General features: G+C 42.6%; 1 protein-coding gene across 1 annotated transcript; it reads right to left on the bottom strand.

Moving 5' to 3' along the window:
* Positions 1–13,569: 13,569 nt before the first annotated feature.
* RICTOR (RPTOR independent companion of MTOR complex 2) lies at positions 13,570–93,629 on the bottom strand. Its single transcript, XM_060236056.1, has 38 exons — positions 93,517–93,629; positions 93,322–93,369; positions 67,165–67,262; positions 58,614–58,678; positions 53,798–53,929; positions 52,904–52,967; positions 50,361–50,487; positions 46,944–47,113; positions 45,930–45,997; positions 45,141–45,208; positions 43,279–43,361; positions 40,914–41,001; positions 39,213–39,303; positions 38,941–39,007; positions 38,333–38,413; positions 37,235–37,335; positions 35,504–35,666; positions 35,092–35,193; positions 34,769–34,815; positions 31,950–32,085; positions 30,901–31,100; positions 29,617–29,743; positions 28,709–28,873; positions 27,867–27,943; positions 27,696–27,774; positions 27,257–27,366; positions 27,069–27,156; positions 25,088–25,180; positions 24,468–24,574; positions 22,356–22,585; positions 20,441–21,464; positions 19,397–19,577; positions 18,761–18,845; positions 17,572–17,805; positions 17,070–17,228; positions 14,913–15,036; positions 14,010–14,148; positions 13,570–13,918 (listed from the first exon to the last, which is right to left on the bottom strand). The coding sequence occupies exons 1-38, from the start codon at positions 93,563–93,565 to the stop codon at positions 13,844–13,846; spliced, it is 5,145 nt and encodes a 1,714-aa protein (XP_060092039.1). The 5' UTR covers positions 93,566–93,629; the 3' UTR covers positions 13,570–13,843.
* Between the last annotated feature and the right edge of the window lie 23,506 nt (positions 93,630–117,135).

Below are 117,135 nucleotides of genomic sequence, written 5' to 3'. Positions count from 1 at the left end.
GCTTAATGTAAGAGCCACATAGAATAAATGTCAGATATTTGAGAGCCGCAAGACATGAACATCAGAGGAAGGGAGGGACAGAGGGAGTATGGGGGAGGGAGGTTGAGATGGAAAGAAAGCAACTGTAAATGCATTCTCCAAAGTGCTGGCTGCATTGGCTTGCAGAAGTGATTTAAAGAGACAAATGCCTTCTCCAAGCTGGTTGATGGGGTAGTGGGAGCTTCAAGAACCATATACTATCTGTGAAACAGCCACATGTGACTCCCAAGCCACAGTTTGGCAACACCTGGTTTAGAATACAAGCTCTCTCGGTAGGGATCATATGACTCCTGCACTGTGCGCAGCACTCAAACATATTTCTGTCTTTCCTCTGTGTGTCCATCTGGTCTAAGGACTGTAATATCAATAAACTAAACTTCCTCTGTGTGACTTTATGATAACCACCAGTCACATCAATGTATTGTTTTGATGTTAAACTGTAATACAGTAGACATATATAAAGGACACAGTTTACTTTTCAAAAAACCCTGAACTTTTATCTAGACCAGTGGTCTCCAGCCTTTTTGAGTCTATGGGCACCTCTGGAATTCTGACATATGGCAGTGGTGACAGTTCTAAAAACTGCTGCCACAGGACGTGGAGCTAACCACAGAATTATCAGGGAGTGAGGTTTCCGTGTATCTGATGAAGTGTGCATGCACAGGAAAGCTTCTACCCAGAATTAAACTTTGTTTGTCTTAAAAGTGCCTGGACTCAAACTTTGTTCTGTAACTCTTCAGCATTTCAGGCACAAGCGCTGTTTAACAGGATGCTTTTTAATCTGCACAGCCCATCAGAAGCTCTGCAGGGCAAAAGCCCCATCTAGGTCCACCAACTTCTTTGGCAGGCACCAGGAATGGTGTCAATGGGCACCAGGTACCCCTGGGCAATCCACTGGGGATCACTGATCTTATCTAGACACTCAGGAGCAGACCGGCCTCTGTATTTTCCATTGCAAAGGCAAGTGAAGCCACTCTTGCTGGTACTGACGTCTACTTGTTTGTAAAGCTAGAACTTAGTTTTCCCAGCTTTGAGCAAAGAGATAAAACTAGGGAGGTTTGGAACAAAAATCTGCCTCCTGCTTCCTTATATATGGAGCACTTCAATAATAGGGTAAATACTCTTCACTGTGCCCACACTACATATGAACATATGAAGCTGCCTTATACTGAATCAGACACTTAGTCCATCAAAGTCAGTATTGTCTTCTCAGACTGGCAGCGGCTCTCCAGGGTCTCAAGCAGAGGTTTTTCACACCTATTTGCTTGCACAGGGGACTACTTTTACCTTTAGTAAGGAGGAGGACATTGTTAAGAACTTGTAGAAAGATTCAGGTGGGTATCCAAGCTGGTCTGAAGCAACAGAACAAAGTTTGAGTCCAGTGGCACCTTGAAGACCAAGAAGGTTTAATTCTGGGTGCAACCTTTCATGTGCGTGCACACAAGAGTTTCTACCCAGAATTAAACTTCCTTGGTCTTCAAGGTGCCGCTTGTGGCACCTATTTGCCTGGACCCTTTTTTGGAGATGCCGGGGATTGAACCTGGGACCTTCTGCTTCCCAAGCAGATGCTCTACCACTGATCCACCGTCCCTCCCCTTACAACTACAACTAAATAGTACCTTGATAGGGGATGATCCAGGGGAGAAAATCCATCAGAAGAACATTGAGAACTTTTGTTCTCCTGAAAAAAGTTACATCAGACCCAGCCGAATTGGCACACTACCGACCAGTCTCAAATTTGCTCTTTTTGGGCAAAATTATTGAGAGGGCTGTGGCGTTGCAGTTACAGGATTTTTTGGAGGACACTTCCACCCTGGACCCATGCCAGTCCGGCTTTCGCCCGGGCCATGGGACGGAAACAGTCTTGGTTGCCCTCATGGATGACCTCCGGCGACAACTGGATCGAGGCGGCTCGGCAGTATTGCTGCTGCTAGACCTGTCGGCTGCGTTCGATATGGTCAATCATCGGCTGCTGACCCGCCGCCTCGCCGACGCAGGAATTCGGGGGCTAGCTTTACAGTGGCTCTCCTCCTTCCTTGAAGGTCGGGGACAAAGGGTGGCAATTGGGGGGGAGCTGTCTCAGAGACACCCACTTTATTGTGGGGTGCCTCAGGGGGCAGTTCTCTCCCCGATGTTGTTTAACATCTACATGCGCCCCCTTGCCCAGATTGCATGGAGGTATGGGCTTGGTTGTCATCAGTATGCTGATGATACCCAGCTCTATCTATTGATGGACGGCCGGACTGGCGATGTCCCTATAAATCTGGACTGGGCTGACTGGCTCAGGCTGAGTGGGCTGAAGTTGAATCCGGCGAAGACTGAGGTCCTTTGCGTGGGCCGGGGCGGACCAGGAGGGGAGAGCACCCTACCGGCTTTTGACAGTGCGCCACTGATACCAGTGCGCAGGGTCAAGAGCCTGGGAGTGCTACTGGAATCCTCTTTATCAATGGAGGCCCAGATAGCCGCCACGGCTTGATCCGCCTTCTTCCATCTTAAGAGGGTGAGGCAGTTGGCTCCCTTCTTGGAACGCAGCGACCTAGCAACTGTGATCCACGCAATGGTCACCTCGAGACTAGACTACTGCAATGCCCTCTACATGGGGCTGCCCTTATGCCGAACACGGAAACTTCAGGTAGTGCAAAACGCGGCGGCCAGGCTGCTGCTGGGACTACCTCGGTGGGAACACGTGCAGCCTGGGCTGCGGGACCTGCATTGGCTGCCGGTTGTGTACCGTGTTCGCTATAAGGTGCTGGTTATTACCTTTAAAGCCCTATATGGCCGAGGACCTGCCTACCTTAGGGACCGCCTCTCCCCATATGTTCCCCAGAGAGCACTGAGATCTAGCTCCCAAAACCTCTTAAAAATCCCTGGGCCAAGAGAGGCTAGACTGAAGACAACCAGGGAGCAAGCCTTTTCAGCAATGGCCCCTCGAAGGTGGAATCAACTTCCAGAGATGATGCAAGCCCTGCGGGACCTGAACCAGTTCCGCAGGGCTTGCAAAACCTCTCTGTTTCAGCTTGCTTTTGGGACAGAACTTGGCTAAACGGATCTGTAGCCATCCAGCCATCTTGTGTATGATTATGATCTATAGCACTTTATGGCACCGTTTTATCCATTTAATTAACTATGTAACTGAATTGTAACTGAATTGTATTTTAAAATTGTTTGTTTTACATTGTATTTTATTTATATCACGGTGTTCCGTGTCTGTGAGCCGCCCTGAGCCCGCCACCGGCGGGGGAGGGCTGGATATAAAAATAAATTTATCTTATCTTATCTTTGTGGGGACTTAAAACTGTCTTCGCTCTGAGAAGTCTTCATTTTTGGAACCCTGGTCTGATTTTAGCATGTGGTACCAGGCAGGCCATTAGAACTGTATATCCAAAATCAATCATGCTAAATTCATTTAAAAAAAAAGAAACCCTTTCATTGTATTTAAAAGTTCAGATTTGCTTTAAGAAAACCCCAGAGACAATGGGTTTGGGTTGGATCCAAACTTGTTTGGATGGCAGCAGCTGATGCAAGCAGATCTTCCCAGCCATCCCCTTTCCTATTGCAAGCCTCACCCCTCCCCAAAAACTTCCCTCCTAAATAAAATGTACCCAGCGATCAGGCAAACTCCCCTCCCCCTGTAGGAACTAAGCATTCTTACTAACTTCTTTTCCCATAGGCTGAACATTAAGCCAGTCCTTAGTTAAATATATTTGAGTTTTCATTATCCCACTTTTCAATAAAAGAACCCACAAAAAGATATAAGCTGGCTCTTATTTCAGACTGGTACCATTGCTTGTAAAGGGACAAAGAATATACTCTTAGCAGTGGCCCATTGCAGTCTATGGCACATTATGACCTATAACTGTGAGGTCCGTGATGCCTCCACAGATGAGCACCATATAAAACAGAGATACTTCTGGTTTTTATTTAGAATGGAGGAATGTCTCCATTCCTTTGTTAACTGGCTGTACCCAGCGAGGTGCTTTTTCAGCCTTTCAGGCGTCCATAGTGAACTTCTACGGTTTTGGGACTGATGATCTCATAGCTGGCTTTTGCCAGTTTTCCCATTCCATAATCAGAGCATCTGAATTCTGCTTTCAATTTAAACTCTGTTATATCTAGTTTGGCTCAGGAGAGCCAGTGTGGTATAGTGGTTAAGAGCAGTAAGCTCTGATCTGGAGGAACAGGTTTGATTCCCCTCTAGGGGTTTGGAGCCCCCCCCCCATTTTTTCAATTTGGATCTACTGGAGCCAAAACATTTCAGGATTTCTGAAAAATACTGAATTTGGGGGGTTCAATAGACCCAAGATAGAAAAAAATGGGGGGAAATCCAACCCAGGAGTATCACAAAACACAGCTCAGCAGTGGCTGAAGTCTCTCAGCTATTTTCCCAATCTTTTCTGCAGTCTCTTTAAACCAGCCTGCAGTCTCTTTAAACCATGAATTATGACTATGTGCCAAGAGTGGCAATTTGGCCAAGTCAAATGCTATAAACAGCAGATGTAAAATCATTTAAATCATTGGGTCATTTTCAACTGGAAACAATCATCAAAATGATCGGCCTTGTGGCTGCTCCACACAGAAGAAAGCAGGTATCACAAGCAGCCAAGGTTGATCTTTGCATGTGGGATTTGCAAAACAGAAAGAAGTCAACTCTACAAACAAAATTAAACTGTAGTTTCTGATGGGTGCAAAATGACAGACTTGTTTTATCTGGTCTGGAGGAAGAAGATGAAGATATTGGATTTATATCCCGCCCTCCACTCCGAAGAGTCTCAGAGCGGCTCACAATCTCCTTTACCTTCCTCCCCCACAACAGACACCCTGTGAGGTGGGTGGGGCTGGAGAGGGCTCTCACAGCAGCTGCCCTTTCAAGGACAACCTCTGCCAGACCTATGGCTGACCCAAGGCCATGCTAGCAGGTGCAAGTGGAGGAGTGGGGAATCAATCCATCTAGGTCCTCTACACTAGACCTCCTGGTTACAGAGCAGGAGACAAAATAATCCATAATAGTTTCCGCTAGCCAAAAATTCAAACAATAACAGGGCTGTCAGATGGAACACTTCAGCACACCTCTGTGTGCCTCCGTACATTTCAGCATGCTACAGCAAGGGAGGCCAATTTGACTTAATTTGGACCTCTGTTGCCTTAATCAAAGGCCTGGCTTTCTGCTTGCAGTACTTTTTTTTTTTGCCAGATTTTTATGCCAGAATGGATTTGAGCTGGATTGTTTTTTAACAACTCTGTAAGCAATGTTCCCTCTAAGCTGCAGAGTCTTGTGAGGAAAAATTCTACTTTTTAAGTTACTGGCATTAAAGTTGTGAGCTACTGCATACGTTTGTGTGCTCTGAGGCCATCCTTCCTGAGCTAAGACAAAAATGTGTGAGCTGGAGGCTAAAAATCTGAGCTAGCTCAGCTTAGAGGTAGCTGCCTGTAAGACACTTTGTGGGTTTGTATTTGATGGAAAGGAGAAGATGAAAACAAATCATCACTAAATTATAACATTTGTGCAGCATATAAGGCTGAAGGACAGAGGTCTGGTTCCTTTTGCTTAGAGCTGCCTTGGGACAAGCAGTGGCATTTCAGAGTCTCAGGAGCAGAAAGGTCTTTCCCAGCACTTTATCCAAGATCTGGAGATGCCAGAGCTTGAACTAAGCCATTCAGTCGGCCTAGAAGGTGCAATGCCTCTGAGCTTTATCCCCTCTCCAATTGCAGCATATTCTAGCCTCTGACCTTCTTGATGTTTCCTTGTCTCCTGGTACTTAAGATTGCAAGCCTCCTCCTCTGCAAACTCCATACCTTATTATACTGCTAGAATAGTGCTATAAATAAGGTTTACCATTTAATTTAAGTCTGTTTATTTAGAAAATCTATGCATTGCCTTCTCCAGCTAGCCAACATGTTTCCACTCTAAAAGCAGCAAGCCATTCTCTAGCAACTGACCTTGGCCATCCAAGTGGATTCCCTCGAAATGTTTACAGCTCTTTCGCCAAAGGAAGCTATCCAGAGAATTATGTCAATGCTAAAGAATATCTCAGTCTGCTATATTGCTGGTTCGTGATGCCACCTGGTGGACACAAGAAACATTTGGAAAACTTTAAAAATATTAAAAGAGCACCCCTCCCCCCCAAAAAATAAATTTAACGGTGGTGGCAGGGGAGTAAATGATGGTCCAAAGTCTTTTGCGGTCTTGAGAACAGCTTCTGGCTGCACACTCAACTTGCCAGGTAAGAACTTGCACAGCCAAGTTGCAAATTTTGCTTGCAGCCTTCAATGGGGTTTCCTTTGGAGATTTATTTTTTTGGTTTGATTTGTATCCCACCCACCCCACCCCCCGCCAAAGCAGGCTCAGGGCAGCTCACAGCATAAAAACACTAAAAACAGTTAAAACAATACACATTGTAAATCATACATTATATAAATTATTCATTTTACAGTTAAAACGATCAAAGTACATTAGGTGCTACGTCTTGATGTTATACATATTTCAGTTTTTCAATGACGATGGTACTCCTTCTACAATGTAAACTCCATGTTAATTAAAAGCCAGCTGGAAGAGAGTGGTTTTGCAGGCCTTGCAGAACTGGGCAAGGTTCCGCAAGGCCCGCACTTCCTCTGGCAGTTGGTTCCACCAGATCCGGAGCATTGCCCCCGCCAGAGTTTTGGAAGCTGCATTCTCTTATTGATGCAATGCTGTCTAGTAAGCTGCGCAATGGTATCAACTGGTTGTATCTTTCTGTTTAAATGTGTTTTAATAAACTGTTTTGTAATGACTGACTGTTAACGTTTCGATACATCCAGTGGAAAGTGCCCTCAAGTCACAGGCAACTTATGGTGACTTCTGAAGGCTTTTCAAGGTAAGAGACGTTCAGAGGTCATTTGCCACTGGCTTCCTCTGCAATGCAATCCTAGACTTCCTTGGTGGTCTCTATCCAAGTACTAACCAGGGCCAGCCCTGCTTAGCTTCCCAGATGTGATCAGATCGGGCTGGCCTGGGCCATCCAAGTCAGGGATTCACTACATCTAGTACATTTAATTCACTAATGTACACAACATTCAAGTACAGGATTAATCATATTTTCCACAAATGAATACTGGGATGCATGCAAAAGACATAATGTATAAAATAGATTATATTATATTTTTACCCTGCCAGTTTGGTGTAGTGTTAGTGTGCGGACTCTTATCTGGGGGAACCAGGTCTGATTCCCCACTCCTCCACTTACAGCTGCTGGAATGGCCTTGGGTTAGCCATAGCTCTCGTAGGAGTTGTCCTTGAAAGGGCAGCTGCTGTGAGAGCCCTCTCAGCCCCACCCACCTCACAGGGTGTCTCTTGTGGGGGAGGAAGATAAAGGAGATTGTGAGCCGCTCTGAGATTCAGAGTGGAGGCCGGGATATAAATCCAATATCTTCTTTCTTCTTCTTCTCCAAGGAGCCCAGCGTGCTGCATACATGGCTCTCCTTTCCTCCAATTTATCTTCACAACAGCCCTGTGAAGGTCTAATCCAGCGCTCACTCCAGTGAACATCTGCAATCATGATATTCGTTTAAAAACAGCAAGACAAATGTATGAAGTTTAAAGTCTGGTTTATTAACAATGCATCCCTTTGATAAGATAATGTTTCAGGAGGCTTTTAATGTTCATAGACATGAACTGTACACACTATACAAAAAAAATCCAAATAAAAAGAAAACAAAACAAAACAATCAAAAGTGGCCAGAACCATTTTGGGACAAAGCCTCTTTAAAATTATATACAGCTCAATGAAATATTCTTACAGAAAATATAAATATTTTTTTCCTTTCTATGTTACAGGTATACAATATAAATCAGATTTCAAATGTCCATTCAGTGACCTACAAACAATACAACTTCCAAATATGTAGCAGCTCATCAACTTAAAAAAAAAGAAAAAGAAAGAAAATATGACCACATGGGGCAGAGAAAATGAGCCTTGAGTTGTTTTTTTTTCATTATTTCCTCCCCTCCTCAGAATAAGTAAATTTACATCATCTCTATTAACACACATTGTCTGAGTTACTGGCAACCACTATTTAAAGTAACCCCGCCCCATTACATCTACAAAATGTCCCCCCTCCCAACCCAGCACAAGCTCTTTTTGTGCTAATCTAACCTATGCAGTGGCAAAATGGCAAGTTACCTTTTTTTGGCATAAATTACCTTTTTTTTTCAAATTAAATAGTGTTTATTTTACAAGCAAGTTCAAGCAAAAAGTGCAAGTTTTGCATGCTGTGGCATTGCTATCCACCTACTTTACAAAAATATTCCAAAGAAAATCCACAATCCTTATGAATTTTTTTTAAAAAATGGTTAGCAAAAAAAATGTAGCAAATCTGGAGTTGTTTTTTTTTTTAAAGATAAACCTAAATAAATTTGTGTATAACCAACACTAAGCTCTTTCCATTTTGTAAGGGAAAAGGAAAAAATTTCTAAGGGATTCTACCATGTTCCCATCACCACTAGCAGGCTCCTAGGCAGAACAGAGTAGCAAAGCACAAGTGGAAAAGGCCGCAACACAACCACACGTTCAGCCCCTCGACAGGGGTTATGGTTTTCTGTACACAAGGGGAACCTGAAGGGTCAGGTAATGGGATTATTGCAACAGGCAGTCTCAAAGGAATACGATTTGCTTTTCCCATAACAACAACAAAGTAATGTGATTTAACCATTTTCCACACCTTTCTCACATCAAGCTATAAGCGGAGATGTTGGAACTTCCCAGGAACCCAAATCTACATGTTTGGTTAATATGACACAAGGCTTATCTTTAAATCCTCTTACAGGAAACAGAACTCTCATAAATTAAATTTGAATACAAAGGAATGCAAGAATGGTTGTCAAATATAATGTATGCTGATCTGCAGCCTGCTGGGACACCATTCCCTGCAGGGCTTACTCTACAAGGGCCAAGGGATTCAAATGTCCTCTCTTTGACTCTCCCCCAAAGTGATGAGCACTATAAGGTGAGGTGGGGGACCGGACTTCAAAAAAACAAAAGAGCATACAAGCTTGAGATGTATTCTTGCTCTTTTCTCTGGAGATATTCTGAGAGGGTCTGTGTACCAAAGCAATGTCCAATTTGCAAGAGGCTATAAAGGTTGACTTTGAAGGAGGCTGAACTTACCTGTGACCATAATTCACCACGAGACTGGGAGTGGTAGCCACGCACTCACACAGCATCTCCTGCAGGTTGTACAGATCTGATCTAAAATGAAGCTAGCAACTGGCTCTGATGTGAAAACTGGCCAGTGGGTAGCTTCAATTCAATTCCAAACATCCCCAATGGATAAACGTACCCAAACATCAGTACAATTTTGACCATGCTTATCATTTAGCCAATGCATAAAACCACTGCATGAGAACTGAGGAAATCTGTTTCAGTTCCAAATATATACTTGAAAAATTCATTTGCTTTTATTTTGCGGCCTTCCAGTGGTGACTTGTAACACTGCCACTGAATTAATTCAACACTCGATTCAGAAAGGAAGAAAGATTGATTGGGGTGAGAAAAGAAAAGGGAGTGGTTAAAAAAAAATCCAGAAGGGTATGCATTGTCAGTGTTTTCACTAACAATCTGTATTATCTCTTCAATAAGTCCTGTGGTCAGGAAGCCTAACCAACTAAGCATGTTGCTTTGTTAAATATAGATAAAAACTCACCCTCATCTACTACTTTCAATCTGAAACTAGAACTGCAAAATACAGAGTTATTAACTCCAACAGGAGTTACCAATTTAAAGACCTTATTACTCTATATACTAACTGAGGTAGCATTTACAACTACTACTAACAATTGGCTATTTCTGTATTGGAATATTATGCTAGTCCTTTGGAGTTTACACCACTATTTGGTCTACGGTGACTGGTGTTTTGGTTTTGAAAAAAGATCTCTGTAAATACTGATGGTAGTATTGATAAATTCTTTTAAAATCTATTTTGTTAGTCCCATATAGTTATTAAGTAAGCAGCTATGTCCTCTGCCCCTTCATCCCAAATCCTTAAGGGTTCTTATGGGTTAGGAAAAACTCTGGGAACTAAATTCCAGTGAACACCCGCTCATGTCCCTGAAAGGATCCTAATGCAACAAAATGGGACTCAAAGAAACCCTAGTTGCCAGCTATGAGGAAAGTTGAAATGGTCAGTTGAGTTCTGACTGTCCTCCTTGGGTGACCTCCAATCCAGATATATGGATTTGCTCCACAGCTCAGAAGAGGAAGGTAAGTAAGAGTTCTAAGAAGTACTTCACCCCTTCCTGCAGCTCCTAGCTGAAGGCTTCTAAAGCAGCATAAACCAGGAAGAGGGGACCCCTGAATAAAGCAGGATAAAAATACCTTCGCAGAACATAAAAGAAAAGGTAAACCAGGTGATTATGAGGGAAGGAAGAATTCTAACCTCTTACAATGCCAGTTCTTTAGATGGTAAGTGATCAGACAGGCAAAAAGCATCTAGGAACTTGATGGAAGAACGCTATTTTTTTCACTTGGGGCTTCCTTTAGATTTTGTTCTAGAAGGATGGGTTAGAATGATTCCTTTCTTGGGTTAACTCACAGGTAAGGGCAATGGTCCTTTCTGCTACCACTCCAAATACATTAAACAATCTGATCTTAACCCTTGAACAGTAGAATTTACTCTGGGCTAAAATCATGGAATGAGACACGGGCTGGTATTTTTTGCTTGTAGAAAGGACAGAAAGGGCACATAGTCTGACAACTTTCTCCCTTTAAGTAAGATCATACTGGTATATGAAGAGCGGTTTGAAAGAAGCCTGAATCAGTACCTTTAGCAGAGAACTCAGCCCAAGGAGAAAACCTGTGGAGAGAGGTAAGAGTTCGCCATTAGCAACCTCAAAACACAAGGATGCATGGAGATTGCTTAAGGAGGATGAGAGAAGGAGGATGACAGAAATGCCACTATTCAACACTCTGTCTTAGAGGAAATTTTTAAAAAGTTGAACTTTGGCTTGAGCTAGATGTCTGATGTACAACTGACACCAAGATACAGAAGTAGCATGACAGCCTACTCACAGAATCTTTGAACTGCTAAAAGGATAAGAGAACCAGAAAAAGCCCTCTGTACTATTTCACTGCTCAACCTTCAAGATTCAGGTTGTATGGATCAGTGTGCAGCAGCAGGCCTTGATGAAAAAGATCCTCCTGCACCTGAAGTCTTAACTAAGTAACCACATTCCTGTTTGAGGAACTAAAGCCTGTGAAATCAATACAGAACATTCAGACTCACGACAGCATCCTCCAGTTCCTCCTTGTAAAGAACACTGCCTGGGACTGGAAGACAAGCAAGAGATTTGCTGTCCAATGCTCAGAAAAAGCTACTGCTGCCAAGACTGTTGAATCCACACTGGCCCCTCTCCTTGTTTACCACCCCCCCCCCCCAAAAAAAAAGCATTCCGAAGCATTAAACTATAAGCATGAAGGTGTCCTGCCTGAGACATCACTTTGTTGGATCCACACTGTAAAGTCTAGAGAATCCTGACATGAACAACTGATTTTAGGCATACTGTATAGAGATGGTGCTCAGATTATCATCTAGATAAGGCAGATGCAAATTCCTAGCTTTTTCAGATAGAACCAGCATTTACAACTAGCATCTTACAGGGAAGGTTCTGGGTGAGGTGAGCCCAATGAGTGAATGGCTCCTTCCAACAAGTGCCTTTTTGTAATGCTTCTGGAAGAGAAAAAAACTGCAGAGCGTCCACTAGGTGCTGCCAATGCATTCCACGGCATTACTCAGGGACATGGTCTGTGGCACCAGAAATGTCTCAACTTCCTGGTGGGGAGTGGGGGAGGGAGCCATTACTTTGAATCACTTTCCCATGAAACTGTTTGCTGGCAATAACCAAGGCTCTGAAGCATCAGGAACAACTTTAAGAAGCAAATGCTTATTTGTTTCTCCTATCCACCAAAACAACAAATCAGAGCAAGGACTAGCATGCTAGTCCTTTGGAGTTTATGCCACTATTTGGTCTATAGTGACTGGTGTTTTGGTTTTGGAAAAGATCTCTATAAATACTAAAGAGACTTGGGAAGCTCCATAATAAGAATTTTTTAGACCAGGCAAAAGATGCCGCTGGAATCAGAAGAGGCTGGAGATGATGGGATGCTCCAGGAAGGAACCAAGTACTTCTAGAGATGATTTCCCTATTTTTAATTTGTATAGCCTTCTGCCTGCTTTCCATGAGCTGCTGTGGAGCAAAACCTTAAGTACGGATGGGCAAAGAACGTTGCATTTCATAAAGGAATAGTCATGTGCAGAAAAAAAAATGTACATTACAAATGCCTAGGAACAACATGATCCTAACAGAAATAACAGTGCACTAGTTAGGAATATGCAAACTAGAGCTACTTCCAGGTTGAGAAAAGCATCCTCATTAAAAAAAATGTGAAGGGGAAGGGATGGTGGAGTCAATGGGTATTTTCTTCTCAGTACAGTCCAGCTGAACTATTTTCACACACAAGAAATTAAGTAACTAAATTCCACTATAGCCTCTGTAATGAAAGCAACTGGGCTTCTGTGTATACAGGTTTGCATATATCAGTTAATCTGATTCTAGAGGAGGCTTCGATTTCCTTCCGTCTGGGACAAAATGCATTTGTTTCAAGCTCACTAAGGATGCAGGTGGGGGCGGAGAGAACTGACCTATACAGTGTCAGCATTATATAATGCGTGCAAAAGATCTCTGAAAGAACACTGGATTAAAGCAAATTCACGGCTACTTCAACACGGCAGGCTTAAGGCTTTTCACTGCAATTACTGGTATTCACCTTTCACGGGTATAATGGAAGCAAAGTGGTTAAAAGAAATGTAAAGCCATGGAATGTGGGAACAGTTTTTGTGAATCTTCTTTTCCTGATCAAAAAAAGCAGCAACGGGAATATATCTCTTCATTTTGCTGGATAAAGTATGCACCCCTGTCTGACAGAAGTCATGCTTGTTTACATTTAGACAACTAATTTACATACTGGATGAGCGTTTATGTAGAAAAACCCCACCCAAATGACATGCATTTATATGTACAGGAAAGATCTGGATCCAGGGGACTGATAAAAGCGACTGGTTTGTTGAAAATCAAACTGTAGTGAAATTCCTTAATTGATTCAGTTACCACATCATTACATGTAACTGCGACAAAACGGAACAGACTGGCTAACACAAATATTTTTGTTAACATAGCAACAATAAAAATAACTTAAGACTACCCCAGATTTCTGAGGATATTCTCTCTCTCCCACCCAACATTAGAAATTTCCCAAATAGTGTTTACAAAAATTAAGAAAAATAGCATGGAAGGCCCATCCATCACTAATCCCGATGTCCATGCTTAGAGCATGCACCACTGACGACAATGGGATACAGCCTAAGATACCCTGACTCCCGAGATCCAGGAATTAAACAAGCAAGGCATCACTCTCTGTTTCTCCAGAACGGAAGTCAAAAGTCAGCCACGTAAAACATGTCCCTGCGTACTGTCCTCTATCGTTAACGACTCTGCGTTGAAAAAAAAAAAGTGAAATGAAAACCTGTGCAAGTGTTCAGTCCTTGGTTCTTCTTACATATCTTGGTTAATTGTTACTTTCACTCTTTTAACAATTCCCCACAGGGCTCAGATGGCGGAGGAAGCAAGCTCCATTGAGGGAAGGTTCTCTAGCTCCAATTCCACGTACCAGGAACTTCTTGAACGATTCAGGCTTCTCTCATGGGTGACTAGTCAACTGGAAGTCACCCAAGGCTACCCAGCAGCTTCATATTTACCGCACCCATAGCAAATGAGAGGTCAGGATTCAGTTGACAAGTCAGTCATTTGTTGGCTTGCCGGTGTTGCTAGAACAGCTTCTGCTTCTTCGTGCATCTGGAAGAGAAGATACAGAAATAAATAAGATTCAGGATGTTTAATACAAGGATTTCAACCTAGCAACTGGCTGCATTTCTTGTCTGCTTACCTGTAAAAACTGTACATCTTGAAAGAGCTCCTGTATGAACCTTCGAGATGGTAACCGAAACGTGCAGTGAGCTAACAAGTAGGACACTTCAGAGTAAAGGCAAATGTCATCAAACGCTTGTGGAAACTTCTCTTTAATTCTAAAGAGAGAAGAAAGCAACTTCTTATTTCTCATGTGAATGCTATTTTTTAAGAACTGCTCCATCAAAACAGGAAGGGGACTTTCAAACAAACACTGAATGATGCACACAAGCATATGATAAAGAATTTCAAATGACCAGTCATTTAAACGCAAGGGAAAGAGGAACCAAGACACAGAATGGACCAAACAATACAAAATAGAAATGGCTTCAAGGAACATCTAACTCAAGACAAAGGGCTTAATCCTCACTATCGCTGCAACTTGAGACGAGTGCAAGAAAACATATGCTTGTACCATTATGGCTGCATCCCTGGTACCTGATATAGGATTCAGGCTCTGCAAACACTGCATTGGCAGTGCTGCGCTGAAAGTCACTCTGAGTGTGCAAACAACAGCATACCCATGACCAAGACTCAGAATTTTCAAGTAGTCAACACTCAGGCATACGGTTACAAGAACAGATCTCAGTAACCGAAGCTACCACTGATAAAATTATTAATTAGCTGCACAGCTGATGTTATTCAGTCTTTTAGATTTTCAACATGATCCCAGTGAATCCTGTATGGACGTGTGTCAAGCAGTCGATGGTGACAGGAGCACATCCATCTCAAGTCTCTCCAGCTCCACAGGCAACTGGTCAGCAAACAAATTGGTCAACAAACACTTATAGCCATGTCCCTCTGCTTTCCACGCCCTCTGCTGATCAGAGCACTCAGTGCTTGTAGAATGCTGTAACTGCAGCATGAAGAGAGAGCCACTTACGTCAAGAGCCCCGTTTCATGGCCCTTAGTTCCGACTGAACTACTCAAGTTGATTACTAATCGCAAGACTTCTTTCCTCAGTAGTATGCGGCATACTGGAGTGTCATCTGGAATTGACTTTACTCCTTGGGGGAAAAACAAATTTGACCGAATAAAGCACAGCACACAAGCTGATAAGGAGGCTGTATCAGGACTGCTGAAAATGCATAGATAGCTCTATGTGTAGGATAGTGGTAAGACCAGAATCTGGGGAGAGAGAAAGTTCGAATTCCCACTCCGCCATGGAACCTCGCTGGGCAACCTTGACTCAGTTACACACTTTTAGCCTAACCTACAACACAGGTTGTAGTTAAGACAGTGTGCGATTGTCAAGACATTGTGTGATTGCAATAAAAAAGACCAACGCCATGCTGGGAATTATTAGGAAGGGAATTGAACACAAATCAGCCAGCATCATAATGCCCCTGTATAAATCAATGGTGCGGCCTCATTTAGAGTACTGTGTACAATTCTGGTCACCGCACCTAAAAAAAGATATTATAGCACTGGAAAAAGTGCAGAAAAGGGCAACTGGAATGATTAAAGGGTTGGAACACTTCCCCTATGAAGAAAGGTTAAAACGCTTGGGGCTCTTCAGCTTGGAGAAACATCAACTGTGGGGGTGACATGATAGAGGTTTACAGGATTATGCCTGAGATAGAGAAGGTAGAGAAATAAGTACTTTTCTCCCTTTCTCACAATACAAGAACTCATGGGCATTCAATGAAATTGCTGAGCAGTCAGGTTAGAACTGATAAAAGGAAGTACTTCTTCACCCAAAGGGTGATTAACATGTGGAATTCACTGCCACAGGTGGCAGCAGCTACAAGCATAGACAGCTTCAAGAGGGAAATGGATAAGCATATGGAGCAGAGGTTCATCAGTGGCTCTTAGCCACAGCTTATTGTTGGAACTCTCTGTCTGCGGCAGTGATGCTCTGTATTCTTGTGCTTGGGAGGGGCACAGTGGAAGGGCTTCTAGCCCCATTTGTGGACCTCTAGATGGCACTTGGGTTGTTGTTTTTCTGCCACTGTGTGACACAGAGTATTGGACTGGATGGGCCACTGGCCTGATCCAACATGGCTTCTCTTATGTTCTTATGTTGTGAGAACAGGATGCTGCTTTAAGGAGAAAGGCAGGGTATAAATAAAGTAAATAAATAAAAACCTGCCACGTTTCCAGTTAAAGAAAAAAATCACTTTGGATATAAATGACTGTTTGTCATTTCTACCTTCAACAAGAGCTCCTGCGAGAACAGGCATTTCCAGCAATTCCACTTTTCTACATTGCATCCCTCCCACTGACCCCAACCTGTTGAGTCATTTAAGATCCAAGGGCAGGAGTTGGTTTGCTTTGTTTTAACTGGAAATACAGAATTTTTTCATTTTTTTTCTTTTGCTTCATGTATACCCTGCCATTCTCCCCAGTGCTGCAGCATTTAGAAAGTCCCACAATGCTCAACAGCAGTTTCTGGGGAAGCACAGGGGCCACACAGTGGGAATCAGCAGAGACCTCTCACTTGAACTCTACTTTGTTTGCAGTCGTTTGGTTTCAAGCCATGTGGACTAAGGGGTAGGGGATAGATTTTCCTCTTTTTGAGGTTTGGTGGAGTCAATGGAGATCTCGTTTAAACCAATGTTGGTTTTCTGGAATGGGAGCTCTCACTCCTGTGTGCAGTAAAAGGAACATGAAAAGAACTTCATGGTCTTCTGATCTCATTATACATAGAGGAATGTGAGCATGTGGCACAGAGGCAGGGAATGGGGGGGGGGGGAGAGGAGTAATTTCTAAAGAGCCTCGAAAGAAATTATGTGCAACTATTTGGCAGAAATAACGTTATAATTTAAGTCAAAACCTTCTAAAGCAGCAACCTAAGGTATGCTTATGAAATATGATCAACTAAAATATTTACAGTCCATTTTAATGTACTGTCCTCTCTAATATTCAGATGGATTAAAGCCAGACCACTGAAAACTACAAAAATCTGAAGTCTGTCTTTAACCCTCAAGTTAGCACACACTCCCAGCACATGTTTGCAAACGTGGGGGTTCTTTAGGTTTGCAAAACCTACTTGGACATTGTATTTGACCTTGTTAGATACAATGATGAAGTTACTTACCTATCACAAGATCTGTACTCTTAGTGCTACTAGCTGAGCCATGAGAAACAGCGTCACTACATCCAGAAATCCCAGAAAATTTTGAGGAATGGGAAACCACATCCAGGTGGTTATGCATGGACTTTCCACACCAGTCAGAGTAAGGAATGTCTGAAAAATCTGATAAAAAAATTGGGTGCAAATTATACAAATGGTTTGCGTATAAGGAAGACAGAAATACTGCGCATTTATGGCTGAAATAATGGAATGTGCTAGAAACTGTAATGGTCAAACATGATGAAATTCAAAGCAAAGGTATGTACACTATATAATTCAAAGGTATGTACACTATATACAGCCATAGAGAGGATCAAGCAACAATCCCCCAAAAGTTAGTTTCCATAGAATTTTGCATTCTCAATCTAAATTTAACAGCACAACACGTTTCTAGTTCTCAGAGTCATCACAGAGACAGAGAAAAATTGCTTGCCTTGAGACTGAAGCCAAGAACAGGAAAACTCACCTGTGCGAGTTAAAGTAGAGTTCACCTTGTTGCTATGCTGATAGCCCAGAATGTGTGTGCAGACACAATAAAGGCAATTATCTTCTGTGTGCTCTTGGAGCCCAGTGTCTTCCATGTTTTCTAGGAACTGAGAGGCATCTGAGCGGCTTGTGTTCATAATCTCCGTCAGACTGATCTGCTGCCGAAGTATCTGGAAGGGGCTCTTTACTAGTTCAGAAGAACCACATGGAAAACCTGGAGGTGTGTTACATTAAGCCATGTAAACAGGAATAAAAGGGAAAGTACAGCTCCCAATTTAACCCCATTCATTATTTTTAGCAAATTCATTATTCATTATTTTTAGAAAATCTTTTCCAGAAAATGTTAAGAAAATTCATTATTCATCATTTTTGGAAGATTATTCTGTTCCCAGAATACTGGTTGCCACTATGGGAAATAAGGGCCAACCTAGGCATGGTATGTGAGATCTATTAGGATCCACTGCAGTTTTAAAAACAAATTAGCATCTCTGTGCTTCTTTGTTTAGCCTTTTACTTCCTAACCATCCCAATTTCACAGTTTAAATAGCCACCCTTCCCAAACTGTAATAACTCCTGTGGAAGAAAAAAACAAACAGACATCAATAGAAGCCATACCTGTCATCCTCTCCACTACACAGTACTAAATTGCAGCTTATTACTGAAATGCCATGGGAGAAAGGGTAAAAGACTCCTTCTTCTGGTCACCCTTGCTCCAGTCTTTAAGCAACATGGAGCTGAAAATTCACTTTAAAAAACAATCTCTCTCCCCAGTTCTACTTTGACTTTACATTAACGTTTTATCAACTTGCTCAACTGAGCATTGCTATAAAGAAAGCAGTCAAAGGTAAACAAACCGCACGCTTCCTTGCTACTTTTATTCTCCCAAAACAAAGATAAGCAAATCCCAATTCTTTAAAAAGGTTTGAGACAGAACTATATGTAAGGTGCAAACACCTTGGGGGCGGGGGGGGGGGGGGGGAAGAAGCTTGGACAGAGTCTAAATACTCCCAACTGAAAAAAAATGGCCACTCCAACATAAGCCTAGAAACTTCATGGGGGGAGGGTACATGCATTCAGCATTCTTGTGGCCATGGCAATCTTGGTTTGTATCAGAGTTAGGCCCCGAGTTTATTTTTTATTTATTAGGGGGGGAAAACCAGAAGGAGCACCTCCAGCATCTTGGGGGAAAACTTTAGCTCCTCGTTCATCAGATGAAGACATCGTTTTCTTCTGGAAATAAGGAGTTTCCTTGACCTGTAATATTGTAAGTGAAAAATTACGCCTCTGAGTTTGTTTGTTTTTTTTTAAAAAATGCAACATATCCTCTTTCTCTGGTCAACTTGTGGATTTAGGAACTGTTTCTACCAATCAGAGGGATTTAAAAAGAAAAGCGCCCTGACCTGGATAGCCCAGGCTAGCCCAATCTCATCAGATCTCAGAAGCTATGCAGGATCAGTCCTGGTTAGTGTTTGGATGGGAGACCACCAGGCCAGGGTTGGTAAGCAGAGGCGGGCAATGGCTAACCACCTCCAAAAGTCTCTTGCCTTGAAAATCCTACGGAGCTGACAGAAGTCAGCTGCGACTTGACAGCAAAAAGTAAAGAAAATTTTAAAAGCAGTGTAGCTGACCAACATTGCTGTAAGTTTAGAAACTCCCTAATTGCTTCCTTGTATGAATCTCCTGAAGGATGTCAAAAGCAGAACTTTGTCTGGAAGCAGCGCCAGACCACTTGACTAGAGGTCACGAATGCCCTCACAAGAAGACACATATGCTTGGGACAAATACATGTGGACATGTCAACACACCTGGAATATTTCATTGATGTCAACTGGGAGAGCGAGGCCAATGTAATCATCAGAGCTGCCAAAAGTAGCATTGGACACCATGGATCGAACAGAAGAAGAACGCTGCAGTGTGTTTTGGTTAATAGGGCTTAGTAAGTCTTCTTTGTCTAGCGAGGAGGCATAACTTAAAGCTCTCATGAATCTGTAATGAGCACAAAAACAAGCAAGCCCCTGATGATATACTTTGGAAGTCACCCCGCCCTCTGCCATACGCATTTAACAACAAAGAACGCCTTGCAGCATATACACTTCCTATCTTATTCAAAGAACCAGTGTTTAGAACACAGCACATTTTCCATAAATAAGCCTGAGAAACTCAGACAAGCTTGTTGAATTTACCACTGTCAAAAAAAACAATAAGGACAATTTAGGTTTCCTGCTAACTACACAGGCTGTAACAAAGCTTAAAAAGATGCTGGAAGACCAATCACAGATCTTACAGCGACTTACCTGCTTTGACCCACGACATAACATGCGAAGGAGCCTTAGAACCACAATTTCTCTCAGGGCCTAGATCAGAAGATGAGGAATGACCTGGTCCAGGAGCTTTGTCTGAAGCCAGAGGCCGTGATGGAAAACAGAACTGCTTGTGCAGCTGGAGCTTACTTGGTTGTTTTAACTGAGCAGGGGCTTTCCTCTTAGGCAACAGCGTGGTGACAATGTCAAAGGAAGCTCCAGCTGCACACTGCCGCTCTTCTGTCCTCACACCTAACTTCTTGGGGAGGGGGCATGGCTCAGTAACAGAGCATCTCCTTGGCAGGCAAGATGTCCCTCAATCAATCCCCAACATCTCCAGTTAAAAGGATTAAAGCAGCAAGTGATGTGAAAGACCTCTGCCTGAGACCCTGGAGAGCTGCTACCTGTCTGAGCAGACAATACAGAACTTGAAGGACCAAGGGTCTGATGATTTAATATAAGGTAGCTTCATGTGTTTATGGAACACAACACACCCCAAATTTGTGGCTCATTTTCTGTGGCCAAAAACAACATGAGGAAGACCCTTACCTGTTTGGCGTTAGCCGGGAGTCCAGGCTACCGGACTTCATTGTAATTGTGTCAGTGAAGAGCACGTCCTTTGCTGGAGATGCCAGGGCTTCTGAATGAGACAAAGAGGGGTGCATCCTCTGCTGCTGTAAGCGTTTTAGCGTTGCGTACCCAAAGGCATCTCGAGAACTGGTGTAGCTGAAGTTGTAGTCGGCTAGGCTCTTGATGGTTGCAAGCGAAGGCGCTTTTAGCGACTGCGCCCTCCGAGGAAGGGTGTGCGAGGAGCCCGGTGGTACCAGAGAGACAGAGTTGGATTTTGAGAGAGGGAGGTGGTTGGACTGCGGGGTCGAACAATGGAGCATCTTAACTGTCTTGGTACTCACCACGGTGCTTAAGCTCCCACAGTCCGTGTCTATGTTTGTAGTGTCCACCCCCACCGTCTCCCGGGATGGGCTCGAGCTCATTGAACTGATCCCACTTGTGGTGGTATCTGTATTGAAACTCAAGCTACGGCTTTTGAAATGGGTCTGAGTAGAAACCTCTCCCATCAGCCTCTCTCGGCTGGTGTGATCTCTGTGGTTCTCGTGGCAAAGGCTTTTTGGAAGCTTTAGGTCATTTTCACCAATGCTCGGGGTACTGTCTGCATCTTCGCTGTGCTTGCTGCTGACAAATGAAGTCTCTAGTTTCAGAGTGTGGATTTTAGGCACCTGGAACATAGGGGTAAATTCATCCCCCTGGGTAAAGTCCATGCTACTGGAAGGCTCAGTTACTGTACGATTTCGCCTCAAGCCCAACTTGCAGTCTGACAGCTTGCCTCCTTTAGGGTCACTGCTACTCCTATGTTTTTTATTAGGCAGGGTCAAAGAATTCAGGAAGCGGTTCTTCACAAGCCTGCTGGAGGCAAAGAAGGGGAAGGGGCTGCGATCCTTATCTTTTAAGGGCCCAGCTCGGTCATAGGAATTCTGCTCTGCATCTTCTGAGATGTCTAAGAAGAAGGTGCTAGTAGAGGTGCTGCCAAGTCTGTCATCTTCTAAAATAAACATGCCTGAAATTAAGAGAAAAGCTTGTATTGCTGAATGCAGTTTTACAAGTCTGTAACAGAGACGTGAATTGTAAAGCTCTTACTCCAAGTCCCAGTTGGAAGGAACGGGATACAGAAACCTTGCCAATGACAATGCCAGTGTGGCATAGTGGCTAGAGTGTCAGACTAGGATCTGGGAGACCCACGTTCCCAATCCCCATTTCTGCTATGGATGTTCACTGGGTGCCCTTGGGCCAGTCACACACCCTCAGCCTAAGCTAACTCACAGATTCAGGTGAGCAGCTGTGTGGGTCTGAAGCAGCAGAACAAAGTTGGAGTTCGGTGGCAGCTGAACCAACAAACTATGTCAGAGTTGTGAGGATGAAAGATTCACAAGGGGAAAACAGTAATGCACACACTGTGCATGCAGAGCATTATTATGATCTGCCACAGCTAAGCACAAGGTTAGAGCAGGGGTCCCCAACCTTTTTGAGACAGAGGGCACCTTTTGAATTTTGACACAATGTGGTGAGCACAGCCACAAATTGGACGCCACTGCAGGTAGAGCCTGCAACAATAATTGCTGCAGCTTACCTTCAGTCACATGCTGAAGATGCTTGTGCTGTTGTAGCAGCTGCTACCAAAGCAAAATTTTAAAAATCTGCACAGCCAATCAAACCTCCAACAACCAATCAAGAGCCTTGCTAGGCAACAGCCCCGTCTACTTTTTCAAATGGTTGGTGGAGGCACCATCATGCTCATGAGCACCATGTTGGGGATTCCTGGTTTAGAATTAAGCTCCTGTTTAAGTTTTTCATCAATATCCACAGGATGTTATGTTCTCAGACTTGCTGGATCACATAAACTACATGCTTTTCTGAATATCCAGCTGCTTCTGCTGCTACGCGTACTTACTCGATGGTGCAGATTCACTTTCACTGTTGTGCCTCGAACTGGTAGATTCAGAGTTCAAGCTAAGTGTGCTGGGAATAGAGGAGAGTTCGTTGCAGAGCTGCTCCATGTCATCAGGGACTACTGGCCAAGGGTGCCGACGGCTGTGTCTCACCGCATCCCAATTCTGATGCTTCAGAATATCACAGCCTTGCTTTGTTTTGGCTATCAGGCCAAGCACATAGACACAAGTCCTGTATTTACAAACAGGAATCTACTTTAAACAACAATATATTAGCATGCAATGCATCTATAGTCCTATAGACAATTTTACACACACACATATAGAAATACAGTTAACATGAAGTCCTTTGTTATGCACACCCGAAGATCTAGGCTGCAAGAGTGAATGCAAAGTGCCCTGGAGGTCACTTTGTTTGGCCTCCCAAGACCTTCTTGACCATCCCCGGCCCAAGAGATGCCCGCCTTGTCTCTACCAGGGCCAAGACCTTTTTGGTCCTGGCCCCAACCTGATGGAATCAGCTCCCTATGGAGATCCGGACCCTACCTGGCTTGTTAGCCTTCCATAGGGCCTGTAAAACGGAGTTGTTCCACCAGGCTTTTGGATGAAGTGGCAGGCATCTACTTGTTAGATCAGTTGGCCTCCCCTGAGATATCACACTGTGCTACCACACCACTACATCACTCTGTGGAACCATCTGGCTGTAATACTAATTCGCTATTGTAACTGATTTTATTGTGATTTATTGTGATTTATTGATGTACTCTGCCCTGAGCATTCCATGGGGGAATGGGTGGAATATAAATAAACTAAATAATAATAATAATAATGTAATTATTTTAACTGAAGTGACTTAATGAGTTAAGTACATATGGAGTAAGAAAAATTAAGAGTTAAACTGTAGAAATGATTAGACTTGCTACATTGTATATTTTTTAAACTATCCATCAATGTTTTTTTAAAAATACAGATGAAAAATAAAGATTCAGAGGTACAGAACAATATTCTAAATTGTAGATGTGTGTAGTTTTAGTTTTCTGACATTTATAAGAACATAAGAGAAGCCATGTTAGATCAGGCCAATGGCCCATCCAGTCCAACATTCTGTGTCACACAGCGGCCAAATATATATATCTCTCTCTCTCTCGGCTTGGCTTCGCAAACGAAGATTTAAGAAGGGTGCAATAGTCCACGTCTATATATATATAAAAACACACACATACACACTGTGGCTAATAGCCACTGATGGACCTCTGCTCCATATTTTTATCTAACCCCCTCTTGAAGGTGGCCATGCTTGTGGCCGCCACCACCTCCTGTGGCAGTGAATTCCACATGTTAATCACCCTTTGGGTGAAGAAGTACTTCCTTTTATCCGTTTTAACCTGTCTGCTCAGCAATTTCATCGAATGCCCATGAGTTCTCGTATTGTGAGAAAGGGAGAAAAGTACTTCTTTCTCTACTTTCTCCATCCCATGCATTATCTTGTAAACCTCTATCATGTCACCCCTCAGTCGACGTTTCTCCAAGCTAAAGAGCCCTAAGCGTTTCAACCTTTCTTCATAGGGAAGGTGTTCCAGCCCTTTAATCATTCTAGTTGCCCTTTTCTGAACTTTCTCCAATGCTATAATATCCTTTTTGAGGTGCGGCGACCAGAACTGCACACAGTACTCCAAATGAGACCGCACCATCGATTTATACAGGGGCATTATGATACTGGCTGATTTGTTTTCAATTCCCTTCCTAATAATTCCCTTCCTAATAATTTATTTTTGTTGCCTGGCAAACAGGATTACCATTTGCACTGCGCATCAACGGATGTCCAATGTTTAAGGTCCTCTTTGAAACAACGGCAGATGCTTTGCCAAGGCAGCAGCAAGGGCGCAAAAAAATGGTCAACATTATTAACTGCCACACAGGGGCCTCTGGTTAAATTCTAGGCTTTCCTTGTGGGATGCATCTCTTTTGTCCCAAAACTATGCAGGATGCTATACTATATGCAAGGAATAGAGCTGCTAGCAGCAAATCAAACAATTTTAATGACTTTCGGACTAATAAAAAAGATCCCTCAACTGCTTAAAAGCCAGAGTTTCCTGTTATCAAATAGTACTTACCCTCTAATAGACAAGACTTCACAATGTTGGGCGAGGGCTAGTATATCAGGAATCACATTTTCTTCTTGAAGCAAATTCAGACCCCAATTTGAAGATCCAATATTGCCCTGGAATGAGAAGTTTACCTGTGACTAAGCTGGCTGTAGAGATACTGATAAAAAGATCAATACAATAAATATGATGTGGTGATGCTTAGAGTTTGAATCATGTTCTGTGTACGACCAAATGCAGCACAGATACTGACTTTCTATCCAGTATCAACGTTCCTTACAATCTTTCCTAATCTCAAAATAAATTCTGCTACTGCTTACACAGAAACTGAACATATAGATTTGCCTTGCACTGACATAACTCAAAATTAATGTCAATACAGAGAAGGGAGAAGGGGTACCAAAGGACCCAATCATTTGTTTATCATTGTTGTATTATGAATAAAAAACAAATAAACCAGTACTGAAATCTTTCAAAAAATTCCAAATGCAAATAGTAAATAATACTCAAAAAATGGCCATTTAAGAGAAAAAATTCCAGAAACAAATAGATTAGTACATATCCTCACTTGTGTTTAGAGTTATATAAAAAGGAAAACCCTGATAGAGGGGTTTTTTTAAAAAACTAACCAGTGCCCAGAGAGCAGCCTTCAACTGCTTAATCCCTTCCCATTTATCCAGCATAGGGGAACGAACCGTGTAACTCAGGTCAGGAACAATACTCTAAAGGGGGAAAAAAAGTACCTCAATATTATTAGGTCTGTGTTATTTCTACATCAGTTGCTTTTTTCAACATAAATAAGCAATTAAAATATGAATAGGTTACTCTTATTACTGTTATCAGTATAACAAATTCTTTAAAAGCTAATCAAATCAAGAATAGTAACAAATAAATCAAAAATGACTGCTGGTGAAACTGGATAAGGATGTCTTAAACAACAATAGCTAGTCTGATCTGCTTGTATTTATGTATGATATGTAAACAATTTTTCCCATTTCTTGAATATTTAATAACGATGAATAGAGAGTGAAATTAGATAATGCTTAGCTTTTCTTCAATTCACTGAATTTTTTAAAACCCAGAAATTCACACAGCTGGGAGCCCTAAGATGAAAGCTAACTGGAGCCCTATCTTGGACATTTCAAAATCAACCAGCTACATCTTTAACAATAAGTCTAAGCTTTTGTTCACAGTTTTTAACAATATTTTCACACAATTGTTTATCATATTTTCAGCATGGCAGGCCAGGCATGGGAGAGCAAGATGATGATGCATGTGAGTGATACACACGCTCCTGAAAGATCACAGCAGCGTGGGAACTGGAGAGGGAGTCACGTCTAGGCTAATTACTCCCTGTTCCGTACTTTTAAAATCAAGTTCCAAGTGTCGTTTCTGAGTCATGCCTTGTGAAGCACAGTATGCGCTCCAGAAACTAAAAAGTAATTCAGATGTTACAATAGCAAAAGTGCGAGGGGAAAAAAAGAGCTGCATTCTTTTCTTTCCCCCCTCCTGCTGCACCATTCTGAACTGCTGGGGAAGGTTTGTTTCCTGAAGATTTTGTAATGGCTGTGCAATCTCTTGTTGGCTGTGGGGCTTTCTTCTTTCAAACTGCATCCCAACATTATTTGGGAAAATCTCAAGATGAAAATTCTACAAGTGGGCAGGGCCAGCTCTGCCACTAGGCAAGCCAGGCGATTGCCTAGGGCAACGGCCTTCCGGGGGCACCAAATTGGGCGCCCCCCCATGTGACTCAGTGATGTTATCAGTGCAGTGCGGGGCACCAGAAGCTAGCCTTGCCTAGGGTGCCAGATAGTCTAGGGCTGGCCCTGCAAGTGGGGCTTCCACATAAGAACTGTTGGTCAAGACTAAAGCAAACCACTCCTGATTTTGTCTCCCATGGAGTTACTACGGTGGCACTCCAGAGCTCAAGGAATTTCCACCCATGTTTTTTGTGAAGTCTTACACACTTGCAAGTAGCCCGCTTAAAATCAACGAGGGACCGGGCCTTTTCTATTATGGCCCCCTCCTGGTGGAACCAGCTGCCAGAAGAGGTGAGGGCCCTGCGGGACTTAGCCCAGTTCCGCAGGGCCTGTAAGACAACCCTCTTCCAGCTGGCCTATGACTAGCTGGTACAAGAAAGTGAGTGTAGCTATACTGGATGTCCGCTGCCCCATGTTTTAAATGCCAAATGTTTAAATGTTTAAATGTTTTAATGGTTTAATACTTAAATCTAAATGTTTTATCTTTAATTTCTATTTATGTTATATTCTTGTGTTGTAAGCCGCCCTGAGCCACTTGATGGGAAGGGCGGGATAGAATAAAATAAATAAATAAATAGACTGGGAGACATTCATTTACTGGTTTCAAATGTAGGGGGAAAGGATTTTAAAATTAATTAAGTTACAGGTTACAGCTGATGTGGTAGTAAAACTGCTTACTAAAGCCAAACACACTCAACGGCCATATCCTGTTTTCTTTTCTTATGGGGCTTTTTGAGTAAAGGTCAAGCCATCCAAATCAATAATACCCAAATCAAGGATGCTAAAATAAATTCTAAAAGGGTATTTAATGCTAACTTGATTATGAATTAAATAAATTAAGGTTCGTTACCTGAGCTTCCAACAAATGGCAGCCTGTTTTGTGGTGTACCAGTTGACCGTAAAGGTGAACTGGCAGATAGACATGTGGCCGTTGTAATCTGGTAGAAAGAAAAATGGTTTGGTTTCACAATCTCAAAAACAGCCGCAATTATTTCAAGTTTCTTAACAACCCACTCACAATTCTTAGTCTTTGCCTACCTTTGGTTGCTCCGGCGAACATAATTATCACCATCAACAGGTTTCCGATATGTGGTAAGTGCTTCATTAAGTTGCTCTTCTATCAACTCAACATATTTTAAATTGTATTCCTAAAGAGGTTATGAAATTGTCCATCAGAACAATATTTTTGATACTTTGCTTTCATGTACAACAGTCTACTGTGATCAGAGAACTTTCTTCCTATTTTTATCATTACCAAGGCACTACTGCAGACGGCAAAAAAAGGACTTCTGAATCAATGTAATTCTTGTTACAAAAAACCCCTTCACCGGTCACAATGGCTGGTAAGGCAAGATGTCACATGATGCCTCAAAGCACCCTGGCAGAATAAGCTAACCTATGGAAGTTGAAGTTGGCTTAAGAAGAAATACATTTATGTGAGTTCTACAGAACATGTTAGATTTGTCAAAAAAGGTACCTTCTGCCATTTCTCCATTTGTTTTGTCACATATCCTCGTTCATTGAGATAAGAAAATCCTTTTGGAATTGAGAGAAATCTAAAAAAATATATACATTGTTTATAAAATGAACACTGATTAGGGAATTGGCTTTTATTAATCTGAAATGCCATACTTCATAATGTACTAACCTTAGAAGCAGAAGCAAACCCTTGTCCCCAAGGTGAGACAGCGCTGGTTTCATTTGGATGAGGGCATGAAGGTTGGCCTAAAGAAGAAAAGGAGGAAAAATTTTCAGAAGGGTAAAAATTGGATACAATAAGATTGGAATTCACTCTGGAGTACATCAGACAAATAACTGCATATGTAATTAGGTGAACAACAGGAACCATATTAGTTTGGCATTTGCATTTAGTGTCTTATTTTAAAATAATCTGCTTTCGAAGAAAATGATTTATGAATTAAGACTTATTCTTGAGTTGCTGGCCTTTTTGCAGCCACACTTAAGAGGAAAAGTCACCAGCACAAATCACAGCAAATCTTCCAAGGGCCAAGTAATATAAAACTTCTATATCAATATGCAAAACAATTGCTATTGAATGTGAAAGGTAAGAGTGTTGTGTCCTATGAACTGTCAATGGAAGGCATTGCTGCCATCTGTAAGGCTGCTCTTCAGAATCAGAGCTCCCCAAGGAATCTGGTGAGAGATCAGTGAAGTGGACATCCGTCTCCTTCCTCACAACAATCTGGTGAGGCTGAGAATGTGACTGGCCCACGGCCACTTTGTAAGTTTCATGGTACAGTGGGGATCTCCCAGACCCTCGTCCATTGCTAAGGGGGAAGCACTACAAGACACCCCCCCACACACACATACAATGACATAGTTTTTAAAGAACAGGAAAAGACTGACTTCATGAACTCTTTCCATTCATGGTTGATGAGATAACATACTGTGTGCGTATTTCTTATAATGAACTGAACAGAAACAATGTGCATTTTACAAAGACTGCACAGTGGAACTGAAAAGTCTCACCTTGTCTTCGCATGCCTCATCAAGAATATCAAGAGCTTCAGAGGAAATAGCTTTGTTTTTGTCATGCAGCTGAGTGACTAGTAATTCGATCCCCCAGTTACTAAAGAATTCTACATTGGCTCTCAGCAGTACCCTTAAATGTTTTGTGGCGTACAGTCGGCAGCTCTACAAAGGAAGGGAGGGAACAGATAAACAGAAATGGATACATGAGAACTCACTCAGACACAAAACTGCAGACATTTATAAGCCACTGAAATCAAGGGCAAACCCAAATTACACCCAGCTTTGAGGCTATTTGTCACTTATCAGGGATGCTGCCTGTAGGCTGATCCTGCATTGAGTAGGGGTGTTGAACTAGATAGCCTGTATGGCCTTCTCCAACTCTATGATTCTATTCTATTTGTGCCCCATAATTTTTAAATCCAAGAATGTTGAACTAGGAGGGTCAGAAATTAAATGGAAGCTTGAGCTTCTGGACCAGAAACTGTGTGTTCTCCTCCCAAAGTCTGTCTCATGGCAAAGCGTTTACATGCTGAGGGAAGGTAAGACATTTTCATTACTGAATGTACAGTTATAAAAAACTATGGATGCATTAAGTTTCCAGGGTTGAACATACGCACTATTATTACATTTTATCACACTGCTCCTTCAAGGAGCTCCTTATTCCATCCTCGCAATAACCTTTTTAGGCTGAAAGTGATTGGACTACACCATGAGCTGCATGGCTGAGTGGGAATAAAGAAACTAGCTCATGGTCACTCAGATACTTTTATGAGTAACCATCACAACACAGGTTTCCCTGGCCCAGTCCCACTCTATCCAATATAGAGCATGGTGAAAGCATGAATAAATCCATTCATACTTATATATATTTTCAGCAGGTAAGCATGTATGTTCCTGTCACTTACGTCAGTAGCTGCCGTAAGGATTTTGGAAAGGATGACCCTTGCTAATCCATCTCTGCTGTAGTCCAAACTAGATACCGTCAGTTTTAGTAAGTGATCTTGGTTCTTCAAAGAGCAAAGGTTAAGGAGACTGAAAACAAGTTGAACATAGTTAAATACAGCTGGAAGCCCTGGTAAGAGAAATACACACACACAAAAGGCATGTTCAGGTGCTAAACCTGAATGGGAGTTAATAATATAAATCTGTATGTTAATGGGACTGATTTTAACACACTATCGGTTGTCCCTCACGATCACATTTTAGATTGAAAGCTCCTTAGGGCAGGGAACTCTTGTTTGCCTATGTACCTTGCACTTGCACCTGAGGATGTATCAAATATTATATTGTGACTGTAGCAACAGAAACAAAATTGAGACACAATTACTTATTTTCCATAGTAAAACCTTCTGCTGAAAGCTACAATGTGCTTATCTTTTACAATTACCAAATGTTGACTCAGGAAAATATTGCAGAGTAGATCCTAACCTCAATATTTGCAGTCTGAAGATATTTTCACAAGCAGAAGTGTTTTTTAGGGGGAGCTGATTCTCCCTTCCACCGCAGACCCCCCACTCCCCCCCCCACTGCTCAGAGGGGCAGCCTACTTTTAGGAGGCACAGCTGAAACAGGAGGGGAAAAGTTTATGTAAGAGCTGTTCTGCTCACATTAGATAGGACCAAGCCATAGAATATTTCAGTTGTGTGGGGTTTTGTATGGTTTTTTAAAAGTTGGACTGTCAATTCTGCATTTTGGAATTTTGTAGGTCATTAAATCATATAACTGAAGTTCACAGAAAAGAAGCAATATAAATGGCTCAAAGGGACTCAAACAACTTTAATGACATTTGCACATCCATTTGTAAACAACCTTTACAAGTAAAATCTAAACATTACTAACAACCGATATTCCCTTTAAGCTGAATTAGCATGAGTTAGCTCACAGACTTTTAGCCTCCAGCTTACACGTTTTTGGCTTAGCTCAGGAAGAATGACCCCAGAGCACACTAATTTATGCAGCAGCTTACAACTTTAATGCCAGTAGCTCACAAAGTATAATTTTTGCTCACAAGACTCTGCAGCTTAGAGAGAACATTGCTAACCACATATCTCTACTGTTTCGGAACTTGGAGATGGGTGCAGGGGAAGAGAAGGTGCTGAATAACTGCAGATCTAGAGAAATGTAATGCAGGATGGAAGGGGGGGACCTGAGCTCTTTGAGACAGTTTCATAGTGGAGAATGGTACTCACCACTGAAATACATTACACTTTTCAAGCATTTTCACTCCATGGGGATGGCACGAGAGTGTACCAAAAAATAAGAAGTAGTGCTGGCTGAGAGTATTAAGTAAACCATTATTTTGGAGACTTCGTTCCGGTTTCATTCCAGAGGAAGAATTGAGCCACTGTACAATATCTTTTACTAACTCCTCAAGGTAGCCTTGACCATCCTGATTAAGAGTAATGGGAAAGCAACAGTTTTAGTTTGTTCTGCAGCTGTTTCTCTGCCCCCTCTTGCCTCAGATGGGGGGAAGGGGGAAACAGATATCCATTTCTATCTCAAGATACAAGAGATAAATTGTTAAACAGGCTAGTACAAAACTAAATTACACCAAAGGCAAACTTTGGGCTACTGGAACATGCAGGAACGTCTAAAACATTTTATCTGTGAATTCAAGAACAATGCATACAATGGATTATCCAAAGATTTTTATTAACGTATGTATTTTAGAAGAAATATTCAAACTTCAATGCAGCATTCAAAGAAGCTTTAAAAAAAAAAAAAAAAGCAATGGACTTTCAATAGGAATTCCTCTACATGAAAAATGTGGCGAGGTCAGCAATGAGGCTGGCCTCAAATGATCCTAAAAACCATAACTCATTCCCATGCGGATTATGGCAGTCAAAAATGTAAACAATCTTGGGCAGTCCAAGTTCTGTCACAGCTAACAGTAGCAGGTAAAGCTGTTCAAAAACAGGTTTCTACCAAAGGGATCTCACACCTTCTGGTACTTTCCTCTCCTGTCAAGTTCTCAGTTATGTAAACAGACCAACCCGCCGGGAAATAGAACACAGTGTTGTCTATTTTATTAACATAATTGAATGTTTTAGGACCCTTTCTGATGCATTCTAAATTACTTTTTCCTTTCTTTGTCTGCGGATGTAACAATAAATATTATAAAACCCTGTATGGCTTTTATATATGTAGTGACCAATACTTTCTAGAGCATGCTCCTTCCCCAAAATAATACTTTAGCTCTAGTTTGCATTACACTGCAGTTCAATGACATCCAACTTACCTCTTCAGATTCAAGAAGAAATTCAGTAAACTGACAACCTACAACTGTGAGTTGTTTTGACTTTGTGAAATCCAGATCCAGGTTGGCATACAATTTGCTACTGGGCTTGTAAAAATAGAGCAGTCGTCGCACAAATCTGCATTAAATAGAAGAATGAAGTGCTTCTCAATATGTATTTCAGACAGCTGCACGCGTCAATGGCCAGAAGAGCTGTTTTTCCTATGTGAGCATGTTGAGAACCAAGTAATTTGCTCTCAAACTTAGTCTGAATTTATCAGTTATAAATATATACAAGCACCTGTTACCCAGGTTATTCAGAACCGGAACTGTGACAAAAGGTAAGAACTTCCTCAAAAGAGACCAAATTAGCAAAACAAGGTAACAAACAATGTATGAATGATCCTAAAAAGAGAGCTGCATGAGAAAATAATACAAATTAACAAAATGGAAATAAGGCAATGGAGTTGATCCTACACTAATACCACCCCATTGAGCAAAGTTTATTTTTATTGAGCTTTTATATCCCAGCTTTCTCTTTTGGCTCAGACTCAAAGAAAACATGAGAAACAAAACTATTACATCGGGGCTATAAACCAAGTGCCACTAGCTATACTGGCATGACATAGAGCCCTAAAACAAGCTCATTCAAGTCTATTTGTACATTATGAATTTCAGAAGTAAAACTCGTCACACAAATGTGATAATGACCATAAAAGCAGATCTTCCCAAAGAAACGTGGAGATACTGGGAAGAACAACTTCTTTATTCTTCCAGCCTCAAACCTGCTTGCATTCAACTGGATCTGTAAAGTACAGACTAGAGAAAATATAGCCCCTCCAGTGGGGATGAGTGGGGGTGTCAAAGTAGCACACCCTGTTGCTCCACTCCCTCTTACAGAGACTTATTTTAAAAGTCTGAGCACCCTTCCCACCCAGTCACTGTGCTATGACTGAATCATTACCGTACCACATAACAATTCACAGCTTCAAACACATGGATGCTAAATGATGTGCATTTGTAGGAACAATGTAATTTTGCCTCAGCTTAGAGCCTGCGCATTTACAAAGAACAGAACCGGAAAAAGCAGTGAAAAGATGCTGGTGGTCATATTGACAGCAATGAATTAATTGGCACTAATGACTCTGAGTCACTGAAATAAACAATGCTATGTTTGTTGCCCATGATAACCGTAACCTGAGATCATTGCAGAGGAGGAAAAGAATGCGGCTACTTGCTCTCAGTCCCACAGTTAAAGCAGTGAGAGGGTAAGAGTATCAGCAGTAAGAGAGGGGTGCTTCTGAATGGGTAAAACGTTTTAACATTAAGCCGGTACACAAAACCATAGAACTTAAAGCAAGCCTTGGACAATAACCAGGCCTTTAGCTTAACACAAGGCTACAAAAATTTATGGATTCAGACTGTAATAATTCTACTTAGCATCACGGTCCATGTGGGAAAAGGAAAGCTGAGTCTTTAAATCGCTGCCATAGTCAGTAAGAATTCTCTTGCTAGACCAGACAAAAGGATCACCTATACCTTATCTTTGTCAGATGGAACCTCAAACTCATTACTCTTTATCTACGTACTGCTCATAGCATCTGAGGAAACGTGCTGTAATCCAAGGAAGCTTATATTGAAATTATATTCATCTTTTAAGTCATGCAAGATTGCTTTGGCTGCACCACGCTAAAATAGCTATCAGCACTTGGACCGCCCATCATCTATTATTATTAGGATTTCTGACCGCCTTTCCTGATAACCAGGCTCAGGGTGGTTTACAGTGATATAAAAATCAGCAAAAACCCAATTAAAACCAAAACAGCAGACAATAAAACATTAGATTCTAGAAAAACGAGATTACATCCAAGTTCTGAATGGTGTCGCTATCTTGTGGGAGGGTGGGTGAAAAAAGTGGAAATGGGAGTGCCAAGGTGGAATCATGGCTGCCCTCAACCAAATGCCTGCCTAACAAGCCCTGTGGAACCAAAATAAGTCCTGCAGGGCCCGAACGGAACTCAGCAGAGAGAAAAAGCCCTAGTAGAGGTCAGTTGGATGTCTATTAAGTCAGGGACCAACAGCAAATGTTGATCAACAGAGAGCAAGGCTCTCCTGGAAGTATACCAGGAGAGGCGGTCCTGGAGAAAAGCAGGTTCCTGGCTGTCAACACCAGCACTTTAACCAGATCCAGTACTCCACTGGAAGCCAGTGCAGCTCCCATAGCACAGGAGGGATGTGAGCTGTATTGCAGGGTGCCTGTAAGGACCTGAGCTGCTGCTTTCCGCACTGGCCAGAGTTTTCAGGTCAGCCTCAAGAGTGGGTCTGTGTAGAGTGAGTTACAGAAATCCAGCCTGGAGGTGATCATTGTGTGAATTACAGTGGCTAAGTTGGAGCTGGACAAGTACCAGATAACTCACAGCCTACTGCCTTTTCACTTTAACCTACACCCACAGTTTCTGGCATAAATATCAGACTGTGTGAGTGGGCTTCCTTCCAGATCAAAATATCTATGTACTGAAAATCTTATTTTGTAAAGGTAGCTGAAAACCAAATTTACTTTCTCGAAATGCAATCTCAGCTACAAGGATACAGCTGACTACTATGTATTCTTTAAAATAGTTTGCCTCCCTTTTGTATAAATAGTTTTTTCCCCCTGAACAGAAACAACTGTCTTCATACTTATTCCAACTCAGATATCAGTATCTAACACATTGTCATCATGGTTTTTAAGTTCAGGAACATGCTGTTATTTCCCAAGACATAATGTAATATTTTCTGAATCTGATTTTTCTTTACAGAGATCTACTTGGTCATCTACGTACCTGTGCAACTGTTCATCTTTAAAGTTCCTTAGATTTACATTTGGCCACTAGAAAACAACAGATATAAAATTTTGTAAGCTATATACCAGTCCTTGATAAGTTGCACTAACAAGGGCATTTCTGCATACTAGTTTACACCCAGTCTAATTATGGACTGCATGGCACTCAGTCATAACATATTTATATAAAAACTCTCTAAATGTTGTCCTGTTCAACTACAGCTAGTTTAAGCTCATGAGGCAATAGTAGATTACCTTCTTTTATTTCACTGTATTCCAAATTTTTAAAAAAAGGCTGAATTATTTCACTGCTTCACTGCTTACCTTAAGTATGGTCCCTATCAGATTCCAGTTCCAGTCAAGGTTCTCTTTGTGGAGAAGAACTTGGCTATCTCTAAGGTTTGTTGCCAGTGCTTCTTCCGTATCCTGTAACATAGCAAAAGGGAAAGGGAAAACAAAAAATGTATTTTGCTGCAAGATAAATTCTTTTGTCAGAATGTACAAATATGCAGGCTAGGTTTATTTTCATAAGCCAATGACATATGTCTCTTTGGTTTTTTAGAAACGGAACTGCAAGACACATTAAAACTTGTAATAAACAGACACAACCACCTCTGTTTTTCTTTATATATTAGACTTTTTCAATTAAGGTCAGAATGCCAAGCAACATTCAGGTGAAACAGAAAACCCATACATTAACAATCTGACAGTGCTCATTCTAGGATAATCGCCCTACCTTTAAAATAAAGATATCCTTATGCACACGATATTGATCCCTTTTCTGATGCGTTGATATGGCTTTCTGAACAATGTGATCCAGATGAAGGCTGTACGGCTTAGGTCCTCGTTTTTTCATTTCATGAAAGCGTTTTAAGCAATTCAGTGCAGCGCTGGCTCGTCTATCAAGGGAAAATGTTCATAACAGGAAAATTCATTAGGCAGCATTACAATATAAACTCTATAATCTTGGTCTATGTATGCTATTCATAAGAATGACCTTGTGAAGCACCAAAGAGGAAAAGAAATATTGCTGCTTGTAGTTAATGCTGCTCCTGAGTGTATGTGGCAAGAATTAAATCGTACAGCAACAGTATCTTTCAAAAAATGTATTCCTCTCAGGTTGTTTTTTTAATGGTGTTCTTAATCTCTGAACATGTATATTTGCTGGTTTGGTTTTTTCAAAAATTGGATTCAGCAGTTTTTTCCCTTTCATGGAAGGCCTGGCTAACTTCAAGATGTAAACCAAAGTTTCAAAACTAGAAAGCTACGGTATCACAGATATGTCCCCTCTCCCCCCTTGGAGCTGCTGAACCTTCTAGCAGCACACGCTCAGAAAACACATCTTTGCTAGTGGGCTAGATAAAGGTCAAATAAATTCCCCTAACTTTGCAATACACTCCCAATATCAATCAAACCCACTCCCCACAACTGCCTTTAAGCACATGCTGTGAGATTCAACCATGTTTCCCAATGGAACACATAGGTAAGCCCTAATTATCTGAAATACGAACAGCCTAGAAGTACTCCAGTTAAAGGTGATTTATACACCTTGATCCCTTTTACTTCTTCATTCGTTTTTTATCCCACCCCTCCTATAATGAGTGTAGGGTGGCATAAAAAGTTAGGCCCATCAGAACAGCCCACTTTAATGGTTCTTTTCAAGGTTTAAGAATGTGAAGCTGTTTTTATATGAAGCCAAATCACTGGTCCATTTCACTCAATGTTGTACACTCTTACTCAATATTGTCTACTCAGGATCTCCACCAGAGAAGGATAGTTCCTTTCACCTACTTACCTAACTAGAAACACCAAAGCCTGAACCTGTATCCCACATATGCTCTAAACTAAGCCACAGCCCCATCCCTAAGTTCCCATGTGTATATAACTTTGGCCTTCATTTTCCTCTTTCTACCCATCCTTTGAACTGCAGAAGGGCTTTGAAACTCCTCCCTGCAGATGGGTTGATAAAGTACTTAGTACAGAAAATGCTAATAGCAAAGTTTTTTAAAGTCACCCATTACTTCAGAAAGGAAATAGATGCAGTATACAGTATACTGTTGCTCGCTAACAATAGGTTACTTTCAGGAAATGGGAGCAATGAGAGTTAGACCATGTTCCCATCTTCCTCCATTTCCTCCAACCATTTCTGCTATTTTATACTGGGAACATTTCATATGAGGCATTGTATCCCACCATCTGGTTCAGCAGCATGCAAATGTCCTTCTCTAGAGGAAGGCTCTTAGCAGGAAACAATACATGACATTTAGTTATAGAACATGTTTCTATGCACTGTTCCCCAAGCTATGTGCTCACGATACAATGCCAAATACGTAAGCTATTAGAAACATGAATTGAGGTAAACAACATACTGCAAAAAGACAGGCTTTACAGAAGTCTCCATTCAATGTATAAATCAGTCTCCAACTTAGCACAGCATATATTTTATTTTTCATAAAAGTATGCTTACAGTCTTTTCTCCTTTTCAATGTCAAAAGAAGCTGCCATATTCATTAATGTTGGTAAGCAATGTAAGTGGTGGCTGTGACAATGAGGAAGAATGGTGTTTGCCTGAAAAACAGAAGCACTTCACAGGTTTTGATTTTTCAAATAGAGCCCAAGTCCCCCAGACACTGAAGATAATAGTTAAGTCGAATGGAATACAGAATCATTGGAAAAACAAATCACTTCTCACACAAAGCCAGTTTAATAATCTCAAAGAAGAGGTAATCCTGAATCTGAAAACAAAGTAGAAGCATCGTTCCTGTAGACTTGGGTGTTATTTGTAACATTACTCTGAGGCTTAGTTCAGATATCTGCAAACCACGGTTAGATGCTGAATAAACAGCTCTGTAAGAAGTGTGGAGTTGTGCAATCTCTTTGCTCCCATGTGTGATAAAAATAATTTTTTCCAAGTAAACCAGGATTTCAAACAATAGTTTATTTCCAGATTAGAACCCTGGTATACAGAACAAGGACAAACAACAGTTTGTGATAACAGCAAGATGCAGTTTTCTGAAAAACCTGGAAATAATTATTTTGCTTTGTACATAGGGAGGGAAGAGGGCGTGAATTGCAGGCTCCCAGGCCAATTCTCTAAGTGGCCAATCCTGGCTTCAAATAATGCCTGAACCAACCCTGGTTAAAAACAAACAAACAAACAACATCATCCCTAACAGATATTTTCAGTTCATTATCAAGTCATTGAAGCTATGAATTTTACAGCCAGTCTAAGAAAACAACACAAACAGCCTGCAGAAATACAATAACTTGCATAACTCATCAGCTCATTATTCTAACTAAAGAAGCTTTTGAACCGTTAAGACTGGCCTGTGCTCTTGTCCTATGTACCTGCATTATAAGGATCCAGAGATCACAATCTACACCAAGCACCATGAGGCAAACAGAGGAAGCAGTGTGCCTAGATGCAATTGCATCCTTCCTCAACTATTCCTTTAAAATTTATTTCCTTGCCTCCAGTCACCGGAGATGAAGTCCAACCTTAAAATGAGTTCCAGGGTAAAGAATGGAACAAACTGGTGGGTTTTTTTTAAAAGTCTTTTCTTACCATATGCAGAAGTTCACCCAGTAAGATGGTTGCTCTGACAGATATATGGTCATTGCTGCTTGTGATCACTTCGACCAGGCCCTGAAAGAATTAAGACATGAACAACTGCCATAACCATTCCACTGATACTGCTTAGAACATAAGAGAAGCCATGTTGGATCAGGCCAATGGCCCATCCAGTCCAACACTCTGTGTCACACAGTGGCCAAAAAAATTAATATATATCTATACACACACACACACACACTGTGGTTAATAGCCACTGATGGACCTCTGCTCCATATTTTTATCTAACCCCCTCTTGAAGCTGTCTATGCTTGTAGCTGCCACCACCTCCTGTGGCAGTGAATTCCACATGTTAATCACCCTTTGGGTGAAGAAGTACTTCCTTTTATCTGTTTTAACCTGACTGCTCAGCAATTTCATCGAATGCCCACGAGTTCTTGTATTGTGAGAAAGGGAGAAAAGTACTTCTTTCTCTACTTTCTCCATCCCATGCATTATCTTGTAAACCTCTATCATGTCACCCCACAGTCGATTTATAAGAAAGATCCCACAACAAAGTGGTATTTAAACATTTATTGTCTAAATTAAAAATCTCAACTTACTTCTAGGAGTCCATTTGTAATGAAAGCAGAGAGAATAAGTGCCAAGTAATTGTCCATGAGGTCAGGTCTAGATAAATGTGTAACAAGGAAAAAAAAAATCAGGTCTTCATTCATTGCATTTTAGCCTTCTTTTGTGTCATAAACTGACTCTCAAAGCAGCTTATAGTAACAAAAAACCGAAGAGTTTAAAATTACTACACAAGGCTGTATTTTACATTCCAATACAGATGGAAGAAGTAGCACTACAAGTTAAACCTTTTCACCATAAATACCTGGATCTGGCTCTGTGAGGTAATATAATTTTAGCTTCTGCAGCTACAAAGCCATCAGAAAGCCTCCAACTGTCTTGAAAGCGACTTGGATCTGAAACAAGAAAATATTAAGTAGGGGTGAAAAAAAGAAACAGCCAGTTTTCCTCCACAGTTCCACAATTCATTTGTTTTGGTTTTTATTGTTATTGTTTTTTCTTGTCTCCCAATAATACCCTTTGCTTTTGTGAGGCAAACTCTGTGACTACAATATACACATAAGAGGGGATCCAGTAACTACCTTTTAGAGGCCCATTTCTCCCTAACAACTTATTTTCTTTACACTCACAAAAGCAGAGGCCCGGGCCACCCTTCTTCTGTCCTGCTAATACTAATCACATCAGATTCAGGTTCATTTTGCTCTTCCTGAGCACCACTTCCAGGGTAACCCCCCCCCCACACACATACACACAAACACAGAGGAATATGTTCTGAGCTGAACAAAGTTATTTTCAAAATGAACTTGTTGCATTCAGAAGACAGCCTGGAAAATATGAGGCTTCACAGTTAAGCTATCTACTTCGTGGAGATGGGGACCCAGAGTTTATTTGCATATTATTTGACTTTCTTGTCATCTTATCACCATCCTATTATCTATCCCCATTGTTAATCTTTACACATCGAAGGTGCATAAGCATGAAAGAACAGCAGAGAAATAGAGGCAAAAAAAGGGAAACATGAAGATCAAGCAAAAGCTTACTCAGGAATATAGTTGACCTTCATAATCCCCCCATTTTCCTTCTCCGTTCATTATTCCCACATTGGAACAATAATTGGAACAACTAGTGCAATCCCTTTGCTGATGTAGTCTGTCAGCCTACCATATTGAGCAGGAAACCAACACAGTAAGTTTCCTAATAATATTTATCCACTGCAGGGAAGTAAAATTCTCCTCAAGGAGATAACCATATTATTTATTTAAAATATTTACATGTTGCTACTCCTCCTCCCCAAGGGATCAATGTTATTCAAAATTACATAACTTCATAAAAACACTCCATACAAATCTCAAGAAAGCTACAAGCAATTTGGAAACATTCATATCACTAAAACAGCAGGCAATTATAGTATGACTGAAAGCAGAAAGATGCGGGAGGGTGGGAGAACTCTACACAAACTAATTAGATTCAGTTTCAAAATCTAGAAACTTCAGGCTTATAAATGAACTCTTGTCTGGCCTGCGATCAATTTTTAAACTCCAAACTGGATCTGATCTGGATTAGACATAAAACCAAACAAGTCTTGGGGATCCATAAAACAATTATAAACAAACCTGGAGGGTCTCTGGCTACACAATCTCTCTCCCCCCCCACCCTCCTTTGTTTACAGCCTGAAAATTAAACACCTCCATGGCAAACCATAACTGCTGTTTCACTTGAACCACTACTAACTATTGTTTGTTCAGTTTCATCCAGGATTAAATCAGACTATAAAATAATCCAGGATTAAACCAGACATCCAAATTATACCATGGTTTACTGTTGTGTCTGAGCCAGGCCTTGGCGATGGTTACAGCTTTACCTTGCTAACATGAGGGCAGCATGTAGGCACGAGGAAAGGAAATAATACCAGTGAGGGAGACAATTATGAATACATCCCACTCAACCACAACACGTCGCCAGTGGGAAGAAAAATATGGGGAACATACAAAGGCTAAATACTAACCCACGCTGAGAAGTGCTTCTATAAATTCTTCTGTCACAACGGGAAGAGGGAGGCGAAATATATCATAAAGAACTTCAAGTAGGCCCCGCTATAAACAAAATGGAAATATGGTCACAAAAGTCAACACAGATTTGTGCACTTCTGTTGAAGCGGTATGTCAAAAATTTCAGAGGATTTTAGCATTCCTTTAAAAATTGTCTAAGGAAACAATGATGCCAGGTGCAATAGTTCCAAGTATCGTTATGGTTCAGAGTTCTGCCTTTTTGTGCAAGCACCCCCTTGGCAAAATGGGTCACTACGGGAATGCAGGGATGTTTGCAAGTTATCTGAGCTTCAAGACAAGAGGGAGCACTGGATATGGCCATAGGAGACTTCCTGCTTTGTACAAGCACATGCATGTCAAGGGGGCGGGGGAAAGGAGAGGGGAACCTGGGTTCTCTTGAAACCTATGAGGATCCCTCCACATGTAGGCACTGTGGCTCTGCTACAATGAAGCACTTCTATGTTTTACAGTTTTCCTTCTACTTAGAAGCAAGGGCAACTGATTTACATTTTAAAATTGAATTCAGTACATCCAGTCCCTACTAGTCACGGTGTAACTTGCCTACAAACTAGCCCAGCCCATCTTCACCACAAAAGTACGATTACAGTGACAGTGGTGGAGGATCCAAAGCCGCCCCCCCCTCCTGCACTGGCATTCCACATTTTGTACAATGAAAAACAACTACCTGATATGCAGGAATTATCAGTTGCATATAATCATTTAACATTTTATTGTAGAATATGTACTGTACTTTAATGCTGCTTTTTTAGAAACACAGCTGTAATAAAACACGGCTTTCATGCAGTTTTACTTCCAATTAACTACAGAAAGATCAATAATGCCTGCTTCAAGACTGACATGTCATGAGTAGGTCTTAATTACAATGCAATGCAATTAACTTGATAAAACACCACCTTGTTATACTTTGAGTGCAGTGACACCTTTAAGATCAACACATTTTAACTCTGTGTACAAGCTTTCGTGTGCACACACGTTTCCTCAAACCTTACATATTGGGGGGGAGGGTAGTTGCCGGGAAAGGCTTAGAGTCAAGATGCATAAGTAACAAAATTGAGAAACCTGTAGAACATTTCAACCTTCCTCAAAGTAGCTGCTGTATCGCACAGAAATTTCAGAAACAGACTGGGAGACTGCTGAATTATAAGTTACAAGAACCCACTAAAAGAAAGCCGTGTGCTAATCAAGGAAACAACACAAAGAACCAACACAGCTACAATTACTGGCAAATAGACATAGATGAAGATAAATTTATGAATAAACTGCATCTTTAAGATGTAAATTTCATATATTCCAGTTATGCAAATATATAGTTTCTGCTTTTAGTGGCTTTTTTGACTGGTCTAGCTTTTATACACAAATACATTTTTGCACCCAGAAGTTAATCCACTTCTGGCTACATTTATCGCTTAGTTACTTATGCATCTTGACTTTTCTAGCCTTTCTTGGTAACTAACCCCCCCCCACCACCTATAGTAAGGCTAGAAGAAATCTGGTTTAATGTATCTGAAGAAGTGTGCATGCACACGAAAGCCTATATCTAAAATTAAACTTTGACACTGGACTCAAATTCTGTTCTATTGCTTTAGACCAACACAGCTACCCACCTGAACCACCTTGTCAGTTATTATTCCCATAGTTCATAAAAACACCTCTTTTCAAATTCTGTTTTCTTGTTCATTGGGGGGGGGGGGCGGGCAAGGCTCTGATTTCATTAACATAATTAGCAGCATAATCCTAAACACTGAAGTCAACACATGTAAAAGGGGGTAACTCTGTTTCAGACTGAGCTGTAAGTCTATGATTTGGGTCACTGTAGAAGCTAGGGAGCCCTGAACTGCTGGGATGCCACTGAGATTGTTCACCACAACTTTGCCAGTGTTCTACGCTTCTCCTTGCAGCAGGGCATCTCAATGGACTTCTCATTGGTGACTCCTCTGTCCCTTCCATCCACTGAACCAAGGTCCCCTTTGAATATCTGGGGCTCCTCTCAATCTGCAGCTCTCCAACTCTGTTCACCCTCACAGGAGCTAAGTTCGTGGCCTGTGGATGTCTGTGATGACATCTGAGCCCTGGTAGTTCAACATCACTTCTGAGCAGCCCATATGCATTTCTGGCTTAACCTCTTATGCTGTGAAGGCACTGGAGAGCTATAAGTAGTAATGTCCCCAACAAGGCCACTATCCCATCATCAGTAAAATAAGATGGCACAAATCCAGGACATTAACAGGAACATAAGACAAAAACTGACTACTACCTATGAAGGCACATACAATATAAGAGTTCTACCTGTAAAATACATACCCGAATTTCCATGTTAGGTATGCACAGCACACCAATAAGAGACTGGATCCCAGAATTCCCAGGCTTGCACAAACTGATAATGCCTAAAATAAAAATAAATGTGTAGTTATACAACAGCGCAGTTAAAGATTTTCTCATTTGTAAATGTCTATGATAGAAAAGAGCTAATTATACAAAGACAGCACAAGAACAATCCTGTGTAAAGTTCAGAGCATTAAAACAACCATGAGAATATCTTCACTGCATGAATAATACAAAAATGTAACTCAAAAAGGCTGAGACGCTATCTTCATCTGGGAGGAATATAACTCCATTATTGTCTTTTCCATGTTAATAGAACAGAACCCCTTTAGAAAATTTATGACAACACAGAACTCTAGTGCATCAAACCGAGGGTTAGTTAATCCAGATCATCACTAAGTTTCCAAAAGTGGTAACTCAGCAGCTTGAGAGTAGAGCATGACAATCTTCTGGCCCTCTTTGCTCATAATGCCTCATACTCAGAATAGCACCTAAACATGGAGATATCATTAAATTATATTACTGTTAGCAATCCAGGATTTTCCATGTATTTTGTTTCAAAGCCATTTAAAACTAATGCCCATCAACACATCTTATGGCAATCATTCCATACTTATGAGAAGATACATGAAGAAGTGCTTTTCTTATATTCCAGAACTTACCAATAATAATTTCATTTGGTGATTCTGAGTTCTAGTATTGGAGGGAGGGGTGGGGGAGGAGTATTCTTTGTCCATTTTCTCTTAATCATTCACTTTCCCTCCTTGCCATGTCTTTCTTTGGAAGTCTGTTTTAATTTTTTCTCATAAGGAAAATGCTCTAACTCACAATTATACTTCTCTGTACTCTTCCCAGCATCTCTTTTTGAAATGGGTTGAAAAGAACTGTATATGCACTATTTCAAATATGGATGTACCACAGATTTATGTAACTGCATTGTGACATTGGTCGTTTCATTTTGGGTCCCTTTCCTGATATCCCATGCACAGAACGAAGTCTTCTTGCTGCTACTGCACAGTGAAAATACTTATTCATGGAGCTGCCTTTCTAGATAGCCTCAGTCAGTTCTGAGCTCACCAGTGCGTACATAGATATTCTTTTTAACCTAATGTACATCTACATTATTTACAATGAACTTTATTTTTAAAATTTTATTGCCCGTTCAGTTTGGAGAAATTCATTAGATCTCACTCATGATTCCAGAGCATTTTTTCTAAACACCACAAAAACCCAATTTCTTGCTCCATTCCACTGTTAAAACTGTTTATTCATATTCTGTATTTTTTGTTATTTAAGCAGTCAGCAGAGCAGTCCCTATAAAGCTTAACTTGTGACAAGCTATGTGTTTTTTTGTTTTGTTAAAAGGTCAATAATATCACATCTGCATTCTTTAACTCTAGCGTATATGCCATCCACATTTTTAATCTGTGGGTGTCACCTCAAACTTTCTCTTGCATCATCTTGATCCGGCTTAGTTCTTCAGACACCCATCCCCAAGTGTTTTCCATAATACTTCAATAATTCATGGAAAAACTTCAATAATTCATATCCAATTACACAGAAGAATGGAATTTGGTACTGGTGCACAATTCAACTTCCATTTGTTTTAAAAAAGGAATGTCTAGCCTCTGGTTTCCGACATTTTAGTAGATACTGCTGGCACATTTCAAGCCTGTCTTCAAAGCCTTGAATCAGACAGTCTTCTTTAAAAAAAAAAAATCAAGACAAATTCTCAAGATGATGTATTTTGCAACCAATAGCAAATTCCACACTTCTTCTCCACACTCAAAATAGGCTACTTTTGCATTAATTGTGCTTCAGAGCTGAAACGGAAAACTTACCTGCCCATGAACGAAATGCTGCTACTATTCCCATTTTGCTTGCTGAGAGCCGTGCTTCTCTGTCCTCTCTGAGGTGGGAAAACAAATTTTACAAAGATAATGAGGGTATTTACACGATTGATTGTTTATTTAAAATGGTACACCTAATAAGAATGTATGATAATCTTTTTTAAAAAGCCAAATTGTTTATTACAAACATATTACCTACCCAAAAAAATCATCTTAAGAAGTATTCAAAACAGAGAATGCAACCGAACACAAAATATTCTGCCTGGCTGTAACTATTAACCAGCAATATTGTCAATACAAAGAGAAGAAGAATTGCAGTTTTATACTCCGCCTTTCTCTCTGAAACAGAGACTCAGAGCGGCTTACAATCTCCTTTATCTTCTCCCCCCACAACAGACACCCTGTGAGGTGGGTGGGGCTGAGAGGGCTCTCACAGCAGCTGCCCTTTCAAGTACAACCTCTGCAATAGCTGTGTCTAACCCAAGGCCATTCCAGCAGGTGCAAGTGGAGGAGTGGAGAATCAAACCCGGTTCTCCCAGATAAGAATCCATGCACTTAGCTACTACACCAAACCACTGCACCAAACTACACCAAATAACCCAAGCTCAGTGACTCAGACCAGGCTGCAGAGCTCCAGTCTTAATATGAGTAACTTAACCATGCAACTCTCTTAGGAAGGCCAATAATACTGATTAATCTAAATGTACTGACCTGGCCCAAGAAGCTTTGAAAGTTTTAAATAAATAACTTCAGCCCAAAGTCTACTAAAGTACTACTTACTTGAGCTGTCCCTCTGCAGTGTCTGGATTGTGCCTGTAGTGAAAGTCTGTGTATGGAGCTAAAATCCGCTGCAAAGAGGAAACAAAAGGTAAAAGTCATTTTTAGTGCCACTACTGTACACAGTTTTTGCTGTCTGATGCCCATTCATTACACTGTTTTTTTAACAAGCAAGTAAAACATTGTCTCTTCCTTCAAGGCACAGGCTCACCATATCTCTTACGGAGGCAGATCTTCCGAATCATGAACAGCACTGCATAAAGCACGGCATGCAATTAGCACTGCCTGCCAATCCTTATCTTTCTATTAGTTGCCTGCATTAGACAAATTTCATTTCCACTACAGCCATGTGTTAAACATTAAAATATGAATAATGCACTTTTCTTTCCACCTTTACTCTACGAAAGTGCTTTCCTTCCCTAGATAAACTGATCAACCTAGTTGCTTTCTTTATAGGACTCAAGTTAAGCAAATTTAAAGTTCATAAAGGGAAATCTACTAGGAGGCCCATTTCTGACCTCTGAGACCTAGTCACTCCAATTGTTAAAACAGATGTATACCAAGCTAATAATCCTGCACCAACTTGGCAGCTTTGAAAAGCTCACTCTGCAATACTTTTCGTTACACAAACACTCCTGGCAGAAAGCAACTAATAACAGACCCAAGAAAAATTCCCCCTATCGCAATTAGAATGTGTTCCACTGTTAGGAACTGCACTGCCATGATCCAGTTAGCAACCAATTTTTAATCTTTTTATAGGCAGGTGCCATCGTCTCCTATCTTCAAACGACAAGAGAGTTTGAAAAGCTCTGTGGAATGGACATTTCTTTCTATAAAAATATAATTTCTACCACACTATTCACCATGCAAAGTTTCTCAGTCATCAGCTCATTAGTTAGGTAGTTAAAGCTAACCAGATAACATGAAGAGAGAACTCTGCAGAGCCCACTAGGGATTTCTAAAAAGTCTTCATGTATGGCAGAGTACAGGTACACTACAACAACGTGCAGCTCCTACCTCTAGCTCGACATCTGCTCGCACGTATTGCCTAGTCTTTGGATGATTGAGAAGATGCAAGACAGTTGTTATGAGAGCTTCATTTATGCGACTTAACTGACAATCGATCACATTCTTCAAAATAGTACTCAAACCACCCCGAAGAGCAACTATTTCTGGATTCTGAATTGCTGAAAGAGCAGAACAATACAGTTAATGATAACACTTAGTTACTTTTAGAAGGTACTCTGAAACAGAACTACCATCAAAAACTCTGACAGTATGCTCAAGATTACATAGCATCTGAAAGCACATACACAGAGTCATTACTCATATTATGCCAATTGGGGGGGAACAGGTGAAGTAAACAGCTAAGGTGAGTGCAGCTGTGTAATCAGCAAAATATATATGTTCTACTGTGCTCTTAAGATATTTTGTCCAGAACACAAAATAGGTAGCCATTAGCCAAGAAAAATTAAACTGAACAAACGTTTCCTACTGGAGTGTTCCCACTCCAACTGGAGTTGCTCAAAGTGCCTTCCACATCAGCTGCTGGGATGAGAGTAGGAACTATTCCACAACTGTGCTGTACTATGGAATTTCCTTCCTAGGTTTAGGTTTTATTAAATTTATACCCTGCCCTCCCCACCGAGGCAGGCTCAGGGCGGCTTACAGTAATCATCACATTACAATCAATTAAATTTAAAACAATTTAAAAACAGTTGGTGCAAGTAATATTCTGATGTTGTTCAGTATCCCCTGGATTCCTCCTGCTGTTACAGTCTCAAAGTCAGCCGAAAGCAAGTGGAAGAGTATGGTCTTGCAGGCCTTGTGGAATTGGGCAAGGTCCTGCAAGGCCCTAACCTCTTCCGGCAGCTGGTTCCACCAGTGGGGAGCCGCTACTGAGATGGCGCGATCCCTGGTAGCCGTCAGTCTCGCCTCTCTCGGCCCGGGGATCACTAAAAGATGTTGAGTTCCTGATCTTAGTACTTTCTGGGGAACGTGTGGGGACTGCAGCCAGTGCAGTTCTTGCAGTGCCAGCTGTATGTGCTCCCACCTGGGCAGCCCCATTAACAGCTTGGCCGCCGCGTTCTGCACTAGCTGTAGTTTCTGGGTTCGTGACAAGGACAGCCCCATGTAGAGGGCTTTATAGTAGTCCAGTCTTGAGGTGACCATTGCATGGATCACAGTTGCCAGGTTATTACGGTCAAGGAAAGGAGCCAACTGTTTCCACCTAAAGTAGAAAAAGGCAGATTTCGCTGCTATCTGGGCCTCCATTGTCAGGGAGGACTCCAGTAGCACCCCCAAACTTCTGACCTTGTGCGCCGCTGTCAGTGGAGCACTGTCAAAAGTTGGTAGGGGAATTCCCCTACCCAGACCACCACGACTCAGGCAAAGGACCTCTATCTTCATCGTATTCAGCTTCAGTCAGCTCAGTTTAATCCATCCAGCCACAGTTTGCAATGCCTGATCCAGGTTTTCTGGGACATCCTCAGATTGACCATTCATCATTGGGATATCCTCAGATTGACCATTCTGGAACACCCTCCCAGAAGCTATAAGGGCCCTGCGGGATTTGTCGGCGTTCCGCAGGGCCTGTAAGACCAAACTATTTAAACAGGCTTTTCTGGTTGATTGAAAATGGGCTGCCACCGGACATCCTACAGAAGCTGGCGATCATAGTCAGAAGCCAATACCGCCAGACTGGACTGAGACAGCGCAAATAATTTTTAAATTGATAAGTAAATTATGGTTTTATATGTTTTATTGAATTGTTTTTATGATGTTGTAAGCCGCCCTGAGTCCGCTTGCGGAGAGGGCGGGATATAAATGTAAAGTAATAAATAAATAAAATAAATCAATCAATCGATAGAGCTGGGTGTCATCCGCATACTGGTGGCAACCCAGCCCATACCTCCGGGAAATCTGGGCAAGGAGTTGCATGTAGATGTTAAACAACATCGGGGATAGAACCGCCCCAAGGCACACCACAATTACGTGTGTCTCCAAGACGATTCTCCCCCAATTGACACCCTTTGTCCCCAATCGCAAAGGAAAGAGGAAAGCCACTGTAAGGCCAACCCCTGGATCCCTGCGTTGGCGAGAAGGTGAATCAGCAGCTGATGATCGACCGTATCGAACGCAGATGATAGGTCTAACAACATTAGTACTGCCAAACCGCCTTGATTCAGATGCCACTGGAAGTCATCTACCAGGGCGACCAAAACTGTCTCCGTCCCATGGCCTGGATGGAAGCTGGACTGGAGGGAGTCTAGAAAGGTTCATCAGGTTAATTTCATATTTTCTTTCAAAAAGGATGTTAAAAACTTTTCCAATGGAAAAATAGGATGTTAAAAACTTTTCAGGTGAAATAGTGACCTGAGTGAGTTTTAATTGACTTATCTCCTGCTGTGGTTTGGACATCACTGCAGTTATTGATGTATTTTATAATAAGTAGCCAGAAACACCAATGGCTTGGTAAAGATGATCGTCCACATCACAGTTTCACACATTCTCTCACTGTACTTCCCCCCACATGTGGCTTTACATTCAATGCACTTTTTCACACAATCGACTGGTTGGCACAGATTTCCAAAGATGGAAAGTGAGCTTTCTGCTTTCTATCCAAACCAGAACTGAAAAACAAAAGGATTGCCAAATCTGGTCTGGAGCGAACATAAGGTACAGTTTGTATGTTTTGACTTCATGGCAATCCCGCAGTAAATTTCCCATTGAAAGTAACATCACATGTATGGGTAAGGAGACAGAAGGAATACACAAGCCTGCAGTTGTTCACAATCCTATAAATTTTGGTTTACTCAATTGTCTGTACTGAGACATTCGTGTATTGTAGTTTTTTGTCCCCAACTACTTTAAAAAGTCTTACTGATTTCTCTTCTTGCTGGACGTCACCTCAGACAACCATGCAGCAAGACAGAAATGTAAAACAAACCAAAGCAGAATCTAGAATTTAGACATGGGATAGCACAATGGGCTCTACAGCAGACAGCTCTTAAAACTGAATAAACGAGCTCTGGAAAGGCAGGGTATTAACGGCTATAAGCAAAAGTAGCTAAAACATGGGAAGGCAGTAGGCCCACGATTAACAGACAACAAGGAAAACAATGCACAGCAGCCAAGAAGGTCAGAGCGCCTGCTCCGGCTGCAACGCCACTGAGGATGTTCTCCGCAGCTGAGAACGAAACGTCTGGAAGGAAAACTTTCTCCAGTAGAACACGGCACTTGAGCCCGAAAGATTCTACAAACCCTAATGATGTTACCAGCCGTGAAAACCTGAAATCTTTGACAAACAAGAATAGCTTGGATGAAGCTTCTGGCTGTTCACTGATGAAAGCGGAATGCTGGAACTCAGGTCTGATCCAGCAAGGGAATGCTTCTACATTCACCTGTTTCTTCCTTAATGCAGAAGACACTTACCCAGTTCACAGATAATAGCGATACATGCTCGAACCATCCTATCCCTCTCCTGAAGGCCATCGTTTCCAACTGCTATTAAGGAATTGGTAACTGAACTAGGAAATAATGAAGCGTTCACAGTGATCATCTGTGAAAATCAAAGAGAGAAACAACGTTACAGGAATCCATGCACTGCATTTCCAGTAAGATTATGGGTCTACACTAATGGAAGTGGCTTGTCTGTGATGAAGTTAGATTTTTGTTTCCCCTCAGTACAAACTTGGTGTAGCATTCTGCCTTCCTTTATCTAACTCCTTGCTTAGAATTTCCCTCCAGTAAAGGGAAAAGGATGACTTCATCTTGTAGCCTATAAGGGAAGCAGTAAGAGTAAGAGGCTACAGAACACCATTTTGTCGCCTTGCTCAATTTACTATTAGCAACTGAGGAATAACTTTCAGTTAATATGCAATATTTGCTCTTGTAGGAATAAAAGAACTCTTCCCCTCTCTTCCAAGCAATTCTTCTTAACAATTCACAACTCTCTCTATGAAGTACTAAATACAGAAAGGCGGAGGGGGGGGTGTTGTTTTATCTGCACCTTTAAATAACGAGTCTATATAATACGACGATGTTTGTTTATACAGGTTTTTTTTTTTTAAAAATGCTGCTTTGTAAACTGTGTTCTATTGCCCACAGAACAGGAAGCTCCTTCAGACAAGGCTTCAAAGAAAAACCCACACTCTTCCTCATCTACAAAGAGAGAACCTTTCATTTAATTAATTCTTGTATGATGGCATTTACAACGGTATGAACAAGTTTATGCTCATCATGGGAGGCAGGAAAATACAAACAGGCACAGTTTCCCAGTTTTACAGGGCAAGAAAGCAGAAAGCAGTTAAAGATCTACAGTCTGATCTACTGAAAATGGCAGAAACCAAAATCCCTTCTCATAGCACACTCAGAAACAGCTTGCGTACTGTCCTACTTTCCAGGTATTCACTACTGCAAACGGCAGCAACTTGGGAGTTATCTTGACTAATTTCCTCAATAAAGTCTTTGAAATAAGCTTTGCAAACATTCCTTTGGAACAGCAGAGTAGGGTATCAGGAAAACAGAACACCCCCCCCCCCAAAAAGAGCAGGTCAGCATAAACATGTAACAAAATTCTTCTTGACTTTAACAGAAGCATTTTACACTCTGAGACGGCTTTTTAATATTGTGAACTTCAAAACTCTCAGAGCTCTGAAGTTGCTTATAGGATGCTTTTGAAATCGGTTTACCACTTCAAATTAATGGGTACACTTTAAAATATTCACCGGAATACTACAAAAACTGCTGATACTCTGTGTCAAGCAGATTAAAAGCAGCAGGGAGATGAAATTGAAAAGGCTTTGCTCTCAACACTACAAACAGGGCTTACTTTGTTTAATACAATCATCAGTTGATCTAATTCTCAACTGTGGCCCCATCTGCAGATACTTAAATCTACAGTGACAAGAGATTTTTGGCAGAAAAATCTCAAACCTTTTCAAAAAAGGGGTGGGTGGATTAAAATACACCAAAACTGACACCCCCTGCAGCAAGTGTGGGAGGCTTGCGGGTTCCCCACCACACAACTGGATCATAGTATTCCCAGGTAGAGGCTGCCAAGGGGAGGGAGGGAGGGAAGGAAGGAAGGAGAGAGGGAAGGAGGGAGGGAAGGAAGGAAGGAAGTGTCCCCTGCACTGCAATTCCAACTTTTTATTCTATACTGAGATCACTGTTTGCAACAAACTAACAGGACTTCACCACCCCATTCAAGGGCATTTCACAATGTGACACTCCCCCAGTCCAGGCTGCATTGTCCTTGCTGCACCATGACTTTCCCTGCAGTGGAGGACATGCAAGGCCTCAGACTGGAGAGAAGAGGGGGTTACACCACCTTGTTCCTCTACCATAGTGCCTGAGCAGGGATACTTCATTCTCCTTGACTGCTGCAGACCCTCCTTACATAGGCCACTCTTCCAATTCCCTCCCCTGGCTTGCCCCTCCCTTTTACCCTTTCTTCAACCAAAGCGTCCTGAAGCACTGCTTTAGCCATGTTGCTCTCTTTCCCAGGCAGGGCTTGAGGATATTAGTGGCTCCATCTAGCTGCCAAACTCTAGTACTGAACCTAGAGTCTGCAGACCCTCCCTTCCTGTCCTGGGTGCATCCAGGCCTGCTATTTCGGCTGCCATTTGTGATGGCTTGTTTCAGCCAAGGTAAGTTGACCTGGCAGGTCCCCTCACTGGACACACAAAGGATTTGAAACCAGCAGAAGAATTACTCAATTTTTGCCAACTGTCTTCTCCTGCCACAGATCTACACCTCTCCCTTCATACTGTCACCTAAGAACAACACTTTACTGACATTATGGACTCTGGTGGGATGAGGGGAGCAAGACAATCATGCAGGTGGAAATCCAGCCTGCCTTTAAAAGCCCTACACTAGACCCAATCCAAGGTGTTTGCAAATTATCCGGCATTTCCATGGTCATATATGATTTGCCATGGGTCCATTCCATATAACACTGCAGTGTACTGTACCTTTCTTACTAAACGAAGCGCCTGCGTCCGTTCTACTTCATTACTCTGCTGTATGTCAATGCACCTAAAATTTAAAAAGAATGCATCTAAAATACTTTAATCTCATTGTTTGGATTCAGACTGAAGAACAGTGTTTAATTTGATTCTGCCAACCTTGCAGACATTTAAAGTACTGATGCATAACATTTGAAAGAGTGAATGTTGAAATTATTTCCCAGGTATAGTCATAAATATTTATATTACACAGTGATAAAATCTTGAGGCTAAAGCAACAAATGACAACCATGGGCTTGTCTCAGATAACAAACTGGTCCTACACACTGTTCTAGTCACACTCTTGATGTGGTATTTTGTTCTAGATGGGATGTGATCTGAGGATGGAGGAAACTATGATGGTTCTTTTGTTATGGATAAATAGTTATTTGGTCAACTTTAAATAAGACAACTCGCAGGGAATGGTGCTCTATTATATTACACCCTTTCCCATAACGGGCTTAGGGCGGATCATAATGTACCCCCCAATTTAAAGCATTAAGTATACATGATAGTAACTGTTGCACAATCAGATAATAAAATGTGGACGCAACAACCATGTGAAATACACTTAGAAATGACTGAACTGTTTCAAAGATATCCAAACACACAGTTAAAAGACTGCAAAATCCCAACAATCTTGTAAAAAAGCTAGGCTATACTATCAGTACTCAGTAATGAGTCTTGTTTTTGTGCTTTTCATCCGTTCCATGTCACACAAAGTATACATCCTCCATTCAATTTAGCATACAGTTTAAGTGATTCATAGGTACTGATCCATTGCAGTGAAAAGAGTCGCTTGATTACCTAGAGGACAGTTAAGAGGAAAGCTAGTTAACTGCAATTTGGCATTGAAGTTACCTGGCTATCAAGTAATCCACTTTTAATTTTAACATCTTCTGCAGAATACTGGAATCTCCTATGAGATACCGAAGGGCTCGTAGTCCTGCTGCTCGGACCTCTTTTGCTTCATTCAGTAAAGCTAACCGCAAACTAGAAGGCAAACAATTAGAAAACATGAAATCTTTATATCAACCCCCCATTATTGTTCTATGTGACTGGGGTAGATCCATGTTTGAACACATCAGATCTACTGCAGCTACTGCCTGAGGTATGGAAGACCCTGAAGTCTGGGTGAAAACCAAATGGTATTCTTCTTGCCAGCATTATTTCTATTGCTAAAAACATCACATGGTTGAGAGCAAGTCAGAAAGCCTGCTGTGGCCACAAAGAAGGCAAGAAATAAATATCTGCCCTCCTTTCCTTACAGTCACAATTTCCAAGCACATAAATGAGTGACAGAATATGCATTGCACTTCAAAGCTGACTGGAATCACTAATGCTAATTTGAGAACATTCAACTAACATTCCAGAGAGCATTCAACAATACTTACCCATCTAAGCCTGTGATGTCATTATTTGGAAAGGAGGGGGAAAATGTGTGTGGCCCAACACTTCCTGTTTTGAAGTTTCTTTAGATAAAAACAATTCAGTGCTAAAGAGCTTATACTTCTCAAAAGGCTCAGCTGGATGGTCCTGCTTATACAAACAGAGGCCAATTGTTCACCACTTTCAGTGTTATGGAGGGTATTTCCCTATGATGAGGCCTCATTTTGGGCAGAAGCTCACAGGAGTGGCACTCTGGAACCACTAAATTTTATTGTGCTCTTTCTTTCTTAAACCCTCCCCCCCCCACACCCAAAAAAAATTGCTTCTGGGCTCTATTGTTCAAACTGCCTGTGAGAATTTTGCTGAGCTCTAAGATATGACAAACTTTCTAACATTTTTCTCCACAAAAAATGGGAAAATAATCAAAACATATAAAGCAGACAGATAGAAATCTTCATCATGCCATTGGGGAGACATAGGAGAAAGTAATTGAAAAAGTATAATGGGAGTAAGATTTGATTATGACAATTATAATTCAGGAGGCATTTTAAGGTAGATGCTGAGCTGATATAATTTATATAATTTATGAGTTATGCAAATGAGTTGTGCTAATGAGCTCCGGCACCTCTTTTTTCTACAAAATGACCCCTTGTCTATGATCACATTGGTTAGTGACAGTTCTTTGCTTACCTCTGAAGCTATTTCAGGAAATTATCTGCCTTGGGGATTTCAGGAAATTATCTGCCTTGGGGCCTTTGACTTTCCAACAGCATTCTTCTTCTGGCTGGCACATGTTAATGGGGGATTTTTTTTGGTGATGTCCAAAGACATCTTCTAATATAATCATTCTTGATAACTACAGATCACCTTTGTTTCTGTTATCCACTGATGATTCTTATTAATCTGCATCTAATCTCAATTAACCTACATCCTCATCACACATGCAATCTGAGCTATTATCTTGGTTGTTTCAGAGGTTAGCCATGTTGGTCTGCAGCAGAACAGCTAGATTTGTGCACCTTCGAGACCAACAAGAGTTTCAGTGTATGAGATTTCAAGAGCAAAGTCTATAAAGTGCTAATGGACTCAAATTTAGACAATCTTGGTTGTATAACCAGAAGGCTTTTGGTTCTTAGTTTACAGAGATGGGCTCTAGCAAATGAACAGCAAGAAAGAATCAAGTGTAAGTATTGTTCCTGTTATAGCCTCCTACTTAGACTAGTATGAGCATTTTGGTTATAACTTTTTATGGTTCACCCAAGCATGGAAATGAGATACCATTTGTGTATATTATACCACTTGTTAGAGACATCAAGGCCTACATTTTTACTGATTTTAATTCAACAGGATGGCAACCTCGATCTAGAGGGGAAATTCTAGTTGTTAGGAAGAAGGTTAAACTCTAGGTCCTTTCATCTACTACATGTTTCACATGAAAGGCCAGCTAGACAGGCAGATGTTACATGACTCAGCGCATAAAGGAAAAAGTGGCAGCAGGAAGAAGTGTTTAGATTTGGGGAATGTTAAGGTATCTCAAACATCATTTAGAAATCAGCAACATCTAGGAAACAAACTGAGAGGACAAGACCAAAAAAAAGATAACATCAACCCAAATTTACAAACAAAAGCCACTATAAGCTTTGTAAAATAAAAATATTTTTACTTGGCATTTAAAGCTCAGGAATCTAGATGCCAAACAAATTCCTATGAGAAGGGAGATTCATAATCCGTGCACTACCTTAGAAAAAGCCCTAGTTTTCATTCTCACTCACTTTACCTCTGCAGAGAGGTAAACCAGCCAAAATTAACAGGCAAGTTGATATGGGAGTGAGCCGGCCTTTAAACACCCTAGTCCCAGCCCCTTTAAGGCTCTGTAACAATAATTAGAATACTGGATTACAAAAAGAAACCAATCATCACCAATGTATTTATTTTAAATGTGGTAAGATGTATTCCCCATAACACCCAACAAACAACTTCACTGTGGTATTTTGAAGTTTTCAAAGGCAGACCACATACTTACTACAATAATGAAACCTGGCTTGTGAATGGATAACTGAGGCCCAAGGAAGTCGAAGCTGGTCAGAAGTGCTATATTCCACAGAGGGGAAACTTGAACATCCATAGCAATAAACTAAAATCATTCCCAAGATGCAGATCTGCTCATTGAAAACACATTGACACCCTGGTCACTGACTAGAGGTATTGAATTTTTGGACGGCTGATGCAACAAGAAACTTGGTAGGCATCATGGTGGATCAATTCTTGTCATCATGTCCGACCACGTCTCAACAATACATGCCAAATCAGCCTGCTCCTCCAGGATTAGTTCATGGACAGCTGATGTTTATCCATGGGCTGGGTCAAGCATTTAGCACAACTGAGAGTATAGCAAAGAAAACTATAGCATTGTGAATAACAAGACTCTTAACCAAACAAAGGTCAACTTGCCCTCAGATATTTGACAGTTCTCCTGTGTCTGTGCTACTGGGAAAACTTTTCATAGCATTGCAATAATACTGTCTCAAGGGTAGATAAGAACAGATGCTTTACACAATTTTTTTTTAAAATCAGCTATAGAAAGTTCCTTTTAAAAATAAATCTACTGCACAAAGAAATAACTGATAATAACTGATATATCCGGTTCTCCGAATTCCCAACTTTCATTTAAAGAAGTCTTCTTTGTTGTGGAGATATGACTTTTCCTTTACATCTCTGCAGAGAAAGGGAGTAGTGACTCTGTTCTCTTTTTAAATGAAAGCTGAGAATACAGATAACCTGATACACAGATTGTTATAACCAGGGCTTTTTCTGTAGAAAAAGCCCAGCAGGAACTCATTTGCATATTAGGCCACACCTCCTGATGCCAAGCCAGCTGGAACTGCGTTCCTGTGCGCCCCTGCTAAAAAAAAAACCCCTGGTTATAACTTTATAATAACAATATTCAACTTCCATTTTTTGAAAAGTCCAAAGTGCCAATGCAAGGACAAGGGCAGGCCTTCACACCTGGGAGTCATCCAGGCTTTTCTGTAATCTTTCCCAAAACCTGGGAATCATCCAGGCTTTTCTGTAATCCTTCTCAAAATCTGGTAAAAATCAAAGACAAACTAGGGAACCCTAGGAAATAGACAAATGTACCAGAATGCTATGGACAAACAGCAAGGGGGACATCTCTCAACAGCACTGAACTCAGGACAAACAAACTAAACAGCCTAAAGCAGAATGAACACACCAAAGAAGAAATACTGTCATGAGTCAGCCAGGGCTCAGTGATAGTGAGGATTCCTCAGGTTGAAAAGGAGCTCCATGTTGCCAGCTCTGAGTCAGCAGAAGCTGGCAAGCAGGAAATGAGCTGCAAGCTTGTCAGGATTCACAGCCAACAGTTGGTGCAGAGCCACTGACACCTTCCAGCCCTGATTCAACAGGTGAAACTTGGTTAATCATTTCCAGCCCTTCAGTATCAACCATACCCTTAGAGCACCACAGACAGAGGCTAAGAACAGAGTTACAGGACAGTTGGCAAAGTGCACACCTCTTGGCCTGGTACCAGCTGCTTGCTGATAACCAAAATGAGCAGCTGCAGGATTATTCCTGAGCAGCTGGCTGCAAGCATGACTCTTAAGCATATGGCTATGAAAGCCAGCCAAGGGAAGCTGTTAGGCATGGACAAAGCATACAACAGACACTCAAACACCAACTGTGCCTTGCCTGACTTCTGGAACCCTGACCTTTGGACTGAACCACTCTGCCTTCTAGTATTGATCCTGACCAGACAAAAATATGCCATGGCTGCAGACTTAAAAAGAAAGACTGGGGGGGGGGGGGAGACAGATACTCTTGGGATTCATAAGCATCAAGTTATCTGAAAACAAGCAATACATCATTTCCTAAGTAGTAAAGATAGTCTTTATTATTTAAGGAACTTTTATTTTCAACTTAATCTCCCTTCTCTGCCCATATGAAGCACTGCAGAATTGATGCTGGTTAGGAATACAGGGTGTAGGAATGAGAGGCAGCACCCCAACTGGCTCAGAACTCCCTTTATATCCATACAGCCAGCTTGAGAACTGATATGAACTAAGACACTTGTGGCTTCCAGCCCTAACTAATTTGCAAGAACTAAAAAACTGGCAAATGACACAGCACTTCCTACTGGGGTTGCCCGAGTTGTGACTTCAGCAAGTAATTTTCAAATTCTGGCAAGTAGATTTAAATGTGCTTTGAAATAACTGTGATTTTTATAATCTGAACATCACAAATCTTGCCCTTTTTTTAAAAAAATTCTTACCATATGATGATGTCTTCATAAGTAAAACCCAGTTTTTCTTCAGAATGCCCAGCATTACAAAGAAGCTGCAAGTAATAACATGTTTTCAGTTCTTTACAGTACAATCTGTTCCATAAAAGATTCTTGAAAGCCAAGACCTAAATTTAATGTAAGATGTGTCCAATATCTTCAAGAATACATCATCTTTTTCACACCAAGAACCTTCTGATCTAAATTAGTGTTTCTTGAATTTCTGGAGCATGTGGCCCTTTTTAAAAACTCAGTCTACCTTCTGAGTGCCCTCAACCAAGCACACATTAACTGTTTTACTGGTAAGCAAGAGCAAGCAAAAATTTGCTGATAAGAGTAGAAATCCCAACATTTACACTAAAAAAACAAAACAATCTCCCTTATAGTTGTGCATGGTAAAATGTTACAAGAACAGCAGTTCCTTCTGAGTCCATCTTCTCAAATCAGGTTGGGATGATTGGATTTATAGCCGGCCCTTCACTCATTGTCTCAGAGCGGTTTACAATTTCCTTTCCCTTCCCCTCCCCACAACAGACACCCTGTGAGGTAGGCAGAGCTGAGAGAGCTCTGACAAACTGCTCTTGAGAGGAACAGCTCTGTGAGAACTTGTGACTGACTCAGTAAGAATGCTCTTGCATGAGGCATTAAAACCACCCATATTCCGACTGAGGAGGAGAGGAACCACTTGTTTCAGGATTCTTCAGATCCACTTACCCTTCTTGATATTCCATACTTCTCACACATGAACTGACCCAATATTAAGAATTACCGTCTTAAGTATTTATTGTAAGCAAGAACTTCATTTCCAATTTTACAGCAAGTACACCCCAGACACATGAGCAGAGAGTTCAGATTGCATTACTGCAGTCTGCTCCCCCTGTGCATATCACACCTAATCCAAATCAAACCTGCTATTCTCATTCACCTGATATTGCCATTTAACATCTAAAATCACCTTTATAAAGTTTAGATCTCTCGTACCTCGTGTTCTCTCGTACCTTTATAGCATGCATGGACCAGCCCAACAAAGTGACATTTATGTCAGATCTGGTTCTAGTAACAAATGAATTCAACACCTCTGATTTAGAGTTTTTAAAAGGGACTGCTTTAAGCCAAATGTAACTGTTTTTTGTGTCTGGAATTCTGATATTTCCTTTAAAAGGAGCAAACAGTTGTGAGACAAGTCATCAACTAAAAATGACATTAGGCTTAATTCCTCCTCAGTTCCTGGGGACAAACTCCGGACATACGGACTATATTTCAAGACAACTGCTTCACACCTTTCCCTAGTTTTTCTCTGGGACTGGTAATTCTGGACTGCCCATGGCCACTTGCTGCCAATGTTTTTATAGGTCTGTACAGCTTAGTAAAGATCAAAAAACCTGTTTTAAACAATGATTAGTACACAGGCTATTTTTTAGCATACAGATTTTCACATACATGTTTCAAAGGATAAAATTAGAAAAAGTAAATGTAATTTTCCCAGCACTTCACACAAGACTAAGGCTATATTCTTAGGCTATATTCCAGTGATTAAATATTAACTCATGAGTACTACTTTCACTGGGGAAAAAAAAGCGTTAAAGCAGCGTAACCACTTTGAAAAGAGGAAATTGTATGTTTGTTCAGTTGGCAAGCAAAATGAGAACAGTAGCTTACTGAATTATACAGCAGTATGAAAATTGTTCTCTGATGCATTTTATTTCCACCACTGACTTGAAGTCTTTTATGCAGCTCTATATATTCTTCAGTGCGCTTGCATGTTCTGACACCTTTTCCTCATAATCTGCTTTACCACCCCCGTCATTACGCGTATTCCTAAACAGTGTTTCATGCAGCCTCCACCAATCATATACAACCCAGTATCTTCCCTCAACACATTACAATGCTTCTTCCAAACTGTCCCATGAGATTACCATCTTAAGGATCCTTTTTAGCAGAAAGTTATCAAATCTTGGTGTGCAAAATTTTTTAAAAACCTACTAGCATTTATCAGCTAGTCATCGTATCTGGCTTTGGATGCTCTGAATGCATCAAGTCCTTAACGCATAAGTCACACACTTAATTGGAGCATATTAAATGTATCGTCTGTCAAAGCAACTCAACCTATTAGCTGAAAAAGTGGAAACTAAAATAAAAATGGCTGGCACAGCTCTTGGATTCCTGGAATTAATAGTCTGGAGCTTTAATATCGATATAAAGATACTGCCTGGAGAATTTACTGCTATTTAAGTGGCAACAGGGTAGCTGTTGATGCAGCAGAGAAGAGCAACAGATTCCTGGAATAGCTGGTTTTTAATTGCCAAAACATTACTTTAGGGTAGAGATACTAGCTTCCAAACCTTCATATTTCATTTCCCGCATCATTCACTATCACTCCCAGCCACAGTCTAGATCGTGCTGAAGGGCTGAGTCATAGCAGCTTAGGTCATCATGCCTTAAGAACACAGCTTAAAATTAGAATGATCAGAGACAGTGAAAGAAGGGAGAAACAAATTCCTTAGAGCTATAGCTTTCAGAGTGCAATTTGTGCCTCTTGAAGTGATGGTTGACAGTAAGAGGAGGGGAACCAACATTTCTTCCAGACCCTTTCTAGGACATTACTTATAAAGCCCTCTATGCCCTGTTGTCAGTCCTCCAAAGGAACTGGTTGGCTGCTGTGTGAGACAGGATGCTGATGGTCACACTGGTCTGATTCAGCAGGCCTCTTCTCATGTTCTTATCCTCTTGGTTTGAAAGTGACCACAAACCACTTCCTGAGTTTCCCCATATCTTTTTCAACCAAAGCAATATGAAGCATTCATTATTCACCATGAAGGCAGGATGAACAGGTTATCTATATGCTGATTTGATATTGATTGATGGCGGTGGAAGATGACATTAGACCCTAAAGTTTTGGAGGGGACATAACGTGTTGGCCATTTTCCACTGATGTGGGCTGAAAATACCAAGCATACTTATAACCCCTGGAAACAAAAGCATACTTACAAACCCTCTATAAATGCCTATAAAAGACAGAGGTAATGGTGGTTGGGAAGGCGGAGATTTTGATTCTGTTTTTAAACTTCTGGTTGGTTCTACCCCACTGCACTGTTTATTGAATATTCATCCTATTGGTTGTACTGACTCGCTATGTGTAATCCATCTTGAATCCAAGTGAGAAAGCGAGATTATACAAAATGTAAAGAAATAAAAATAAAGTAAATGAGTAAAACAAACTAGATTACCAAGGTGTGACATCTGTAAGGTCCAACATTATCCCACCTCATCAAAATCTAGTAGAGTAGGGCTTGCTGTGACTACTTCTGATGGTTAATTCATGTCCTGATTTCCTCATTATAATTTCTACTCCATATCATCTGTAGATGCCATTTAAAATAATAATAATTTTTTTCTTTGTTGTAAGGGAAGCTGTCTAGGACAGGGGTTGCTCAGTAAAAGAAAGCATGGCGGGAGGAAAAGTTTAACGAAATAGAAGCTTTCAAAGAAAAAAAAAACTAGTATACTGCTTCACTTTAAATCAGTTAACTCAAAGTAGAGCAACTGCATAACACTGCCTCTATTTAAAATTATCGCCTCACCTTCCACCATGTAGGACCTTCAAGGTGGGTTACAAAATCCATACAATATAAAAATCAGCATCAGGGGACAGATGCTGTTCGTTTCTTCTGTTCCATTCCATGAATACATTAAGCTGTCTTGTAGTGACGCAAGACACTGATCAAGGCAAGAACAGCCGTAGCAGCTCTCTAAGGTCTGCTGTTCACGTTGCCCACAGCCTGATGCTTTTATTTGGAAAGGGCAGCGATTGAATATAAGACTTGTTCTTATCACTGAGACACAGCCCCTTCACTCGCAATCTTGCACTGCTCCCTCTTTAAGACACAGGGTAGCCTCTTCCCCACCAACGCCTTAGAAACAGGGTGGTGTCCTCAGAGAACCATTCCCTAAAACTGTTACTCTGCCATGCAATACCCCTGGCTCCTTTTTCAGAAGCACTGACCAAAAACATATGGAAGGGCAGATGCTGTTTCAAAGTCCTCTTGCCCAGTTCTCAAGGTCATACTGCTACTACTATTCCACTTTGGGCCACAGCAGCTGTGCGGTAGCCCCCCTACAAACAAACTGCCAAGCTTCCACTCAATAGCCAATTGCTTTCAGTTGTGGGTGGGGGGGAGGAGAAGAGGACTGTTCTCTGTGCTGTTGTAATTATGCTGCAAAATACAACTGCTCATTTCCTGGCACCATCAATCGTCAAGGATGTGCTAAGGTGAAGAGACTATTTCAATTTCCTCGAGTCCTCAAAGTACTTTTCTCACCACCGTTCTACCACTAACTTGCTTAGGAATATAATGTAACAAGCAGCGAATATCTGTGATGAATTTGGGGAAATTCTTAATTGCAACAGTATCCTGGTGCTCCCCTGCTCACTTCCCTTTTCCACGCCACTTTTCCACAGTGATAGTGGGGGCAGCAGCAGCTCCCTTTCCACCTCCTGTTTTGCGATGGGGGGAAGTGGTGGCTTTCACCACTGTCACCTCATTGTGCTCCTCCTCCCCCAGCTTCACTACATGCTGCAAATCTTCTCCTGCCCAGCTGCAGCATCACCACCTCAGCGGCAGTGTGGACAGCAACAGCAATGGTGGAACGTATCTCACATTGCCCTATTCACCACTCTGTGGGGAATATTCATGGTTCCTGCCATTTCCCTATCTCCCCAGCTGCAGACAATGCTCTTGTCTTTTTTAAAGTTCTCAGATTTTTCTGCAAACCTGAGGGGCCTCATGTTTGCAGAAAAATCTGTTTTCTGTCTCCATGGCCCTGATCCACATATTTAAGTATCTACAGATGGGGTCATATTGACTACTGAATATACCAATTATTCAAAAGTTCAAAAGTTTTCATCACTTTATTGATCAATATTACTTCATTTTGAAAATGTCATGTTGCCATTAGGAACAACAAATTCTTAGAAAATTTCCCAAAGTACTGCTGCCTCTGTATCAGAAACAAGAATACAAAAACAGTATTCAAAGCACTGTGGCACTTAGGGGCCAGGACCTGGACATGGCTTATGGTTTTAGAGCACTTGTTTGTTTGTTTGTTTGTTTGGGGGGGATGCTGTCACACACAAACAAAACACTTTTTGAGTGTTTCCGTGATCTGAAGAATGCTTACCATATAAATGACAGCAAATTGAATTAAGAAGAGGAAGAATGGAAAGTGAACTACAAGCCAAAAAAGTCAGCTTCCTGAATGAATTCATTTGGATGTTTTGTTATTTTTTGCACCTCTGTGCCGAAAAACATCTACAAAATCAAAACAATTACATGCAAGCTTTAGCTGCCCTACAATACCTATAACTAGCTCAATTTTCTTTAAATCTGTCTTCTGGTGTTACTAGGCTTCTCTTCTAAAAGATAATTTTCAAAAAGACACTCAATCACTTGATAGATGCTTCGTAAAAATGTGTTAATAGCAACTCCACAAACATTCTTTGAGTGTCTGCTGGTCAGACATTAGCTACGCTTGTTACTTGATATAGAGAAATCACGTCAAGCAAGAGACACAACTGTGTGACACTCACATGGTTGGGAGATCACATCACTAGTTCCCTCTGTCTTTCCCTAAATAGGAGATATAATTCTTGGGACATACTTCAAACAACCAAATCACACAAGAGCCCTAACACAAAGCTTAACACCCTATAGTCAGTGAAAGCCATTTGAGGACAACACTGGATGAAAAGAATAATTCTCCGCAGTTCCTTATTGTATATTTTCAGAAGCAACAGCAAGATGGGAAAGACAACATAAATCATTCTGCAAACTGAGCTCTGCTCACAGTTTTTCATAGCCACCACCTATAACACAGAGAATTTTTCTTTTTCTTTTCCTAATCAATGTGTTCTCCTCACACTAGAGAGCTTTTGCAGCAGAGGGAAATTTCTCTTCCACTAAACTTCCATTTGCACTGAGCCCACTGAAAATCACTGATCTTGTGAAAATGGAAGTTTTAGTGGAACCGGAAGGATGCTCCACAAGCAGAGGCTATCTAGCATGCACAGAACTCATAAGATCCAAACCAATAAGTTTCTAACAGGCTGGAGCCACAGAAGAACTGTGTTTCAGAGAGCCAGTTCCTTCATTCATGTCCAGTCCTTGACAGATGACAGCTGAATTTATAAACCAGCTGACCACTGAAAAGAATTGCTTAAGGTGATGAGGAAGTTCTACTTCTGGCACTCAATCCATTATATCTACATGCTTACATTAGGTGTCACAGGCATCCAGAAATTAATCAGCCAAGAAAGAGAGAGAGAAAGAAAGAGGGAGGGAAAGAAAGAGGGAGGGAAAGAAAGAGGGAGGGAAAGAAAGAGGGAGGGAAAGAAAGAGGGAGGGAAAGAAAGAAAGAAAGAAGGAAAGAAGGAAAGAAAGAAAGAAGGAAAGAAGGAAAGAAAGAAAGAAAGAAGGAAGGAAAGAAAGAAAGAAAGAAAGAAGGAAAGAAAGAAAGAAAGAAAGAAAGAAAGAAAGAAAGAAAGAAAGAAAGAAAGAAAGAAAGAAAGAAAGAAAGAAAGAAACTGAAACCTAGGACAGAAAGAAAAAGAAAGCTCCCCAAAATAAGCAGTGAAGATCAACCCACCCTAAGAGCTCTTGAAGTATCTACAGTGTTGCTAATAACCTACTATAGCTACAATCCTATACAAACTAACCCCATTTCATTTAATAGTGATAATTTCCAAGCAAAGGTGCAGAGTATCAGCCTATATACCAAGCAAGAGACCTACATCCAATTGTACTCTTTTGAAACCTTGAAAAGTACTCTTTTGTAATACTTGGCTTGGCCATTAGGTGATCCCAAGGGTCTGGGCCTGTGGGTATGTTCCTCCAAGTGTTCCTTACTTTAAAAATTGCAATCCTATGAACGTATGCTTGGAAGTAACACCCACTAATTCAGTGGAACCTATACCCTAGGAGGAAAAAATACATAGGATCAGGTTTTTCATTTCCTTCTAAACAACTACCATCTCTGCAAAACAATAACTAATTTAGAGACTAGTCAGTATAACCTTAATGATTTATTGCTTTGCTTGCTTCATAAATTATGTTAGCAGAGTGTTCTGTAAACATCTGAATCTCAGCATAGAAACCTGCATATGTAGAAAACGCTCTCTGCTATCCACAGCCAAGTTTGGTAGATTTCTGCTGTGATACTTAATGGAGAAGATAGCATGTGATGCTCAACAGAAAAGATAGCATCAAAATCAAATAATCTTTCCCATGTTTATACAGAACTTAAACCTGTGGTCCCCCTGGACTACAAGGCCAAGTATTAGGGCTTGTAGCTCAGTCTCATAAATGAGAAATTCAGCATGTAAAAATCCAATTGCTTGACTGATTATGACAAGTATTGTTTCCATATGATCAGGCAGGAAAGCTTTCCAAATAGTTGGTAATGTGTTCCTCACTCCACAGATGACTAACATAGGTATGTGTACAGCTTGGCTAGTAAAAATTTACAGGCTAGTAACTTCTAAGGATTTACGTGAATGGCTGAGAATGATAAGAACAATGATTATAATTATCTATGTGTTCTACCTACCTTTAAAATTAGTCAAAATCAGCAACAATCTATTTAAATAAAAACAGCTCATGCTCTCAATGATACGAACTGTTTGATGAGAAGCCAACCTGTGTTCCATATTAAAGTCTGAAAACACAGCAGGGATACTGGCTAGCCTGGAGTGAATTTTCTGTTCATGGATCTTGCCTTGGTACAAAACAAGGAAAGGCAAACTTTCAGTGAAGCGCAAAGCTACCATCCCTGACAGCTGGTGACCCGGTTCCACAAACAGAAACTGTGAAGTGGGGAAGGGGGTGTGTCTATAGGTTATGCTCTTCATTTCCACCAGGGGTCATCACCATACGGATCTGCTTCCACACAAACACACACAGCCCATTCTAACAATGGACATTTTGCTCCTTACTGTCAGAAGAGCTACATCTTCTCTCATATGTAAAAGAATTCCAAGTCAAAATGCAAAGAGGATTTATATAATAGGAAGATCCTATGCAAACCTAATAGGACACAAGAACCTGATAGTTCTCAAAACAACGAAAACTTATGCCCAAACAATAAAGCACAGAGAAATAACTGAAGTACAAGTAAATCAATGAAAAGAAAATTTAAAAATTCACCATTTGGTGCTAAGACTTTATCATAACACATCTTTGGACTGCCTTTGTTCAAACATGTTTCGGAATGTAGGACTGTCAAGACAAATTTGCTCAGCAAAAATGTAGATGCTAGCTTCTTTATAGCACATAAAAATCTTCTCTTACCAGTTACAAACAGCTCATGATCATTAAAGCTCACAACTAACCATATCAACTTAACTGACCAAGTGATTTAGTTTGCATTCAAGTTAACATATTAATTCACAATAATATTTCATAACCTGAACACTGTTAATTAATTCATCTGGCTATCTAAGGCAAAAAATGCTTTATAAGATTTGTATAAAAGTTATAAAAATGTGTACCTTGGTAAAATTATTCAAGTGGCCTAGTTTTCTCATATTCGAAACCCCCTGCAATTTGGCCACATTCTGGAGAATCTCTCTCAGATTATCAGAAGGGTCTGCAAAAGAATAGGCAATAAGGAAACACGTTAGGAGAATAGCAACAGTACTTTAACAGATCGTTCATGTCCAATCTTAAGTTAAGAAGCTCTCTTACTTTAGTTCCATTTCCAAGACTGTCAGCGTTCTGCTAGAAGGGAATAGTTTCAAGACTGGGAGAATGAGGGAGGGGGAAAGTAGATGATTACAGGAATCGGAACATTCTCCTCGTTCATACACAATATACTGTAAGTAACTTAAAAGTCTCAATAAAACAATTATCTCAGCATGTGCCTGCCACATTACATTTGCAACACATTTCTCATATTTTTCTTAAGACTACCATAATTATAATCTCATTCAAAAATCTGGTAATAGTTAAACAGTTTTATTATTTATTTCATTTTGTTAGATTTATATCCCACCCTCCCCGAAGGCAGGCTCAGGGCATGTAACAACAATACAACTTACAGGATCACTAAAACAACTTATCACAATAAATTACTTTAAATCATTTAAAAGATGGTGAAATATACATTAATTTATAAGGCTCCAGAAAGCTACTTAGATAACTGAACAATGAATCACCATGGAAATAATAATAGCATCTCTTTACATGGGCAGATGTAATAAGGTGGTTTCCAGCAAGGGAGGCCAAATGATTCGGTGCTTGCCGCCTCAACCAAAGAGCAGAACAGCTCCATTTTACAGGCCCTGCGAAACTGTAATAGGACTCACAGGGCTCTGATCACAAGGGAAGCATGCTCCCCCAGGTTGGGGCCAGGACAGAAAACGTCCTGGCCCTGGTCGAGATGAAGCAGATGTCCTGTGGGCCGGGGACAGTCAGTAGATGTTGATCAGCTGAGCGCAAAGCTCTCAGAGGGATGTATGGATAGAGGCGGTCCCTTAGATATGCTGGTCCCAGGCCACATAGGGCTTTAAAAGTTAATACCATCACCTTGAAATGGATCCAGTACTCAACTGGTAGCCAGTGCAACTGGTGTAGCAATGGCTGATTGTGCACCTGCAGATGTTGAAGTCAGCAGGCAAAACACCACATTTTGTAGCAGCTGGAGTTTTCAAATCAACTTCAAAGGTAAGTCCAGGGCTTTATTTGTAGCAGGAACTCCTTTGCATATTAAGTCACACCCCTCTTATGTAGCCAATCTTCCAAGATCTTACAGGGCTCTTATTACAGAGCCTACTGGAAGATCTTGGAGAATTGGCTACATTAGGGGTGTGTGTCCTAATATGCAAAGGAGTTTCTGCTACAAAAAAAAGCCCTGGGTAAGTCCATGTAAAGCAAGTTATAGTGATCTGCTGAAGATGATAAAAGGCAGACCTGGCAACAATGGTGACCTGGGCCTCCACAGTAAGCAAGGCATCCAGAATGACCCCTAGGCTCCTTACCCTCAGTACCAATACCAACGGTGCTCCATCCAGGGCTGGAGTATGATTCCCAAACCTACCCCTCCCCCGACTCAGGCACAGGACCTCCATCTTTGTTGGATTGAGTTTCAGCTGGCTCTGCTGTAGCCACCCAGCTATGGTCTCCAAAGCCCTGTTCAGGTTAACTGGGCTGGAATCAACAGATAGCGCTGGGTATCATCAGCCCAAACCTCTGTACCAGCTGGGCAAGGGGGTACATGTAGATGCTGGACAACACTGGTGAGAGGATCGCCCCCTGAAATTTGACTGCATCTGGAAGATTCAGATGAGCATTTATCAGAAAGTTAGGTATAAAGGGAAACTGTGAAGTATTAAATGTATATGGAGAAAGTGATGTTTTCAATTTAGCTTATGAGGACTACAGGAAGCAACTAAACCAAGGGGTGTTGAACTCATTTGTTATGATGGAAGAAGACTGCAGATTTATACCCCGCCATTCTCTCTGAATCAGAGACTCAGAGCAGCTTACAATCTCCTATATCTTCTCCCCCCACAACAGACACCATGTGAGGTGGGTGGGGCTGAGAGGATTCTCACAGCAGCTGCCCTTTCAAGGACAACTCCTGCGATAGCTATGGCTAATCCAAGGCCATTCCAGAAGCTGTAAGTGGAGTGGGGAATCAAACCCAGTTCTCCCAGATAAGAGTTCACACACTTAACCACTACACCAAACTGGCCAGATCACTTTGTCAGACCATGTGTGTCATAATATATAATGCCAGGTAGTGGAAATAAAAACTTTACAAAGGATACAAACAAGTACAATTAAAGATTTTTTAAAAACTTAAAATAAAAACTTGCTCAAAACAACTCTTGCAATATTTTATTTAATAATCTCTGATAACTGACACTTCTTGCTCTGAATTATTGCATCAAAATGTCTATGCTGTAGCAATCTTGAGTATGCTGTTCTAGTATGTATTTGCAAGCTGCAAACCTACTTTTGATTTACTGACATTACAGAAATTTCATGCTCAGTGCTCTAAGCCAAGGACCCAGGGGAAAACATGAAATGTCTGGGCATTGTGAGCTTTTGTACATAAATTGCTTCATGTGCTGGTCAAGAACATGTGAAGGGAAGGCATCATGACACAGAGGTAGAACTTTGTGTTTGTCTACAAAACTATAGTCTTCCCCAGAGAAATAATTACACAACTTCTATGAGGCAGTGCAAGAATAGAGAGACAGCCATGTATTGTGGTTAGTATGAGTCTGCTTTCTGGGAAGCCTAGGTTCAAACCCCGAGTCTACAAAGGAAATGTGATGGGTGAATTTGGTCTGGACACACACTCTCAGTCTTATCTATCTCACCAGCTTGTTGTTACTCTTCATCTCAACATTGCTTTCCTACTGAGAAAGACTGGATCACGAGGGCATGAATACAATGAAAAAGGGGAGGGAAACCCAGTTGCATCCAGGAGAGCCACAGCATAATCAACCCAACAAAACACACACACACACAGCATAACAAGCCCAACAAAATACACATATACACTGTAGCAAGGCATTCAAAAGCTCATATCTTGAATAAAACTGTGTTGGTCTTAAAGTTGCTTTGTATTTCTTCCATGCAATTGAGGCAGCTGAGCAAAGGGGAGGAGTATCAGCCAATGGAAGGGAATAAAGGCTGTCTCCTGTGCAATTGAGGAAGCCTGGCTAGGAAGCAAGCTTTGGCTCATTCACTCCCTCCCCCTGGGAGGAAGGGGGAGAAGCCTCAACCAATGCAGAGAACAAAGACTTGCCTATTTATCTATCCTATGTGATTGAGAGAGTCTGGCAAAGCAAGCTGCAATGCAACAGAAGCAGAACTGAAGAAGGAAGCAAGAACCAGCCAGTTGCTCAAGGGATGGATAAGAATCCTGTACAGGCCAAATGCAGCCCTGTGGACCAGCATCTTTGACAACCTTGAACTAAACTGAGGAATTAAACTCAAAATCTTCTCTAATGCCCCCTAATATAGCATGCACACAAACCATACTGGAATTCATTTTCTACTGAATTGTCTTGGTACCCAGCTTTATGAACATGAGTTGCTAGTTTGCTGTTCACCCTTTTGGCTTATTTACAGGGCTGTGCAATATGCCTTTAAAGGACCAAATTAAAAATTCTAACCAAATAAAGAAACTTTTATTTTGTGCAAAATCTCGTCTGTAGCCAACAGCAAGGCAGCACACTATTTCCGTGGCGGCATTAATTGTTCAGGAGGCTGCCACACACTAAAAACTATCCAATTTCACTCTAGTGGCTGAAATTCCTTACACATTATATTAGAACTTTGGGGGATTGTAGAAGTTACAGGAAGAAAAGTTTGTTCCTGTATCAAATTTGAGAAGTTCAGGATTACTAGGAGAGACAGGGGACCCTAGAGAGAACATTCTGTCCGGTTTCAAGTGCAAGCAGTACAAACCACAAGCAAAGAGAGATTAAAGAGAATGGTGTTGGTATATAAGTACCACTAACAGTTTGTTATAACCTTTAATTTCAAGAGCATATAATGGGTGGGAAAAGTTACTTCCCTATAATTTAGCTTCACTGAAAATATAATTAAGCTGATTCCTATTCTTTTGTTTTGTGCTTTCAACATAATATTGGCAAGAGTTACCCTCGCTTTCAAAGCTTTTTGCTATGGAAGTGATTTGGTGTAACATCTCAAATACAAACTGCCTCAGAGTCATCTAAAATGTTTCATTGTTCTGTGAACAAAAAATAAGGTATTTCTTCAACAAGATCATTAAAAGGAAGCCATTTTAATTCTGTCAAATGAGCATGTCAAGAAAAAAAGTATTTATGTTTTTCATCTGTTTTGGAAGGAGTATAAAAAATAAAATCCCTTGATGCAGACCTTAAAATCACCAAAGAAGCTTTCCAAAGTGGCACTGCACTGGTATGAGGTCGGCACATACCTCAGTAATGAAGTCTTCCCCCAAGCAAACAAGACCTATCAGAGCACATTCACATCCCATCATGATCACATCGTAGAGAAAAACAGCTCTTGTGCTTGTATGTAAAAGCAAGCATCCATTTCACTACCAATCTGAAGAGATGAGCAAATGAGACTAATCCAGGACTATGACTGTCATCTACATCACTGACTCATTTTTTTTTTTACCATTCTCCATAATCAAATATTGCCACAACTAGAAAACAGAAAGTTGGATGGCACAGGTTCTCCTTCTCTATATTTTCTTTGGTCCAGGTGGGGAACAGGCACTGCATTACCCATATGATTATCCATGACACCTGGGATTTCTTGTTCTACAGGTAATTTTGACCCTTTCCCCTCTAACTGAAGCACACCGTGGTCTAGATTGAGAGTGGAAATCTGAACAGGGGTAAGGTTTTTCATCATGCTTTTCAACCTTATTTCAAAAACAAAAATTACTCTTCCAAAAGAAACTATTAGAGAGCAGAATTTTTGAGAGCCAGAGTATTAGACTAAGACTAGAGAAATGAAGATTCAAATCCTCACTCTGCAATCACTGGATAACCTTGGTCCAATCAATTAGTACAATTTATTCCACAGGGTTGCTGTGAGGATTAAAACGTAGAAAAAGAGAACGATGTATGCTGTCTCCAAATCCTTAGAGGAAGGGTGGGATAAAAACAAGAGCGGCAAAATTTCTGGAAATTTGGAAATCGTTAAAAAAAAATCCTTCTAAACTTTCTTTTTAGGGGAAAAAACCCCACTGAAACATATGCAGTATTTTCTCTCTCAAACTGAAGCATATTACTAATTTAACATACTGTAATTTAACATACTGCTACAGAGGTAGCAGGGGTTTGGAAGATCTAATAATTAATTAATAATACACATTTATAACTTAAGCTAGTATATAGATCTATACTATTTGGCATATTAATGAAGGTGCAATGATAACAAAATATTCAGGATGTTGAAAACCAAGATGGATGATAAAGAGTTTACAGGAGGATCTGTCTAAATTGGATGAGAGCAACAATGCAGCAAATGACATTCAGTGCTGGCAAGTGTTAAAGGTGATGCAAGCTACAACTGAAAACCCTAACTTTAAACATGTGGTTTAAAGGATTTTCTAGGAGCAGGATTGAAAATAAAATGGCCAATATTGTAAACCCCTTGCATAGAACAATACAATGTATAATTTCACTGCACAGCCAATCAGCTCCAGTGTCCAATCAGAAGTCCACTCACCTTCTAAACACACTTGGCGGGCACCAGGAATGGCGTCAGTGGGCAACATGGAGCCCACAAAAGCCATGTTGGGGACCCATGATCTCCAGTGCCTTTTTATGTGTGCAGGAAGAACAGGCAACCAAAGTAAGCTTAATTATTCTACTATTTCAGAATGGCACGGCCAATCTAATTTCCAGCAAAAAATATTGTAACGTTGTTTTTCACAAGTGTTAAGATATACCAAGAAGTTCACCCCACTAATCTTTCACTGTTTCTTGATTCCATTTTTATAACAAAATTACAAGTATACACAAAACAGTATATTTTTCTCTCACACACAGTAAGACTGTCACTAGTCTAAATCAAAAGTTAACCTTATTCTGTGGAAATATTGCAGCAAAATCAATCTGCAACTCTATGAGATATAGTATTATCATAAGAGTCTTTCAAATTCTGTGCTGCCAAAAATGTCATGTAGACACACTAATGATATTCTATATACTCATTTTAGATCAAAATGCCATGCATGCTTCCTAGCTACATTTTGCAACAAGCAGAAGATTTCAAATGATTGAAACAATTTTCTCATCAACCAAAACTGTTAAAGCAATTTTCTTGTATATCACTCTTGAAGGCTAAAAGAAAAAGCCTTCACATTCATCAATGAACCTCCCTGTCAAGCACAGTTGCCATTACCCCACTCCTTAGCAAATTTCATTCCCACAGCATTATAGAACGTTCTCAAAACTATTTCTCCCCCTCCACACTGGAAAACTTCAATTACAACTCAGCACTATCACCTATTCTGGTGCCTTTCAATCTTCACAGATCAATCCAGGAGTAGGAATGAGCACAAACTGCGATTCGTGCATGAATTGGGCTATTTTGTACTGGCTCGGGTGAATGTACCTCTCATGAACTTCCCAAACCTTCCACGGAGGTTCAGGAAGGGTTTATTCTTTCCCCTCAAGCCTCCGCTTCCCCAGGTACCCCATGGCCATGCCCCCCCTCCCCTAGTCATGTGGCTGCTGCAGGCCAGCTGGAGAAAGAAGGGGCAAGCAGTTAAATGCCTCCCCCAACCATGTGACTGTTGTCTAGTGTCCCTAGCAAAGCGAATGGGGAGGTAGTTAGTTTCACTCCTCTCAATTGAAACTGACCATGCCCAAGGGGAAGTGAGCTCCAAAGGCATTTAAATGCCTTCGGAGCTCACTGGGGACCAGAGGAACTGGATGAACCAACGACCCACAAACAAACCAAAACGAAACACCAGTTCAGGCAATCAAATGAGCCATGAACCACCAGTTTACTGATTCATGCCCATTCCTATCCAGGAGTGAACCTTCTATCTCTGAGCCCCTAACCAGCAAAAGAAGGTGTATGTTTGATGATGAAATACAGTTTTAAAGGATGCTGGGAAAGGACTACATTTCTAGTTTTACTTTGTGTTGAACCAGGACCAATGGTCATTAACACACCTATGTTTGCAAATCTCCCTGGAATAATGGCATCTACCTGTACAATGCAACTCACTACATTCTTGTCCATGCCTTAAAACTGCACATCCTCTTTTTTCCCCAATAAACCCTTTTTATTTCACTTGAGATAACATAATAAACATCTCTATGGATATATCTCTTTGTGCTCCATTTAGATATACTGCCTTGGCAACTCTTTGACATATCAAGCTGAAGCTCTAATTAATAGGATGCCTTTTATAATGAATATATTGTTTAAAAATATTTGCTTACATATACCCAGCTCCATGCAGTGAAGATTCCTTGTGCTGTGATAGAAGCTGTTACCAAAAGCAGTTTCTAAAAGCAAGTCTGCTCAGCCAATCAGATCTCCAACTGCCATTCAGAAGTCCTATGGGGCAAAAGCCCCACCTGATCCAGCCCACTTTCTAAAAATGCTTTGCAGGTGCCAGGAAAGGTGCTAGAGAGCACCATATTGGGGACTCTAGTACAGATGATACTGGCAGAACTAATGGTTTCCAGAGGGAGTTGCTGCCTGATCCAACATGGCTTCTCTTATGTTCTGCTGGTGCTCAAGTCTAGTCTTGAATATATGGATCATCCCACAGATGCTTCCAGTACGGTTGCCATCTCCAGGTTGGGAAATGTCTGGTAACTTGAGGTCAAAGCCTGGGTAAGGTTTGGTGTGAAGACATAATACCACACAGTCCACCCTCCAAAGCTGCCATTTTCTCCATATCCTGTAGTCTGGAGATCCACTGGAATTCTGTGATCCTGTAGTCTGGAGATCTGCTTTAATTCTGTGAGATCCTCAGGCCCCACCTGGAGGTTGGCTATCCTATTGCTTAGCATCCAGCATAAAGTTAACATGTAACTACCTGCAGTTTCCTTCTTGAGTAGATAAAAGTAGACAGACAGTTAAGCTGATGACATGTTTTAAGCTGTTGCTTTTTAAAAAAAAGAATGGATTTCTAGATCTTGTGCTTATGGATAAAATTTGGAAAATATGGATATTATCTAAAAATATGTAATACTGGAAAAGTTCTTCTTATTTTATTTTATTTATTTATTTATATTTACATTTATATCCCGCCCTCCCCGCCTAGGCGGCTCAGGGCGGCTAACAACATTTCACATATTTAACAAAGGATAAAACTTTAAAATTTAACAATTAAAGAAATTAAACATAAAAACCAGTTAATTAAGTTAAAATATTTAAAATACATGATTCATTACATAGAATAAATCTGGCAGCAGTAAACTTGTTTGGCGCTGGTTCTGCCAGTTTAGATGGTTCCATAGTCGTATAGTAGATGGCGGCTCCTTCTAATGATCTCAGTGTGCATTTCAGGATCCTCTGCAGTCTGTAGTTGATGCTGCTTACAAATTACAGGATATACAGCAATGGCATTCGATACCACATATAATAGCGACAATTTATTTTTCAAAAATCACACAATATATCAGTATTGCAAATTACCTAATACAGATTATTTACATATGTGGTGGATGTCTAAACGGGCAAAAAGTTACTGGCTATTGGTTGTGGATCTTATGAAAAGTCAGTCACTGACACATTCTCAATCTAACCTACCTTACAGGGTTGTCTGACGATAAATGGGGGGAGACAATGCTGTGATCTACTCTGGGTCCCCACTGTGCAGAAAGGTGGGATAAAAAGAAAGTAAATAAATAAATACAGCTGAAGATGGGAGACAGAAAAAGATTGGTGGATGGTTAGGAAGGAGAAAAGAAAGCATGGGAAGATGAGGACATGGTGGTTGCCAGGAGAAAGAAAAGAGAAATTAGTGTGGGAAGGGGAGAAGTCGAGTGCTCACTCAAGTCCTTGCGGGGTCCCCACTGTGCCTGGCCTGGCAGCCAGGATGGAACAGCTTTCACAGAGAGAAGCAGCCAAAGAGGATGGGGGGTAGAAAGTAGGGAAAGTTGAAGATGGGCACAGATAAAAGTAGGATGCCTGGTGGTTGGGAAGGAGAAAGCAAAAGAAGAAAAAGGGGAGAAGCTACAGGGACTTTCAGAGAAGGGAAAGAGGACATAGCGGGGGAGGAGAAATGTGATGCCCTCTGCAAATCTCTCCAGGTTCTCTACTTGTAAATATATGAACATACAAGTGGTTTGTAATGGAAATTAGACAGCAAATATCCTCCAAAAAAACTGACTGAGCTCAAGCCATCTTGCAGCTAGCCAGTCAATCAAGACAAGAACTGTTTAATTGAAGGAGGAGGAGGACGATGATATTGGATTTATACCCCACCCTACACTCTGAATCTCAGAGCAACTTACAATCTCCTTTACCTCCCCCCACCCACAACAGACACCCTGTGAGGTAGGTGGGGCTGAGAGAGCTGTCCCAGAAGCTGCCCTTTCAAGGACAGCTCTGCAAGAGCTATGGCTGGCCCAAGCTGCAAGTGGAGCAGCAGCTGCAAGTAGAGAAGCTGGGAATCAAACCCGGTTTTCCTAGATAACAGTCTGCGACCACTACACCAAACTGGCTCTCTGGAAGGAGGGCAGGCACATGCCCTGTGTAGTTGCAGTTACAGGCATGCTACTGGATCTGACAGTGTTGCAAATCCACAGCTACAATATTTCACATGGACTTTATTCCTGCATTTCCTCTAGAACAGGAGTGTTGAACTCATTTGTTAGGAGGGCCAGATCTGGCACAAATGGGACTCTGTGAGGCTGGGCCATGCCTGTCATAAAATGTAATGTGAGGTAGCAGAGATATAAACTTTATAAAGGACACAGACAAACAAAGATATTTTTAAACTTAAAATGTAGGCATGCTTAAAACTCTTGCAATATTTTGTTTAAATTGGAAAGGTGTCAAGCATGCGTATTTCTAAGTGCCATGATGGTTTCTTAGACAGAGAGCAGGCTACTAGTATCCACCGCCCTCCTCCTCTTTACAAAGTTTGGGCAAGCAGTAAATCTATCTAGCCCAAGGATGTTTACGCTACAGCCTGGCTGGTAAAGCTGTGAGGTGCCTCTCCCCCAGATTCACACAGACAGTTCTTATCAGGTCTCGGAGAAGTGTGAGAAAGGGAGATGTTTTTAATAGCCTAAATTCCTTAGTAATAAAAGATACTATGTAGCAACCTTTGATCCTGTGACTCAAATTGCATCTGTATACTATCCTTTGAAGTAATCCTATATAGTAACTATGTAACCATGTATACCTCATTACTTCCAAGGATTCTGTCCTTGGTAAAGCTTCTGAGTTTCTACAATAAAGCAACTTTTGATTCAACAACAAAAGACTGGTTATTGAGAAATACTGATGCTTGACAAAAGGTGGGGAAATAGTGGGATTTGATAATGCAGTTTTAAAAATAAAATAAATAAATAATATTCAGCAGAGACAAGCTGGCTCAAAGCTTCAACCTTTTATCTGAAAAGACACAACACCAGGAAGCGTGAGCTACAGCTGTCTATATAGGGACGCTGAAAGTGAAACTTATCTCCACTCCATTGAAACATACTACAGGACAAAGTAGCAAGGAAAACATGGAATGGATTTTCCATTAAAGTCTCTGGGCCCTATCTGGGAAATCCATTCCATGTTTTCCTTGCAGCTTTCCTTCCTGCTGCAGCTGGCAGCTTTCCTTCCTGTTGCAGCTGGCAAAGACAAGGCAAAAACAGCAGGGAACTTTGTCAGCTTTGGAGCATCAAAAGGTGAGGACAGGAGGGGGAGGAGGGGAAAGAAAAGAACCCTACATGCCTGATTAAAGGCCTGGGTGGGCTGGTTCTGGCCCGCAGGCCAGACATTTGACACCCCTGCTCTAAAACACTAGAAACCAAAAGAGCCGTAGGTGATCCTTCTCCATGCACACCTAGTTTACTAAACCTCCTAATCCATTATAATGATCTACAGATACTTTGCTGTGTGTGTTTTAGTTGAAATATAAAGCTAGTGCAATATTCTTTTCCTATTGTGGTATCTCTTCTCTGGAATACCATCCAACAACCAAGCACTTAACACCAACGCTGGGCTTTTAAGGGCCAAATCAAAACATTTTAATTCAAGACTTCAGTGAGTTATTCTGTTGTGAGTTCTCTTTCTCTGTTCTCATTTTGAGTGCTTGTACCTGTTCATTTCTGTCCCTCATTTTTTTCCCTTGCTGGTTCTTATTGCTGCCCTTCATATTTATACTCATTTTTCCACAGGTCTATGTGTGTTCATGTGTGTATAATACACACACACACACATATATACACACACACACTTGCGAATATATACATATATACACATATACACACACATATACACTGCAGATTCATTCCTATTTGTCTTAATAATGGTATTTTTTTTAAAAAAATAACAAACTGGAAGACATTTTGATACCTACCATGACCAGAATGTGGGCTATAACCAGGTTTCAGATTCAGTGGGAGCTCACAGGAGCACAGCTCCTGAACCTTTCTGAGAGTTCTTCCTCCTCCTGAGAGTTCCACCTCCTTGTCCATTAAATAATATGTGCAGCTGCATAACAATCCCCGGATGAGCTCCCCCACCTATTTTTCTACAAAACGACCCCTGGCTATAACTATTATGCATTTGTTAAACTATTCCTAATCAGTCTGGTGATTAAGCAGCCAGGATACTTAGAAAACATCTCAGGGAAGGGAGTGCATCCACTCTGCATGCACAAGGTATCAAGCTCAAACTCCAGGACCTCCAGTTAAAAGGATCAGGTAATAGGGGAAGAAGAGATTGGATTTATACCCCACCTTTCACTCAGAGTGGCTTACAATCTCCTTTCCTTTCCTCTTCTAACAGCAGGTGAGGCTGAGACAGCTCTTACCAGAATTGTGACTGACTAAAAGTCACTCAGCAGGTGCATGTAGAGGAGTGGGGAATCAAATCAGGTTCTCCCAGATCAGCGTCCATGCTCCTAACTACTACACCAAACTGGATCTCAAATTTGCATTGTCATTTGAAAGACTTCTACCTAAGACCCCAGAAGGCTGCCACCAGATGGTACTAACCTGGATAGTGGGGTTTATCTTCTCCCATATGATCCTCCTGTTACATTTAAATCTTTGGATAGTATCTGGTATGAGTGTTTTACTGGTTGGATGTGAAATGTTTTTAAAGGTTGTTTTAGATACATTGAAACTGGAAGGGAGGGACGGTGACTCAGTGGCAGAGCATCTGCTTGGGAAGCAGAAGGTCCCAGGTTCAATCCCTGGTATCTCCACTAAAAAAGGGTCCAGGCAAATAGGTGTGAAAAACCTCAGCTTGAGACCCTGGAGAGCCGCTGCCAGTCTGAGTAGACAATACTGACTTTGATGGACTGAGAGTCTGATTCAGTATAAGGCAGCTTCATACGTTCATATGTTCTTCATATGGAAACTATTGTAAGCCACCATATGGGATCCACTCAGGGAAAAAAGAGGGATAAAAATGTTTCTAACAGAACTAGCATAAAAGTTAGTATACAAAACATGCACATTACACATACAGAGTAACTTCCTTATAACTTGGGCATTCGATGAAATTGCTGAGCAGACAGGTTAAAATGGATAAAAGGAAGTACTTCTTCACCCAAAGGGTGAAGAGGTCAGTGGCTATTAGCCACAGTGTGTATATGTATGTGTGTGTGTGTATACATTATTTATATATATATATATATATATATATATATATATATATATATATATATATATATATATATATATATATATATATATATATATATATATATATATAGGCCACTGTGTGACACAGAGTGTTGGACTGGATGGGCCATTGGCCTGATCTAACATGGCTTCTCTTATGTTCTTATGTTAACTTTTATTAGCACAAAACACAAGATGCATTATTAAAAAAGAACATATAGAACATGACATTGCAGAATTCTATAATTTACAAAACTAAAAGGGCATCTATGGCTACACTGTATTAACTGCATATAAGAATCTTTTAAAGTTGACTGGGCATGTATACTGTCATTCCATCTGATTTCTATAAAGTCTTAAGGCCTACAATTGTGCATCTCATAGCCTGTTAATTTTAAGGCAGACTTTCATTTTAGCTGGCATACATCAGGCAATGCTTTGGCAGAGCACTCAAACATTTGACATTTAGAGAAGACTATAAAATATCTTCGAAACTAATATTTGACTTTCTACCATTACAACAACATTCCCATACCATCAATCTTCTTGCAGTGCAACAAGCCCCGGAATAACCCAAATGCTTGCTCATAAAGGTGCCCAGAAAGCAGAAATGGTCAGAAATATGGAAGTCTGACACCTCAATATTTGATCAAGCCTAGTGAAATCTAAAATACAGTCTGAGTCCTGATGTATAACACCCTTGATAACACCCTCTAAGTACTGAATATTTCATATTTACAATGCCACCATTAGAGTAACATTGCATCTTACATAAGATATATGTTGCATTGTACTTCACCTTTGAGACAACTGCCAAGCATTCTGCCCACAACCTTTTTCTAGATTCAATGAGAAAAGTTACTTTTTGAAATTACAAATTACAACCATCTGTCACTGGGTAGCATAAAAGATTTGTGATGAGCAAAGCTAGAAAAGAAACATTTGATCTCTTCCAGAGACATCTGACTACTGCAGGCAGACTGCTTCTTGAGATAGTATCTTCACAGAACATGCTACAGCTGTAGAATAGAAAACCCAAACAATAACTGCCTCATTTAGCTAAGTAGTGGTAGACACACTGAACAAAACTTTCACAGGTATTTATGGTCTACAATAAAGCCAAAAACCTGAGTCTAAATTAAGAAAGCATAGCAACAGTAACAGCAAATACATGACATTTTTCCCAACTGCTGTTTTCCTTGAAGGCATAAATACCAAAACTAAATCCACCTGATCATCAATCCAGTATCAATTCCTGAACAAGATGGAAAAGATGAAAGGATATGGCAAGGCCTTTTCTTTCCATGAACAGAGCAACAGTTCCTGGATATGTAAACAGAAAAAACATCTGTATTTTGAAGCAGTTTAAGTAATCCTGATTTGCCTGTATAGGATTCTAAGTAATTTTTTCTACTCTTTTGGTTTAGAAAAGTAGTAGGCAGAGGAATCAAGTCTGAACTCTCCCTAAAAGCTAAAACAACAAAACTAAGCCCATTGTACTTTGAGAAGACATTATGAGAAGACAAGACTCATGGGAAAGACAGTAATGCTAGGAAAAGTCGAAGGCATCAGAAAAACAGAAAGACCCAACATGAGGTGAGTTGACTCGATAAACAAAGCCAAGACCCTCAGTTTGCAAAACCTGAGCAAGGCTGTTAACAATAGGATGTTTTGGCAGTCATTAATTCATACGGTTGCCATAGGTCAGCAGTGATTTGACAGTACTTAACACACAGAGGCAAAGGGAAAACACATGTTTTGGTTGGGGATAATATAATTTATCACTTATCAAACCACTGGTTTTTCAGATACAAAATTAATTCTACCTATTTAATGATAGTGCAGAGGTTGCTAATTTTCTTAAATACCAGACCCAAAGGATAATAAACTAATACTAAATAGCAAATTTTAACTGTACAGTAAAAAAAAATGCAAAGTTTGTATATATGTGTGTTTTTGAGAGGGAGATAGCACAAGCACATGCCCAGGGCCTCCTTCAATATGCATATATGTCAGAAACTCTAAGAAGTTCTGCTGGACACTGCTTCTGGCCTCACTACTAGGCAGCACTCAGAAAGCACTCTCCCAGGACATTTCAGTGCGAGCAGCAACAAACTCAAATAGCAACAACTCTTCCAGTAATTAACATGGAACAGAATCCCTGGGAATCTCCTATGAAAGCCAGTTTGGTGTAGTGGTTAAGTCTGAAGGCTCCTATCTGGGAGAACTGGGTTTGATTCTCCACTCTTCCACTTGCAGCTGCTGGAATGGCCTTGGGTCAGCCATAGCTCTCGTAGGAGTTGTCCTTGAAAGGACAGCTGCTGTAAGAGCTCTCTCAGCCCCACCTACCTCACAGGGTGTCTGTTGTGGGGGGGAGGGGAGAGAGAGGTAAAGGAGATTGTGACTGCTCTGAGATTCAGAGTATTGGGCAGGATATACGGTAAATCCAATATCTTCTTCTTCACTAAATGCAGGGGTCATTTTGTAGAAAAATAGGTGGTGGAGCTCATCCAGGGACTGCTATGCAGCTGCATCTACTATTCAATGGACAAGGTATGTAAGTGGGGAGGAGGAGGGGGAACCCTCAAAAAGGTTCAGCTCCTGCTGAATTCAAGGCCTAACTAAATGAACTGTAATCTTGGAAGAGTCCCATGAATCCCCTAATCAACCATGTCAGAAAACTTGGTGTTGTACTGGTAGATGATCCCAGACCTGGATGGCCCAGGCTAGCCTGATCTTGGAAACTAAGCAGGGTTTGCACTGATTAGTATTTGGATGGGAGACTACCAAGGAAGTCCAGGGTCACAACACAGAGGCAAGCAATGGCAAACCACCTCTGAACGTCTCTGGCCCTGAAAGCCCTGCAGGGTCATTGTAAGTAAACTGCAACTGGTAGTTGTAGGCAGCTTTACCTACATAAGTGTTCAGAAATGTAAGGCGCAAGTTTCTGAACTGCTTAAAACAAAAAAACGTAACTAATATACATTATCAGCTGGATTTGGCCCGCAGATACGTGTCTGAGGAGTAGCAGTTTAAACATTCTGAGATTACTATGTCTCAGACATCAAAATTAATGTAGTCTGCATTTTTTAAAAACTGCCAACATCTGACTTTTAAAAAGACAAATATTCCTCAAATGGTAAATACTGCCAATGAAATGGAAGAAAACTAAGTATTTTGCATGGGCAGCAGTCAACTGAGAACTTAAAAACTTAGAGCTGTGTACTCACAATCTGAAAGTACCTGGTAGCTTTGATTTTCGAAAACAGGATAAAAATTATAATTCTTTGTTTAGAACAATAGTAGAAATTTATCATTCATCTTCTGCTGAACAGCTTCCATTCAGGACTTTTACTGAAGTGAAAGCAGCATGGTGTAGTATACAACATTAAACCTGAATGCCTTGGGTTCAAATTCCTGCACATTTATAAAGGTCATTCACTACCGTTAGGTTAGGTTATTCACTCCCTCAGCCTAATCAGTGGCAAAAAGCTGTTACAAGTATAACAACAGGCTAACTCCTTATATACTGTCTTTTGCTTTTGAAGAACTGCAGAATGCAGACATGATACAAAAGTTTAAGGACTTGTGTTCCTTGCCCTCCAGAGAAGTGCTTGTTATAGAAACATTGCATAATGTAGTACATAAAGCTAGGACCCATCAAAAACACACACCAAGGACGGGCTGGAAAAGAGGAAGTTTTCCAAGTTATGAAATATGATAAATCTTTCATTAATCTTGATGGTAAATCTTTCATTAGAGGACCCGAGAAGCAATGAAATACCAAGTAAAAGATTAAGATGAACAATACTAAAAACAGATAATACTATGACATTAACTTTTGAAACTTCTGTCAGATACCAGTCACTTCACGTAATCATTCACATACCATAATCACGGGAATGAAACAGGTATGTTCTGAAATTCATCACTATCATCATATTTATTTTTTAAATAAAATATTTATATATCTGTTTTTCTCCCAGGCATCTGGGACTCCAGACAGGTAACAAAGGTACAACCACTGAAGCTATTAAAAAATACAATTTAAGCAAATCGAGAGACTATTAAAAAGAGTCAACAAAACATAACAAACAATATTATTTGACAGCTGCTGCAGAAATATAACAAATGACCAAAGTTCTCAAAGGCTTCCAAAAACTCTAAGAAATTCAGTCTTGCAGACCTTGAAAACTGTGATAAAGACGATGGCAGCAACCAACCAAGGATAGAAACAAATGGCACCCTCAAGGGGTTGGTATGACCAATGTTGCTGTGCTGATTTAAACTGCTGCATGGACTAAGACTGGAATAGACAATCCTTCAAGTAGAAGACAGACTGTGAAGAACTTTACAGGTAAGCACCAACACCTTGAAACTGGATTTTTTAAAAAGGGCAGCTAGTGCCATGATTGTAAAACTGGAGTAATGTGCTCCCTGAAACTGGCTCTGCTAACAAATGCATTTCCACATTCTGTACCAACTGTAATTTTTATTTATTATTTGGATATATGGATCGTCCAATCCCTGACTACACAGGGCTCTGGGTGATGAACAATAAAATAGAATACATCATAGACATTAAAATATTATAAATGATTATTTATTTAGCTAGTCTTCAAGGGTAGCACTACACAACACATATTGCAACACTCAAGCCTCAAGGTTATCGGTGTATCGTGAATCAGTGTGGCCAGATCAGTTTCAAAATAAGGGGAAAGCTTATGAGCTAAATGCAGTAGGAAAAATTCAGATAGCTGGTGCAGACCCCTGCTTTGCTAACAATAAAAGCGAGTCCAGCAAAATCTCCAAACTCTTTAGAGCATCCAAAGAAGCTTGAGTTCTATCTGTCATAAGAGGAAAAACCCTGTCAAGAGCTTGTCTGACGAGCATGACCTCTGCCTTATCAGAATTCGTTTTCAGTTAACAGTGCCTTACCAAGTTGACTAGGACATTCTCAGTGGCTGCCCCTGAGTCCCTTCCCCTTGTTATTTGGGCACATACCCAGGATATTGGGAAGCAGCAGCGTTTCTCCCCACCCAGCCAGCACAAAGTGATAAATTCTTCTCATTGCCCACATGGGAGGGGAGATGGTCTCTCTTCTCTTGCTCACTCATAAATTGTTGAATGCTGATAGCAACTTGGCAACCACATGTATGTAATCATGTCCTTTGGATTTTTCTTTATGATAGGATGTTTTTTGGTATAAAACAAAAAAAAAAATATTCATCTGAACTGCAGAATACTTCCCAAGTCATCAATCATATGAAATTTAACTTTAAGAGACTGAAGCTAAGAGAAGAGACTTAAATATATGGAACTTTGTACATTTTTAACCTGCAAAATTATATTGTTTGCACTCATATAACTGTATCCCCTCATTTCATGGTCCTGATCCAAATCAGGCCTCTATATGCTCAGCTGGATGCTTTAAAAAATGCTGGCAACTCTTGACATTGAACACCCAGCTTAATGTCTGATTAGACCCTTGCATCGCTTTCTAAGTTCTTCAGCCACTCCTTTCTGGCATTTTAGGTAATTCAGCTTTCCTATGCTTCTTAAAGACAAGTCTGCATAATTTTTGAACCACAAACCACTTTCTGTCCACTAAGGGTTCAGTACATTTCAATTTCTCTTAGACCTGCAAGACTTCTGACATGCTGCAATCACCTTGCTGAACCAGAAGCTGTGCAGGTCAATACTAAGGAATTGTTAATTATTTTGTGTATGATGCAGAATAAAGGAAATAGATTGCCTTAAAAATCTGCTAGAACTAACAGGGGACGATAAATCCATGCATACCCATAAAGAGGACATACATAAATTCCTTCTTTACACAAAGTCACAGAAACTTGGGAAATTGCATATCTCTAGTGCATATTTACACCCCTTCAGCATCATGTGTGAAGGAGCTTAAAGAACTCCACCCACTACAGATAACAGCTGTGCTATTGTTCCCATTAATTATTTATCCAGGAATGAAAGAGAGGCAAGCCAACCGCTTCTCAACCCACCGTGAGCTGCTGAATCATTTTCAGCTTACTTCCACTTCTCATTCAGTTCTTAAAAGTGAAAACAAATCTAGGGTTGAAAGTGTTATCTAAGGATCACTGAACTGACTGAGTAAACAAAATGCAAGTGCAGTTATTTGCGGATGCCTTAAAAAATAGCATAAAGGCTGTGTCCTGTAACTTTAGAACATGGATAACAGCAATGAATGTAGGATGGTTACAAATCCATCTATTTCCCAGACAACACACATCTAGACTAATCATCTGAGGTGAGTTTGAAGAATCAGACTAACAAGACATTAGTTCTTCTAACACAATATTTCATGAAGGTGGAACGTCGATTATGAAGACAGAAAGCCAACAGAGGAGTTGGGGCTATCCAGTGTTGAGCAGGGAATGCCACATGTGTGATTATCTGCCCACTGGACAGAAATTGTGAGTGTGTGCTCGACTCTTACAGAGCAGATTTGTTCCCTTGGGCTGCTAACCTGGAGAGGTCAAGAGAGAGAGGAAAGTATGCAGACAAGACATTCAAGGACATCTAGAGCAGTCCCATTCCTGAGCTGACTGCTGTTGTGGAGACTGAGGCCCTCAAAATGAGAGAGCACCAGGCTAAGGAGGAGGGACATGATCCTTTAGGAGGGATCCCTTCCTCAGACGATAGATCAATATCCTCTTGTATTCAGGATACAAGGCTTTTAATAGTGGGTGATTCAATCATTAGAAATATAGAGAGTGAGGGTTGTGATGGGTTTTCTGACCACATGGTGACTTAGCTGCCTGGTGTGAAGGTTGAAATGCAAACATCATACACTGTCTAGATAGGCAGATAAATAGTGCTAGAGAGAAGTCAGTGGCTGTAGTGCACGTTGGTAGCTGTGTGATATCACTTAACCAGGAGGTAAGACAGAAAATTGCTAGACAGAAAATTAAAGACCGAGACCTCAAAGATAGTATTTCAGAATTGCTGTTGGTTCCGCACACAGGGTCAGCTAGACAGGCACAGATGATGGGTCTCAATGTGTAGATGAGAAAGTGGTGCTGGAGGAAGAGCTTTTATTTGTTAAGCACTCAGGAACTTTCTGAGACTAGCCGAACTGATACAAAAGAGATGAGCTTCGCTTGAACCAAAAGGTAACAAAACTGCTTAATATCAATGAGCTTAATATCAAAAAGGTGGCAGAGTAGCTTTTGGTGTAGTGGTTAAGTGTGCGGACTCTTATCTGGGAGAACCGGGTTTGATTCCCCACTCCTCCACTTGCACCTGCTAGCATGGCCTTGGGTCAGCCATAGCTCTGGCAGAGGTTGTCCTTGAAAGGGCAGCTGCTGTGAGAGCCCTCTCCAGCCCCACCCACCTCACAGGGTGTCTGTTGTGGGAGAGGAAGGTAAAGGAGATTGGGAGCCACTCTGAGACTCTTCAGAGTGGAGGGTGGGATATAAATCCAATATCTTCTTCATCTAAACTAACCCTGGGGAGAAAGCTGACTGCAGCTCAAGAACTTCCACTTTGAGACCACTCAGTCCAAAAGGATGATAGTGTAAATTTCAGGACAATATTGTTAGAAGCACAATAAAACTTGGGAGTGAGAACAGGATGACAAAGGAGGGCCATTTGCACAGACAACAGGTGCCAAGGAGGCAAGGATTGTTAAAGAGAGAAAAGTGTTTTAGTTGTTTATATGTCAATGCTAGAAGTTTCTCAGGAACCCCATGGCAGAAAGTGGTAAGCTGCAGTACTACGGTTCTAAAACTCTACTCACGACCTGAGTTCCATCCCGATGGAAGCTGGCCTCAGGTACCCGGTTCAAGATTGACTCAGCCCTCCATTCTTCCGAGGTTGGTAAAATGAGTACCCAGCTGGCTGGGGGTAAAGTGTAGATAATTGGGGAAGGCAATGGCAAACCACCCCGTAAAAAGTCTGCTGTGAAAACACTGTTATGCGACGTCACCCCAGAGGCAGAAATGACTGGTGTTTGCAAAGGGGGACTACCTTTACCTTTTTAAAGAAGTCTCTCAGTCATTTTGGTGGAGCTAGAGCACTTGCTGCTAAATGACAATTTAGACCAGTCAAACTCATTTGCTAAGTGGGCCGGATCTGACATAAATGGGACTTTGTGGGGCCGAGCCATGTGTGTCTTAAAATGTAAATGCCAGATAGCAGAGATATAGACTTTATAAAGGACACAGGCCAACACAATTAAAGGTATCATTTTTAACTTCAAATACAAACTTGCTTAATACTCTTGCAATATTTCGTTTAAAACAGAAAGGAGGGATAGTGGGGGATAGCGGGATTTTGCAATGCAATTTTAAAAATAAAACATCAAGAAAAAACTGCTGGATGGACTAAGATCACAGCAAGGATGCAGTCTTCCCTAAATGTAAGCTCTACAGACAGGACAGGCACAGACATATTGAAGGAGATGTTGCATTGTATATAAAAACAGCATAGTCATATGAGCTAGAAAATACTGAGGGAATGAACTTTTGATTTCAAAAGAGGGAACTTTACAAAAATGAAGGAACTACTTAGAAGGAAACTGAAAGGGAAACCTCAAGATAGCCAAATCCATAGACAACACTTGGTAACTCTTTAAAACCGCATTAACTGAGGCCCAGATAGAATGTCTACCTGTGGTCAGGAAAGGTTTAGCCAAGTCTAAAAGGATGTCTGCATTGTTAATAACCAAAGTCAAGGAAGCCACAAATGGCAGAATGGCTTCCTTTTTAAAAGTAGAAGGCCTGCTCCAATGAGGTATACAGAAGAGAGCACAGGGCCTAGCAAAAGAAGCGTAAGTTGGCAATGACACAAGCAAAACGAGAATTTGAAGAACAGACTGCTAACAGCATTAAGACAAGCATTACTTTAAACAATTCAGACCAGGAAATCAACCAGAGGCAACTGAGCTTTTAGATAACAAAGGAATAAAAGAATTGCTAAAGGATGGCAGAGAAGCTGAATTATTTGTATCTGTGTCCACTCTAGAAAGTGTGGGGCATGCATTCCGGCTAGAGAAACTATTTTTAGGGAGTCTGAAAAACTGAGCCAAATTGAGGTGATGAAAGGGACAGTCTAGACCAGTGATGGGGAACCTTTTTTCTGCCAAAAGCTATATTAATATTTATAACATTATTTGTGGGCCATAAAAATTATCAATTTAAAAAACAGTACTCCACTGAGGAAGAATGATTCAGGCCAGCAAAATTAATGCAAATAATTGTTTTTCCATTTGAAGTCATGTGGGGAGAGCCTAATCTGGTCCCCCTCCCACTGCCCTAGGCAAATGCATAGGTCCAGGACTTTTTTGTAGAAAAAGCCCAGCAGGAACTCAGTAGCATATTAGATCATATCCCCTAATATTAGCATATTAGGCCACACCATCTGGGATAATCAAGTGCAAACTGAACTGTGACAGTAACTTTTCCAGGCCCTGCAGCAATTCTGGCTGGCCAGCCAGGCCTCAGGGAGGCTGCTGCACAGTACACCTGGGTCCTGTGATCCCTACCTGGCCCTGGGGAGGCTGCTGCATAGCATGGCTGGGCCCCACAATCCTCGCCAGGCCCCAGGGAGGCTGCCACATGGCTTGGTTCAGTCCAGAAATCCCGAACGGCCACATCAAGTGACCTCGAGGGCCATATACGGCCCTCAAGACAGAGCTTCCCCACTCCTGGTCTAAACCTACCGGGGAAATTAAAAGCCAGTAAGCCAGGCCAGATGGTATACAGCACAGGTTCTTAGGGAATTCAAATGTGAAAATGTTGACTTACTAACCGGTATATGTAACTTGTAACTAAAATCAGCTACCCTACAGGTGTTCTGAATAAATCAGTAGAAATGGTAATCAAAGAACAGTTATCAGGCACATCAAGGAACAAAGCTTGGTGAGGGAAAATCAGCATGGCTTCTGCAAAGACTAGGAATGGGCACAGTCCTGGAAAATGGAGATTTGTGATGCAATGTGGCTGGGTTCCCTTTAAATGGCTTTTGAAAGCTCTGCTGTTGCCACAGTGGCATGTTTTGCAAAAACCATTTAAAAGGATCCCTTTAAATGGTTTTCGCAAGCCACACCACATGACTCAGAAGTGAATTCACTTGCTGAGTTACATCTTCGCTTGGAGGAGGCATTTAAAAAGACGGTAGTCTCTTTAAATGCTTTCTCCAAGCCCCACCACTGGTGCCAGCATGCCTGCCAACACAAACCTCCAAAACCAACTGGAAGGTTCATGGGGACAGGATAGCATGAATCCAGGTTCGCAAACCAAGAACCAGGGCCAGTTCATGACAAATTTCAGTTTGTAATTCAGTTCATCCCTAACCCTAGTCCTGACTTGCCAACTTTTGGGGCTATTTGATAAAATTAACAAACATGTACCTAACAGTGTCCCAGCAGACACTGTATATACTTGGACTTTCAAAAGGTTTTCGACAACGTATCTCATCAAAGACTCCCAAGTAAGCTTAGCAGCTACGGATAAAATGACAGGTCCTTTTATGGAATAAACAATTTTCTCAATGAAGGGAAGCCGTGAATGCAGCCTCACAAGGATCAGTACTGGGACCTATACTTTTCAATTGGTCGATATATTATTTGGGATTGGCAATAAGCAGTATAGAGGCCAAGTTTGCAAATGACTCTAAATTATTGAGTATAACTCTATACTGCAGATTATTAGGAAAGAAAATGGAACTAAAACAGCCAATACTACAATGTCCCTGTATAGATTTATGGTGTGGCCTCATTTGGAATACTGTGTGTAGTTCTGGTCCATCCTATCTCAGAAAGAACATTGCAGAGCTGGAAAAGGACAGAGAGGGGCAACCAAAATGATTAAGGGGTTGGAGCACTTTTCTTGTGAGCCAAGACTCACAAGTTTGGAAAAGAGATAATAGGAGAGGCGACACGATAGATATTTATAAAATAATGTATGGAGTAGAACTCAGGAATACCTAGTGAAGTTAATATGCAGCTGATTCAGGATGTACAAAAAGGAAATCAATGAGTAAATCAAATGTGGAATTTGTTACCAGACAATGCAGCGATGGCCACAGATACCCTTAAAAGTGGATTAAACAGATTCATGAACAATAGGTCTATCAGTGGCTACTATTCATGATGATTTAAAGGGAGCTTCCACATCCAGAGGCAGTAAACCTCTAAACACCACTGCTAGGAAGCAACAACAGGGGAAGGCCTCAGCCTCTGTGTTCTGTTACTGACCCTCCAGAATAGCCGTGTGGCCACTGGCCAGGCTCATCTTATGCTCCAATACGCAAGTGAGCAAGCCTTTATATATGCATGAATTGTGTTAATGACCACAAGAAGTATTTGAATCAGTAACAAATTCTCTATAGTCTATCAATCTCAAGCAGAACTACATGCAACCTTCATAGCTTCCTGTTTTCCAAAGGAGCAAATAGAAGTTAACAGAAATGAGATCTTGGCCAAGAATCCTACCTAGCTATCTTACAAACCTTCACAGGGAACTTTAATAAATGTAGACAATACACAAAATATAATTGATAAAGTACCTAGATCTTTCTATATACAAAGGAGGCAGACTATGCAACAGGCATTTTAAAAACAACAGTAGTCTCCTTTTGAATTATAGGCCCTTACCATAAGACTTGCTATTTTACACCACATAGTCTGCTAAACAGGAACTAAAATGTTCACACACAGTAGCTTGGAAACTACCTTCCTGCAGTCAAGTCCCACATCACTGCAGTCACATTCTGATGGAGCATGCTATTAAAATGTTAGCTGGACACCAGCAAAACATACACATTACTCTGAAAGTAGTACCAAGTTGAAGATCAGTTTCCTTTGTACCACACACTATTTTGCCACTGCTTAAGTTCTCCAGTGTTGTCTTCTACACATCGTTTTTCGACATTCATAGAAGTATACAACATTGCTTGTCATCTAATTATCTGCAGCACAAAAAGTTCAGGGACCATACTGTATCTAAAACAAACACAGTTGTTAACTGCTTACTGTAACCATGGCCAAATAATTGAGCCAACAAAAGTAAAACCAAGCAAAGAAATAACTCCAATGCCATTACAGACTAACTAGTTTTAAATGTACGCAGTGCACTTGACAGTGAACAAGGAGCAAATTTTAAAGAAATGTTGTACTTTTCCAATAAGGAAAAGAAGACCTTATGTGGATACAGAAAGCAAACTGAATTAGCAAATACAGGAACCATCCAAAGGCCTTTCAAACATTTCACCATTAGGAAAAATCCTACTGCTGCATCTTAAGGACTACATCCAGTCATGCTAGAATTCAGAGTGCCTATGGAGAAAAGGGTGCATGAGTTCATCCATAAGGAGCTCAGGCAGCAATCGGCTATTTCCAATCAGATCACTGACAACACAGAAATCAATTTGCAAGCCGAGAGCGTAGGAGGGAACAGGATGCCATTGGAAAAAGGCCGCTGGAATTTACATACTGCTGGCTACATCAATGCACAAGCACAGTGAAAACCCCAAAAGCTGTTAACAGCCCCATCTGCAGCCAGCAGACGGTAAATAATGAACCCGCAGCAGGGCAAGCTGTACAAAAACAAGTCTGGGGGTGGAGAGAACATACCTGCCAGTAACCCATTAGCTTATTCTCATCATGTTCCCCCCTTCCCCTCTGTCAAGCCTGCCTCAGGAAACAGCACACCAGAGTGAGACATCACCACCCCACTTCTGCCTTGTAACTTAGCAATGACCTGCTAGGTTTCTCATCTCCCTGTAACACAGCACGTTTATAAAATTCCACAGCTTGCGGAGGTGGGCAGGGAGGGGGGAGGGTTGTAAGGCAGCCTGTTTACTTTCCACGAATCAAACCAGAGACAAATTCTTTCATTTCACAAGCGTAAAATACCTTCCTCCCTGCAGCCACGATAACATGAGCAAATGAGGGGGGGGGGGGGGGGGGGAGTGCTGCCGATTTCTAATTCTCTCTGCCAAGTTACTCACAACCACAGCACAAACCAAGCAAAGGGGGAACACAAACCAATCTTACACATGTTTATCCCGAAGACTCATTGAATCGAGGCTAGGCTTCCTGACCCACACCCGGAATGAACACCCACCCTGGGCTCAATGGGATTTCATGCCCGGGGCTGGGGGACAGGATGGAAACCCCACAGTGGAGAAAGGCGGGGAAGAATCCGACGAAGCTGAGTCCCACCTTTGGGTCTCCTTCCCTCCCACCCTCATCTTTCCAGGCAAGGAAGGGATTCCCAACGCGGACTGGTTTCCCTGAGCCCAGACAAGCACCGGGGAGGGAGGGGCGAGAGGGAGACGCTGGCCACGGGGTCCCCTTCCCCTTCTCCGCAGGGGCCCCGCCGTTACCTCGGGTGAGATCGAGGGGGACGTTCTCCTCGCCGCTGTCGTTACGGCCTGTGAGAGAGGAAGGGAGGGGGGGGAGGAAAAGGAGGTTAGAGACGGGAGAAGAGACCGCGGCGGGGCTGAGGCCGAGGGGGCGCCAGGGGAGAGGAGCCCGCTCCATCCCTCCTTCCTCCCGCAGCAGCTCGGGTTTCTCCTCACCTCGGATACGGAGGTGCCTCAGCGAGCGGGCGCGGAGACTCACCGCCATGTTTACGGCCCCGCAGTCACAACACCGGAAACCTCGCCCGATCTCGCGAGAAGACAGGCACAAGCCGCCTTTGCCTGCCTGCCTGCCCACAGCGGCGCTAAAACGCCCGCCCGGCTGTCGTGATCGCCTGAGCCGCTGCTGCTCCCCTCAGCGGTCTCCCGAGTAGCGGACGCTGCGCTCGCTGGAGGCTCCTGAGGGGAAGGAGGAGGGAACAATTGGCAGGTGGCGGGCGACACCCAGTGCCGGGCAGGGAATAAGGGAAGGCGAAAGCGCGGCTGCCGCTCCCTGAGCCGGCGGGGCTGGAACTGGCCAGAGCGCCTCAGCTCAGCTCGGGTCGCCTCGCCCACGCTCCTCCGCTCCCGGGCTTTTGCTCTTCTCATTGGTTTATTTATTGGAAAACATCGATAAGCCGTCTTTGCTCCTGCAAAAAGCGAGAGCTTTAGCGCTGACTCAACCGCGCAAAGGGAGGAATGTTGCTGTTTGCCGTGGTTAGAGAGCCGCACTAGAGACCACGGTGCGAATCCGCGCGTTGCTATCCAATCTTACTGGGTGGACGGAGTTTGAGTCCAGCAGGGGCACCCTTTAAGACAGGGGTGTCGAACTAAAGAAGTACCACTGAACATATATGAACATATGAAGCTGCCTTCTGAATCAGACCCTTGGTCCATCAAAGTCAGTCTTGTCTTCTCAGACTGGCAGCGGCTCTCCGGGGTCTCAAGCTGAGGTTTTTCACACCTATTTGCCTGGACCCTTTTTTGGAGATGCCAGGGATTGAAGTCCTTTTCTCCCTTTCTCACAATACAAGAACTCGTGGGCATTCAATGAAATTGCTGAGCAGTCAGGTTAAAACGGATAGAAGGAAGTACTTCACCCAAAGGGTGATTAACATGTGGAATTCACTGCCACAGGAGGTGGTGGCGGCTACAAGCATAGCCAGCTTCAAGAGGGGATTGAATAAAAATATGGAGCAGAAGTCCATCAGTGGCTATTAGCCACAGTATATATATGTGTGTGTATATATATACACACACGCACGTGTATATTGGCCACCGTGTGACACAGAGTGTTGAACTGGATGGGCCATTGGCCTGATCCAACATGGCTTCTCTTATGTTCTTATTTGTTATGGGGGCCGGACTTCACCCTGTTGGGCTGGGTCATGTGTGTCATAAAATGTAATGCCAGGTAGGGGAGATATAAACTATAAAGAACGCAGGCAAACACTCAGACTAATCCATGTCACTGGCTTGTTGAGCCTCAGCCAACAGAGACTTGGCTCAGTAGCTCTGCTGTGCAATTGAGAGAGCCTGGCAAAGCTAGCTCTCCTTTCCCCACTTTCTCCCCAAAGGAGCTTTGCTCTGTAGCTCCTGTGCAGTTGAGCAAGCCTGGCAAAGCAAGTCGTGATGCAGAAGTGAGCAAGAGGGAGAAGGAAGCAGACAACAGTGAGTTGCTCACGGGCCTGATAGGACCCCTGTTGGGGGCTTGATTCTGCCCCCGGGCTGTATGTTTGACACCCCTGCTTTTAAGACTTACAAAGTTTAGTTCTGGTTATAAGCTTTCCTGTGCATGCACACCTCTTCAGATACTTTGGGCCAGGCACATATTCCCAGCCTAACTTACTTCATGGGGTTTGAATAAACCAAGGGTGACCAAACTGAGTCTGGGGAGCCACATGTGGCACTTTCACACATATTGTGTGGCTATCAAAGCCCCCACTGCCCCATTGGCTTACTTGGAGAAGGCATTTCTCTCTTTAAACCACTTCACCAAGCCAGCTAGCTACAGTTGCTTTCTTTCCACTTCTCCCAACCAACCAACCTACCTTCCTTCCTTCCTTCCTTCCTTCCTTCCTCTCTTCCTCTCTTCCTCTCTCTCTTTCTCTCTCTCTCTCTCCCTTCCTTCCCTCCCTCCTGTCAGTCCCTATTGTGGCTCTCAAACATCTGATGTTTATTCAGTGTGGCTCTTATGTTAAGCAAGTTTGGCCACCCCTGGTATAAACCTTCAAATAAAGTTAGAGCCTGTAGCACCTTTAAGACCACTGAAGTTTTATTCAAGGTATAAGATTTCGTGTGTACACGCACACTTCTTCGGATTACACCCTGAATAACACTTCATTGGTCTTAAAGGTGCTCCTGGACTCTTAACTTTAGGCTGTGATCACACATGCTAAATAACACAGTTTAAATCCACTCTCAGTGCATCTTCCAATTGGATTTTACTGTGTGGACTGGCTAATTCTAATTCTACTAATTCGGTTGCTTCAGACCAGCATAGCAACCCACCTGGATCTGAATAAAGCTTTGTTGGTCTTAAAGATGCCGCTGGACTCAAACTTTGTTCTGCTGCTTCATGAGGTTGTTTATGAATCGAGGGTAAATTGGATGAAGATGTGCGCCGCTCTGTTCTCCTGGGATAAAAAACATGCTAAGTGAAACGGTGAATAATGTTTAAGGTGCCACTGAACATGTGTTTAATTCAGGCAACAGCACATTACAATTAAACTTTGAAACAGTGAGTGTAGCAGAGTTAGAAGATAATATAGACACATCTTCCCAGTAATAATTTCTCAACAGGGAATAAAAGTGCTGTTGTATGTTTTCTGGAAATTAGGGGACAAAGGTGGCCTCACAAGTTCAGAAGAATGGTTCTGAAGGTCAAGACCAGGGGTGGCCAAGCTAGCTTAATGTAAGAGCCACATAGAATACACATCAGATGTTTGAGAGCTCCATCCCCTGGTTTGGAGGCCCTCCCCCCACTTCAGGATCATCAGAAAATGGAACAAGGTTGAATGTCCACTGGTCACCATAGGGTATAATAAAGAATCAATCCGTGGGTATCTGGGGCTCGGGGAGTGGTGTTAGGTAGAGGCACCAAATGTCCAGCATAGCATCTGGTACCTCTCCTCAAAACACCCCCAAAGTTTCAAAAAGATTGAACCATGGGGTCCAATTCTATGAGCCCCCAAAGAAGGTGTCCCCATCCATTATTTTCAATGAAGGAAATGCATTTTAAAGGAGTGTGGTACCTTTAAATGTGATGGGCTTCAGAGTTCAGTCATGCTTGTCACAACCTTGCTCCTGGCTCCAACCCCAAAGTCCTCCTGGCTCCGCCCCCAATGTCCTGAGTCAGACCTGGCAACCCTAAGTAGGAATGTCCATCTGCATTTCGTAGCAACCCAGAAGCTGAAATGAGTGTTCATTTCAGTCGACCCCAATCAAAACTGCTATAGTCAATAGCTATCAAGGTTTCAAAACACTGCAGCAAAGCTGTCTCCCACATGAACCTCTATGATCCTTAAGATTTGTGAGTGGACTTCAGAAAGAATGCTTTACAAGATTTTCTGCATTGTGTGCCTTGGGGGACAACTGCCCTGCTCTGACATCTGGCATCTGTAAGTTCATTAATTGCAGAATAGCCCAGGTATTTGTGGGATTAAATGGTTATCATATATTACAAATAGCTATCTAGTTGTTGTTTTGAATTAAAAGCTGTGTGAAAAGTAGCTTTTGAAACATGCCGAAACTATCAAATTCAATCCACAACGTTAACATTAGTCTGTGCAAAGTTTCACACTTCTGAGGGTGTGGTTTTACTCTGAAAAGTGACTGGTTTTTCTTTGAAAAACATCTATCTGCTTCCTGTTTATGCTCAGAATATCTTTTTTTTGCCTGAGTACAGTAATGAAACTGTTTTCATGCTTACTAAAACCCAGAGTTATGGCAGCTAAAATACACATATAACTGAAGGCTGTTTGAAAAAGGAGTTCGCTGTCAGAAACGGTTCTCTAGCCAAGCTCACTCCTTCCCCCAGCAACTCAAGACTTATTTATTTTTCTTCAATTATAGCCACCCTTTCTCCCCCAGTGGGGACTTAAAGCAGCTTACATCATTCTTTCTTCCACTTTATCCTCAGAACAAGCCTGTGAGGCAGGTCTGGCTGACAGCATGTGAACTGTGATTGGCCCAAGATCACCCAAGCAAGTTTCCACAGCAAATTCGGGATGCGAACCTGAGTCTCCCAGACCTTAGTCTACCACTCAAATTACTACACCACTGCTGTGTCTTGGTTTGCTGTAGGTCACTGGCATTCTGGGTAGAGGCAAGCATCACTTCCTGGACCTGTATCACCACCAGCAGGATCTGAGCGTTGACTTGCTTGGGGCGACAAAATACCTTGAACTGGTCACTGCTTGTAATGTTTTTATTCAGCCCACTTTTTATTTGAGGGCAAACAGGTTTTGTAACATTTCCAATGCACGCAAAACCTATTTGGCCAGTGGTGACACAGGATGCATTCCAATGTACCTTAAAGAAGGCTCACTAAGATTTTTCTTGTGTATAGTATAGCAAGTCCAGCTTCACAGTGTTTAATAATTTTGAGTAAACTGAACACTGACTAAATCCACGGCCCCATGCTTCTGGCAGGCTATCTGGCTTTACATTTTTAAACAACACTTAAAGGTTTATCTGATTGAACATTTGATTGCTGTATCGTCATCGTCATGTTCCTTGTTGTCATCATTTAACACAATTCTTAATGAGTGGAAAAGCTGTTCACAGGTAAGGTAGGAGGAGGTGAGTTCATGGCATCACAAGTCCCCAACCAATCAGCATAGACGGCACAGTTTTTTTCTCTCTATAAATGTGCTGAATCATTTTTTTTCTAAGCGCAACGCAGGGGAGAAAACTGAATACATTAACAACATATTGTAAGTGCACTCCCACTGCAGCTTCATCCCCCAAAGGCATGTACCTTTACGGATGTCCCTACAGGGGACAAAACAAGTATATATACATAGAAGATGAAGCCTCCCTTAATCCACTTTTAACTCATTTAAATAATTAGTGTTGAACTTCAGCTGTTTTAGTTGATTCATATATGTAGAGAAAGGCTCCTAAATTTAACAAGAGAGTAAAAAAGGAGGGGACATATATGAATTTGCCATATAACATCAGAAGGGCCCTATGATTAATCATTTGGTGAAAGATGGGTCCAGAAAAACCATTATTTATTTTTGTAAAAAGTTTGTCTCAGTGTGCTGGAGATTAGAGTGAATTGCATGGAAACAGCCTAAGCAAAAATATATCTGGGAAAAACAACAGTTTGTTTGTTTCATGCTTTATTAGCAGAAATGGCTTTTTTGATAGAAAAGAAGAAGAAGATGATATTGGATTTATATCCCGCCCTCCACTCCAAAGAGTCTCAGAGCGGCTCACAATCTCCCTTACCTTCCTCCCCCACAACAGACACCCTGTGAGGTGGGTGGGGCTGGAGAGGGCTCTCACAGCAGCTGCCCTTTCAAGGACAACTCCAAACAGAGCTATGGCTGACCCAAGGCCATGCTAGCAAGTGCAAGTGGAGGAGTGGGGAATCAAACCCGGCTCTCCCAGATAAGAGTCCGTGCACTTAACCACTACACCAAACTGGCTCTTAACCACTACACCAAACAGAAAAGACCCAGCAGGAACTTATTTGCCTATTAGGCCGCACCCCCTGATGTCACCATTGTTCTGCACAGGGCTTTTAAAGGAAAAGTACAGCAGGAATTCATTTGCTTATTAGGCCACACCCCTGATGCCAAGCTAGCCGGAACGGTGTTCCGGCTCAAAAAAAAAAAGCCCTGAGCAGAAGAGAGCTCATAAAATAATGGCAAGATTTACTATAATTGTGCACATTTTAAGTTTTTTTTGTTTTTTATTGTGTCATCATTTGTTTGAATCATGCACTTATAGAATCCTAGAGTTGAAAGGGGCCATTGTCGACCATTTTAGACAACATTTCTGCTACCTTACAGGCAGCCCCCCCCCCCCCCCCCCAAGAGGCAGACAGCATTACACAGGAAGGCATTTTGCACCTCAAAAAAGGTAAGGAGAGATACACAGCAAGCCTAGAGGGTTACATTTGGCAGCCTCCAAAAGTAATCTAGTCTTAACATTAGCGGGGTATAGAGGAGGAGATGGAGATTGAATTTATACCCCATACTTCACTTGGAGTCTCAGAGCATCTTACAATCTCTTTTCCCTCCCTTTCCCTGTAACAGACACTATGTGAGGTAGGTGGGGCTGAGAGAGCTCTGAGAAAACTGCTCTTGAGAGAACACCTCAGAAAGAACTGTGACTGACCCATGATCACACCAGGACCTGTATGTGTGGGAAACAAACTTGGATCTCTAGATTAGAGTCCACCACTCTTAACCACTACATCAAACTGGCTCTCAAATCTGCACGGTCAAGTTATCCAATCTATATGTCGTGCCTGCCCCTGCTGACTCAGAGCAGGTGCCTGCTGCTGACCCCGCCCCTGCTGTGCAGATGCCTTCAGCAACAGAGGACGTAAGTCCTGAAGGAGCCAGCCAGCAGCAGGGGCCACCTGAAACCAATCTGGCCACACCAGGTACTAGCTCATCTCCCCCGGACTCACCAACACCTGGGGCCCGCCTGCGCGAGAGGAGACGCCTGGAATTCAGGAACAGGCGTAGAGAGGCGCGCATGCGGGCTAGAAGAGATCTGAGCCCGGAGTTCTAACGAGCCAATTAGCCAGCAGTATATCTGGGATCCTGGCCTCAGGCCAAACTGTGCTGGCAACAAGCGAACACCCTTGGATGTGTCTGCGTCTCGCACCCCTTGCTTCGGAAAGAACCTGTGCATTCCTGACCCGGCCTGACCCATAGACTGGTATTCTGGACTCTGGCTTTGCTTATCGGACTGGCTTAGGTATCGTTTGATCTCGGCTTTGCTTCCCGGCTTCTGACTCTCGGCTCTGTTTCCCGGCTTCTGACTTTCGGCTCGGCTCCCCGGCTCCTGACTCTCGGCTTCCCTGACCAAGCTTCCGTCTCACCCTCCAGCCTGCCTGTTTACGTTATCAATCAACTGGACTGTTTTACGACCACTCCCTGTGCTTCGCCTGGGCTGTCTGCGAGAGGTCCTGGCTCGTTGCCAGGACGATAGCAGCCGCAGCTTCGTGTCAGAGACTCGGGCCGTGACAGCTTGCCAGCACCCAAAACTCACCAGGCACGCTCATGACGGACCAAGCGGCAGGAGGCATGGACCCCTTGCCGGGGCTCCTAGACCAGGTGCAGCAATTAACCCAAGCGGTGATTACTCTGCAGCAGCAGACTGCGTCCAATGCCGTGGCCTTGGCTGCCGCCGCTGCTCCCCGCTCTCGCTGCCCGGTGAGCATTCCTGAGAAATTCGCAGGAAACTTGGAAGAGTTCCCTGCCTTCCTCGCCCAGTGTGAACTATACATGGAGATAAGGCAGGGCGACTTCCCTACAGACAAAACAAAAGTCTGTTTTATCCTGAGCCTGCTTAAAGGGCCAGCGGCCAAGTGGGCCACTCCTCTGCTGCTAGAGCCCTCGCCGCTGCTAGCAGACTACACACGGTTCAAGGCACACTTCCAGGCCGCCTATGCCAACCCTGTGCGTGCTGAGACAGCTAATCGCAAGATACGGGCTCTGCACCAAGGCCAGAACTCTGTGTCTCAGTATACCACAGAGTTCCAGCTGCTGGCTCAAGACCTGGCCTGGAATGAAGCTGCCTTGGTGGACCAGTACACTGAAGGCCTCTCCGATGCCGTCCTGGACGAACTGGCACGCACCGACCGCCCAGCCGCCCTCCAGGACCTGATCCTGCTGTGTCTACGCATTGATGGGCGACTGCAAGGTCGGCGCCAGAGGCAGAAGAGGGGCACTACTCCAACAAGGCCCCCCCCGGCGGCTCCCGTTCCAGGTACCCCAGCTTTACCGCCGGCTGTAGAACCCATGCAGCTGGGCGGCGCCCGCCCTCGCCTGACCCCTGAGGAGAAGAACCGACGGCGCACCCACAACCTGTGCCTGTATTGTGGAGGGGACGGGCATTTTGCAAGCTCCTGCCCGGCCAAATCAAAGCGCACCCCGAGCTCCGCTGCCTCGGTAAAAGGCCAGCCCCAGGTCTAGCCGGATCTCCTGGCCTGGGGCACTCCTTGAGGTCCTCTAGCTCCGTCCATCCACCACCCACCCCGTTCCTGGTCCCGATCCGCCTGCAGCTTCCCGACGACCGGTGGATCTTCGTCCATGCCATGTTGGACTCAGGGGCTGCCTGCTGCTACATGGACAGCCACTTTGCCAAGGAGCATGGCGTCCCCGTTCGGGAAAAGGGAACTCCTACACTGGTCGAGGCAGTGGATGGTCGTCTGCTGCGCTCGGGGCCGGTCCGCCACGAAACTCTACCACTCGTTTTGTGGGTCCAACAGCGCCAAGGGAAGCAGACCTTCGATTTGGCCCGCATGCCACGCTTCCCTGTTATCTTGGGCCTGTCCTGGCTGCAAGCCCACAACCCCCATGTGGACTGGGTGCAACGTGAACTGAGCTTTTCGAGTACCCTCGCACCCTGTTCCCCGCTACCACCCGACTCGACTCAGGTGCCGCCTGTCAACCAACCCGGTTCCCCACGCACCACCAGCCTCCTGGGGGCCGCCACCACACTCCCAACTCCCTACCAGGAGTTCGCGGACGTCTTCAATGAGAAGGAAGCAGACCAGCTTCCCCCACATCGGCCCTACGATTGCGCCATCGACCTGGTGCCCGGCGCTCCGCTACCCGCGGGCCGCCTGTACCCCATGGCAGACCCGGAACTGGCTGCCCTCCGGGAGTACTTGGACAAGAACTTGGCCCGAGGGTTCATTAGACCCTCCACCTCGCCCCTGTCTTCACCTGTCCTGTTCGTTAAGAAGAAGACCGGGGACCTGCGACTCTGCAACGACTACCGGGCCCTCAATAAGATTACCATTCGGAACCGCTACCCGCTCCCACTGATCCCTGAGCTCCTCGACCGCGTCAAAGGGGCCACGATCTACACCAAGCTCGACCTTCGCGGGGCCTACAACTTGGTTCGTATCAAAGCCGGGGATGAGTGGAAGACCGCTTTTGGCACCAGGTATGGCCAATACGAACATCTGGTCATGCCCTTTGGGCTCACCAATGCCCCCGCCGTCTTCCAACATTTTATGAATGACGTTTTCCGTGACCTGCTAGACCGGTTCCTGATCATTTATTTAGATGACATTTTGGTCTACTCTGCATCCGAACAGGAGCACATCCACCACGTCCGCCAGGTGCTACAGCGACTCCGAGCCAATCGCCTGTATGCCAAGCTGGAGAAATGTGCTTTCCACCTCCAGTCCGTTGAGTTCCTGGGGCACATCATTTCCCCCCAGGGAACCCAGATGGATCCGCGGAAGGTCGACGCCATCCTTCAATGGCAGGCCCCTCGAAGTCGGAAGGACATCCAGCGCCTCCTGGGCTTCGCCAATTATTACAGGCAATTCATCGCGGGCTACGCCGACCTCACCAAGCCCTTGACCAGACTCCTCCGACCGAAGGAGCCCTTTCAGTGGACCCCCGAAGCCGACCGGGCCTTCCGCCAGCTCAAGCAGAGTTTTTCCTCCAGTCCCCTTCTGCGGTACCCTGACCCGAGCTTGCCCTTCATGGTGGAAGCGGACGCCTCCAATGTGGCCCTCGGAGCCGTGCTCTCCCAGCGGGACGAGCCTAGCCAGCCATGGCAGCCCTGCGCCTACTACTCCCGGCAGCTCTCGGCTGCCGAACGCAATTACACCATTTGGGAGAGAGAGCTCCTGGCTATCAAGGTGGCCTTTGAGGTCTGGCGCCACCACCTTGAGGGAGCCAGGCATCCGGTCCAAGTCTTCACCGACCATCGTAACCTGGAACATTTGCAGACCACCCGCCGGCTGAACCAGCGGCAGATCCGGTGGTCCCTGTTCTTCTCACGATTTGACTTTACCATCACCTACGTCCCGCACTCCCAGAACCAGAGAGCCGACGCTCTGTCCCGCCGGCCGGACTATAACACCTCTAGTGCCACCGAAGCCCCCAGGGCTAGTATTCTGCCACCCTCGGTCTTTGCCGCCACTCTGACCGCACCCGCCCTGGTGGCCGAGATACAGGCCAGCCAAGACACCGACCCGTGGGCGCAGAAACACCTGCAGGAACCGCAGCAAGACCCTGCCGGAGAACTATCCACCCGGGATGGGCTGCTCTACCATCGGGAGCAGTTGTACGTCCCTCCCGGGCCTCTCCGATCCCGCATCCTCCGGCTGGCCCACGATGCCCCCCCGGCTGGGCACTTCGGGCAGCACAAGACCGCCCATCTGTTGACCCGGGACTTCTGGTGGCCTCGCGTCCGAGCGGACGTTAGTCGCTACGTGGCTTCTTGCGAGGTCTGCCGCCGAGCCAAGAACGTACCGGCCAAGCCCTCCGGTCTCCTGCAACCCCTGCCGACTCCCGCCGGTCCCTGGGACGTGGTGTCCATGGACTTTATCGTAGACCTGCCACGATCCCAGGGCCACACCTGCATTTTCGTTGTGGTGGACCTGTTCACCAAAATGGCCCACTTCGTCCCCTGTGCCAGAGTACCATCCGGGCCGGAGACTGCCCAGCTGTACCTAAACCACGTCTTCCGCCTGCACGGGTTACCCACGCAGGTCATCTCGGATCGGGGCCCACAATTCACATCCCGCTTTTGGCAGGCCTTCCAGCACGGTTTGGGGACAGAACTACACCTGTCTTCCGCCTACCATCCCCAGACCGACGGGCAGACCGAGCGGACCAACGCCACCTTGGAGCAGTACTTGCGCTGCTATACCAGCTATCAGCAAGACAACTGGGCCACTCTGCTACCCCTGGCAGAGTTCGCGTATAACAACGCAGTCCACAGCTCTACGCGGACCACGCCGTTTGCCGCCAACTATGGACTGCACCCCCGATTCTTCCCTCCGCTCGGCCCCTCCGCCAACGTTCCCGCAGCCACCGACCGACTTGAGGAACTCCACGCGCTCCACGCCCTCCTGCGCACTCAGCTCCAGCGCGCCAAGGACGCTTACAAACTGGCCGCGGACCGACATCGCCAGGACGGAGCCCCCCTCAAGGTCGGAGATTCTGTCTGGCTCTCGACCCGGTACCTCCGGACTCCTGGCCGGTCCTCCAAGCTAACCGATCGGTTCATCGGGCCCTTCCCCATAGAGGCGCAAGTCAACCCCGTGGCATTCCGCCTACGCCTTCCGGCCCACCTCCGGATACACCCCGTATTCCACCGCTCCCTCCTCCAACCAGCGGCAGCGCCGGACCCAAACAGGGACGTTCCACCACCGCCTCCGCCACCGGTGCTGGTGGACGATGAGGAAGAGTTTGAAGTCCACCAGATCCTAGACTCCCGGCTGCACCGAGGTCAACTCCAGTACCTGGTGGACTGGGAAGGCTACCCTCCCGAGGATCGCTCCTGGGAACCGGCTGCCCACCTGCATACCCCTGACCTGCTCCGGCAGTTTCATGAGGCCTACCCAGATAAGCCAGGCGGCTTGGATGAGGGGGGGCCTGAGGGGGGGGATAGTGTCGTGCCTGCCCCTGCTGACTCAGAGCAGGTGCCTGCTGCTGACCCCGCCCCTGCTGTGCAGATGCCTTCAGCAACAGAGGACGTAAGTCCTGAAGGAGCCAGCCAGCAGCAGGGGCCACCTGAAACCAATCTGGCCACACCAGGTACTAGCTCATCTCCCCCGGACTCACCAACACCTGGGGCCCGCCTGCGCGAGAGGAGACGCCTGGAATTCAGGAACAGGCGTAGAGAGGCGCGCATGCGGGCTAGAAGAGATCTGAGCCCGGAGTTCTAACGAGCCAATTAGCCAGCAGTATATCTGGGATCCTGGCCTCAGGCCAAACTGTGCTGGCAACAAGCGAACACCCTTGGATGTGTCTGCGTCTCGCACCCCTTGCTTCGGAAAGAACCTGTGCATTCCTGACCCGGCCTGACCCATAGACTGGTATTCTGGACTCTGGCTTTGCTTATCGGACTGGCTTAGGTATCGTTTGATCTCGGCTTTGCTTCCCGGCTTCTGACTCTCGGCTCTGTTTCCCGGCTTCTGACTTTCGGCTCGGCTCCCCGGCTCCTGACTCTCGGCTTCCCTGACCAAGCTTCCGTCTCACCCTCCAGCCTGCCTGTTTACGTTATCAATCAACTGGACTGTTTTACGACCACTCCCTGTGCTTCGCCTGGGCTGTCTGCGAGAGGTCCTGGCTCGTTGCCAGGACGATAGCAGCCGCAGCTTCGTGTCAGAGACTCGGGCCGTGACACTATATGCTAAAGGAAGTTGGAAAAGCAGGCTGGCCTTCTTATCTACGTAGTTCTCAAATAATAGAACAGAGCTGAGCAACACTCCCAAGGAACGTCCCAAGGAATGAACCCCATCAAAAGTGAGAACAGGACCCTCAAAGGCATCAGCCTTGCCAGCCACCACATAGGGGTGCCAATCCCCAGGTGGGCATAGCAAGAAAAACACCGCGCACCAAATGTTGCAACATAAGTGCAAAACGCTCTTATATTCAACCATTTTACCACTGTAATTCTTAAATGCCCTTCAAAGCAAGTAAACAGTTCTTAGTAGAAACTCAAACTTTAAATGTGGGCAGGTATGAAATTCTACTGTCTTCTGGTCTTTCTGTTGAGAGACGCAGATAGCCCAACTGTTCCTCTTTGAAGAGTAATTCAACTGGACGGGGGATCTCTGGGTTTGGTGGCCCTCACCCCACTTCAAAGTCATCAGAAAGCAGGGGTGGGGAGGGGAGGGAAATATCTGCTGGGCACTCTATTGTTCCCTATGAAGATCGATTCCTATAGGAAATAATAGAGAATTGATCCACGGGACACTGGGGTGGCCTGTTTTTTTGAGGTAGAGGCATCAAATTTTCAGTACCGCATCCAGTGCCTCTTCCAAAATGCCTCCAAGGTTTCAAAAAGATTGGGCTGGGGAGTCTAATTCTATGAACCTCCAAAGGTGCCCCTATCCATTATTTCCTATGGAAGGAAGGCATTTTAAAAAGGTGTGCGGTCCTTTTAAATGTGATGGCCAGAACTCCCTTTGGAGTTCAATCATACTTGTCACATCCTCGCTCCTGACTCCCCTCCACCCCTCCTTAGATCCGACCCTGCTCACCATGCATTCATTGCTGGTTTCCAAAATGCAATGTGCTACTACTCTGTATTTACAGGGGCAATTCCTGTTGAGAATAAGAACTCTATAAAGGACGTTTGTATGCTGCTGATTCACCCTTGTGACTTGGTTGCTCCCATTTCTGATGCTGGTCACCACTGCCTAGTATCTATGGGTGAGATCATGCAAGAGATTTGTTGCGGCAGTATCCTGGCTCTGAAAAAGCTGGTTCTCTTTGATCCATGCCACGGCAATCACTAGCCCCCATCCTGCTGCCAGGAGAGACACAGGTTGCATAGCCACGAGGAACATTCAGACTGCTCATGTGCATGCCGGACAGGTGTGAGTTGAGTGCAGCATGCGCCCAGTCGTTCAGAAAGCCAGGAAATGCACCCTGCATACGTTTTAGTGGTTTGCTACCGGGAAGTTCCCAGTAGCTATTTAATCCAGTCCCAGCCCATTCTCAGATGAGGTAGGTATGAACGGGACTCCAGGGAGGGGGGCAGATGTGCGTGTGTGATCACACACATTAAATCTGGAGGGGAGGTATAGCTAGGTTGAGCCAAATCTCTTGTGTGGTCACTCCCTATGTCTGGTAAACTATTTTGTGCCTTTTCTCTTTCAGATGGATTTGCTATGCATGCTAGAAGAAGCAATAGGGTGAACATAGTAAAAATATGTGTCTAGGAGCAAAGAAATCCATAAGCATAAAGATTAGAAAACTCATAAGACCTTTAATGTTTTCCAGATCATCACACATTTGAGGAAAAAAATCTTCAGAGAATAAAAACACAGAATTCCTAAAAACTGTTGGATAACAATTTGCTTACTCTCGCTTAGTTAAGGGTTTCAGAGAGCTAATATTTCAGGATGCAGTGTATAACATGAAAACCTTGTTTTACGATACATAAATTACATTCATGATTGCTTAATTAAAAACACAAGGACAATAAACAGCAACTTTTATTAACTGTTTGCTGTACAGGGCTTTTTTTTTTGTAGCAGGACCTCTTTTGCATATTAGGCTACACCCCCCTGATGTAGCCAATCCTCCAAGGACTTACAGTAGGCCCTGTAAGAAGACCCCTGTAAGCTCTTGGAGGATTGGCTACATCAGGAGGGTGTAGCCTAATATGCAAAGGAGTTCCTGCTACAAAAAAGCCCTGCTATTATACAATAATTTAATTTCTGCAAAACATTTTTTCTTGATTAAGTGTCAGAGAACCCCTCCCCACCTTGATCCCAATATGGCTTTCTGCACACATACTCCTAGATAGCAGAACATTTTACTTGCAAACATGTTCTGGGTTTGCGGTTCCCAATCAGGTACAGCAAGTACAACTGTGTATGAACAGAAATCTAGTAATGAACACATTAAGCTGAATTAGACCACTGGTTCAGGAAGGTCAGCATTGTCAACTGAGATTGGCCATGGTGTCTCCATGATCTCTGGAAGGGGGCCTCCACATCACCTAATCCCTTTTAACTCAAGAGGCCAGGGTTTGAACATGGGACATTCTGTGTACCACACAAATGTTCTACTATTAAGCCTTGGTCCCTCCTCAGACAAATCAACAATGATGCTGACCAGCAGGGGTGGAATTCTAACAGGAGCTGCTTTACATATTAGGCTACACACCCCTGATGCAGCCAATCCTCCAAGAGCTTGCAAGGCTCTTTTTTGTAAGCTCTTGGGGATTGGCTACATCAGGGTTGTGTGGCCTAATATGCAAAGGAGCTCCTGCTAGAATTCCACCCCTGCTGGTCAGCACCTGAGAACATGGATTTAGTCTCTGCTATACCCTCTCCTGAACAGTGCATCTCCCCTTTTGTTGATTAACTGACAGAGTTCTGATACCTGCGCCTGCCCGTGTAGTCTAAATCATAATGTCATTTGAAATATTTCAAGGAGCCTTAGGAATTCACTGTCACCACAAGAACCCTGGTGTGACCAGCTGAATAAACTATAATTGAATGGGAATCCTTCCCTGCAAAGTACCAAACAATATGCACAATGATTGTATGCAAGGACAGTCTTCAGCTGTACAATATAGGCAGCTGGAAGGTCCTTGATATTCCACTTTAGAGCTCCTTCAGCCAAGGCAGCCACATGCTAACCTTCCCAAGGACATCTGAAATTTTTAGTAGTAAACCATTCCCTTTAAGGCATTTGCTGTTATTTTTTTTTACTTTGGAGGAAGAGACAGATCAAAGGAAGAGGGAGGGTATGTCAAAGCAGGAAGGTTTTTGCATATATTCCAATGTATTCCTGTTTATAGGGGGCCATTCATGTCCAGTATCCGCCCCAGAGAATCTTTTTCTCTTTATTCCCCCCTCCCCCTATTTTGTCTTTGGAAGAATACTGGGGAAGCTTTTTAAAGTGGTGTTCATTTGCACACAGGGAATTTCTATGTCCTATTTCTACAAGTTAAAGAAGAGACAGAGAATCAATGTGCATATGACTAGTACGTGTGTGTGCACTTATTGCAAACAGAGTGCCGCTCCACAATCCAGATAGTAAAAGCTGTTGAATGTGGTTGAATTGAAGCTTGTCTACATGAAGTAATGATACACCTAGAGTTTGGAGTACAAAACTTCTATGCTAATTATGAGCTGAGTCCAAACTTCTCTGAACATTTTACTTGCAAACTTATCTGAACTTTGGGCTCAGTTCATCATGAGCTCAGCTGTAGGTCTCGCATTAAGCCCTTACTTTCCTGCTGAAATGTAACCTGGTGGTAGCAATGGTAATCAGAAGGGCTGCCGATGCGGCCTTTCATAGACGGGAGCAGCACTAAAAGTGCCAAGACCAGCTTCTGAGACCTTAGTCTCAGAGACCTTACAGTTCCTATTAATTATGGAGCTGATGATGCTTCTAGGGGTATGCATAGTAGCATCAAAGACATCAGGATCTCTAGATTCCCCTGGGTCCCTAAGCCCCAAATGTTCTGGGAAACTAACGGCAATGTCACTAAAGTTCGCAATTCCATGGGTTGCCCTATAAATCTCAGCAACTTGTAATGCTTACCTTATATTTGATATATGGATATTATGCCCTCCCCATTCTTCTACCATTTGGATTTTACTCTGAGCCAGGGAAGAACTTTTCCCTTGCACCTGATAGTAATTATGACTATGTTCTCTCTCTTCCCCATCCTCAGTGCCTAGAATGGTGCTATGTCAGCGTTCCAGGAACACACTGAGAAATCTCCATCTCCTGGATGTGATAGAGCAGCAGCAACAGCAGGAGCCACCAGATAAGAGGGTTGGGGCTGGAGGAACCACAAACTGGAGCCGGCAAGGTGGTCCCAATCTGAATCAAGCCAGAGCGATTTCTCCTATCTCCAGAAACGATATTTCCCGGCAGTCTTGTGGGCCCACAGTGCTGCAGCTTTTGTTTAAGCCAGGTGATTTTCAAGTGCTGAGGCATTCCAGGAAAGCTAAAAGCTTCGAGTCAAGCTTGGGCCATAGGGTAAAGCAAGAACAACATCAAGGATGGGTCAAAGGTCAGCTCCATGGAAAGGCTAGACATTAGCATGGTCAATGTCCAGAGATCAAGATTTATAGAACAAAGCAGGAGTCAAGTTGCACAACGAAGTTTTATTCAATGCATAAGCTTTCATGTGCTAAAAGCGCACTTCATCAGAGGAGGGGATCTGAAGAAGTGTGCTTTTAGCACACGAAAGCTTACGTTCTGAATAAAACTTTGTTGGTCTTAAAGGTGCAGCTTGACTCCTGCTTTGTTTAACTGCTGCAGACCAACATGGCCGCCCACTTGGATCTATCTACAAGATGTATAGACTGAGCCCAGTTGTTGTACTAGGAAGCAGTTGTGTAGATGGAGGGTGCAGTCTTGAGCCAGCAGCTTTATACTTCCAGGTAGGGTTGCCAGCTCCCCCCAGCCATTGACTGGGGATGTGGGGGGGGGGGGGAGTAACAGGGCTGCCAGATCCAAGTTGGGGAAACTGATTATTTGGGGATGGGGCTTGAGGAGGACGGGGACCTCAGTGGAGTAAAATGCCATACAGTCCACCCTCCAAAGATGCCATTTTCTCCAGGGAAACTGATCTCTATTGTCTGGAGGTCAGTCATAATAGCAGGCAGGTCCCACCTGGAGGATGGCAACCCTACTTCCAGGCCAGATCTGATTAGACCTTCCAGTCTGTTGGTTCTTGCTGCTACAGGCCAAACCAATTCTTCTGCCAGTCATCCTGAAGAGAATATTGGGCTGCAGAGGAGGTTGGACTAGACACTTTCTTAGCTCTGATGGGGATACAGCAAGGCTCTAGAGCTGCTGGCCCCAGGTTTGGGGTTTGAATCCCCGCAGCACCTGACAGAAGCTGCGGTATCTTCTCATTGGCACTACCAATTACTGGTTAAGGTTTGGGGAAAGGCGAAGGGTAGGGCAAAATGTTGGGAAGCTAGCAATTCCAGGAGTGGTGGGAAGTGGGGAGAGGAGGTCTGCAGTCCTTCTGATCATGGTAAGATCTGGTGTTCAGCCAGAAGGAGTCCATTGAAAACAAGCTAATGGAGGCATAATTTGAACCAATGCCAGACTGACTTGTTTTGCATGACCTCACTCCGAACTGACCCTAGGAACACTTATTGTTCACTATTAAAAAGTACAACCATTGTATGATGAAACATTAGATTTTTTAAAAAATGAAACAAAATGGTTACAGTCGTGTTCAGAAACCAGGACACACTACTGAACAGTAAATCAGCAGACATGAAGAGGTGAAATGGGGTAGATTTGTGTTTGCTTGCCATATGTCTCATGCAGTGATCTTTGGTGTGACAACAGGAGTATTACAAATGCATTAAACCCTTGATTTGCATCTGTGCAAACTTTGAGAGTATACCCTTAGATAAGTAAACAGAAACAGTTTGCCAAAGGAAAAGCAGACGGTTACCCCAAGGATTTATCAGTTTCCTACTCTGTATGGACTGGTTGGGGAAGTAGTTCAGAGTCTACTTCTTGGGCACCATGAAGTAAAGCAGGGATATTGTCCAGCAACCTGCTCATGCTCCACTGGGAGACCTGGCTTTTTTTCTTTGGAAATGGGGATCTCTGGTGTAACTCTGCTATCAACTTGCTGGAGATTCAGAAAAGATGACATTCACGTCGGAAGAAAACCGCAGCTAATCATTGTCGTATATGCAGTCTACAGGAGCAAAAAGAAAAGAAAACATCATTACTGTTTTTTGACAGTGGCCTATGTACTATAAATAAAAACAATCCCCCCCAAGGGCTTCAGTTTATTTCATGTCCAGTTATTATAATTCAGTTCTAAAAAGTGTAACTTACCTTCAGCAATATCATCATAAATTTCTTCATCACTGAAAATTTGAAGACAAAAAGAAAAAGAAAAAGAAAAAGCATCCTGTTAGTTACTTTCCTATGTATTACTCTAAGTAGATTGTAAATTTTGGTAACGTGCTTTGAAGAACTGTTTTGTAAATTGGGGGGGAGGTACCTATAGAATTTAGTCCCAAATTAGGGCTGTAGAGCTAAGCACAGATATGTGGTTAAATATTAGAAAGGATATTTCTGAAGTTAAAGCTTATAAAGATATAAGAGACTTGGCACAAACTGCTGACAAGTTGTTCTGCATTAATTCCACTGGATGGGAGTTGCCTGAGTATAAAGCCTGTGCTTTTTCACAGAAAGGGGACATTTCAATGCCAGATAGACTACGCCCATTACCATTTTTTTTAAAAAAAGGTAAAGGTAATCCCCTGTACAACACCAGTCATTTCTGACTCTGAGGTGACATTGCTTTCACAACATTTTCATGGCAGACTTTTTATGGGTATGAGCTGGCTATCTGAACCCAGCTTCCTCCAGGATTGAACTCAGGTCGTGAGCAGAGCTTGGACTGCAGTACTGCAGCTTACCACTCTGCTCCACGGGGCTCCTCATTACTATTAAACCCACTTAAATGCTAAACATGAAGACTAGCCATGGTTAACCATTTCCTGGTTAAAAGTGATTTTTTAAAGAAGTTCAATTGCCTTTGGAGAAATACATTTGTTCACAAGAATTTATTTTTTAAAAAACAGATCATTAAAAAAACATTTTATATGGGGAAAAGAATTGTTTGTGGACCAAACCTTAAATAAAGTCTTTGTTTCAGCAAGCCTTGGAAAATGGTCTGCAATATAAGAAGCTGCAAGATTTTATTTTATTTTTTTTTAAAAAATAGCACTTACTCATTCATTAAGCAGCTTTTGAGAACATAGCCATCTGTAAAATGAAATACATACATATTTATATTCAGCTTAAGTTGCTACATCTCAGCTTAGAGAAAACCATCAGATGGAAAGAAGGAACATACCGTATAACCCCCAAATGACATGTTTGGATGAAATCCTGACCCTATGAAATTTGTTGGAATTTGGCAGGAATCAAGACCATGAATGTAGGTCTGTGTAAGGCATATACATTATTTATGTACACAAATCCAAGTTACACCCTTCTAAGTCTGTTGAAGTCAATGGCCTTAAAAGGATGTAACTCTTCTTGGGATAGTACAGCGCACTGAATAAAAACCAGTTATTGCCTGATTCCCATGTATTAAGAATTTTATTTCTAGTTTTCACTATGCCGAGGAATCAGCTAAAGTCTGACACATATGCTGATCAGGAATGTTCCCTCTAAGCTGTGGAGTCTTGTGAGCAAAAATTCTATTTTGTGAGCTGCTGGCATTAAAGTTGTGAGCAACTGCATAAATTAGTTTGGTCTAGGGCCGTTTTTCCTGAGCTGAGACGAAAACGTGTGAGTTGGAGGCTAAAAAATTGTGAGGTAGCTCACACTAACTCAGCTTAGGGGGAACATTGCTAATCAGTGGGGTTTTTTGTAGCAGGAACTCCTTTGCATATGCTGAAAATTTCCAAAAACAGCCCCCCCCCCAGAGCCTCAGATACCTGCAGACCAATTCTCCATTATACCCTGTGGGCATTCCCCATAGGGAATAATGGAATGCCCAGCAGACATTTCCATCTCCCCTCCCTCCGTTTTCTGATAACCCTGAAGTGAGGGGGAGGATCTCCAAACTGGGGGATCCCATACCCCCATCTGGGGGTTGACAGCCCTATGCCTCACTCATATTTTACACTTACAGCAACACTCAGAATGGGATCATACTCGGCACGTTTTTATTCCAGGTTACTCTTTTTTCTTGGAAAGTTAAGTACTCAGTTGCTTCCAGAAAACTCAGTGCCCTCATCCCAGTTAGTGCATTCGTTGCTGAGAAAATGCATTTCCCTAGCATTCAAAGCACAATATTTTATCAATGTGAAAATAAGGATTTTTTAAATGAGTTAGGTGAGGAAGATGAGTTGTGTGTAAAAGCTGGTTTCACAACTTTTGCTGGTGCAAGCCCCTCTCAGTATCTGTAGCCTTTCCTTTGTCCTTTTTAGTATTACAGGTTTTTAAGGTGATGTACTATTGAAACAAGGAGCCCTCAAACAGTCTTTTAAAACAAGCAAAAAGCCATGAACATCAAAATGTTCCCTGCTCCTCACAACATCCTAACTCTTGATGGTTCTACAATGTTGAAAGGCAAGATTGTAAAGCTCTTAGAGATCTGAGTACTAAAAAAAAATGCCTATAGGGAAAAAATGCTTATGACAAACAGCAATCAATACAGTGACATTCAATAAATGTTGCTCTTATAAGGGGATAGGCTTGTAATTTATTGCAATTTATTACACTATCATCTAGTTTTTACTGCAGTGCCATCCACTTTTGTAATCTACTTTCTGCATTCTTTATGGTATTGCATGTCTTAGACATTTTTCTGTTTGCGTTGTTTTCTAATATTGTAACCTGCATTGTTTATTGGATGTCTTTTGCTGCCTAACTTGAAAAAGGCAGGTAAAAAATGAAGTAAATAAATAAATGACTACCATGAGTAATCTATGTCCAACACATAAGCTCTAGAAATTTAGTATCTTGTGTTTCATTTTTTTTTTTTTAAAAAAAAAAACTTTGTTTGGTTTGGTATTTTTCTTGCCTTTTAAAATTTCTCTGAGGGCTCTGTGCCGTGCACTCAGGCACATATCTTCTGCAATCTTTTTGGCAAGCAAGTCAATGTGCTAACTTCCTACAGCAAGCCTGCCTCCCCTGCATTATGTGGGATGAGACATCACAGTGTAGTGATGTTAAACAAGTGACAATGAAAGTACATGCAATCTGTGCATAGTGCACACGATTTTTATTTACACATGCACAGAGTAATTCACAGGTTACATTCAGTGCTTGTACATGTTCATCCAAAACCTGGATCCCATTTTCATCTGTAAAGGGAACATGTGTTGGCTTTCCCTCTCAAACAAACATAAGCATGTACATACAGATGTGTGTACACTCACTGTAACATGCATCCAGGGCTAATGTCCCCGCTGCTTTTATGCACAAATGAAATCTGTGTTTGATGTTCAAATTCCAGAAGATCTCTTGCCTCTTTGGCAAGATTACATACCCCGGAGTTGCCAGAATTGGCAAGCTGACTTGGGGTGTGCATTGTAGCCTTTGTGACTCAGTTTCCCTTCTGAATAAAAGAATAATGAATAGCGCTTTCCTTCCTCGCAGTGGCATTTTAAAAGCTGCAAGGCAAACGTTTGGAACCTGATCATATAACTCCCTTGGTGGCCTTTGAAACATGAGTTCCTGTAATTCATTTCAAGGCAGAAAGGCTTCCCCTTCAATGAGGGACAATACCACAACTTTACTACAATTCTCCTGGGGAAATGAGCTCATATCTAGTGACTCTATTCCCCTTTCCTGTCTCGCACAAAGATAATCTTTGCCATTAGCAAGCCTGTTAGAGGAAATTATCGATTCTAAGTGCCAAGGCCACTCAACATCATGTTGTTTAAAGGGGATTTTTGTCTCAAGTCTAAGTTGACAGTTCCCATAAATACAACCCATAGTAAAGTTTGTTGGAAGTGAAGTAGTTGTTGCAATACCATTAGCATGCAAAGAGCTAAATCTACCAGCAAGAGTTGAGATTTTTAGGCCTAATGGCTTCCAGCCCTAAATTCACTGCACTAGACCGATGGAGACCTGAAACCCAAAGATATACACGGAGGTCCTTAATATATTTTTAAACTCCTCATCCAAAGAACTCCAGGTGGCACATATGAAAACCTCCCATTGCGTCTTCATAACAACCCTTTTGAGGTACGTGAGGATGAGTTAGAATAACTGGCCCAAGGTCATCCTGTGAAATTCATGGTAGCAGAAAAGTGGAACACAGGTCTTCCCACCCTGACAGTGTAACCACTATACCACACCAGCCAGCTTAAAGTGGAGTAATTGAATGGCCAGAGATTTTATACTGGTTTGTAATCTTCCAGGAAGACATACAGTGCCATCCTAAGCAGGTCTACCCTGAAGCCTACTCAGTTCTATCTACAGAGCTTATTCCCTGGAACATGTTCTTAGGGTTGCTCTGATAGCATGGCTGGTGCATCCAAGTAGACTGGGTAGGTGGCTGCCTGGGGTGTCACTCAGCCATAGGGATGCTTGGAGGGGCTCAGAGGCTGCTCTCCCTTCTGTGAAAAGGGAGGACAGGCTCTGAACACCTCCAAGCGCACATGCCACCCATCCGCCGCCCCTACTCAGTCTTTCTGGGTCTGTGTTTCTGGTGGAAGCACAGAGCCAGGAAGGGTGAGAAGGGGTGGTGCTTGTGCTCTCAGAAATACTAGGAGACTGACCTTCTTAAGGCAGACTGATAGCCTGCAGTCAGACGAGCTGTTTGATCCATCATTGTTACTTCTCCCAAATGGATTTAAATTGCTTGATCAAATAGCAACATCTGTATCCCGTTCTGCAGTTGTCAGTCTCCCACGCTTATCCCCAACTTTCCCAACACTGGTTCCCATTTTCAGAGCCAGTTTGGTGTAGTGGTTAAGTGTGTGGAGTCTTATCTGGAAGAACCGGGATTCCTCCACTTACAGCTGCCGGAATGGCTTTGGGTTAGCCATAGCTATCGCAGGAGTTGTCCTTGAAAGGGCAGCTGCTGTGAAAGCTCTCTCAGCTCCACCCATCTGTTGTGGGGGAGGAAGATAAAGGAGATTGTGAGCTGCTCTGAGTCTCTGATTCAGAGAGAAGGGTGGGGTATAAATCTGCAGTCTTTTTTTTCATCATCATCTGTAAAGTGAACATGTGCCGGCTTTTCCTCTCAAACAGATATATGCAGGTACATGCAGGATGTGTGTACACTCACGGTAACATGAGTTCTACCAGGTTCACTGCGCCTTTCCGGATGTCTGATTGCTCTGTTGCGCATTCAAGCTGTTTCGGCTGTCTTGAGTCTCTGTTGCTTCCACCCTGTGCCCACCATTTTTTTTTTCTCAGTTAGTGATGTGTGCATAAGTGCATATTCACACCACAGTTGTGAATAACTGCCCTATGGTGAAGAGGCACTTTTGAACATGAGCAAAAAGGAATTTTTTTTTTTTTAAATGCTGCCCAAACTCTTGCTTTGTTGTTACCACAGCAGTAGTCTGAACAATCAACTATGGGGTGAATGTGTGGTGAGGCAGGATAAAGATGGCATGTTTGGATGAAACTCTCCAGAACAAAT

This window comes from Heteronotia binoei, chromosome 4 (assembly GCF_032191835.1).
Source record: "Heteronotia binoei isolate CCM8104 ecotype False Entrance Well chromosome 4, APGP_CSIRO_Hbin_v1, whole genome shotgun sequence".
Taxonomy (NCBI): domain Eukaryota; kingdom Metazoa; phylum Chordata; class Lepidosauria; order Squamata; family Gekkonidae; genus Heteronotia; species Heteronotia binoei.
Note: the sequence above shows the minus strand (reverse complement) of the source record. Positions and strands in the feature narration are given on the sequence as shown.

What these genes read in the sequence shown, in the direction of transcription:
- RICTOR (XM_060236056.1), bottom strand. Translation starts at nt 93,565, where the DNA reads ATGGCGGTGAGTCTCCGCGCCCGCTCGCTGAGGCACCTCCGTATCCGA. An exon ending in AAGTGTAATGTATTTCAGTG is followed by an intron (nt 29,744 to 30,900) that starts GTGAGTACCATT and finishes ACTTGTTTTCAG; the next exon opens with TCTCCTTAACCTTTGCTCTT. An exon ending in CTCTACTTTAACTCGCACAG is followed by an intron (nt 17,229 to 17,571) that starts GTGAGTTTTCCT and finishes TTTTTTTATCAG; the next exon opens with ATTTTTCAGACATTCCTTAC.